The sequence below is a fragment of the Paroedura picta genome, chromosome 2, assembly GCF_049243985.1.
Source record: "Paroedura picta isolate Pp20150507F chromosome 2, Ppicta_v3.0, whole genome shotgun sequence".
Lineage (NCBI taxonomy): Eukaryota > Metazoa > Chordata > Lepidosauria > Squamata > Gekkonidae > Paroedura > Paroedura picta.
Window position 1 is genome coordinate 75,689,343 of NC_135370.1, and position 118,747 is coordinate 75,808,089.

The following is a 118,747-nucleotide window of genomic DNA, read 5'->3' on the forward strand; positions in this document are numbered from 1 at the left end:
AAGCTACTACAATCTTTCCATCTGGCTGGAGTGTCGCTACCATGGTCAACCACTCAGGATGGAGGTACTGCCTTGACCAAGCCCCAAAACCATAGCCAGTCTCCTTTTCTCCTTGCCCTTTTCCCCATGCCAGCTGACACTTGTACAGTGAAGGTCTCCTTCTCTTTACAGTCGAGATAATTTGTCTGCACCCCCTGTCCTGGCTCTGGACCCCAATATCTCAGGAGTCTTTAAAGGCCCTTATCCTTTTGGTATAGACCCGGTAAGTGTTGAGGAACTTGAACTGTCTTAATGACCCAAAAACATTGTGCTTGCTTTTGGGCATCTGTTAGAAATTACTTCCTTCCAGTCTGAAGCACCTGAGTAAATCAAGACTCCAGTGGGAACTAAAGCAGACTAAGAAAATGTATTCCAGCATATGCTTTCATGTGGCGTAGTACATGGCTACCAGTCATAATAGCAACATTAAAGTAACTGGGTTTTACCTTGCAGTCCTCTAGTTCTCTCCCACCATTGCTAAAAGAGCTCTACTCTCTGCATCAATTTTTTGTGTAATTCTTTCCTCCAACTCTTGTGATTCAGATTTGGAGCTTGGCCATCAACCATCTCACCTTCTTGAACTCCTTCAAGATGAAGATGTCAGTGATCCTGGGAATTGTGCACATGAGCGCTGGTGTGTTTCTTGGAATCTTCAACCACATGTAAGTGCCCAGCTCATTGCCCACCTGCTAGAGATTTCCTGACTCCACATCAGTCAGTTAAGCATTCATGTTTTGCCAGGGGAATCCCACCTTGCTTCCAGTTAGCAGAGAGGATTCCCCTGGCAGGGCAATGGAACTCCTACTGATGCTGATGTATATCTTTTCTGTCTGGCTCCCAGACACTTCAGGCACCTCTACAAGCTGCTGCTGGTTTTCCTCCCGGAGATCATCTTCCTACTGGTGCTCTTCGGATACCTTGTGGTCCTCATCGTTTACAAATGGCTGAATTTTGATGCCTCTGATTCCCAGGATGCACCCAGCATCCTCATCCACTTTATTAACATGTTCCTTTTTGCTGAGAATGCTGACAACAAGCCTCTTTTTCATCACCAGGTAACTGGAAACCTGTTCTCTATAGCTGATTGTGCTGTTTGGAAAGACCCGTCTCCCTTACCTCCCCAGAAACTATTCTCCCGCCAACAAGTCCAATTTGTTCAACCAGAAAACAATTATATCCTATCACTAGGAAGGAAAGCATCATGATATCCAGTTCCCTGAAGGGAGAGGCAACTCATATCCCTGGCAGAATATAGTTTATATTACGTGCTCCAAAAAAACATTGCAGTGTGAAATGCTAGGTAAGCTATTAGGAGTCTGCATTCTGGTTCACCTGAACCGAAATTATACCTGAAAAACACCTTATCAGTAGTTTTCAAGTATATTTTGGCATCCCAGATATATCCAGGATTTTTCAGGAGAACAAAAAATAATACTCAACCCTTGTTCTCTGGGAGGTAGACTCAGGCACAATTGAGAGAAATTCAAGGCCAGGAATGAGGACGGGGCTATCGCCTCCATATTCCATCTCATTAGCATAAGGGGCCTGGGGGGCAGGAAGCTGGCTTGCTTGGCAGGAAGTATGTGCAGTTGCAGAGTGTGTGGTCACATGTTTAACAACAGCTGCAGGCCATCTAGCATAAAAGAAGGCAATTCATTCTAGTCTAGACCCTTGTTATGTGCCCTTGGCTTTGATCCTGTCTTTGATGCCTCTGGATCAGGGTGGGCCTTGCTTGGCCAGACTTCAAAGCTGTGACTTGGACTCTGCAGTCTGGTCAGGTAACAGCTGAATCAGACAACCAAAACTTGGATAACTATTATAGGTTAGCTGTTTAGATTTGATTATTTTAACTTTGCATTGCGCTTACGTTTATATTTGTGGTTGTTGGTTTCCCTAGGAATGAGGATATACCTCCCCAGCATTTTTGTGTTTTGTTTTGCCTGACTTGAGAGCTTGGTGTAGTGGTTAAGAGTAACAGCCTCTAATCTGGCAAGCCAGGTTTGATCCCCCACTCCTCCATGTGTAGCCAGCTGGGTGACCTTGGTTAGTGACAGTCCTGTTAGAGCTGTTCTTACAGAGCAGTCCTGTCAGAGCTCTCTCGGCCTAACCTACATCTCAGAGTGTCTGTTGTGGGGAGAGGAGGGGAAAGTGATTGTAAGCCGCTTTGAGGCTCCTTCAGGTAGTAAAAAGTAGAGTAGAAAAACCAACTTTTCTTCTCGTCTTCTTGTCTCCTAAGCTTTGACAGAGATATTATTTATCTCCTCTTTTGTTTCCTGTTGACAAGCCCCAGTTTATGGCATTCCGAATGTTCCATTGTAAGTGTACTTGTCAACAGTATTAATAACAACCTGATTTTAGTAGAAGATCTGTTGTATACTGTCCCAAGACAGCTTTGCCAGGAGGGTCAGTGAATAAATCACATAAATACAATTTTAAAATAAAGAATGACCTTTGGCAGTGCCCGCATGCCCTGAATAGGGATTGAGGCAGCATGCAAAGAGGAAAGGGAGGGAATCAAGGGCACTGTGCTGCTATCTTGTGCCCCAGCATTATGAATGGGTCTGCAGTCCAGTCCTAATAGGATTTGTTTGTTTATCCAGGGAGACCAGGTAATGCTCATCCAGCCCAGCTTCATTGTACCTTTCCTCCAGCAGTAAAGTAATTGCATGTTTTTTCTTTGCCTACAGGCTGAAGTACAGAAAGCATTGGTGGTGATAGCCGTGATCTGTGTTCCAGTCCTGCTGCTGGGGACACCCTTATACCTCCGGAGCCAGCATCAGCGTGGGATCTCTCATTCCACAGTAAGGCCACGCCCTCTGCCTGGGCTTCTACTTGCTGCCTGAAACCTGCCTTTCTGTCCATGTTGCCAGGTCAGGTTCAGTGCAGCTGTGTTAATGTGTCTCCCATCCCCTGCCTCCTAAGAGAGACCCTAGACCCTTTAAGATAGGAGACTGAGAGACTGAATTTGGGCATCCTCTCTAATGGCTATTTTGGCATCAGCTGTTGGGGCCTAAGTGAAGGAGGTCAGCATAGCAGGCCTGTGATTTCTGTCCCTAACATGTGATTCTGAGGGGACAGCAGAGCCCATGAGTCCAGAAGGAGGGGGTGTGTTCTGTGCATGGCTATTCCTTTCCTGACAGCAGTTCTGTGGGACTCTTGCAGCATCATCCATCTAGCTCAGAGGAGCGTCAGCCACTGTTAAACTCAACAGAGCCAAGCAGCTCTGTGAATGTTGCTGAAGACGACATGAATCATGCAAGATCCAAAGGTGAATCGACGGTAAGCCTCCTGGTAGGGAGGTCACAATGGGCCTAGAGTTCTAGAATTTAAAATTCACCTCTTTGATGCTGTCACTGAAGTAAATTGTGTCAATCTACCCCTGTGGGGGGCTTCCCAGAGGTATGAGAGAAAGCTGGAGTGAGTTAGTGATGAGGAAATATGCATTTCCCTTACTCAGTAGTTCTCATTTATTTCACCAGAACTGAGCCTGGGAGCAAAAGGTCTATCTGGGATGTGTTCTGGCTCAAATTAAGGCCTGCTGTGTGGCCACAAGAAGAGAACAAAGCAAAACAGTCACAGTCCTTGTCTTCTTGAAAACCCATCTTTCTGATTCTCAAGCCATGTTCTGAAGGAACTTGATTTGTTCCGCACAAGAATGAGGACTTGAAACACAATTAAGGGCTGCAAATCCTGTGATTCTGCAGCAGTCCCCCTGGTTTGCATGAGAGGCCATAGAAGAGGCCTCTCCTGTTGAGGGAGCCTATTTTACGTGTCCACTGGATCAGCAGCTGCAGATAGTAGCTGAATAAACTCAGGACAAGGAGGTCCAATGATATGGATTGGGCTCTAAGTGGTGGTCCTTACGCTAGAAGTCATAAATGGCCTATGCCTGTCTTTTGTGCAGAGCTCCTAAGAGCCAAGTCTCTTTACAGAGGAGGCTCAAGGAGGCACAGGCTGAGGGGTGGGGCGGGGGAGCTTGCTTTGGCCTTCCTAAATTTTTTTCCTCTCCTCTCCTTTCCATAGGAATGCATTCAGGATGAAACATATTCCTAAGCATATTCCTTTTCCTTTATAGGTAGAGCCACCACATCTTATCTTTGCTAGATGGTTCAACGGTCTGGGATATAGCTTAGGGTCTATGAACTATGGAGGCAGCTTCAGGGGGCAGAAATACTCCCTGTTTTCTTATGGGGAAGCAGTGCAGGGTGTTAGAGGAGTCCTTGCCAACATGCTGACTCTCTTGCCGCCTCTCCCTTTCAGTTTGAGTTTTCCGATGTGTTCATGCATCAGGCGATTCACACCATCGAGTATTGCCTTGGCTGCATCTCTAACACTGCTTCCTACCTGCGACTCTGGGCCCTCAGCTTGGCCCATGCACGTGAGTAAACCGAGCTGGTTGGGGGTTCAGAGAATACAGAGGGAGCTCAGGCAGCAGCATAGGGTTGAGCAGGTGGTGGGCAAATTGGGTGTTCCTGAGAACTTGGTAGCAGGGAAGGCTAGAGTGGGCATGGGATAGCACAATCTTCTCCGATCTCAGAAACTAAGCAAGGATGGTACTGGGAAGGCAGAACACCAAGGGAGACACGGCAGAGGAAGGAAGTGGCAAACCATCTCTGCTTTTCACTTGCCTCGACGGCCCCTTGTCATGTCGTCATTAGTCAATTGTAACCTGGAGGCTCTGAGCAGGAATATCAGGACTCTCTCAGCCTCACCTACCTCACAGGGTGTCTGTTGTGGGGAGAGGAAAGGGAAGGTGACTATAAGCCACTTTGAGCCTCCTTCAGGTAGAGAAAAGCGGCATATAAGAGCCAACTCTTCTTCTTCTTCTTCATCATCTTCATAGGTAACAATGAAGGGGTGGGAGGGGCTTTGTGCTAGGCCTCTACGTACCATCCCTATCTCTGAAGTTTCTAGGGTGTGCTAGAGAATGGGGAAGGTTGCTTGGCCAGCTCCATTGATGCCTGACACCCACCTCTATCTGCAGAACTCTCGGAGGTCCTGTGGAACATGGTGATGACAAATGGCTTCCCAAGAATAGGCTACCTGGGTGCGTTAGTCATCGTGCCTGTCTTTGCATTCTTTGCTGTACTGACTGTGGCCATCCTGCTTGTGATGGAAGGGCTGTCGGCTTTCCTGCATGCCCTGCGTCTACACTGGTAAGACATGCACACACCCCTCCCAACAACACTGCAACTGTCAGTGAAGCATATGTATGGCTTGTGTGAGATCTGCTACCTCACTTGGGTTGGATCTCCCAGTGATTTTCATATCATGGAATGGGAGCATTAGAGAGATCCTCTCCATCAGTCTGGACATGCAATACAGATTCTGGGAGAGAGGGTGGGATTTAGAATGGTAATGAATATGCACCCCGTTGCAAAGGGACACACATATTTCAGGAGTCGTCTGATACTGGGGCAGAGGGGGTTGTAAACTGAAGGTTGGACTTGCGAGATCTGAACTGACTGTTCTTGGATTTTTCAGGGTGGAATTCCAGAACAAGTTCTATGCAGGGACTGGCTACTCATTCATCCCTTTCTCCTTCACTGTTGACACCTGGGATTGAGAGAGAGTTAACTGCTTCTTCCTGAAACCAGGGGCCCCCTTGGAAAATGGACTGGCTTATGCACAAGCAACTGTCTGCTTTCTCCCCCTTTCCACCGCTTGTGCCTCCTGTTCAACCAGAAGGCACAGCAATGCTTCTTTACCTCAGCATCTCCTTGGGGTGAGGGAATGCCTGCCTAGGCTTTCCTCTCCATTACTATGAAAGGAAGGTTTTACTCTTCCAACATTGGGATAGCAGCATTAGGATGCAGTTCTGGAATCAAGTTTTCCTGAGACCTAAATCCTACACCAAGCAGTGTTATTTCTAATACAACTGAACCAATCTGCCTTATCAAAGCCACTGAGAAAGAATGAAATGTGACCTGAAGGAGCAACAGAACATGGATTGCTATACCAGTCATTGTCCGTCTTTACTGATGGCACCACTCTGCCCAGGAGCAGCGTTGCTCAGCTACATCAAAGAACAAGATGCCCAGCTCAGACAGCAGCTCTGCCCACATCCGAAGACTTCCATCATTTAGAATTCTTCGCTAGAATTCTGTCAGTGTTAATTACCTGATTGACATCTCTCTCACAGAGGTGGTTAGGAAACTGGGCATCGCCCTCCAATGGTCAAGTGCACAATGTGGAGTTGTAGGTAAAATCCATTGCCCTCTGTATCAGCCTGCTGCAAAGGATCTGTCTGAATGACCAACTCATAAAAAGAAAGGGACTAAGGGGGCGGTGTCTGCCCATTCCTCTTCAGTGCCCTCTTTGCCAGCTGCTTAACATAACGCGGCACATGAAGTCAGACCTGAAGACCGGCAGAGGGACTCTTGCCTGGATTGCAGAAAAACTGTCCTTCACACTGAAGGCAAGAAGGTCACAGCATCATCCCCTGCCCCATCCTCTTCTGTGCTGCCTTTAGGAAAGGGGCCACACTATAAGGAAACTATCTAGAAATCCATGCTAGATATATCCTGTAAGCCCCATAACCACTCCCTTTAACAATTAAACAAAATTCTCTACCTACACTGTCATATTTGCCTCCCAGTCTTATTTTGGTTGCAGAGGTGGTTCACAATCTCTGCTGTGCAGCATACTGCATTTGGTTATTTTGTATGGCTTTAAGAAACGGGGAAATGTACCAAAAACACTAGGGACCAAAATGTAAATGTGATATAGGCATAGGAAGGACACTTTAAAAAAAAGCCAAAGCATGTAAGACATATATGCACAAACACACCATGTCCAATATTGAGAAATTTATCCTTACATAACTGTGTCACTTGCATTTTGCCCAAAGAATTAGGACAAAGAATTGTTCCCATTTGAATCCTGAGGTGCAATATTATGGGCGAACAATAAACAAATATTGGTCTAGGAACTTAGCAATACTATATATGGTTTATCGCTTTCATCTTTGAGGAAGTTCTTGAATGAAATGGTTTTTAGCTAGCTTTCTATCAATCTGTTGATTTATCAATGCCTGAAGATTCTTACTATATTATTTATTCTCAGTGGATTGTGCATTTACTTGCATGATTCATACGATGTGTGACATGCTGTTCCACCCATTGCATCCGGGAATACTAGCTCCCCCCTTCCCCGCCTTGGGCAGGCCAGCCAAGAACCCCCCCAGGCCCCCAGAGGCACCTGCAAGCCTTTTTGAGGTGGGGGGAGCCCTGGCGGGAACCTTGCTCCCTCCACACTCAAAAGGCCACCTAAGGCCTTGGTGGGACTTTTTAGGGTGGGGGGATGCGCTGACGGGGACTCCGCTCCCCCCTCCCGCATCCCAGACAGCCTTGTCAAGGCATGGCACGGCCACAGCCTGAGCTGTTCGGGGCAGTGGGAGCGCTGGTAGGGGCTCCCTCCACCCCGCTACAGCCCCAGCCGCAGTCCCTGACCCTCCGCCCTCCTTCCAAGCTCCAGCTGGCTGCCTTCCTTACTGGAGGCTAGCAGTTCTTCCATATGGAAGAAGTTGGAGGGGGATGCAGAAAGGGACAGGACATCCCTCTTGCTTGGCCACTCGTTGGATGGATGGCCAATTAGGGATGGGACAGCCGAGACAGCCTTCCTGATTGGTGGGTAGGCAATGAGTCTCTCAGGCAATGAGTCCTCTCAGCACCCTCTTACCCTTTTATTAAGAGGAACAGATGGGTAGCCATGTTTATCTGCAGCAGCAAAATGAAACAAAAGTCCAGTGTCAGCTTAAAGTGTATTTTGACATAAGCTTTCATGAAATGGATATTGAAGATTGAACATTTGTTTGTTGACAAGCTGATACATTTTGATGTCTTAACAAACCTCCTTATGACTACAGTATTTGCTGGCGTATAAGACTACTTTTCCCCCCTGAAAAACATGCCTCCAAGTGGGGGGGCTGTCCTATACGCCGGGTGCACTTCAGTTGGGATAGACATAGCTGCCCACAGTGGCCCATAGTAGTGTAATGTAATGTAACAAACTCTATATTTTGAGTGGAAATGTTGGGGGGTCATCATATATGCCCAGTTGTCTTATACACCAGCAAATACGGTATATCGCTTATGTTTTTGGCCTCTGACACTTGGTACTTTCTGATCCATTCAAGCATTCCACAGAGACCAAGAACAGCAGTGGGTGGGTGGGGGACTGGAGGCCTGTGCCTCAGTACCAGATGGCTTCTGCTCGTCACCAAGCCTTGGGTTGCATTTTCCCTCACCTCTGAAATGAGACACTCTGCAGGGGACTCTGTACCACCACATCTAATGTCCATTTATTGGGGAAACAATATGAGACATTATAAAACTGGTCACAGAGGGAGTTAGTTGAAGTGCTGGGTTGATGGCAGTGTCCACATGGTGCAGCCGCAAAGTGCTTTCAGCGAGGGGCTCAGCTGTGGAGTAGCCTGCCCTCCTTAGCAGACTGTGCAATGATAGACATTTAACATGGAAAGGAAAGGGGGCTGAGGAGACTCTGGGGCAGATTTGTTCAGGGATGTAGAAGCAGGGAGGTGATCAGTGTGTTGCGCAGTACTCTGTCCTTCATTGTTCATAGCCACCAGCAGTGTAGATGTTGAGAGCATGGAAGCTAGTGGCCCGACTGCTTGGGAGTGTATATGGTGCTGCCCGGGCCCGTGCTCCCACATAGATGCTGTGATAGGAGAGGTGCTTGTAGGGCAAAGCCCCTGATGATTCATTTAAGGGTCGGCGAGCAATGCACACATCGGGGAGGTTGGCAGGTGTCACTGGTGGTGGGTGATGGAGATGGGAAGCTTCTCTGAGGAGGGAAGAAGGGAGATGATGATTGTTGGTAAACCCTAGAAAGAAAAATGAGTCAGAGCTGTAGTTTTTGGTTGCTGTTCTCATCCCTACACAATGTGACCTGTACTTTCTTCTCCCTTCATGCCAACTCTTCTCTGATGGAGGTCTTGTGGTTCGAGTGGAGAACTATAGGACACATATCCTTGATGAAATCCCAGTCTTTCACCCTGGGAACTGCCTTCTTCTGACCTCATGTACTTCAGGAATTCAGAAGCCTATGGCCTGGTTTAGGTTGTGGCGGTGTAAGTGCCAGCTGCTCCCGCTCTACTCTTCTGGGGTCCCATGTTGTAGCAGTGATGTATGTGTGCGGTGATGTGACATCTCAGCCAGATGGTCCACTTCATTCCTGCTCTTCAGCGAAGGTGTGCTGGGTTAAGACCTAATCATGCAGCCGATGACAGCTGCTTCTGTTAGTTAACATGGCCAGAAGGCCTGGCTGGACTTATGCCCTGGATCTCAGACTTGTGACAATTTATGAATTGGGCTGAATAACTGAACTAACTATTCAGAAGTATCAGTGAATATTATCAGGGCATGCTTGCTTGTGTGGTTTCTGTCTTACCTTTCTCTGGAGTCTTCTGGATCTGGGCTGAGGGAGCTGCCCCGCTATTGCGAGATAAGCATCCTAGTAGTTGTCCTGGTGACCCTGGCCTATGTGGAAAACAAAATTAAGAGATAATAGTGGCCTTATTGCAATTTAGGGGCAGGGCACCAGAAATAGCTCTTGAGGCAAGACACAGAGTATTGCCCAGCAATGGCTCAAAGAGTTCCTATTTCCACTGCCCCCAACTCCTCTTTCCAATTAGCTAACAAAGTAGTACAAAGGATGTTGACACAGCATGTCATATGGCCCCTGTGTGCATCTACACATGCATGCTGAACAAGTAGTAGTCCTGATGCTACACATGAAAAAAAAACTACAGGATGAGGGGGGAAAGGGAACATTCCAGAGTTTGTTGAACAGAGGCCTGAAAGTCATTACTGTGGAAGGCTAGACTTCCAGGCTAGATTGGAAATCATTGGCTAAGTCAGAGGCCCTCAAAACAGGTGGTAGCTCGGCATATATGTTACCATCGAAAGGAGGGCTCCCATAAGAAATTGCAGGTCGTCTGGGCATTTGGGAGTTGTAGCAGAAGGCTGCATGTGAGGTGTTCCTACTTGTGAGGATAAAGCAACAGAATTCAGGCTTGTTTTGATGAGGCCTTGGCTCATCCTTTTGCCCACATTCTAAAGGGGAAGGACACCAGAGGAGACTTACCATTCGTCTGGCTCACATTCCCGGAACCCTTTTGCAAAGGGATTACTAGCAATTTTCAGCTGTGTGATCTGCCAAGAGAGTGATGGACATGTCAGGTGTACCATGTCTTCCCTGTCAGTCCCTGCCTGCCCATCCTGGAGATGCTGCTTACTGCTGCTATTACCTGAGAAGTCAACACCGTTCATAATGTAGCTATTGTAGAAGTTAGTCAGTTCAGGAACACGGCATCTGCCTCAGTATCATGAAGCATAAAACTGGCTCTGAGCTCTTTAGAACAAGGGCAGTATAGAAATTTGGCAAGAAATGTTTGCTGCATTTACCAACCTTCCTACATGGATATGGGATGGCATACATAGAATTATCCTGTGACATATGTTAGCTTGAGTCATAGGAAGCTTGGAATTGGTGAACAATTTCTATGTGCTCTTGATAGTCCCTGCTGCACTGTTCTTCCATTAAAACTTTCACTTGTACACGGGTCCATTGAAAACCATTGCTTTTGTACTCATGGAAGTTTTAGTGGGAAAGAGCACATACTCCACAGAAAGGACTATCTATTATACATAGGTGTTGGGCATGGAATCTAAACCTAAACTTCTTACATTGTTTTTATGATTTGTTACTTTTAATTATTTATGCTTTTTTATTGTTTTATCAGCTTTGGGCTTGAGCAGGTTCTCTGTAGGGGAAGCATGCACACTTTCTAAATAAACTTGCCCAATCTTGCCTAGTGAGTTTTATTGCTACTGTGAAGTTCCGAATTGAGGTCCTCAAAATCCGTAGCCATCACTTTATCCATTATACAATATTTTAAAAAGCTCCTACAGTATTGACGCCATGAGCATCATCTGCTCAGTTTATAGCAGGGATGGCTTTCCAGATGTCCATGGACTACAATTCTCACAAGTCCCTGCCAGCTTCACAGACGGACTAATGCAGTTGGAATGGTGCGATCTTACCCGATGATTCTGATAGGCTGTCACTGCTATGAACTGAGTCTCGGTGAAGATGAAGGATTTGAAGTTCTCCTGGGCGTAACGCTCACTATCTGGCCGTGGATCTACTACCACTACATGGAAACGCGGCTGGTATCTGTGCATAGAATTCAGGATGATCTGATGAAGAAGAGATATGCTTCAGATGTACACTGACATCTGTTTATTCATTATGCATTCACCCTGCAGCATCAAAGCAAAGCATCAAAGCATAACCCTCCATGTTAATCTATTTCCTGATCGAGATTTACAAAGTCTGAGGCCCTGACCCCTTCAGTGTAGTCTCTAATACAAATCATTTGCAACTTTAAATGCTGCATAATTATATAACAACTTTCTCCCCAATTCTACATTCAATTTATTACATTGCAAATATGGCTTGAATTTTTAGTAGTGTACAGCAGTGGTTCCCAACCTGCGGGCCGCGGCCCGGTTCCAATCCGCGAAGGCCATGGCGCCGGTCCGCGGCTCCCTCTCCCTGCCCCCCCCCCGCAGTAAAAAACTTCCCAGGCCGCAAACTTGCGGCCCGGAAAGCTTCTTACTGCAGGAGGGCGGGGAGAGGGAATCAGGGCCGGGCCGCGCCTGTGCGGGCCGGGCCTGCGCATGGCGCATGCGGATTGCGCATTCACGCATGCGCAATGCGCAGTCGCAGCCGATGCACGGGCGCAGCCCGCGGGCACGGCCCGATGCCCTGCCAGTCCCCGGCCTCAGAAAGGTAGGGGACCACTGGTGTACAGAACAACAGTAACCCAGATTTTCCATACACCATTATAACAGTATTCTGTGTTTGGCCCTTAGTCATTGCCCTGTTATCATAATTTATTCAACTCCTTTTAGCCAATCCAAGTATGGAGTGTTAACAGGAGTGGAATCACATAGTGAGACAAACTGACTGCTCCTCTTACAGTTCTCCTAGTATGGGTCACATATGGGCAGGAAAGTGGAGTTGAAGATAGCTATTTTGGTTGGGAAGCTCAAGCTGTAACTGAATCTTATTTCCCTAGCCCCTTGCATTCAGGAATACAATGGATGCTAGATTAGGGGGGTGGGGTGGAAGAACTCTGTGGGCGGCCTCCCCCTCACCCCAGGACCTGGAAAGGCTGCAGGCAGCTGTTAGGGAACCCACTGGCAGGGGCAGCTCTCATGTGGCAGGGATCTGCAACCTCCAAGCCTCAGAGGGAAGTAGAAGGAGGAGGGGGCAGTCAGGGGTGGGAGACGGAAGGCAATTGGCTGGCTGCTGGACAGACAGGCAAGCTGATTGGAGGAGGAGGCATTTGGGCAGGACAGCTGCCCTGAATGGGTGTTAAACACCCAGTGGCACTTAAGCCATGAGACATGCTCCTGCTCCAAGGCCTTACCAGAAATATTAAGTGGAACAGATAGCAATAACCTTTGTTGGTTGTAACTTACATGGCCATTGTCATCCATCAAATTGTTGGTGAGTTTGAGCTTGTCAAAGGACACAATCTGCCTCATCCACTGGCCTCCCTTGGCAGGAGAGTCAGGGTGGAAGTGAACCCGTCCAGGTGTAGCAGGATCAGCCTTGCCTGCTACCAGCCAGGCAGAGCTATGGAAGGCATACCTGTTGGGAAAGGTAATATGCTGAACCAAGCTCTTGCCATGGAACAGGACTAATCCGGGATTAAACCACTCCACTTGCTTTACTTCCTAGATTGTCATAGTATTAAAAGCTATCTTGATATATTATGTGCCCTTTATATAGAAGTATATAAAGAATCATAGAGTTGGAAGAGGCCATCCTGGGATTACAACTGATCTCCAGATATGGATGAAATGGTCACCTTGGGCTCTGTGGGTTCTGTGGCATCTACCATTGTGATCCCCCACACAGGCTTCCCCCCCAAAATATTCTGGTATTGCCCAACCCAGAGCTGACAGCCCTAATAGTGTGAGGGAGGCCATTCCATTATCCAGGACTGAGCGACAGAACCATAACCAGAGTCTGCCATGCAATCTTGAATCAAATCAAAGTGTGCTAAGAAGAACCCTCCAACTATTGTCCTGTTCATCTTCAGAGGAAGCTTTTCTCCTTAACAGTGAAAAAACCTGAAGAGGATTTTGAGAGGATGTTTTGTTTTTTGGTTGAGTGGAATGTAACTGGATACTACTAGCACAAATATTTAGGATCAAAGGGTATAGCATACAAAACACATGCCTAGAGATGCCTACAAGTGATGTAAGGCAGGAAGAAAAAGGTGATGAAAGTGAGATGTTGTGAGAAGTTTAAACTTGAAATTTGGTGTGAGGAAGACCTAGCTGCAAGGGGAGGAGCTGACCTTTGACCTATATGTGATTATCACAAGACTTTTATTTATTAGAAACATTTGTTAGCTGCTTGCCTACCTTGCAAAATCCAACGTGGCTTGGGTGCATGTGTAAAGTGCCTTCAAATCACAGCCGACATATGACAGCTCCAGGAAATGAGAAGCAGAGGTGGGTTACCTATTCCTTCCTCTGCTGTCTTCCTTGAGAGCTCGCAGCGAAGTACTAACCAAGACTGACCCTGCTTAGCTACTGAGACTGGGTTGTATCATACTGCCTTCCTTCCTCAAGGGGGCTTACAACATAAAGCAACAAGTATACTTACAAAACAAATTAAACATCACAACTTAAAATTAGAACTCCCGGTAAGTAAAAAAGAAAGACAAATGCAACCCTAAATAAATAGGGTTGCGAGGTCCTTCCATGCCACTGGTTCAGTGTGTGTGTGTGTGTGCGCGTGCGTGTGCGTGCCAGATCCAGGCTGGGAAACTCCTGGAGATTTGGGGATGGAGGCTGGGGAGGACAGGAGACTCGGAGGGGTGCAATATCCTAGAGTCCACCCTCCAAAGCATCCATTGTCTCCAGGGAAGATGATCTAGTCTGGAGATGAGCTGTAATTCATGGGGATCCCCAGATCCCACCTGGAGGCTGACATTCCTATGAATAAAACTGTGAAATATGTGAAAAAACAGGATATGATATCATATCCCTACTGGCCTCCCTTTTCTTCCCAAACTCTACCCTCTCCAGGCACTGTCCCCCAGCCTCCAAATATTTCACCAGTCAAAGTTGGCATCCTCAAGGCAAATGATGCAACAACCTTGATGGATTAAGTGGCCATAGGTTTGGTAAGTGCTTAGGTCAGCTGGGAACTGACTGCATGCTGCTACCTCAATAGAAGAAAAATAGGCTATACAAGAATATGCAATACCCATACCGGTATCTCTTGTCATCCAAAGGCACAAAGTCCATGAGTAGCACATAGTCAGCCAAGGGGTCCATACCTGATATCTTCACCTGGAAAGTGGGAAACATTCTCCTGCCACAAGGAATGGGAAAAGGAGTTTGTCAGGTGATTCTTTCTTTCTTTCTGTTTGTTTGTTACCCTTTACCCTTCATGTTTCTGGGAAGGTGTTTTTTGTTTTAATCCAGCAAAGTGTGGTGTGGGGAGGTTCTACATTTCTAGGAAGGGTGACTCCTATCTAATACCAGCACAGGGTAAGGTGTGGATGCAGCATTTTTGTCAGGCAGGCACACACACATATGCCACCCCCCCACCCCACTTTCCCCAGTTGCATAGGCATCTGCTGCTCCCTGCTGGTAATTGTCTGCCTTTAGAATGCCTCTGTTTACAGCCCTATGGGACAGCAGTTAACAACAGTGTTAAGGACGCTATAATTTGATGTTAAGCCCTAATGTTCACAAGGACTTGTTGGACTAGTAGAAGTCAGGGAACACTTCTTGTACTGCTTAGTCATGCTCTACATCAAAGCTGTGTTGTCTAATCCTCATTCTTTGTTGTTTCCTAATCCTTGTTTATGGGATTAAGATCTTTATACCTACCGCCCTGCCTTGGTGACAATCATCTCAGTGCCTAGGCTGTTGAATTCCTCCCAGAGATTCCTCATTTCCAGTTGCACAGTGACTCCAGACACACACTGGTTTTTCCTGGCCATCTGGGAGTTGCCGCCTTGCTTCAGAGGGTCTTCAGCTTCATACTGCTCATACTGCAGTGCTGGTCCAAGCAGACATGGGGCTGCCACGGGGCTGGGAGAGAAAGGGCAGCCATCTGAGGTCAGCACACTCAGGCTTGCTGCAATGAATGCTAAGACAGGAGAGAAGGAGAAGTGGCATTAGCCCATTCCTCCCAGTGCTTCGTTCTCCTAAGGGCAGCAAAAGAGATGCTTTGCCATATTGGAGCAATCCCCCAAAGATTACTGTAGTAGTGAAATAGTAAAATCTTTTGAACCAGCTACTTGGTCCAGTGGGAGGGGTATCACACCAGGAGGCAAGGCAGGAGGTCTAGCCAGATCTTGTCAGAGCTCAGAAGCTAAGCAGGGTCAGTATGTGGAAAGACGAGATCACCAAGGAAGACTCTGCAGGGGAAAGCAATGGCAGACCACCTCGGTTTCTCACTGGCCTTGAAAGACCCTTGCTGGGGTCACCATAAATTGACTGCAACTTCATCGCACTTTACGTACCCACATGTGACACAGTGTGTTCTGTTTTGCATATATAGCCTCAGAGAAATGGTAAGGAAGGATTTGGTCACCCAATTAACCCAGTACTGTAAATAATCTTTACAGATTTGAAAGAGAGGTTTCAGACTTCATGCTTCTAATCCACACAGGAGAGCTACATTGGTTGACATCACATCTTTTGACATACACAGAACTGAGGTAGATCCTCTCCTAAGGTACTTTTTCCCCTTGTGCTTCAATGTGAAGAAAGATTGAAATATATTTCCCAGAGTTATTGAATCATTTCTTCAAAGGTTTATAGCCCAGGCAAGCTCAATCCCATCAAATCTTGGAAGCTCGGCCTGTGAAAGAAGGCTGTTTTATTATACTATCAAGTAGCCTGTGATTAATGGATAGCTTGAATAGCCCAAATCAGCCAGAGCTTGAAAGCTAAGCAGAGTTGGCGATATCTAGGGCCATTCCGCACAAGGACCAATGTTGCCAATTGCTTTCACAAAGCAGAAATGCTATTTTAAATAGTGGAATCTCGGCATTCTGCATACCCTCATTTGTAGTGGAATCCAGTAGCATTTCTTTCGTTCCCCACAGGTTTCCGGTCTCGCAGGAATCGCTAGAAAGGAAGCTATTTTTTTCTGTGCTTGTTCCCGCCCCTGGCCGTCAATCAAACGGAACAGCCAATGGGCGGTTGTTATCATGCTCCCGAAAAGCCCCTTTCCCTTTAAGCACAGGTCTAAAAAACACACACGTTGCAACAAATATACATTGATTCGTTGCAACAGAGAGACCCATCTAGCTGCCATGTGAGCTGGCGATTTACCGTCACCACGCTCCCTGAGTGGAAAATAAAATCCCCTCCCCGCATGGGCGCGATTTTTGGCCGAAATTAAAGGGAACTGGCGAACAGGGGGCTATGTTGTGCTTGGGGACTCAGGGGAGCTGTAAATCACTTATGTGGAGGGACTGTAGCCGGAGAAGCCTTGCTGGGTGAATGAAGCCTTGCTGGTGCATTGCTTTCCCCGTTCTGAGGGGGGAAAAATGGTAATCGCTTTGCCAGAAGTTCGGAGGAGAGAGCCAGGGAGAGGGACTTTGTTGCAACCGCTACATTGAGAGCGCTCATGTCTTTTTCGCGAGTGTTGCAGGTTGTTGGCAAGAGTGTAGCGATTTTCTGAGGGTGAATCCACTTTTCCCAATTCCCCGGAAATCGGTACAACAAAGCGATTTTGGCGCTAGTGTTGCAGGAGTGTTGCAGATTGCTCATGACATCATGCGGAATGCAGTTTTAGTGGCGAAAACAAAATGTAAGACTAGTGCTATATTAAAGTCGTGCAGAATGGCCCCTAGTATTTGGAGGAAAGACCATCAAGGAAGGCCAGGATTGCTATGCAGAGGAAGGCAACAGCAAACCATTCCTGCTCATTTCTTCCCTTGAACCCCCCCCCCCCTGAATGGTTGACATAAATCAGTAGTGATAGCACTTACTGAAGCCCGGGTCTGGATAGATCAGACTACCTGGATCTCATCAGATCTTGGAACATAAGGAGGGTCAGCCCTGGTTAGTACTTGGATGCAAGACCTCCAAAGAAGTTTAGAATTGCTATGAAGAGACATGCTTAAAAAAAAACCCTGAGTGCTGCATCACTATTTGCTTTTTCTCACTGGTAGGCAGAACACATCCTCCCCAGTTCCATAGACAAAATCAGGGTTTTTTATAAAAGTGCTGAAGCAAGCACAAGATTTGAATTAAAGATAGACCACCTCGAATTCAGTGATAATAGAAAGTAAGCTGTGCATGCAGAAAGGCCTATGAAGCTAGTGCAAGAATATAAGTGTTTGGATTGGTGGTTATATAGACAGATTAAGGATAGATTTGAAAGGAATAGGAAGGTATGGGAATTTGAACTGGAAAGTCACAATTAGAGGTATATTTATATATTTATATAAAGATGAGAATCATTTCATCAAGATGATGTATGAATTATGTTTATAATTGTGTACTGAAGTTGAGGTGGTCAAAGATTTTATTATTGTTTAGATTGCTTTAGGATGCTTAGGGCTGATCCTGCGTTGAGCAGGGGGTTGGACTAGATGGCCTGTATGGCCCCTTCCAACTCTAGGATTCTGTGATTCTATGAGATAATATTTCATCGGAAACTTGGCAAAAATGTGGAGTAAGTACCAAAGATGCTCTTCATGTGAGGCTCCATTTGTTCCAGGACTAGCCCTGTATTGAATCTGTAGTTACTCACACATGTAAAGGAATAACCTACGCAACATCCACCTGCCCTTTGCTGCAAGTATTGTCGTAATTTCCAGGGCTGAGATCAGTTCATCTGAGCAATTAATAATGTGAATTTCATTGGCCCCTTCAGCTATTCCTATCAGAGAGAATAGATGATACAAGTGGCACCCAGGAACTAAAGATGAACAAAAAAGAGCCAAGGGCTAGCTAAACCTGGATTAATTTGTATCATAATTTAAAAGTTCAGGTTTGTTTCATGTTATCATAGCACTCAAAAGCAGCCATTTCTCTGTCCAAGGATGGGAAAGGAACAGTCATTAACCAATACAGTACTTATAATGTAGCGGTTAATGTAGTTGTATAGATTTATGTGCTGCCTTTCTGTTTAATCGACCTGCAAAGGCAGCTTACAGAAACAGAATTACAATTGAAATACAAATTTAAAAAGACATATATATTAAAAGAACAACACAGGAATATAAATAAAATAAATAACAGCACAATGTCATAAACAAGTAGAGAAGCAGATTGGGAAGGAGGAAAAACTAGTATTATGTACAGTCCAGAGAGAATGCTTTTATAAAATGGTATTTCAGACCACGTGGCTTAATGCTGCAGAAACCGCCAGAGTGGATCTGCTCCCCAACCTGTCTGGCTGAGTGCCCCATCATAGGAGCTGTATACAGAGGACTGTGCGAGACTCCTATACCCTGAGATCATTAGCCCATGACATTTAGGGAGACTTCTGAAGGCTTCTCAAGAACTAACAAGCATGAAAACCTCTCCTTCAAATCTGCTATAAACACTTTCAATAGACTGCCATCCAGACGCCCAACCCGTTTTAGAAACTACTCCCAGGTCTGAGACTGTAGCCCACAGGTCTCAACTGCTGTAAGCTTGGTGGCATTCACTGCCATCTTTCACCTCAGGTGGTTGCTCAGCCATCATCTCCAATGTCCAAATACTTTGCTGGTGAGCAGCACATGGAACATCGACCCAGGAAGGGTGCAGCACCCTGGAAGTCAGCTATGCTGCTGCTCTCAACAGTAATGCTAAAGGAGGCAGTTATGAATGCAGAATTCAAAGCCAGTAATTGATCAACCTATTTAGACGAAATAAAATACCCCAGGAGGAAATTGCCAAAGTCCAGAGCACTGATGGGTGCCTACCTGACCCGTTCTTTGGCTAATAGGTTTTACCTGACATGGTTACGCAGCCAAAAGGCACCAGGATGACTCCGAGTTATTCCGTTTGTGTTTCTTCTCAGTCTCCCCACACTCCCCTCGACAATGTTCTGAACTGTATCACTGGGGTGGTGTGAGAGATTTTATTTTCCGTTACAACTGGGCTGGAGGATACGAGGTGGACATGCGTCAAGAGAGACATCTACTCCCTCCAATGAGAAGCAAGATGAGGAAATAGGTAGATCAGGGAGAAGCTGGGTTGGGTGGTGGGGTGAGAGTAACAGCATGGGCACATACATACGTGCAGCACACAATTAATGAGGGGATGAGCAGGTGGTCAGGGGCAGCAGCCCTGGGACCAAGTGCTGGCCTCAGCCAATACTGCAAAAGCCAGAGGGCTAAAAGCTCCCATCAAGGCATAGCAAGCCCCTTTGTGGCTTTAATTTGTTGTGATTCCCCACAAAGGCAGAGGTGGAGTCCTTGTACAAGCTGTAGCATACAGGCAAGGAAGAAAGAAGCGCTGGTCAACTTTCAGTTACTGTGTACCTTTACTATTACACGGAAGAGGGAATTTTGGATAGTTTAGCTTTTCTAATTCTTACAGAATTAATGGCATAATGAATTTTATCCTCCGCCACATAAGTAGTAATAGAAAACACTGAAGCCCCATCCTTTTTATCTGGCCATTCCATCAGCAGGATATTTAATGACTCTTTCTGTCAAACATAGACTAAATGTGTGTGTGTGTGGGGGAGGGGGGGGACGACCCAGCATCAGAGATCCAGTATGGGTAGTATACATAATGAGCAGATGTGTGCTGTACCTACTTGATACTTTGATGCCATGATTCCTCTCCATAGTAAAGGACACATGCCAACCTCCTGCAGAGAGAAATATAAATCCTGTTGTTTCACATTATAGGAGCTAGAATTTAATTGCATAATTATAAGCACACAACTGAGCACGTCCCTTCTATGCAGGGTAATGGCCTTCCTGCTGAAGAATGCGTAGCCTCAGAGAATGTGGTTTCTCACCACCCCAAAGGTACATTTTAACATGCTGATGTTAGAAATGTGAATGCATTTGTTTTCAAGTACAAAACTTGAAATCCCATCACTGTGCTGCATTTGGCAATGCAGGAGAAAAAAGTGTCCTTAAATTGTCATCCTGCTGCTACCCAGATGAAATGGTTGCTCAGGTAAAAGAGAGCATTTCAGTAGCAGGTAGATCTTGTTGGATCATTAATGAATGAGAGGAAGAATGTTGTGTGGCAGTCACTCTGAGAATTTTAAGCTAAAAAAAGAGAACATAAAAACTAAAATAAAGTCCAATAATACCTTTAAGACCAACAAATATTTATTCAAGGTATGAATATTTTCACATTAATTATTCAAGGTATGAATAATTTACTCACTCCTTGAATAAATCTTTGTTGGTCTTAAAGATGCTATTGGACTCTATTTTTGTTGTGTTACTTCAGACCAACACAGCTACCCACCTGAATCTATAAAAACTAACGAAATACATTTACATTGTCAACATTTTGAAATTTCTATTCCACAGTATGTTAGACAATACTATGCTTAAAATAAAAATGTATATGGTAGTTCAGAACACACAAATACCCTGTCCAAAATGAACTGAGAAAAGACCTACTATACATCTCCCTGAACTTAATTAGTAGATGCAGCCAGGTCTGTGGCCTTAGAGGTTCTCAGACTTTGTGTGTCCATTGAACAATGCAAAACAAAACAAGTGGCAGCTTTCACATGTAAAACAGCCATGGCAGATCTGTCACTTTTCAGTGGAGGAAACTGAGCAATACACCTCTGAGTGAAGACAAATTAGCTGGTGTACAAGCAAGAAACTGTACAGTATTCTGTAGCCTAGCCGAGCATGCAGTGTGCCAGGTAACACAACTGCCGAAAAGTACTGGTACTGCCAGTTCTCATGATATTTAACCTTGGCCATTAGCAACCAAAACTAGGGCAAGGAAGGCCAACACATGAGTGCCACTGAGGGAGCCCCCGGCCCTTCTTTCCTCCCTACCCAATCCCCAGGCTCTGGTGCATGGCCTTTCCTTGTCTCTATCCATCTTCCTCCTGCCAAGACAGTGACAGTTGCTCCATGGGCCTTCTCACACCTCCTCATCTCCCCGCTCAATATCTGCTGAGGAGTTATTAGAACTGCCAGTGCTGGTGACAGAGGGAGATAAATGGGCAGCAGAGATAGATGCCCCCACAGCAATGAGACTGGGGGAGGCTAGATGCGGCATGTGAATGTGGGGCTGGAGCTGTTAGCAGGCACGGAAGGCATGATGAATGAAAAATAGATAAGGTGAGATATAAACATTACTGAGAGTTACTAATGGGAAAAGAAACCACGGGTGAAGTCTTTGGTGGAAAGAAGGAAAGAGAAAAAGAGCACTGTGTTGCCATCTGACATTTCCCACAGGGGGTTGAATTATTACACTCCCCGCCAAAAAGTATATCAGTGAAAGAAAGGTTATTCCTTCCTGATTCATGCTGAAAAACATGGCTGCCAGTTTTATCTCTACACTGCATGGTCTCCCAGTGTTAGAAACCAGTCTGTCCCACTGGTTTCATCTACCACCACCTGATGTTTTGCCTTTGCTCTGATCAATTGGTGGTCTCATACCAAGACCCTGATGCTGGAGCATCCCCAAGAGTGGCAGGATGCTGCTGCTGGTGGTCAGTATCCTATGCTTACTCTCTAGTGGGGAAATAACAAATCACAGAAAGTACCGTGACTGCACCAGAGTCTGCTTTTATTTAAACTATCACGTTTACAGTGGCAGAACTGCTAGTTTCAAGTGCACCATTATAGTTTCAGGTGCTGAAATTGTAATAGTATCAAGCACAGGAGAACAACTTATGGTCAGACTAAAAAACCCCACAATTGAAATCCCCCTTGTATCAGAATCTTGCTTGATGGCTCTGGCCATTCTCCGTCAGCCTAACACACCTCACAGGGTTATCATTAAGATGGAAGAGAACTGAGGACCTGAACTCCATGGAGGACATATGGGATAACAACCAATTAAGATTCATAACAAAATTAAAGATAACATTGTGAAAAAGAGATCAGTTTTGTTTTAAATTCAAAAGCAGAGCTATAGATGTTCCTGAAAAGAAACACATGTAATGTGATCAAAAATGTGCACACATGTTGAGGTGAATAGCTTTCTCTCATCCCTAAATGCCACTGTCTTCTCCTACCTCCCAGTAGTATCTGCAGTCATCTGGAATCAGTTAGGAAGATGCATCTCACCCTCACAAAAACCAGTGCAGTCCATGTCGTGGCTGCATCCTTTGCAACAGGTAGTCTTATTACAGAATTAGTGGATTTGCCGGAGTATAAGACGACTGGGCGTATAAGACGACCCCTCAACATTTCCACTCAAAATACAGTACTATGGGCCACTATGGGCAACTATGTCTATCCCAACTGAAGTGCACCCGGCGTATAAGACGACTCCCCCACTTGGAGGCAAGTTTTTCAGGGGGGGGAAGTAGTCTTATACACCAGCAAATACTGTACTTTCTTACTTTACCTTACGTACAGAAGCACTCATTGTTCCTCTTTGGTATATTTTAATGATATTGGTCTTTGTTTGTAAAACTCATAACAAAACACTACAAAGTATCCCCAGGACATATATTATTATTATCACTGTTAGTGCTAAACAAAAACTGAAAACATTTACTTTTTATAGTAAAGTAAATCCAAACTCATCTCCTCCTTCTTGGACTGATGATGTTATCTTGGTGCAAATACAATGTGATCCATAGGTCACTGTTTATCACAACTGGACAATCATTAACCTTCTTCCAAGTAAGAAGAGTTAAAGGTTACACCTTCACTTCCCAGTGTTTGTGGTTAGCAGTTCCAGACAGTTCAATAGGCTGGCAGGTAAAGTAAAGTGCAAGCCACTTGAGCTTGAGCTAGAACCCGGCTCCTGGCTCCTCTCTTGTGATTTGTCAGAATGCATCAAACAGCCAATCAGCAGAGTGGGTTAAGAGCCAATAATAAGAGTGCATTAACGGCCAATGTGTCTAGAGGCTGTGGCTTGAAGCAGTTGACAATGTATATAAAGCCAGTGTATTCTCCCTGTTGCTGTTCAGTGTTCCTACTTGTCAAGATAAGTTCTCTTCGTGTTGGAGCTAAAGTGTCTGCATCTGGACTGAACCCACAGATTCAATAGGTATCATCTTCAGCTAAGAACATTTCTAAAACTCCAAGAGGATACGAGGAGGTTCTGACTGGTAAGTGTTCCTATTTCAGTGCTTTACCACTGGAGATCACAGAAGCTTAAAATTTATTCTGGGCTACAGAATTTCTTTCATTTGTTTTTGCCTAAGCTGAGGTAAACCAAACCCCTTTGTGAAAGGATTGAATTCTCTTTCCTCTGCTTCTTTTGCTCGAATCTAGGCCAAGCACTTCGTACCATAGTTGCAAACTCAAGACCTCCCTCCCCTACCCACTTCCTTCTTGTAGTACCGCACAGCTAGGAAAGCCAGGTAATTGCTGGATACCCCTGATAGGCTATGAGGAACAAAGAAAGGCACATTTGTAACATTACTTACAATGGAAAACAGGAAGTCATGTTATAACTTCATGGGTAAAAGTCTAGGATTCACCAAAATTCGATGGTTAACCCAGAGATGCTTCAGCAGATCCTAGAACATCACCCCCAACATCATGATGACACTCATGCTTTTCACTGGAAGTTATGTCAAGTACTAGCATGATGCTGGCATGCTGACTCCCCCCCTACACATACACACACCTGCTGGCCTTTGAGGCACTGACAGGTAATGGGAGGGATTGTCAAATGATTTTCCACAATAGTAAGTATCTCTGCAATGCCCTTCCTGTTTGTAGGCCTATTGTGCAATTTTGTCCCAATCTGTCTCTTTGATACCACCATTTTTTTGCATCTCCCCCTACCTCTGTTTTTACAGGTTTCAGCTTTCAAAGCCACTGCCTTCTTTGTTCCACTTCCTTTAGACATCATATCTTTCTAGCACCTGTTCACCAGCCATAGCATAAAGCCAGGGATGGATTAGCCATGATGGCAACCAGGAAGGGTCTCCTGTCTCCTCGGACTGTTCTTTACAAAATGAGAGATGCTTTGTTTTGTGCAGGACTGCCCTAAGACAAGAGATTCCTTGCCTAGCCTCATGCAAGATAGTTTCACATGAGGAAAAATACTTGCCTTGCCCAAGACTGACATGTGCAAAACAAGATTCACACACAGCAGCCTTGGCTAGTGGTCCCTTCATGGGGGGCAAGGTGAGAGGGTTGTGACCTTACTTCCAGGCCACGTGCTTCCCATTTGTCCCCTGCATAAAGGCCTCTGGATTAAAGTGCAATGAATCATTAGCATCTCACTGCTCTGTTTCTTCTAGTTTTTCCTTAAATTTCATGCTCCATCTACCCTTTCTTCACATTTGTCCAGTAGCAACGTTGTACCTTTCTGTCAGACTCCTGACTTGTGGACTTCCTATCTGTTAGCTTCCCTGTCTCTAAAGACCACTTCTCAGGTTATCCTAAAGATTTAATAGCAGCCAAATAAGAGATTTACCCTTGCACCACATCAATGGGATTGCAAGCAACATTGCCTCTATTCTCCCCACCACCACCACTGAGCAGAACAATTCACATCCTGAGCAAAGTACAACTGCTGTGATCTTAAAATGGACAATGGGCAAAATCTTATGTGGCTCCAGATGGCTGGTGACTGGGGCTACCTGTGTTAATGAATGGCCACTCACACAAACAGCTTGAAAGGGACACTGATTGCAAAGTGTTTTGTTCTCCAAGCAAGTGAACAATTCGATTTGTTACATCAACTTAACCAACAAGCATCAGAAGCTTTACTACTAAAAATGAGATCTTATTGATATCTCATAATACAGTTGTAACACACAATCTATAGGGGATACAGATGTCTTCCCTGTATGTCACATTAATGTCAATGGGAAAGCACCACAATTGAAGACTACTGACTAAATTTCCCTCCAGCTAATTCCTGCTCGGATGGTTGAAGGCTTATAAGAGGAAGGAATCTCACAAGAGAAAGGCATGGGTGGCTTGCCCTTCCAACAGTGGCCTTTTGTCTTCGGGACATGGAATGGTATGGCATGGCACAATCCCATTAGATCTTGGAAGCTAGGAAGGTCAGTACTTGAAAGAGAGACTGCCAAGGAAGACTCTGCAGAGGAAGGCAATGGTAAACCATCTCTGCTTCTCATTTGCCTCAAAAGCCCCATGCTGGGATTGCCATAAGTCAGTTGTAATTTGATGGCACATAGCATAACATTTTTCTCAATGTATTGTGAGTTGGGTCTCCCCATATTAATGATCAGCAATCAAAAGTTACGATCTTTTCTACTAATCTTCCTCTGGCAAGAGTTGGCTATCATTTTGGTCCTCTGGCTACCCTGCTGATTACCATGGTTGTTTGGCAATCAAAATCATGACTGAACATCTGGCAGAGGAAGGAACTTTCAATATTTCAAAATGCCCTATAGGCATGTGTGGCTTGCCATGCTGGGAGAAGGAGATGCAAAGAGGATTAATAATTACTCCAGTCCCAGCACAGCAGTGGTAGATGGGTGACCTGCTATCTGTCTATCTGGCTGGCTGGTGAGGGAGCAGCACAGGAGGATGCTGTCCCTCAAATCCTTGGGTAAAAAACAGGTTTTCAGATTCCAGTTATGAGTGATCAAATAAAAATGTGACAAGCTGTCACTGGAAAAAATAAATAATAAAGCTTATAGCTAACTGGATTCACAGACTGTCTGAGTCATCAAAACATTTAAAGTCAATACAATTCTAAATGGAGTTACAAAGTGAAATTGAAAACTGAGCCTGTTAGACTTGCTTTTGTAAATTTTCTCTAAAGAATCAAGTATTTCACTCCGGAAATGTTGCTTCCTGACCAAATGGTATTCTGGAGCATTAGAAGTCAGATATACTGAATGCATCAGGAACAGAATGTGGAGCAATTCATTCATTTGATAATGATGTACTATTACTTTTTTGGCAGGTTGAGAGAATATTTTCATTTTCTGTTCCATGAATTCTATGTTGTATCACCTGTAATATCTCTGATGAGATAACAAATATCCAGGTGCTTCCATGTAACAAAATAAGTGGGTATAAGACCAATGCATTCTCACATCCAGTAATAAGATTCACAGTCCTATACTACACTTGAATGGGAGTTAGGAAATATATATTTTGGCAGTCTAGTTCCCTCAAAGTCTGTTCTCATAGCTGAAATCTGATAGACACAAGGCTGTATAATAGGAAATATAACAAACAGCTAGGCTTATTGTTTACAGCAAAACTCAGCAGTCCTTTCTAAAATGTTTTGTTATCAGCAGCAGAAAATCCACTGTCTATACAACAATGATGATAATGTACTATCTACAAGGCTAGCTATTATCTTCTTTAGCGTATTTCATTGTATGTTAATCAGATCAGGAGTGCATTTCATTCAAGGAAATATCTATCTGTCTTTCTATCTATCTATCGCTGGATAACTCAGACTGGCTTGATCTCTTCAGATCTCAGAAGCTAAACAGGGTCAGCCCTGGTTAGTATTCAAATGATGACCACCAAGGAAGTCCAAGGTTGCTACATAGAGACAGGCCATTGCAAACTATCTCTGAACATTTCTTGCCTTGAAAACTCTGTGGGATTGCCATAGGTTGGTTGCAATGATGGCACTTTCTACAACCACAAGTGTGTATGTATAGAAAACACACACATTTTATGAATGCCTTTAATATTCCATTTTACTTCCATCATGGAAATCAAGGAAGCAAACACAGGGCTCCCACATTTCCTACCCAGGCACTGACGAGGTAAATCAAGAGAAAGCATCAAAAAGGAATAAGTATCTTATTTGGTCCATTATGCACGGGGGGGATATTGCACATTCGGGGGGGAATGGCGGCGACTAAAATCACCGATAATGCACGCAGCCGGCTGCAACCGGCTGCAGATTCGGTGCATGCCGCCGAAAAAGCCGCATTAACAAAACATGGAAGAAAGCGCAGCTTCCGGGTGACCGGGGCGCAACCAGAAGCGGCACCGGGGTCGCCACGTGCATAATCGGTTACTCTGGGTTTTGTTGCCATTGCGTCCCGTCCCGTGCATAACCGGTTTGCTTCGTGTCTTCCCCCTCCGCATTTTCCATGTGACCCGAAATCGCTGTTTCGGCGGCCGTGCATAATGGGCCTAATAGACCCAAGCTAGCTTAGCTTCAGCAACATTATATTATCATGCATCTTCCAACAATTAACTGGATTTTCAGAGTTTTTGCTTTTCAGACAAGTAATTCACCCCCATAAAACAAAGCAGCCACAATAAAAATAATAGAAAAGAAAATGTGAAAAGGGGCAATACGGTGCATTTTAAATGCTTACAAAAATTGTTATTGTCATCAACAATCAACAGTCTAAAGTCCTATCCGTTAAGACCTTTCTCCTTCTCAGTAAAATGTGTTAAAGAGAAACTAGCTGGTGATGTTCTTGTTAATACATTACAAAGTAAGTACAATGTTGAAGTTCATATGCTACAAATTAAAGGTTTGTAAATTAAAAGGACTGAAACAAATATATGAGAAAACACAGCAGTCTGCAGCAGTCCACATGAACTGTTAGTACCATCAATAACAAGTAGGGCTTGCCCCCCGAAACGTTTTTTTATTATTACAAATGCACATATGCATATAAAATATTTATTTATTTAGATACAAAATAGGGAATAATACAATACAAAATACAAAATAGGGAAGAAGCTATATAAGAATCAATAGTCTAGTACCCTATCGAGTCTTGCTGGAGAGTCACTCTTGAGAGGGCCATGCTGTGCACTCCTGCTGTCCTTGGGACTGCTAACCTCAAAGTGATGCCTGGAGATCTCCTGGAATTACAATGGATCTCTAGGCAACATAGATCAGTTCCTCTGGGGGAAATGGCTGCCTTGTGGGATGGTGGGATGGGGAGTTGCCAGGTACAGGTTGGGAAACTCCTGGAAATCTGGGGATGGAGCCTGGGGAGGACTGGGGTACATAGAGTCTATCATCCAAAGCATCCCTTGTCTCTTGGGGGACTGATCTCTGTCATTGGAGATGAGCCGTAATTCCAGGAGATCCCTCGTCCCAACTGGAAGCTGGCATTCCTACTGCCTTGGAGAGTGATCTCTATGCCATTATACCCTGTTGAGGTCCCTCTCTTCTCCAGCCTCCCCCTCCAGGAATTTCCCAACCTGAACCTCGCAGTCCTACCTTATGGTGTGGTGCTCAGGTTGTCCTAGAATGACCGCAGGCCTTCTAGCAGCCCAGGGAAGAGCTGCTACTTCTGCCTCTCCTCACTCTTCAACTGGGAAGGGCATTTGCAGTGGAAGAGGGAATGGAAAACTATAGTCTCAGCTGCACTGGTCTGCAGCTGTTTGTACTCTTCTACTCTCTTTGGCAGCTTGCACTTCCATCATGACATAGCCTGCGATATGGTCTCTTCTCCCATTACTTTCCAATTATTGATTTGCTCCTAATTTTTATAATTTAATTTCAGTTTTTTTAACTTAAAATGCAAGTACATTAGTTCGAAAAGTTAACAAAGTAACATTTGGGGGCTTTTCGCACGCCTTCAAAATCGCACAATGGTTGCCAATTGAAAACGCTACTGATTTGCCATTATGCACAACGTCGTTGACAATCTGCCACACACCTGAAACTGATCCGCAAAAAGCGCTTCCTTGTAGCGCTTTCAGGGAAATCCCCAAAAGTGGATTCACCCTCCGGAAAGCGCTACACTCCTGCAACCAATCTGCAACACTAGCGGGAAAGTTCTGTGCGTTACCATTGTTGTGGTTTCTACAAAGTCCCTCCCCCTGGCTCTCTCCTCTGATCTTCCGGCAAAGCGATCGCCATTTTTTTCTCTCCGAGCGAGCGGGGCTCAACCCACCAGCGAGCCTCTGTTTAGAGGCTTCCCCGGCTTCAGTCCCTCCCCAGAGCTGTTTAGTCACTAAGCACAGAGAAGCCCGTTTGCTGATGTATTTTCCCTTTATTTTTTACACTGTTTTCGGCCGAAAATCGGGCCCGTGAGGTGGGGGGGGGATTTTTTTTTTCACTCGGGAGGAGCGTGGCAACGAGTAAATGACAGCTCAAACACACCTGCCAGCTGGATGGGTCTCTCCGTTGCAACGAATCAACACATATTCGTTGCAATGGGTGTGTTTTTTTTTAAAAAAAACCTTTCTTAAAGGGAAAGGGGCTGTTTGGGAGCATGCTAACGGCTGCCCATTGGCTGCTTGACGGCCAGGGGCGGGACGAGCTTGGCAATAGCGCTTCCTGTCTAGCGATTTTTGCTGAGACCGGAAGCTTGTGGGAAACGATAGAAACGCAACTGGATTCCACTACAAAGTCAGGTATGCATAATGACGAATTCCACTATTTTAAATGGCGATTTTTCGTTCAGCAAACAATTTGCTATAAGGATCCCGGTGCAGAAAGCCCCTTGAACTTATTTTGGCTTCGGACTTCTGTGGATAATATGTCACACTCACTTTTAAAATATTTTTGGCCTACTTTTCTCCCCAACATGAACACAAAGTTGCTCCCAGCCTCATTCTCCTCTCCTCAATTTTATCTGTACTACAAACCTGTGAGGTAGGTTAGATCAAGAGGAAGACTCTAGTCCTAAGTCACCCAGCAGCCTTCTGTGGCCAAGAGGGAATCTGAACCCTCGTTGCTAGAATAACAAGCTGAGTGTTATAAAGTTATTAGCTAGTTATTTTAGCAAGGTTCTTGAATCTGCTAAATATCTTCATTATACTGCATGTTTCCTGGATATATTCATGATTACTAGTCTTATATGTATAGTCTGGTGGTTTCCATTTTGTTGTCTGAAGAAGTGTGCATGCACACAAAAGATCAAACCTAGGTGTAAACTGCACGGAGCTTTTATTCCAATCCCAGGTCGATTCAGTCCCTGCCCTCTACACAGAATGCGATTTCCGTTTGGATTTTGGGCGATTTAAATTTTCCTTCAGCAGCAAGAAGGATTGATCCGGAGTGACCCTACCTTTATTGTGCGATATCTTATAGTGCTTTTAATGCTCAATATATTTTAAAATCACATTGTTTGGAATCTGGGCTCTCCTAGAGAACCCATGATTGGCTACAGGTGGTCATGTGACAAACTTGCCCTAAAGGAGAAGCCCCTAATTTCTCTCAACTTCTGTCGGTCCTGGATTTTTCCTCCCTCCTCTGCCTTTTTCGATCCTCTCCACCCCCCTCCAAGAAAAGAAAGAGGCTCCCTGCCTGGCTCCTCTCCCCCCACCCTTCAAGAAAAGAAAGAAAGAGGCTTGGCTCCCCCACCCCCCCTTCTGAACTACCCTAACCACGTGCAGAAGACTTTTCTCTTTAAATGGGGGGGGAGGGGAGAGGAAGACCCGAGTTCAAAGCGATCTGAATTCAACAGGATTGACAATGGAATAAAGAAAGTAAGTGCAGACTCTGCCCTGGAATAAAACTTTGTTGCTCTTAAAGGTGTCATTGGACTCAAACTTTGTTCTGCTACTTCAAACAAACACAGCTGCCCAACTGAATCTATCACAATATTTATATTGATCTCAAAACTACAGGAGCGCTTCCTAATCCAGTAATCACAGCAATAAAATTCCTCAAGGCACAATACATATGTAACAGCCAGAAGCTCCCAAATGTGGGCCAGATGAGAACTAAGAACAATATGAAGATCATGGCAAATGTAACTATTACATCAAAAGTAGGGATGGCTAGTTGAAGAAGAAGAGGAAGAAGAGGAGGAAGAAGAAGGAGGAGGAGGAGGAGGCTAGATGCAATAATGATTTCCCTGATCCCCATATAATTTGATGATGGTATACATTTTGGAATGAAAGTCAGTGAAGAATGAAATCTCCCCTTCCCAAGAAAGGTAAAGTCAGATCCCCTAATTCAATCAATATTTGCAGTCGTATTTTAAATTATCTACAGGGTTGGTTGGTTGAAATTCCCTCCCTGGTAGATAGCCAGTGCTATCCTAACCATTGATATCATTGGCGTTAAAAGATCGTAACAGAGTTTGTTGTCAGATTCCTGCAATCCAAACCTCATTGCTTTGTTTATTGGATGTCATATCCTATTGAGTGCACTTCACTGACATTGGATAATCCACCTTGAGCCTCAGTGAGAAAGACAGACTATAAATAATATCAATTAATAAAAACAGAGGCAATGAGGACAGTAAAGTTATATATGAAGACTAAGAAGACAGTTTCCAGCTGCAACTAAATGGCCACACTACATTCTCTAGTAAACACCAGCAAAATAACAGGCTGGATTTACACATTTACACATTTGGATGTGTGTGTGTGTGGGGGGGGGGAATACAAATCATTGCTGGATAAGGCTCATTGCACATGGTAGTAACTGGAGTCCAGAAAGGTAAGTGCTCTCATTTTAACTTAACTGCAGGGGTGGGGTGGAAAGATGGAGTGGCATAGGCCTGCTCCAGCTGTGTTTCTTGTGTTGTTGTGGGGAAAACAGAATGGCATCAGCCTGCTCTGGCCCTGTTTTTATTAGCATTGGAGTGGTGGAGGCAATGGAGTGGCACAGGTCTGCCCAGGCCTGTTTCTGGCATTGGAGTGAGAGTGACAGAGTGGCATAGATCTGCCACACCTGTTTCTGCAGTCTTCCACTGCAGGTTCCCTTTGGTGAAGAAGAGCAAACTGGTAGCCAGCCCAGAGTGCAGGTATGGTTCTGTTCACAAATCATCTGAAAATATTTCTGTGCTGTTGATGTCACATCTGGTGGGAGTGTCTGAGTGATGTCACTTCTGGTGACATTTGACTTCCGGGGGCATGGCAGGAAGGTATGATCTGCTGACATCACTTCTGGGGGGTTTTGAAGCCTGAAAAATGTTTCTGGGGGTTCTCAATAATAAAAAGGCTGAGAAAGGCTGCTGTATTTGAAGAAGTATTCATGTACACGAAAGCTTATACCTTGAATAAAACTTTATCTTAAAGGCACTACTGGACTCAAAATTTTCTGCTGCTTCAGACCAACATGGCTACCCACCTGAATCCCTCTTTTTGCAGTTCTTTCTTTAGAGGGAAAACTGAAAAACTTAACTATGAAAGCCCTGCGTTGCTGATCAGCCCTAAGCTGATCCTGCGTTGAGCAGGGGGTTGGACTAGATGGCCTGTATGGCCCCTTCCAATTGTTGCATTTCCCAGCGTCATGGGATTACTCTGCTCTGGTGAATGAAGTTTCCTCTGTGAAACCAGCCTTCCTGATGTGTGTAGCAGAGTTAGAGGCTTGGGGGTGGGGGGAAACCAGCCTAGTATACTGATCCTTGATTAGGAAGAGTCATTCTTCATCTGTTCCTAGCAAATTACTACTCTACTAAATGGGGATTGCAAAGTGTTGATAGAAACTCTGATAGCTGTGTTATTTCTGGGCACTGTTTTTAATAGAGGCACAGAGATCTCATGGTTTGGGCTTGCTGATGCATTCAGCTTCTTGGATAGCACTGAAAAAATGCCCACAGCACATTAAGGTGTACAGAAGAGTCTGAAAAAATAGACAGGATGTCAAATTGCTAATTTATGACGGATTGTTTACAATAACACTTTTTAAAATCTACTGGAATCAATGAGTTTAAGAGAGGTATAATTCTGATTCGGATTGCACTGGCAGAGAATCGGGTGATGCTGAGACATTTAAATCTCACTGCACTGCCATCTGAATCAGAAGTGTTCCGTTTGAATGACTCAGCTTTCTGTTATACATGTGACTATTTAATGAAATTAACAACGGGTGTTTCTCTTAATCCAAGCTCTCAAAATCCAAATTCATGTCTAGAAAGACTACCCAGTGGCAGAAACAGAATAGGTCCAGAGGACCAGAATGGGTGAGTGGACCCACTTCATCCACACACATCATAGTAAACCCATATTAATTAGATGAGAAGAGATTGTGGAGCCAATTGCCAGGAACTCCCAGTTACTAGTTTTTAATATTTCATGTGGGTAAAGGTAAAGGTATCCCCTGTGCAAGCACCGAGTCATGTCTGACCCTTGGGGTGACGCCCTCTAGCGTTTTCTTGGCAGACTCAATACAGGGTGGCCTTGCCAGTGCCTTCCCCAGTCATTACCATTTACCCCCCAGCAAGCTGGGTACTCAATTTACCGACCTCGGAAGGATGGAAGGCTGAGTCAACCTTGAGCCGGCTGCTGGGATTGAACTCCCGGCCTCATGGGCAAAGCTTCCAGACAGCTGCCTTACCACTCTGCGCCACAAGAGGCTCATCATGTGGGTGTACTGCTAGGTAAAAACATGCTCCTTTCACCTTGCCAGAAAGGGTTGCATTTTAGATGACACAGGATGGTATAGACTGATCTCGTCACATCTTGGAAGCTAAATAGCACCATTATAAGTCCACCAAGGAAGAGTTTGCAGAGGAAGACAATGCAAAACCAGCTTTTCACTTGCACTGAAAACCCCTTGCTGGGGTCACTATAAGTCAGTTGTGATTTGACAAGGCATGGACATAGACAACACTATTGATAATATTAATGACAGGATTACCAATAGCCAAATGCAGAGACACACCACAGGTCAGCAATATGCAAGAAAACGAGGAGCACCTGTGTGAGGAGGCTAGCAAATTACTTATAGAATAATTCACAACTACTTACTTATAGAAATTCACAACTACTTGCTCACCCACGGTGACCCCAATTCCATGCCCAGATGATGCCCCCCCCCAAACCCCCCTCCAGAATTCCTGGGCAGTCTGGTCTGGAGGAAATTCACCCCTGACCCCAAAATGGCAATCAACATTTCCCTGGGCATGCAAGAAAGGGCCACAAGAGCCAAGAATGGACCCAATCCCTTCTGCCCACCCATTTACAATCTGCCTAAATTTGCAGAATCAGCATTTCTATAAGGTGGCTATCTAGCCTCCGTTTAAAAGCTTCCAAGGAAGGAGAACCTGAGGAAGCCTGTTCCACTGAGGAACTGATCTGTCAGGAACTTCCGGATATTTAGCTGAAAATTCTTTTGAATTAATTTCATCCCATTGGTTTTGTTCCTATTCTCTGAGGCAACAGAAAATGACTCTGTCCATCCTTTCAAGTACTTGAAGATGGCTATTAACAGAAAACTCTCCAAATTTTTTCTCTTCTTTGGAGTCCAGCCAGAATGACCTCTGGATTTTATTTCATAAGGATTTTAAAACTGCAAGGGTGCTTCTGCTCGACAGATTAGGGGTTACAGTGTACATGTAAATACAAAAACCCAGTGTATTCCAGCTGGTTACAGTTACCAATGTGACAGGGTCCCCCTTAAGAGTTTTTTTTTACAGTCTTTACAGCCTGTTACATTGGTATCTATAACCGAGTAGAATACATTGGGGGGTTTCTATTTAAGTGTCCACTGTAACTCCTAAACTGAGAACCAGAAGCATTCTTGTAGACTTCACTTGTTGAGAAGAGGGAGAAGGATTTTTATGTACCCAATAGATGCGTGTAATATAATAGACTTTGTCTTGTGCGTTATATTTTGTAATTGTAGTTTGTAAAAGATTATGTTTATCTACATCAAGGATTCCCAACTCCAGGAATTTCCCAACCCATGGATTCTCAGTGGGGGGTCTGTGGGAGCTCTGGAGTGGTGTGGTATGGAGGATCTCTGGGCTGTCTTCTCAGTTCCTACTCTTCTTTCCAGCCTACATGAGGTAGAGGTGCTATAATAGCTGTAAAGGCGGCGGCGGGGGGGGGGAGCAAAGGGTGCAGGTAGTGATATCACTTCTGGGGGCATGGTGTGTGTGGAGGGTGTGATGTGGGAGGTATGACCATCTGACATCACTTCTGGGGCTCCTCAAAGTCTGAAAAAATAATTCAACGGCTCCTCCATGGTCAAAAGGTTGAAAAAGGTTTGCCAGATCTAGGTTGGGAAATACATGGAGATTTCGGGTGTGGAGCCTTGGGAGGGTAGTGCTTGGGAAGGGGAGAGCCCAGCTTCCAAAACAGCCATTTCCTAAGCATCTTAATAAGGTGTCTGGCCACAGTCAGCTAGCCATTAATGAAAGCTGAACTCATGACTATATTAAAAAGGTAAAGGTATCCCCTGTGCAAGCACTGAGTCAGGTCTGACCCTTGGGGTGACGCCCTCCAGCATTTTCATGGCAGACTCAATACAGGATGGCCTTGCCAGTGCCTTCCCCAGTCAATGACTATATTACAAAAAAATGTAACAACGTATGTGGGGTTATAGCAATAGGTCAAACACAATAATTTTTAAAGAGAAATATGTGCCTTTGGCTTACATACAGAGAGCATTAGGTTATTTACTTACTGATACCAATAATTAGTCGGGGTCAAACACATGTAATGCAGGAGATCTCTGACTAAGTTTCCCAGTTTTTTCCCTAATGAATTAGTATCTCCATATGAGACTGCTTTGAAGTGGCCCACGGAAAGGAAGCTTTAATGCTTTCCTCTCACATTATTTCCTCAATATAAATATCCTTCCCAGTTGCCATGGGGCAAAAAGACAGGTAGAACACCTGTACCTGCATTTTGTCCCTTGGGAAGATAATTGCAGCATTGTGAGAGGATATGTAAGACTTATTTAGGAAACAGTAGGAAAAGAGTTAACAATCCTTTTCCTCTGAGTAGTCTTCAGAGCAGCTAAGTGGAATTGCATGGGGGAGGGGGGTAATACTTAACTAGTGGGAGACTGTAATCATGGATTTCTTCTTCAGTTGAGCCCTGAGGTCAATGTGAGACTTTAGCAAGACATATTAGATGGCCCATGAGGTCCCTTCCAACTCTATGATTCTATGATTCTATATCAGATTCCCCTCCCCATGTATACATTAATTACACAAAGCAGCTCTTTTAAGTCCAATATTGGGTGAAAGGATTAAATCAAAGAACATAAAAAAGAGCCCTGCTGGATCATACCAGTTACCCATCTAAATCTGGCACCCTGTCTCACAAAGTGACCAACCAGGTCCTCTGGAGGGCCAACAACAGAACATAGAGTCTAAGGCCTTCCACTGATGTTGCTTCATGGCACTGGGATTCATAGATTCACTGTGTCTGAACATGGATGTTTCCTTTAGACACCATGGCTGGTAGCCACTGCTACACCTATCCAAGAATCTGTCTAATCTAATTTGAAGCTGTCTATGCTTGCAGTCATCACTACATCCTCTGGCAGTGAATTCCACATTTTAATCACTCTTTGTGTAAAGAAGTATTTCCTTTTGTCCATCTTGAATCTACTGTTCATCAACTTCATTGGATGCCCTCAGGTTCCAGTTTGTAAGGAGGGAGAAAGGGAGAAAAAAATGTCTTTATCAGTTCTCTCCACCCTGTGCATGATATTATAAACTGTTGTCTTATCTCCCCTTAATCATTCTCATAGGGGAGGTGTTCGAATCCTCTAATCAATTTGGTTGACGTCTTCTGTACTTTTGCCAGCTCTGAAATGTCCTTTTAGTGACATGGTGAACTGTACACAGTATTTCAAATGAGGCCTCATCATAGATCTACACAGGGATTACAATATTCGCTGTTTTGTTTTCAGTCCCTTTCCTAATAATCACTGACAGACATTTATTTATTACAGTCCCTCAGTTGTCAAGTTGTCAAAAGTCTAAGTTGTCAAAAGTCTTTTGAAAGTCCAAATATATAATGTCTACTGGGTCAGGTCTACAGGTTTGTTTACTTTCTTTAAAAACTCTAAAGGTTGGTGAGGCAGGATTTCCCTTTACAGAAGCCATGCCGATTTTCCCTCTGCAGGCCTTGTTCCTCTATACCTAATAATTCTATATTTGATTACAGTTTCTATTGATTTGTCAGGGACATATGTTAGGCTGACTGAATTGTAATTAGGGTTGTGTGCACCGGCGGCCAAATCGGCTGTTCCAGGCCACACCTGCATGAGTACACCAAGTTATGCACTGGCGCCCGCGCCTCTCCCCCCCACAGCACAGTGCTGGCTGCGTCAGCCTGGAATGGCCGATTCGGACGCCGCCGTGCACAACCCTAATTCAAAAAACCTTTAATGGCATATAAAACATCATGAGAACAAGGGTAATTCATAATTATAATTAATTGATAAAAATTACATAGTCTAGATAAACAAATAAAATAAAATAAGCAGTAACCAACAGTAGATTCCTCCAGAATGCCCAGCAATCAGTACACAACCCTAATTGTAATTTCCTGGTTCTCCTCTGGACACTTTTTAAATATTGGTGTAATATTTGCTATTCTCCAGCCTTCTGAATTTAGGGATAGTATACATGCTAAAAGATCAAAATATGTGGGTTACTAGGATGATTCATTCTAGTACCCGTGAATCCCTTGGCCGTTTTTAACCATAATAAGGGAAAAGACATGTATCCAAATTTTGCCTGGCTTTTCCCCCTACTGGAACTTAAAGCAGCCCATATGGTGAATTTTCAAATAAGCAAGTGGTGCAGCAGGGAAAAGACTTGAATCTTGTGCACATTGAAAAAAATAGCATTACGCCAGCAAAATGGTGTAACACTAAAAAATAACGCGCCTCCGGCCATTCTTCACCTTCTGGCTCTCTCACTTTCCTCTGCCACCTTCTTGCGGTTCTTAGCACTCCACATGCCTACTTGAAATGGCAGAAGAGAACAACATGTTTTACATGCAACTCTCCTCCGCCTGTCAATCAGGCCAGGCAGCCAATCACCTTCCTCCATGTTTTAAAGTGCCGCAATGCCAGCTAATTTGTTTTAAATAAAACTTCTCCATTGAGACGCCTGTCCATCTAATCATAGGTGCATAGTGCTTTTTTTAATGCCACCCCATTTGGAATTATGAGCCTTGAATCTTTCAAAAATTGCGAGCCCAATTTTCTTTTGGTGGGGGGACTTTAGAGAGACATGCTTTGAGTTTTAATAGGGGGTGTGTGTTTTTTGCTTTGCCTGAACAATTTAATGCCTATTCGTTGCTCCAGGATGTTTGCTTTTAAAAAAAAAACGTCCCCAGGAGAAGGGAGAGGGAGGTGGGTGCAAGGGCAGGACCTGGAGGTGGAGATAGTGCTTCTTGGGCTCCACACATTTCCTTCCTGTGTGGCTTGTTGGTTGCTTTCCTCTAGCTTGCACTACATAGTTTGGGGAATTCACTTTATGCAATTCCCCAGCTAGCACTTTAAAATGGAGGATGTAGCTACTAGTTTGTTCCTTGGATGCTGGATGTTGGCAACATCGTGCAAAATGCCAAAAATATGGCGTCTGCAGAAGGTAAGCATTTCATTATATTTATCGGGTGTGGAATGGCCCACTATCTGCTTCCTCAGTGTCATGAGCCCAATCTACATGGGTAGCCACATGGCTGCTTTTTACACCAGAATTACACAGCAAGAAATCTTCTACTGGATCCCTAGTATTATTTGTATTTCTGGACTCAAACTTGCCTGTTGCCTGAAAAAATGGTAGAGAGGATAACACTGTCTCCTACTGGATCTAACTGGCACTCCATGTACAAGATATACATGGAGGGCAAGAGTAACGAGAGATGTTTGGGAAAGGTGGAAAGGGGGAGTCAAGCAATAGTAAACAGTTGTTATTATTATTCATTAAATTTATTACTCACCTTGAAGGCTCGAGGTGAATTACAGTGTTAAAAACCCCCAATAAAAATCCCCATTCACAATATAATATGAATATGTGTGATCATGCTAGCTCAAGAAAAGTATTGTAGAATGGTGTCCCAAAGGGGGAACTGAAGGAACTGAGGAAGGTGGTTTGATTGGGTAGACAAATATGCAGATGTTCTTTTCTTTCTTATTCTGAAGAGGGTGGCTTCTTTCATGTCCTTCTTTCTCCAGACAGGAGCTGAACTCACCACAGTTATGACTTCCCCTTATAGCCTCCCATGCTTAAAACGAGTAGCAATCTGTGGAGGAACTCATGGAAATGAGATGTCAGGAATTTTCCTGGTCAGGCACTGGATACGGAACCCCTCTGAGTTGCAACGTGACACATTCTGTGCCACTCCCTTCCTGGGCAACCCTCATGCCATTGAGAAGAGCGTGCGTTACATTGACAGGGACCTAAATCGCACTTTCTCTGCTGAATTCCTCAAGTGAGTATCCCATCATAAAACATTTTGCCAGTACCCCATGAGCAGTGAGAGCTTTTCCTGTGGCAGTTGTCAGGGAGGGGTTAGTGGCTTCGGCTTGCATTAGTCTGTACTGGGCTTAAGAATGCTGAGGTGCACTAAATCCTCTTCTATTGTTTTCCATGAAAGCTTCTAGACTCTCCATACCCTCTGAGTAGTCTCCATGGGAAAATGGGATCCCATCCATCAAAAAGTTAATTATTTTGGGAGCAATCTGTCTACTGTGGGAATCTCCATACTACCATTGGTCTGTCTGTTTCTCAGTTCAAAGGACTCAGAATCTTATGAGGTGCGACGTGCTTGGGAGGTAAACCAGATATTCGGCCCCAAAAGCTCATCTCAGGCCTATGACTTCATGTTTGACTTTCACAACACCACATCAAACATGGGCACCTGCCTTATTGTGGATTCTGAAGAAAGCCTGTTGTCCATGCACATGTGTAACTATATTCAGGTAAACCCACGCTGCAAGGATTTTCTCAACATCTAATACTTCCCTTTCTATGGGAAGTAAAGATGGAATTCCCTTAGAGGCATTTTTCTTTGTTCTTCTCTCTACAGAAACATTACACGAGGAGCTCCTGCCCCATCTACCTCTATCAGCTAGCAGAGGAAGAGACTAATAGCATCAATTCAGTGGCCAAGGCTGGGCTAGGTAGGGAGTTTACACCTTGTACTAAACTTTCCTGATTACAATCTCCCCTCAGCCCCTGGCTGAAGGGCCCAGCCCAACTGCCCAAGCAACTATTTTTGATGTATGGTGTATGAGTGTATGGTAAAACTTTTGGAACTTGACAGGAAGAGGTGCACCACAGAACTCCTTATACAACTGTGGATGATGGAGGTCATGGGTATCCCTAGAAAGGGCCTAAGAGTTTGCCTCAGTTGCAATTCTGCAAAAGATATGGGCCTCTCATAATGTGCAGTGCAGTTATTTAAGACAAAAAAATGTATCTTGGGGTAGGCCTACCCAGTCTGCAAAAATAAATATGTTTCTTCTGAGTTCTCTGGCCATTTCCGCACAGAGGGTCAAATCACATGATGTCTCCTACCCGCAATAGTGGGATAGTAAATTGTGTCATTTCTCCCCTCCATACTCCAAGGCAGCAGCTTGGGCAGCATGGAGGCAGCTTGGGCAGTGCGGAGGTGGCTCGGAGGCAGCAGCTCAGGTAGTGTGGCGCCAGCCCCCCTGCTTAAGAAGTGCTTGGGAAGGGAGAGGGAGGGCAGGAGTCCTAGGTGATTGGGGAAGGGAATGGCTGAGCAGCATGTGGGCAGACCAGTGGGGTGGGGGTGGAGAGAAGCAGAAGGGATGGGGATCTGACAAATGACAGGAGGGAAGAGAAGGCACTTACTAAAAAAGAGCAAACCTTAATGGAGGTTGAACTGACACAGGGGTTGGAATCTGCCTTTCTTGCTGAGCAGGAAATGGAGGGGGGAGAGCAGGAGGTATTCTGCATGGAGCCAAATAAAACAGTTTTAAAACCAACCAGTTTATACCGCTTTATTATATTACAGTCTTTGTTCTGCATTGGATATAGTCCGTTGAAAAACTACATTGCAATGCTCTTTGCATGAAACAATTCATAGCCTTGCCCCCTGTAGTTTTGCCAGCTCTACTTTGTTCTCTAAAGCAGTCACTAATCTGCATAACTAAAGAACTTCTCTGCATGGCTAATAGACCATCTCAGGCAGGCAGGAGAGAAATGAATTGGTGAAAAGCATCTTTCAGAAAACGCTTAAAAGACGCTTAAAGCACCGAAGAGGCAGTTCACCATGCAGAGCAAAATCAGTTTTGCAGAGTAAATTAATTCTTCTGTGCAGAGATCAGAAAACAACGATGTATTTAGTGAGTTTTCATCAGCTTATCCATCATGCAGAAGAGGCCCAGGAGCAAGTGTTTCCCCCTCTATACGTTCTTTGCCCTGGTGGCTCACTGGTGGCTTGTGCATTTCAGGGCGTTAAATCCACTTTCCTGCATTTACCGGATCACGATATAAAAATGCTGAAATAGCAAGCCACCTACTGGACAGCCTCAGGATGTTGGCAACATCATGTTGAGGGGGCGGAATGCCGCCAACATTTGGAGGCTGTCCAGCTACAGTTTGTACGTGCAGAAATTCCCTCCTGATTCCCTTTCTCATCCAGATGTGTGTGTGTAAAAATAGGCCTCACAAGCACCTATTTCTTCTATGAGGACACTGGAATTATCTCAGCTGGTCCCAGGCTCAAACTACTGGATCTCAATGAAGAGTTCACCTATCCAGAATTATTCCATTTCCCAACCTCTTCAGCTTTACTAGAATTCTTTCTTCCTTCCAGCAGGAGGCTAAAGAGTAGTGAGATGTATTTTTCTGGTGATCTGCAAGCCGACTGTTTTTTGATGTCTCTTGAAGTACTTTTTTCCAAATTAAGAATCACTGTTTAACTCCAACCAGCCATGGAAATGGGGTCAGCCTTGGCAATCTCACTGGTTAGGGTTGTTCCAACCCAGGCAAAAGTATCTCTGTCCTCTCCTGATATCTTCATGAGCATGGACCAAGCTAAGGTACAGACTGACCCAGTAATACCAGTTTCAAAGAAAGAAAGCTATATCTGTAGTTGTATAAGCAGTCACTGGCTACAAAAAGAAAAAGCATATAATTGATCAACAATTGCCTCACAACAACAAGAAAGTAAATTAATCAATAAATGCTATATTTTCCTCCTTTGATAGTAAAAAGGGGGCAAATTGAATATTCTTACAGTTTCCAGCATTATTGTTTAAACTCTGTTCATATACTTAGCCCCTGCTATTGTGTTGGTTTCCTCCCCTTGAGAATCTGTGCACTTCTGTCCCAGGTGTAAACTGCACGGAGCTTTTATTCCAACCCCAGATCGATTCAGTCCCTGCCCTCTACACAGAATGCGATTTCCGTTTGGATTTGGGGCGATTTTAATTTTCCTTCTGCAGCAAGAAGGATTAATCCGGTGTGACCCTACGTTTATTGTGCGATATCTCAGGCTGCTTTTAATCCTGAATATCCATTTGGGAAAGAAAGCTCCGTGGTAGAGAACCTCTGATAGGCTACACCTGGTCATGTGACACGCTTGTCTTAAAGGAGAAGCCCCTAATTTCTCTCAATTTCTGTCGGTCCTGGATTTTTCCTCCCTCCTCTGCCTTTTTCGATCCTCTCCCCCTCCCCTCCAAGAAAAGAAAGAGGCTCCCTGCCTGGCTCCTCCCCCCCCCCTTCAAGAAAAGAAAGAAAGAGGCTTGGCTTCCTCCCCCCTTCTGAACTACCCTAACTACGTGCAGAAGACTTTCCTGTTTCAATGGGGGGGGTGAGGAAGAATCGAGTTCAAAGCGATCTGAATTCAACAGGATTGACAATGGAATAAAGAAAGTAAGTGCAGACTCTGCCCCATACCGGAGATCTCAGTTGTGTCCTCTGACAATGTATTTCTTTGTGTCTACAATAGCTAAAAGTTATAGGAGTGCAATGGAGAATATGAATGGTACTTACTGGTGCAGTCATGCAAAATTTGGGAAGGAAAACGCAATACAGACAGGGACTCTGTGATAATTCCAACACTTTGACCAATATGACAATCTCATTGTAACACCCCTACAGCATTTGAGCTGGGACCACAGCCTCACGGGGTATTACGAGCTGACCATCTCGCACAGATGAGATCTCTTACGGCCTGCGCCTTGGACTTCATTGATCTTTTTAACAAAGGTGATCTAACTCATCCTGCCTTGTTCCATATTGATGCTTGGGGCTGAGAGTTGACAAATTAATATGCCAAAGAACGAGTGGCACAAGATTTTTTTTAAACAATGGAGCTTATAGCCACCGCTTGTGTAGTTTTACTGGTGAATGTCACTAATCTCCAGTTTCTAACACTCACAGCAAAAGAAAAAGCCCATCATGTATCACCCTGAAATGGTTTGGGGATATAATTGTGGCCCGTGATGTAGGACTCCGACCTTTACTGGCTCATGGGGGCTGTATTTTCTATTTCATCATACCACAGCTCTCGTTTCGGAATGAAGCCACTTTCTGAAGCATTAACCATGCTCAGATGCTCTAAATCAGAGGTAGTCAACCTGTGGCCCTTCAGATGTTTATGGACTACAATTCCTATGAGCCCCTGCCAGCAAATGCTGGAGGACTACAGGTTGACTAGCCCTGCTCTAGATGACTAGGGTCCTATATTTTATGTGGATCAGTGAGGGACTTTCTCTGCCTTCTGAGCTAAAGAATTCCTAGGGCAAGCGTGGCCAAACTGCGATACGTTTTACAACTGTTTCTCTAGCTGGGCTTTTCATACCATATCCTCCTATTAATAGGCATGCTGTTCCCAGCCTTTGAGATTGATGCACACAAGGCTGTTCAGTACGTAGACTTCCCCCGCTATCCCAATGGTGAGATTTCTGCTGTGGTACATCCAAAGCTGCAAGTGAGTATGAAGAAAGATGAGAAGGGAAGGGAAACCCTTTTGTCTTTGAGAGAGAGACAAAGTGCATTTGGGTAGTTGACTGCACTAGGCAGGCAAGAGAGGACAGAGCTCCTAGCACACTGTTAATAAGTGTACATTCTGGTAGCTACACTTTGTCATGCCATAGTACTAAAGTGCCCAGAAACAGTGCAGCTGCCCTAATCCCCTCTGCTATATGCTGTTAAAGGTATGTGTTCCACTACCTTCTGTTCCATCCAATCCTCCAGTATTGTGCTGACTGTAGAGCAAACGGGGTTGATGATGATCTCAGTATTTCATTTCCAAATTCCTATTAAGGCTGCTTTTGACACTTCAGTCTCTAAGGGTGTGTAACAAAGGTACACAAACATGGGTTTCTGACTATACTCTTGACCTATAACCAATCCTTCCTTAGGACAAAGATTTCCTGCCCCTGAAGCCTGGGGACCCCATTTTCCAGACAGCTGATGGGGAGGATATTTTGTACGAGGGTCATGACATCACCTACCCAGCCTTCATTAATGAGGCAGCCTACTATGAGAAGAAAGTGGCCTTTGTCAAGACAGAAAAACACACATTCTCCTTGCCTGCATTGCAAAAGAAGTTTTAAACAAGTTGAGTTTAATTATAGTAACCAGACAATAATACACTGCAAGCAATAACAATCTGGTTAATATGTTCTGAGCGTTTGCTTTGTGAGTCATCCAAACAAAGAAATAAAAAGAATATCAATCTATTCATAGCTTATTACTGGAGACAGCTTTTTTCCTATGTTTGCGTGATAAGAGTAATCCATAGAGTTTTCAGCCAAAGAAATTAAATTCCCCTTGTCCTCAATATGTTTCTTCAGGTTGTCTTTTGATTCCTGAGGGACAGAACTGTCCTAGTTTTTGTGAGCCAGTGTAGCCCTGTAGCATGAATATTGGATGTAAACCTACCTTCAAATTCTGCAGTCCAGCTGTGGGCTGCCTGGAAAGCCTCTGTTCAGCCTCAACTCCCCTACTTACTGTAAGGATCCCTGTTACAGTATCAGAACTATTGTGTGTGCACATAGGTCAGGGGTAGTCAAACTGCGGCCCTCCAGATGTCCATGGACTACAATTCCCAGGAGCCCCTGCCAGCATTTGCTGGCAGGGGCTCCTGGGAATTGTAGTCCATGGACATCTGGAGGGCCACAGCTTGACTACCCTGACATAGGTGCACATGTGAAGAATGGGGATTCTTTGTTGCACAAACCTGTCTGTGGATGATCTTCCCAGAATTCCGCAACTTATGAATCTGGGTGCCTCATTACTGAATGCACTGACTTAATTCTCTCGCTGTGCAGACAAAAATTGGATTCACTGGCTGAAGGAAACCCTTGAGTATTTGGAACCTTTTGCAGAGCAAACCATCTCTGCCCATGTGATTGTTTCTTTTGTGTTTTTATTTGCTCTTCTTAAAGTTCCTGTCTGCCCATGTAGTGATCAGGAAGGATATATACAGGAGGTATATGGAGGTACCTGTGGAACTTTGAGCTTCTAGGCCACCCATGGTTGAAGAATCCCAAAGAAAAACTTCACATAGGTGATGTTTTGTTCTGTGAAACCTTCAAAAATTGCTAGCATTTTCTCAGTGGTTAAAAGAAAGGGAAACAAGTGAAATGTGTCTGCCCATGATAGCCAGCTTGGTAAAGTGGTTAAGAGCAGCAGCCTCTAATCTGAAGAGCAGAATTTGATGCCCCACTCTTCCACATTCAGCCTGCTGGGTGACCCTGGGCCAGTCACAGTTCTCTCAGAGCTCTCTCAGCCCCATCTACCTCTGTCTGTTGTGGGGAGACGAGGGGTAGGCAATTGTAAGCCACTCTGAGACTCCTTTAGATCTCCTTTCAAAAGCAGAGTACAAAAAACAGCTTCTTTTTCCAAGACCCTACACTCCCTCATACTTTGGGCCCACCGGATCAGTCCAGATCCATTGTTCTCTACTCTGACTAGCAGTTTGAGACTGAGTTTTTTTCCAAACTCTGCTACTTGTGAGGCAGTAACTGCAGATGCCAAAGAATAAAACTGGAACCTTCTGCTTGCTAATCAGGTTCTGTGGCAGAATGCTATTGTATAGAGTCCTGCTGACCCTCAGCACAGCAGGTGGAAAGTTTTGAACCATTATTCAAACTGGTGCAGGTTGGTGCAGGACAAACATGTCCAGGTTGGGGCTTCAACAGTGTAGTTCCCAGACTGTAGCAACGGTGGAGATTCTTAGTAAATCGTTGTTCAGAGAAAATCTCCTGTCTATTTCCTGGATACTGTGGTTTTGTCAATTAATCAACACCTAGTCTGATGCTTATGTAACAGAATTAACCAAATAGAACACACATCCTTACATTCACCATTATTAGTTGCCTAGTGGGCTGGAACACAGAGTCCTTCCTTTGATTCCATCTACCTACCTCTGCACAGAGGCCTTTCTTTGGTTTTGCAGTTCTGCCCCAGTGAAATATGCATTCACCATTTAGTTCAGCCAGACAAGGGCATCCCTGGTAGAAATGAATGGCCAACATTCTCAGTGACTATTGGTGGCAATCTCTAGCAGTTCTGAGGTCAAGAATGAAGTTTAGATTGTGCACAAAGTCGAATACAGGAGAATCACCTCTAGATCTCATTCATCATTGGGTATTATTTTCAGCACCTGGGAAGACATTTCCATACCCAGCTGAACTGGGGTGGGCTACTGAATGCTTACTGTTGATAGAGGGAACTCTAGGGTGAGTTCTCCAGCCTCAGGCAGGAGAGTTCAGTTTGGACATATACAGCAGTTCCCCCTGAGACACTGAGCTCAGTAAGGCTGAGTTCAATACATAGATTGGTGGGCAGGATTTTCATGAAGCCTGTGAAAGACCCAGAGCAGAGAGAAAGACTTCAGCTTTCTGTGAGTGATGCCAGGAGATGAAGGTCCAGCAAAGGGCAACTGATTCCTTTCAGCTGCTGAAGCAAAGACAGTAGTGATGGGAGGCAAGAGACAGTCCCTTTCCACCAAATCTTGTTACCGAGATGACAACATCATCACGAACTCTGGAGAAGGTGGGGAAAAGAAAATCAGTACTCATCATACAAAAACTGATGCTTCATATCACCTCCACAACCTTATTCTTCACGTACCAACGAACTGGGCAGCAGCAGTTTGCATAGTCCTAGAACCACATTCTGCAGGCCATGATACTCCACCCCTTCAATGGATGGATTTGCCAAGCAGATTTTTCTCGCCAGTTTAGCGCTTCGTTCACACCTGCTCTAGCCTTGATTCTGTAGTCAGATTTGTGTGCAGTAGATACAGGACACAGGTGGCAATGTAGCTCTTCAAAAGGTCTGGAGGACTCCAGAAAAAGGGGCAGTGCTCTGAACCACCAACAGACAGGGACAGTGGTAGAGACAGCAATGACATCATTTAGCGAAAGAATGCATCACAGAGGCAAGCTGCATGATGATGCAGTCCCCAAACCTTGCAGACCAGAGGCAGAACATAGTATGGTTAGGGGCAGGATGTAGGGAAGATGGTCACTGGAGTATCTGCAAGGATCTCTTACCATCAAAGTCCACTCTTCCATCCCCATTAAGGTCAACATCATGCAGGATCTCATCTACTTCCTGGGCTGGGAGTTGTTCCCCTAATAGGGCAGCCATAGCTTTATGTAGTTCTGCCCCACTGATCATTCCATCTCCATCTGTATCAAACTTCAGAAAGAAGAAAGTGAGTGAGTGAGTGAGTGAGTGAGTGAGTGAGTGAGTGAGTGAGTGAGTGAGTGAGTGAGTGAGTGAGTGAGGGTCTGGCTCTGTGATACTATTTATCTATGACCAGAGACAGACATCCCACCATCTAGGTTACGAAGGCATGTTCGGTGTACTACTTAGAATCAACTACCATACATTCTATACAAGTTAGAACCAGCCTCATAATACCCATTAGGTAACCTGATTCTATTTTGGTACAGAAGTAGAAAGCTCAGCCATGAACGTCTTAGCCCTACCACATGCCTGCTGTACTCATTGGATAGGTGCCACCCGCATTTCTAGCCCAAGTCTCTCTATTTCAGAGTGCTTCACACTTGGAGGAAGATTATATCTGTAGGCATAATCAGATCATTAGAGGAAAGGCAGCACAGTACAGATTAATCTTGCCAGATCTTGAAAGCTAAGCAGAATGGATGTGAGACCATCAAGGAAGACTCTGCAGAGTAAGGCAATGGCAAACCACATTTGCATCTCATTTGCCTTGAAAGCCCCCTGCTGGGGTCACCGTAAGTTGGAGACTTTACAGCACATATAGTTGCAGAAAATCAGATAATTGCAGAAACTATCACAATGCTCACAGACAGAGGTGTGGGGAACCTGTTACCAGCGTTGGCTGGTTTGTGAAGTGAGGAGATAAGACCACAGTGATCCATACCAGGATCTCATTCAGGTTAGATTACTGTAATGTCCCCTATGTGGAGCCATTGAGGACCCTTCAGAAAGCCTTGAGGGCCCTTCGTTCTGATATGCAACAGAAATATACATTTCAGGCAAAATATTTCTTCAATGCATTAAAAACTTGACTGACAGCCCACCTCCAAGCTTAACTTTAGATGCTGGTGAACACCTGAAATATTTCAGGGATAATCTGCTCGTGAATGAACCTGTCGACGCATTTTGTCCCTGCCTTTAGAAGCAAGCATGTTAGCCATGAAGGATAGGGCCTTGGGAAAAGCGCTTCTTATTCCCTTTACCTGGACCTGAGCTGGGCTGCGTTCCAGCCTCATACTAAGACTCTTTTGTTTGGCCCAGCATTTTAATTGAACTTTTAATACCTTTTATCTATGGTATTATCTTGAGATGTTTTGTATAACACAATAATGGTTTAGGTGTGATGCTGCTGACATTGTTTAATTAACATGTTTTAATTGCTGTTTGGCATTCTAGATTGTGTTTGTTCTTTTGTTTCAGTTCTTTTCTTGCAGTCACATTGTTTTGGACATTTTATTTCGCCTTTTTGCATTTTATGTCTTCTAAGCCACCTCAGCTGACTTTAACCTGAGGGTACAGGATATAAATATTTGAAATGTTAAGAATCACAAATCCCTGGATCCCTCCCGTCCATTTTCACTGCACAATACCTCACGAAAGGCGATTTTCAGCTCTCTCACGCCCACCATGTGAGCTGTCTCCTCACGCATCTTTGGGCCCATCATCTCCACAAAGTCCTCAAAATCTACACGACCTCCCACTAAGAGGAAAGAAAATGGGATAGGGTTAGTTTCCCAAAGGATGGGAAAAGAGGCTAACTGGAATTAGGAATACTTCAGGGAGGGGAGGGAATTGTGTTAGTTCTAGGCAATGTGAGAGGATGGGATATTGTGAACAGCAGAGGAAGGGGAAGGTGATTCTGTCTGTCTCCCCCTCCTCCCTGGGCTCCTCAATGAGGCACAGCTTTTCTGTCCATGGTAGTCCCACAACCTCTAGCATTAGCATTTGGGAAATCTCAGGGGCTGTTGCTGGGCAAAGGGGGATTGTACATATACTCCACAGTATCTATACCAATGCTTCTATAATGTTGTCATTCCCATACTTAATAATGAATCTGCCTAGCTACAGTGTGTGAAATGGCAAGCTGTACACTACACAGTACTTCCGTGTCCGTTTATACACATTTACACATGTATGCCCAAGACTCAAATCCCATCCCTCCTTTACTAGGAGATTTAACGTCTAGTGGCATGGAGTACATAGCCTGGATCTGGCGTGCCTGACCTGTGTCCTGTGTAACAGTCACGTCTGAATTCCTGCATGTGTGCTGCTCTGTTTGGATCACACTTGTGGTGCACACATAGGATTCGGCATTCCTTCCCCCGTGCTGTTGTCCACACCTCTAGTGGTCCGGGGGGGGGGGGGGTAGTCTGGGTTCAGTTATGAAACTCACTAAACGACCTTGGTAAGGCTGCTGTCCCTTAGCTTAACCTACTCTCAGAGGCATTATGAGGATTGACCGGGGGTGAGTTCCATAATCGGGTGTGCTGCCCTGAGCTCCTTGGAGGAGAACAGGCTAATAGAAAAATAATGGAAGAACGATAACAATATTGTGAAAAGTTACCCTTAATGAGAAAGTATGTACCTCAAAATAAGGAACAGCTCTGATAAATAGCCAGTGTGGCACAGTGATTAGAGTGCTGGACTCGGATCTGTGAGTCCCAAGTTTGAATCCTCACTCTGTCAAGTAAGCTTTCTGGGTATCTTGGGCCAGACACGCACTCTCAAGCAGAACCCACCTCACAGGGTTGTTGCTGCAAGGATAAAACGAAGGTGAGGAGAGTGATGCTGCTTTGGAGGGAGAAAAATGGGGTTTACATGAAGTAAAGAAAAGAAAAAAGAAATAGGACTTCGGAAGTCTACACAGATCTGAAAAGGGATCCAAATTGAGCTGGAAGTCTATGGGCTGTGTGGCTGGCTCTTTCTGAGATTGGTTTTGAAGATGAGTTTTGGACTAGAAGAGAAGATAAGGTACATCATACTCACTGCGCATTTTGATGTGCTGGGAGATCTCGATAAGCTCCATCTCAGTGGGCATGTACCCCATGTTCCGCATGCACTCCCCCAGGTCCTTGTAACTGATGTAGCCATCCTCATCAGTGTCAAACTCCTTGAAGGCCTCTAGAAGTTCTGCCAAGAGAGGCCCAAAGTAATTTTACAGACGTGAGGAACAGATTGCCTTAAACATCTTTCTTGCATTGAGTACTTCAGATGGGGCCATAACAGCAATAAACAATAATATCGCCAGGGGGATCTACTTTTAAAAGATTGCTGGACATCCAAGACTGATCTCCACACTAACAAGGGAAGTTGGTTGAGGCCGGGTCTTTTAAGATCACTGGGCCGCCCTCAGGCTACGTTATCTCATCAGACGACCCTTTTTGACGACTGTGGGGAGGGCTGGGTTTTTTTCTGCCATCTGAGGTTCTTGGTTTTTAAGATTGGGGTTTTATAGGGTTTTATTCTGTAATCCGCCTTGAGTCTAAGGAGGAAGGCGGACTAGAACGTAATAAATAAGCAACCTTTTTTTGGTGTGCGGGAAGATTTAGTACATAGTTACTGAAATCATTTTTAAAATTCTAAAAATTCAGTTGCAGTGTAGGATAATTTGGGATAATAATAGTTGGCCAGTGTGTGAAACAGGATGCTGGACTCGGTGGACCATTGTTCTGATGCAGCAGGCTGATCTTATGTTTTGCTGGTTATTTAAAACATGAGTGGCCTGTTTACCAACCCTTAATTATTTTAATAATTAACTATAAACAGTGTGAGAAGATTCCATGTGGTTTCAATATGTTGCTTGATGACACTATTCATTTTGCCCCACTGATGCAATGTTTGTGTAGACAGCTGGTGTCTGAAAAAATAAAACCAGCAACCCTGAATGAAAATGTCAACGTCAACACTGTCCCCTGCTGTCCAAAAACTGTCACATATATTGCCTTGGTGGCAATCGCTAAAGAATAATAAACTCAGATTAGGATGGTAAACAGCTTTCGAAATAACTAAGTAATAAAAAAGACTCATTTAGGAAATGGAAGGAAGACTTTATAACAAAGGAGGAATATAAACAAATAACCAGGGATTGTAGGGAGAGTGTTAGAAAAGCTAAAGCTCTGTATGAGCTTAGGCTAGCAAGAAATGCTAAAAACAACAAAAAAGGGTTCTTTAGTTATATTCAAAGTAAGAAAAAGAACAGGGACATGGTAGGACCATTTCAAGGACTCGAAAGTGACATTTTAACAGGTGGTGAGAGGGCCGAACTGTTCAATTCTTACTTCTCAGTCTTCTCTGGCAAGAGGAATCATGATCAACATGGCAAAATCATTTCACATGATGAGGGAGGGAAGTTGTGGCCCAGGATCACTGTAAACACCTATTTTCTTTAAGAAGAAGAGTTGGTTCTTATATGCCACTTTTCTTTACCTGAAGGAGTCTCAAAGCGGCTTATAGACACCTTCCCTTTCCTCTCCCCACAACAGACACCCTGTGAGGTAGGTGAGGCTGAGAGAGCCTTGATATTACTGCTGGGTCAGAACAGCTATATCAGTGCTGTAACAAGGCCAAGGTCACCCAGCTGGTTTTATGTGGGGGAGCACGGAATCAAACCCGGCTCACCAGATTTGAAGTCCTCACTCCTAACCACTATACCAAGTTGGCTCTCAAATGAAACCAAATCCTCTGGGCCAGAGGAATTGTATCCAAGAGTACTAAAAGAACTTGCAGATGTAATTTCTGAGCCTCTGTCCATTTTGACAATTCTTGGAGAACAGGTGAAATGCCATAATATTGGAGGTGGGCAAATGTTGTCCCCATCTTCAAGAAGGGGAAAAAAGAGGATCCACCGACCTATCAGCCTGATACCTATAGCTGGCAACATTTTAGAACAAACCATCAAACAGTCAGTCCTTGAGCAGCTACAGCGGATGGCTGTAATTACTAAGAGTCAGCATGGCTTTCCCAAGAATGTCAGGTCATCAAGCTGCTTAACCATTTGTGAAGAGGAGCACTGGTCCACCAGAATGTCTCAGCATCTACTGAGCATAAGCAGCTTGATGATCACATGCCATAAAAAGCAAAGAGTGGGAGAGAGGGAGTCATCCGGCCACTTTTGAGGCCTCTGAATTGAGGGCACTCTGATGATGCTGGAAACTGGAAGAGCTGATGTACAACATGGAGCTTTTAAAAGCCAGCAGAACCCCAATCTTGGTAGTAAATCAGAGATAAAAATAGTGTATGTAAACAAACCAACTTTTACAGTGGCTTACAAAAGTATTCACCCTCCCTCAGTGTTTATCCCGTTGTCACATTATAATTCAGAACTATGTTGAATTGGCGGGAGGGTAGCACCATTTGATTCTCACAACATGCTTACCACTTTGAAGGTGCCAAGTATTTTTATTGTGACACAAACAGTACTCAAGACAAGAAAAACAGTAATCATAACTATGTAAATATTTGTTCCAACTCCTTCAAGTTAGATGGGTAGCATTGATGTACAGCAATCTTCAAGTCATGCCACAGATTCTCAATTGAATTGAGATCTGGGCTTTGCCTAGGCTATTTCAGGATGTTAAAACTCTTCCCTTTAAACCATTCCAGTGTAGTTTTAGCTGTATGTTTAAGGTCATTGTCCTTCTCAAATCTGAACCTTCATCCCAGTCTCAAATCTCCGGTAGAGTGAAATAGGTTTTCCTCAAAAATTTGTCCTAGATTTAGTGCCATCTATCTGTCCTTCAGTCCTGACCAGTTGTCCTGTCCCTGCCAACAATTTGTGGCAGATCATGTGCCACTTGGATTGCACACTGGTGGACCCTAATTAGCTAATTATGTGACTTCTGAAGTTGTGATTGGACCAGATCTTATTTAAGGGTGTCATAGTAAGGGGGATGAATACTTATGCACAGTCATGATTTCTGAGTTTGTTTTTTGAATACTGGTTGTGTCATAATAAAAAAATATTTTGCACCTTCAAAGTGGTAGGCATCAAATGATGCTAACTCCCAACTTAGTTCCAAGTTGTCATGTGAGAAAACAGAACAAACATAGGGTGGGGGGATACTTTTGCAAGCCACTGTATATTTACAGTCTGAATGTAAATTCTTCTCCATATGAACTAGAGACAGTAACCTCCAGGTGGTGGCTACAGATCTCCTGGGATTCAACTGATCTCCAAGTGACAGAGATCAGTTCACCTGGAAAGTGAACTGATTTAGAAAGGGGACTCTATGGCCTTATATCCCATTGGATTCCCCCCTTAACCCCCCCTCTTCAGGCTCCCCCCCCATTTCCACGCATTTCCCAACCCAGAGTTAGCAACACTAAGATGAACAAAAATTTGACTTTGATTCATACCTTTTGCAGGTTCCTTCAATTCTAGAATAAACCCTTCTGTCTCTTCCAAAAAGGATAGTAAAAACCCACCTAGTGAAAACAGTTACGGGGCTGGTAAAAGGCCCCTTTTCTGCTTTACAGTGAGTGATTTACTTCTCCCTCCCACATTCCCCTCTATCATTTATTTAGATTTTTATACCGCCCTTCCTACGGCTCTGGGCGGTTTACATAAAACATTTTGGAACATTTACATAGAACACTATCAAAATCAATATAACAGTATAACAATAACAACAACACACCAACTAGAACAACTAGAACAGCATTTCAACAATAACTTTGACACTCCCTCAGCAGGTTCGATCTCTCAGCCTTGGGGGGGGGGACTTGTAGATGTTATGGGTCAGTCGGCCCCACCAAATGCCTGGTGGAAGAGCTCCTTTTTGCAGGCCCTGCGGAATTGTGGATGTTCCGGCAGGGCCCTGATCTCTTCAGGGAGCTCATTCCACCAGGTGGGGGCCAGGACTGAAAAGGCCCCAAAAGAATTCTTGCCACAAGAATGCCAACTCACCATCCAGCTCCTCTGCAGAAAGATCCCTTTCCTGGAGACAAAAAAGGAGAACAGGGGATTAGACCCAGGGCATCCGGAGCTACTATAGTGGCAGAGTTAAAAGAATAAAGCCTTTGTGATGTGTCCAGTCTGATGTGACATTAATTTATTTGTTTCTCTTTCTAAGTTTCCTTATCCATATAGAACAAGGGATGAATTAGGAGATACGATCTTCACACATATCTTCACAGATAAAAGTTTGTGTCCACATATTTATTTATTATATTTATATACTGCTCTCCCTTGAGGCTCAGGCCTGTTTACATAAAACAGGGAAACAATACAGATAACTTGGTAATTATAAACAGTAATAACAATAGAACAATATAATAGAACATAAGATCACTGGAGAGAACATCGATCCAACTTTAATATACTGATGGCCCCGTGGGCTGCCCGAATTGGTAGTGGTTTTCATGAAAGGGAGGCTCAGGGTCCAATGGAAGCTGATTGGTTCAGGTTGACCTCAGCCAAATGCCTGGCAGAGGAGCTCCCTTTTACAGGCCCCATGGAACTGTTCAAGTTCAGTTAGGGCTCTGATCTCCATTGGGAGCTTGTTCCACCAGGTGGGGGCCAGGATGGAGTAAGCTCTGGCCCTGGTTGAGGTCAAGCAAGCTTCCTTGGAATTAGCGGAGCACAAGGCTCTTTGAGGAGTGGAGACAGAAAGGTGGTCCCTCAGGTACACTGGACCCAGACCATGGATGGCCTTAAAGGTGATTACCAGAACCTTAAGCCTGATCCAGAATTTGACTGGAAGCCAGCACAGCTGTTGGAAGATGACCAAATGTGGGACTTCCGTGATGTTGCTGTGAGGACCCTGGCCGCTGCATTCTTGACCAGCTGGGGTTTCCGGGTAAAAGGTAGGCCTGCATACAGCGAGTTGCAAAAGTCCAGTCTAGAGTTAACCGTTGTATGGATCACTGTGGCTAGGTGTTCTGGGGCCAAGTAGGGCACTCGTAGTTTGGCATGGTGAAGGTGATAGAATGCTAAACCAAAAAAGGTTACTTTTGCGACCTGAGCCTCCATAGAGAGGGAGGCATCAAGAATCACACTTGGGCAGAAGTTGAGAGAAATTAGGGGCTTCTCCTTTAGGGCAAGTTTGTCACATGCCCACCTGTAGCCAATCATGGGTTCTCTACCACGGAGGAGAGCCCAGATTCAAAACAATGCGATTTTAAAATATATTGAGCATTAAAAGCACTCTAAGATATTGCACAATAAAGGTAGGGTCACTCCGGATCAATCCTTCTTGCTGCAGAAGGAAAATTTAAATCGCCCAAAATCCAAACGGAAATCGCATTCTGTGCAGAGGGCAGGGACTGAATCGACCTGGGGTTGGAATAAAAGCTCCGTGCAGTTTACATCCAGGGTTCCTGGCAGAGTGGTCCACTGATAGCTGCACTCCATCCAGATTGGGTAGGCACGCTTCCTCACTTGGTCCCTTCCTGCCCAGCCACAGGACCTCTGTCTTTGAAGGGTTGAGCTTCAGACAACTCTGCTTGAGCCACCTCATCACTGCTTCCAGGCAGCCAGCTAATGCTTCTGGGGGAGAATCAGGGTGGCTGTCCATCAGGAGGAAGAGCTGGGTGTCATCAGGTACCCCAGAGCAGACACTGGTATCTACAGGTTTTTTTCTGTGTCATATGGCTCCTACAGAAGTGCAGAGAGTGAGGAGGGAGGCTCCCTAACACAGAGTTACTAGATAATTTTTGTTTTAAATATTTTTTTAAAGTCTGATTTATGTCAAAATGTATACAATGGTGAACTGTACATTCTCTCTTTTGAGCACTGCAGAAGATACAGGATATCCAAATATCCTCAAAAGTGAATTGTCTGTCGAAGGTCAAATGTGTTTATTGTTTTATTGTCTTGTATATAATACACCTGCTAAATCATATGTATAATGTGTATAATATCGAGGGCAAAAGAAGAAAGGGACGACAGAGAATGAGGTGGCTGGATGGAGTCACTGAAGCAGTCGGTGCAAACTTAAATGGACTCCGGGGAATGGTAGAGGACAGGAAGGCCTGGAGGATCATTGTCCATGGGGTCGCGATGGGTCGGACACGACTTCGCACATAACAACAACAATGTGTATAATGTTGCATTATGTAGCATTATTTCATGAGCTAGCTTATCTATAAATTGGTTTTCCAGTTTTCAGTTAATAAGTACGATTCCAAATCTTTTGGCTACCGTTCCGGCAATCAATCTTATGCTTGTCTTCATATGAAGCTGCCTTTATTAGAACATCAGTCTATCAAGGTCAATACTTACTACTCAGATGGGCAGCACTTCTATTGGATCTCTACTGGTCATTCACATCACCTAACTAGAGATGCCAGGGATTGAAACTGGGACTTTCTGTGTACCAAGCAGATGCTCTACCAATGAGCCACAGCCCGTCCCAATGTCTACACTGGAGTAAGCCTCACAAAGTTCAGTAGGACCTATGCCTAAATAAGGGTACATGGGGTTGAAAAACTGACACACAAAAATATAAACTCAAAAATTCCTTATGTAAACTTCCAACCCATACCCTTTTAATTTAATTTTACAACCTTACTAGATATGTAGAGGCTTTCTAGATATGTAGGCTTTTTTTTTCCGAACAAAGATCTTTAAAATCACAGCTTGGGAAAATTGCCTTTGGAATGTCATTATGTTTTTTTTCATCCCCAGAAGTTGGAAAAACATCAGCAGATGTAATTACCACAAATCAGAAGATAAAGCCTCATCTTTCCCAGAGCCAGAAAATTCTCCAGCCAGAGGCCAGTCACCAGAAAGCCTAGCTAAAAACTGGTGTGTATATAATGCACAAGAATAATGGAGAAAAAATCTGTCCCAACTAAATAGGCTTTGAGCTATTTAAGAATATAATAAATGTAATGCGCTGAGTTCTCTCCACTCTCGAGTCTATCTTTCCCTATGAACCATAGAGTTGGAAGGGATCTCCAGGGTCATCAAGTCCAGCCCCCTGCACAATGCAGGAAGCCACAACTACCTGCCCACCCACTCACAATCTGCCTAAGTTCATAAAATCAGCATTTCTGTCAGATGACTATCTCGTCTCTGCTAAAAACTTCCAAAGAAGGAAAACTCACCACGTCCCGAGGAAGCCTGTTCACAGTTGCTGCAACTGTGAAGAACTTTTTCCAGATGTTTAGCTGAAATTCTTTTGAATTAATTTTGAAGAAGAGTTGGTTCTTATATGCCACTTTTCTCTACCCGAAGGAGTCTCAAAGTGGCTTACAATCACCTTCCTTTTCCTCTCCCCACAACAGACACCCTGTAAATTAGGTGAGACTGAGAGAGCCCTGATATTACTGCTCAGTCAGAATAGCTTTATCAGTGCTGTGGCAATCCCAGAGACACCCAGCTGGTTGCATGTGGGGGAACGCAGAATCAAACCTGGCTTGCCAGGTTAGAAGTCCGTAACCACTATACCAAGCTGGCTCTCTTTTAACCTGTTGATTCTGGTCTGACCCTTTGGGGCAACAGAAAACAACTGTGCTCCATCTTCTATATGACAGGTCTTCAAATATTTGAAGATGGTTATCATATCAGTGTCTCAGACCACATGCCTTAAAGAACCTGATTTAATACAGGTACGCTTTCATCATTTTATATGTGTTCTAATTGCAAACAATTCCAGAATTAACTTGATCTTTTGATTTAAAGGATTGTACGTCACACTGGCTCTGCAGGCCCTTTCTCTGCCATTCAGGCATAAACAGAAGCAGGACACTGACTGATTTTAACTAAAACCTGAAGGATTTGTGGGCCACTTGACTATAATGCCCTTCATTGGAAGCTCCACCACTCACTCTCAAGGAGTGCAAGCCTTAAGTAACCCTTGAAGTTTTGGCCCCCACACCTGACACTACTCCCACTAATGGGATTTCCTGACCTCCCAGCAGGAGAGCTATTTATATGAGTTAATCATACAGGTGCCAGGATGTTGAAGGAGACCGATGGTTCCTGTACCATCTCTCTGCTGCTTAGAGTTCAAGTGAATCCAAATGCACCTCCCACTCTACCAATGCACTACAGATTGCATAAGTGGGGGGAAAACTGGATCAGTTCTACCTATAATGCTGGGAAACAAGCTTAGGGGAGTTCTAGACCTAAATGCAGTTCAGAACGATTATTGATTGTTGCAAGGAAAATAGAGGACAGGAAGTGATAGATTATGAATAAGAAATTTAGAAATTAGCACATATTCACTCCTGTTCCCCAGGTGTGCTGATTGTGTTTATGCTGGGGCCATTTTAGGGCCCATGCATAATCATGGATTATGGCTAGGTCGACTAAGGCTGTTTCTGCACAGAAATTTTGCTTCTCTCCTTCCTTCTAACAGCACTGTTTTCTGGAGCATCTATACATCATCTTCTATTCATCCCGTTTCTGTGTTTCCTACTGCTTTGTTGTGATCTTTCCTAATCCTGGTTTGACAAGATCTTTTCAGAAAGATTGTGATAGTTCCACACTTTGAAAGTTCTTCCATTCATACTTCATTGGTCCTCCAAAACTTTGAAGAGCCATAACATTGGCTGTTGTGGGTATTCTGGGCAGTGTGGCCATGGGCTGGTGATTTTAGTCCCTGGCGTTTTGCTGGTAACTGGCTGGAGGCATCTTCAAAGGTAGAACATGGAGCCACGGAGATTCCCATCTTGCCATATCCTACCTCTGAAGAAGCTAGCCACAGTTATTGGCAAAACTACCAGACCACAGCCACACAGCCCAGTATACCCACAACAGTCTGTTGAGCTGATTCGCTGGTGAAAACAATGTTACAAACCCACCTCTCCCTTTCCCCTCCAGTGCATTTTTGTAATTGTAAATATAAGGTCCCTTTGACATTTTAATAAGTAAAAAAGGAACTTAAATTAAAGGGGATGGCTAGATTGATAACTGAAGTGAGACCTAGCTTGCAGTTTTTCTCCAGTGGGGGTAAAAGCACAACAGGAAGACATAATTTAATAGCCCCTATAGTGATACATTACATTAATCCCCCCACTTTACATTACAGCTCATTTCTGTAAAAAACAAAGCACTTCAGGAAATTGCAGAGCTCACCATGCATCATGCGTTTCCACACCAACTCAGTATTTGAATCAGGTGTGTTTGTGTGTGTGTGTGTCATTAACATTGCAAAGATGAGAGAAAACAGAGTTCAACGCCAGAAAGCCTGCTGCAAGCCTTACATAATTATTATTAGTACTATTATGTTTGTTTACCACCTCTCTCCACAAACAGCCTTTAATGTTACAATTGGACACAGTCTGAGGGGACAGACAACACTGCATGTCCACTCTCTGTCGTCACTTCAAACTTTACATACTATTTTGATGGTACTCTGTGCTAGTTCCATCTGGCCAATATTCACCATTATTGTTTCTTCGCATGCTGGGTTGTTGCCTTCTTCTTCTTCCCCTTCCTGCACTATGTATTTTGCCACTCAGCCCCCCTGCTCCCCCCTTCCTTTCCTAGACTCACCTTGCCAAAAACAGTGTTGAGGAATGGTGAGTAGGTCTTGATAGCAGCTGCATGGGGGTCAGCTTGGCCTTTCTTACTGTGCCTACGCGCAGATAGGGAGTTTTGCCGTGATTCAGAGGCAAGGGCTTTGCTGCCCTTAGGATCACCTTCTTCCTTGGTGGGCTGCTCCCCTTCCTCTGATTTGCCCTTGGCTGGGCCTTCCGCCTTCCCAAGCTGCTTGCGTGGCATGGGATAGATGAGCGTCTCTGAGATGGGCACTGTTTGAAGACTCAAGTGTGTGGGGACTTAAGAACAAATCAACAAATCCTCTTACACTCCACCCTCAGGGACGGAGAGGGGGAGCCAATTACTAGGGATTATTGTGGAGATACTGGTACTGAATCCAGCACCTTAGAACTGCTTTCAAATCTCTTCCTCCTATAGTCCCCACACAGAGAGGATGTAATCCATGTATTTTACAAGCACATTGTCTTACGCGTGAGCTTCTACAGCTGTCAAGGAGCAGACCTAAGAAAGAAGTCTTTGTCCAGGACTAGGAAGAACTGGGTATAAGTCATAAAGCCTAACGCTGTTAGGATAATTACGCTATTGAACTGCCACTAAAACATGTTCTTTTTTTCTTTTCAGCATAATTTCCTTTTTCCATGCCCTACTTCTTTTAAATCTCCAGTCATCAAACTGTTAGCAGTCAGACTTCTCCTCTCATAGAGGGGCTCAGAGGGACAGAAACACCCTTTAAAAAAATATCATCTCAAAAAATATCAGTGCCTGGCATAAAATGGAAAGAGATGCCAGCCAGGTAAGAGCTTGGGGGGAAAGTATTTTGGAAGGTGTGGCTGACTGGCTAATGTAAAAAATAAAACAAAACCCAAAACTACACGTTGGGATTTTTTTAAAGTCTCGGTCTTAAACATCTTCTTAATGAACAGTTGCCTCTGTCACTTCCTGTCACTTCCCATGCCTCACAAAAATGTCTGAAAAGTTATTTTGCCTGACTCCAGTCTTTCCCTACATTTCTGTGCCTCTAGCTCCACACAGTGGCTGATTTTCCAGAATGGGGCACAAGGCTTCATGCAACCTGTGATCCTGCACCAAGTTCAACACAAGTTATTCTCTCGTCTAGTATGCTTAGAACAGCAGCTAGGATTTGGGAACTAGCCACTTCCCTGAAGAAATGAAGGCCAGAAGATTTTTGATAGCCACAGAAATGAAACTGATCCTATTAAAAATAAGTAATGTTTTGCTATATACTCAGATTCTCCTGGGGTTCTAGTTGTTTTGCAGTGTATGCTTTCCCATCAGTAATGCTTTATCTTCTAGATAGAAATTTATCATATAATACTTATTTAATTGGATCAATTCCATTGAAATCTGTTTCATGTGTCACCATAAAAAAGCTTTTTGTTTACATCCAATTTACTCTCAATTTTTTGATGCTGTTGACAGCCATTCAGTTTCAAATAAGTTTTAATAAAGTAACAAATCTAAGCAAAACTCACAAGGACAAAAGTTAAAACATAAATTAAAATGCTAAAGTACACGTGTTGTTACAGTTCTTCAGTTTCTGAGCACCCACTGCACATTTTGCAACCCCTGATTAAAAAGCACACTATTTTGAATAGGACATCAGCATTTTACATCTCGAATAGCAAACTCTTAAATGTCTTTCTATATGGTGCAGTATAACACAGAATTATGTGTAGTTAAACACTGCTCTGTTTTGGAGTCCACACAAAGATTTGCTTTAATGTGGATTTAGTTTGCGTGGCTGAATTTCTTCCTGAAACTGGCTGTTTCTGGTAAATTATATTTTATTCATATTGTTTATTATTATTATCCATTATCTATTTGTTGTTGTTATTTTTCTTATTATTATTACTACTACTACTACAAATTTATTGCCTCCCACACCCTGGCTAACTGGCTACAAAGTAAACTGCATTGCTGATGATATTTAGAGGTAAGGTAAGATAAAAATATTTCAATATAAATTAACATGCAAACAATATTCAACCAAGCTGTTAACTGTCTGAACACCCACTTCCATGACTCTAAATAAAGTAATAAATCCTATGCTTAAATTGAAAGCTTAGCCATCAATTTATTCTTATCTGTATCAAATGAATAGATTAAATGGAAAGATCAGTAGAACAGCACAACTTTCCATGCAGAAACAACCAGGTTCAATCCCTGGTCTCTCTATTTCAGGCTTTTTCAACCAGAGTCTTGGAAATATTGGGGGTTTCTGATGGCCCTGGAAGTTTTTCCTAAATGAGTGGGAGTCAAAAAAAAATTATATAGTTTTTAAATTTGTTAAACATTTATTGTGTGAAATGACCATATATGGTCATGTCAACCTGCCCCTCCCCTCCCAAAATGGCCAATAATGGGCCTGGAGAGGGGCAGGTGGCATGTACCCAAGGATATTCTGCATGATTGCGCCACTTCTCAGGTTTCTCAAAACCTGAAGACTATTTCAGGGGTTCCTCAATGGTAAAAAAGTTGAGAAAGGCTATTGTTAAAGGATTTCTTGAATCTGAAACAAAATCTTGGAGACCTGCTGCCATTGCCAACCAGAAGAGATAACACTAGAAGAAGAAGAAGAAGAGTTGGTTCTTATATGCCGCTTTTCCCTACCCGAAGGAGGCTCAAAGCGGCCTACAGTCGCCTTCCCATTCCTAAGCTAATTGGTAGCTTCCTGTTAGAGTATTATAACGTGATAAACTAATAACCTCTGTCTGCCACAAGGTGACTGAAATTTTACCCAGTTTGTTAGACAAGAGCGTATAGTAACATTCCCCATACCACTCAGTGGGAATACTACCAATATCTATCTTCCCCTGTAGTTACATACATACTTGCTGTTTCCATTCAGTGTGGTTAATGAGTGGAAAGAATGTCTTCCCTCAGCCTTTCACAGCATGCTTATAACAATGTGTGAAGCTAATCCTTGTTCGTTACTGTACTGAAACACAGTGGTAGTGATAGTGATAGTTATTTTGAATTAAATTATCATGGAGAAAGGTGAACTTGCCACAAAATACTACTGAGGTGACACACTCTCTTGGGGAGTGTGCCTCTAGACTCAGGGGTAGTCAAACTGCGGCCCTCCAGATGTCCATGGACATTTGCTGGAAGGGGTTCATGGAAATTGTAGTCCATGGACATCTGGAGGGCCACAGTTTGACCACCCCTGCTTGATGCAGACACTGTCAGAAACCCATCCCTTTGCAGCTGCTTTTCCCTTCACCCTGCAGACATTCACAGGACAATCGCTATGCAGTCACTCAAGTCCAAACTCCAGGAGGCGTCAACTGGGGTAACACTACATAATGTTGCACTATTGCAAGTATAAACTCCCTCAGTCAGAAACCATAGGTTCATGGGCTTAAAGGTAAAGATCCCCTGTGCAAGCACCAAGTCTGACTCTTGGGGTGACGCCCTCTAGCTTTTTCATGGCAGACTCAATACGGGGTGGTTTGCCAGTGCCTTCCCCAGTCATTACTGTTTACCCCCCAGCAAGCTGGGTACTCATTTTACCGACCTCGGAAGGATGGAAGGCTGAGTCAACCTTGAGCTGGCTGCTGGGATTGAACTCCCAGCCTCATGGCCAGAGCTTTCAGACTGCATGTCTGCTGCCTTACCACTCTGCGCCACAAGAGGCTCTAACACAGAGGTACTGGAATGAAATTTAGTAGGCACATACATTCAGAGCCACGAGAGGCTCCTTCATGGGCTTAAGAACACCATAAAGAACATGAAATTTCAACCAAGAGCATTTTGGCCGCAGCTGCAGAAAAGATGGTTCCAGTACAGTCTCTCCATCTGTCCACACCAATGCACTTAGGGAAAGCAGCCTTCCTGTCCCAACCAAAGGTGACTTCTGTCACAAAGGCAGGCATGCAAGTTAAGAATGAGCAGCAAAAGCAGGAGGTAAGGTGGTGGCAGACTGGGCAGTACCACAGTACTCATCTACAGGGAAACGATGACATTTCTCAAGGCTCCCCTTGATGATTCCGTCTAAGTGGCAAACTCACATTGACTGCAAAGAACTGCACGTTTCCCTGGGATACACTAAGGGCCATTCCGCACAACGACCAATGTTGCTAAATGTTTCCAGTATCTGCCACAAGGTGACTGAAATTTTTACTTGCAGGGAATGTTTACAGGGTTTTTTGTTTAATGTGAAATTTTAACTTGCAGAATGTTTACAGGGTTTTTTTAATGCGACTCTCCAGGCCAATGTACATAGCTACCACGTCATGATTCTACCAACGCATTTTGCCACATGTTTAGGCTGCCTTTCAGAAAGGCACGAGCGCCATTTCCCCCGCCCCCGCCCCCAAGTCCTCCTCTGTATCATTATAAGGGACAAGCATGCTTCCCACCCGCAGCTCCCGTTCTAAGAGCCCTGGTCGCAGTCGCAAAATCCACAGACGCCCTCTCGCCTCCGTTCCTTATGCTGCGGCGTGGGCTGACTATCACGCTGGGGAAGGAAACACACAAGGCGCATGCTCAGAGGCACTCTCTCCTTCCCATGGCCCAGGCGGAATCCTCCTCGGGGCCTCTTGCCCCGATGCCGCGCCTTTCGGCTCACAGGCCAGCACAAGCCGCTGACCCCTCCCCAGGCCGGCGGTAGGTGCAGCGCTCTCGTCCTTTCGCCTGGCCCTGCCCTCGCTGGCGTGCGCTCGCCCGGACAAGCAGCTCTCGCCGTGGCCGGCTCCTGACCCTAAGGGCGGTTCTTCGCACGGCAGGTAAGGGCGGCGCGGGAAAGGGAGGAAGAGCAGCCAGCCAGCCAGCCAGCCAGCCTCCCCAGTCGGCCTCGCTGCCTCTGTCACTTCCTGTAGCCGCCGGAGCCCAGCCCCGCTCGGGTCCTCCTACATCCTTCCCTCCCTCCCGCCCTCCCTCCAGCCGCTTGCGCCACCCTGGGCAGCGCGCAAGGGAGAGGCTGCTGCCGAATTGCCCTTCTTCCTCCCGAGCGGGTGAGTGGCGGGGAGAAGCGGAGCCCGAGGCGCGATGAGGATGGGAGAAGCCGAGGCCGGGGCAGCGCCGCGGGCGGGAGAAGTGGGAGAGGCTGGCGGCAGGAATTCTTTCCCAGGAGCCGGTTTCGGTCCCCCCGCGCTCCGAGTCCCGCCCTTCTGCCGCGCCTTTTCCTCCAGCGCTGGGAGAGTGGAGGAAATCGCAAGCTTGTTTTGCAGTCTTTGGGACTCTCCGAATTGAGACGTGCTGGGCTTCCGCCCTTATTCCTCGTGCCAGATGTTTAGGGCGGCTGGCTGAGGTGACTCGGAGGGTGGAGGGATGGGGCTCTGCACGTGCTCAGAGGCTCCCCTTTTGCTTTGACGGGGCTGAGCCCCGGGATCGGTTCTCCAAATCGTGATTGGGGAGGGGGTGAAATGAGCTCCTGCGTCTGTCTTCTGATTTGCTGAGATTGTTCCAGCGGATTATCAGCCAAACAGGAACTGCTGGACTTGAGTTGCAAAATTTTCCATTTACATCCTGCAACTTTAATGCCGTAATGAAATCGTTTGATTTCTTCCCCTTCCTGCAAAGATGTTCTTTGAAGGACCACTTCTAAGAATCAGTTTGTGGTTATTTTTAGATTTTTCCTGAGTATTATTTCAGCCTTCCCCATCACCCAAGAAAGAATATATAGCAGCCTCAAACCAGTTCTTCCATATGGCCTCTTCCTGTCATCCCACCCCCGTTTTTCCTGTGCATAGAACTAAATAGAACTAAAATATATGTTGTCTTCAGTAAGCAGCAGTTCTAATAAGAATCGGATAAAGAAAGGGTTTTTCTATGGCTCCATGTACACCTGGTGACAGTTGAAAGTCAGATGGAGCCCACCACTGAAACAGACCAAAAGAATGAAAAAGTTGAGCAGCAACAATAGCTCTTATCAGCTTCCCAAGAGCAGTTCAGTAGTATAGGGGGTCCAAATTTGTACCTTTTCTATGTTGCTTGTTACCAAAGCACTGTGGGAGAGGAATGGCATTCAGGTCCATGCCTGTAGCTGGACAGTTTCTAGCAGGAGGACCCTGATGCTGGGTGCTTTTCCCTTACTGAAGCAATTTTGGGTGGGTGCTTCCTTCCAAAAGCAAACAAGGAACTGGAGTAGTTCCTTGAGGCTGACCACTGAAGCCCTCTCCCGATCTGGTGAAGTGTGCATGCGTGTGGAGGCTTATGGACTTTTAATAAAACGGAGCTGGTCTTAAACTTGCCACTGGACTCAAACTTTCTTCTGCCGCTGCAGGCCCACACAGTGACCCACCTGAAGCCGTCTGCCAGTTGTCTTGATGAGCCCTGTGCCTTTGTGGTAGTTTCCCCATACTCTGCCATGACAGTTTTCAATTATGGCATTTTATTCACATTCATATTCCAGTAAATGAGATCACTGAGGCTAGAATGTTTTAGAACACACTTTTCACTTGGGAGTATATGTAGTTCTTGGCTCCAGGAATGGACTGGGCAAGGCTTGGGTTAAGGCTGAGTTGGTGGGATAAGCACTGCATGAGAGCAGCATACTAATTCCTTTTGAAAGTAGAGATCCCCAAGAAGGTTGTCAGACATCGATAAGATGAAAGCGGCTGAGTGTAAAGACAGGACAGCTCTTGAAGTCTCAAAGAATCCAACCACGTACAACTTCCAAATAGGAACACAATGGTGTTGCATGCATACAGAAGCAACTGCATGTGCAGACATGGGGGGAAATGCTACTGTTTTCAGTGAAATGGAGATGCAATCTGGAGGCATGCAGAACGAAGTATTGAGGCTGAAAAAAACTGCTTTTGTTGAGTTGTTTGGAATTACCTGTGCTACAGCAATGTGTTTAGTTTCATTAAGTGGAAACAGGCACAGTGAATAGTCCAAGTTTGATCAAGAGCTACTGGGAATTGAAGGCAAGATAATTTGGAAAGTGGGATTGGCATCATCTTTGGTCAGGGAAATAGCCATGGTAACAGTCCTGTGAATTTAGAAGCCTTTGATCTCCAGATTTCTGAATTATTTTATCCTATTAGAAATAACCAAATGCCAGAGAGTATAGTAGCCATGTTGGTCTGCTGCAGCCAAAGCAAGCAAATGCACCCCAGATCTGTGTGAGCAGAGTTCCGAACTGGCTTGCAAATTAAAGGTGTGTTGCTTTGGTTTTCATCTCTCTCTCTCTAGTCATGTCATTCCGGAAGGTTGTGCGCCAGAGCAAGTTCCGCCATGTCTTTGGGCAGCCTGTCAAGAACGACCAGTGCTACGATGACATCCGGGTATCACGGGTCACCTGGGATAGCACCTTCTGTGCTGTCAACCCCAAGTTTGTGGCTGTGATTGTGGAGGCCAGTGGGGGAGGCGCATTCATGGTGCTCCCCCTACACAAGGTGAGAAATGGGCTGGAATTGTAGTTTGTGATAATGGAATAGAAAAGATTTGTATGGAGTTGATAGATCACTTACCCCCTTTGCAGCCCCGAGAATTCCTGAACTCCCATTAAACTGTATTTTTTCCTTAACCTTCTCTGTTATGCATCCATCTGCTATGCCAGGTATAGGACAGGGGGGTTATATAAACTTGGAATGCTAACAAAGTTGCAATGGAGTGGGAAAGGCTGGGGCATAAGTGAAGGTAGGCAACAGAAGAGTGGCTTAGAAGACACTTCTATGGGCCTTAACTACCTGTAGATTAATGTCTCTTGTTTTTTCCAGACAGGACGCATTGATAAGTCTTACCCTACAGTGTGTGGCCACACAGGGCCTGTTTTGGACATTGATTGGTGCCCGCACAATGATCACATAATTGCCAGTGGTTCTGAGGATTGCACTATAATGGTGAGCAGGAATTGGGAGAAAGTGTATGTTAATATGTGTGTAAGTTGGGCTTGTTTGCAGTCCCATAGAAGAGTGCATGAGATTTGCAGTCTATGAATTTAATGATCCAGCAATATAAATTTGTATCATGTGTAGGATTCTGCATCCTGGGATTGTAATTGGTTTATTATTAAAGCAGGGTATTTAAGCACAAGCCTTAAAGAGCTGAAAGTATTGAATAGATAAAACAAATCTTTTAAAATACCCTTTGGATATGTGTGCAACTGAGCATGACTTTTAGGGGTGGAATTTCAGAGTTGTGAATACCTGGACAAATTCTTGGATGCACAGCAACCTAAAGCCAGGATTCATTCTTCCAGCTAAGAGTGAGCTGTCTGGGGCAGGATGATGAGAGAATGAAAGTTTAAGCAAAGGTGGCTAGAGGATGGAGTCGAGGAGACTCACAGATTGTTCTATCACATTTTATTCCATTTCCCACCCACTCCCCACAGGTATGGCAGATCCCAGAGAATGGGCTGGCAGTGCCTCTAACAGACCCCGTAGTGGTTCTAGAAGGACACTCAAAGCGTGTGGGCATCATCACTTGGCATCCAACAGCCCGCAATGTCCTTCTCAGTGCAGGTACCGTCTATGGTGGGGGAAGCAAGATTGAGAAGTTTCAGCCGTGTTTCTGTGTGTGGGAAGGGGGTTAGCTATGCAGAGGCTTTGAGAGCTGTGACAGACCAAGGACTGTGTTCTAATGAACACTTTTCCCCCAGGCTGTGATAATGTGGTTATCGTATGGAACGTGGGCACAACTGAAGAACTTTACCGCCTCGATGACCTGCATCCAGACCTCATCTATAATGTCAGCTGGAATCGCGACGGCAGCCTTTTCTGCTCAGCTTGCAAGGACAAGAGTGTGCGCATCATTGACCCACGGCGTGGGCAAGTTGTTGCGGTATGTTTAGCCTTCCTTGAGTCCCTCGGGGCATGTCTGCCCTCTTCCTAGCAAGTTGTCATTATTGACCTAGTAGCACTGGCAGGAGCTCATGGTAATGGTAGTCCATGGACATCTGGAGAACCACAGTTTGGCCACCCCCGATCTAGTATGTGTTCAAGTACCCTTTTTGGTCCCAGTTTCTCCTCTGTGCTTTGGATGTATATTTGAACTAAGTCTTCTCCGATGTGTGAGCCACTTCTTTCTGCATTTTTTCCTATCCTGTTCTCATCTCTACGTTGGTCATTGGGGCACTGGTCATGCCTGTTACCTGCATCACTTTCATGTTGCTTGGTGGTTATCTAGCTACTTCCTTGGCAATTGTTAGATAATTGGCCTGTAAAAATGTATACATATGATAGTGCCTACGTTTATTTAGTTTATTTATGCCTTGCCTTCTTCCATGATGGGGACCCAAGGTGTGACATAGCTGAGGTTGAGATTGTGTGGCTGGCCTAAGGTCACCCAGCTAGCTTCCATGACCCCAGTTTGACTCTCAAACCACTACATCACACTGGCTTTGTTGTTACAAGTTGTCTTGTAGGATTGGACTTTTATTTATTTTATTTATTTATTTGGATTTTTATACCGCCCATTCTTTACAGCTCTGGGCGGTTTACCCTACTCTAACTTTACTCTTGAAGGTTAGAGTAAATTAAGAGCATAAGAATTGCCTTGCTGGATTGGATCAGGGTTCTGTTATAAGCCAACAGTGATCAGCCAAATACCTCTGGAAGGCTTCAAGCAAGATCTGAAGGCAGTAGCCATTCCCTTGTTTTCCCCCTTGGTCCAGGTAACTGGGAGTGATTTTCATAAGGATGCTGAGCTCTAGATCTTCAAGTAAAATTTTAGACAGCTGTGTTGGAAATGCAGAGAGGATGCAAATTCCTTTTGGCCTTCCAGTCTTTCAAAAATACGTGTAGGCAATGGGTCTGTTTGTGGAGCCACTTTTTTCTGCAATTACAGTATTTGCTGGCGTATAAGACTACTTTCCCCCCCTGAAAAACATGCTTCCAAGTGGGGAGGTCGTCCTATACGCCAGGTGCACTTCAGTTGGGATAGACATAGCTGCCCATAGTGGCCCATAGTAATATAATGTAACAAACTCTATATTTTGTGTTGAAATGTTGGTGGTCGTCTTATACGCCGGCAAATACGGTAGTGCAGTAGCACTTGGAGCCAGTGTGAATGCTGTAGGTGCACCTTCTTGGCCTCATGAGAATGTTTTGCTGAGGAGGTTTGCAGGCTTTCTTCTAATCATACCCTGAGAAGTTGGAGAATGAATGTGGAATGTGCAATGTGGCAGCTCAAAACTTGTAACTAACAAGGTCAGATTTTTGTCATTTCATTATGTGGAGAAGAAATTACGCGACTGTTCAGTTACATTAAATTGCATAGCTATCAAATATAAACAGCAGTAATAACAGTTTGTGTTAGTAGCCCTTTTCATTCATTATTACTATTATTCATTTCACTTATTTATATGCAACCCTTCCCTTCGGCTCAAATAAATGGCGCACATTCCATCTGAAACATCTATTTTGAGGGGATTGGGAACAGCAATGTAAGTGTATATCTGTGGGTTCAGGCAGGGAGGCCAACGGATTACACTCCTGGAACTGTGACTGCACATCTGAGATGAATATTATTTATTTATTTATTTAGATTTCTATACTGCCCATTTCTTTGCAGCTCTCGGCGGTTTACACAGAACATTCTAACTTACATGAAACATTATGCAGACTAAAACATCAAAACAACTCACAATCCTCCCAATATGTGTAATCCCTGAAGCTGGAAAATCCATGTTGCCCCTTCTGGGGAGAAATGGCCATTATACGTACTGGGAAGATAGTATGTAGCACATTCATCCTGTATGCACAACCACAGAGAAGGAATATAACAACTGAAAAGGGCTGGGGTGATCTTTACTTTGTTGGGCACTTTGTACTAATGGCAAAATACGTGGGAATGAAGGAAGTGTGAGATAACTGTGTTTGCTAATGGTGGGTAAGGGAATAGAAATAGGAGCAGTTGCTAGTGTTTGATCTGTGCCAGGGTAGTTGTCTGGCCACCAGAATTCACAAATCTGGCCAGCCACGCATAGCATATGATGCAAGCCAATATAACTCAAGCTGTCTCAGTCTCTTGGCTCTTTCCTTCCCCCTCCACACTGTCAAACTAGTAGGTAGAGAATTTAATGTAAGACAGAAAAGGCTGACGTTTGTCAACTTGAATTTGGGGTGACTAAGAAGGTTACAGTAATGATGGGACAAGCACTGGCTTGCAATTTATGACACCTCTGAAAGACTCATGGTCTTTCATAATCTCATGTGTCAGAAGGCAGTTTAGTAGACATAAGATCAGGCTTTCTCAACCAGGGTTTTGTGAATGGATGGGAGTGAATTAATTCTTACGTATTTTTAATGTTAAACATACACTGGGTGATATGACCATATATGTCATGTCAACCCACCCTCCACCCTCCCAAAATGGCTGACAATGGGCCTGGAGGGGATGGGAAGGAGAGGGCTCCAGGTGGGCATGTACTCAGCTATGCTTCCCAACCTTATTCTGCATGATCGTGCCACTTCTGGAGTTTCTTGAAGACTAAGGAATGTTTCAGGGGTTTCTCAATGGTAAAAAAGTTGAGAAAGGCTGCATAAGATTCTTTGGAAGCAGAGGCACTATAGCGTGATACTTGACAGACTTCTCACTGGGGATTTATTAGTTACTAAGATAAGATGCCTTTAGAGGTGGAAGCCTAGCTCTAGGTGTAGTTATGGTCGTAGTCTCAAAACTAGAACTTGCCTGTTTTTCTTTCCTGCTTACTGGTGATCATCATGGCTCAGCTGCAACTTCTGTATTCTTTGCAGTATTGGAAACACAGTGATCTTAAGTGGGACACCAGGAGCAACAAAGAAACTGTAGATCCCAATGGGAAACAGCTTAATAGGTCTACGTGTTGACTATTGTGGACCATCTGATACTGTTGATTTAAATATTGTCCAGTTTCCTCTTTCTTCTCCAGCTAGTTGTTGTTCAGGGGTGGGAAGATTTATTGTAAGGCCTGTCTAACACTATAATGTCTACTGTGACTGGTGGCAACTAAACAATGAGTCTTGTTTGGGAGTGAAATGAAGCACTGAGAGCCAGAGAGTGTGACATATGTCTCAGTCTGGTTACACCATGGATATGAAAATTAGGTAGTGACTTTCCTGCTCAGAGGAATGGGAAAGTGACTATAAGCCGCTTTGAGCCTCCTTCGGGTAGGGAAAAGCGGCATATAAGAACCAACTCTTGTTCTTTTTCTTCTTCTTCTTAAGTAATATAAGCTGTTTTGGATCCAGCATAACAGATATCAAACTTGTTCTAATTAAATAGCATCATGAAGCCTCTGTTCTGTAATCTGCTCTCTCTCTCTCTCTCTCTCTCTCTCTCTCTCTGTCTCCTTTTCTTCACTTAATAGGAGAAGGAGAAGGCCCATGAGGGAGCACGTCCTATGCGGGCCATCTTCTTGGCTGATGGGAAGATCTTCACAACTGGCTTCAGCCGTATGAGTGAACGGCAGCTGGCGCTCTGGGACCCCGTGAGTAGGAAGAGGGATGTGTGGGAAAAATGAGTTTAATTCAAGGATTTGTGTTATTCTGCTGGGGGCAAACAAAGGAAGGTAGAGCTCTGTGTAGGAAAGGAGCCCTCTCTGCATCTGGCATCTTTTGTGCTGAGCAGAGAAGTCCTCCTTCTGTCTTGCCTTGAAAAAGAGGTGTCATTTTTAAAAATCTGAACGCAAGTTCTTTTCATTTTCATAGATGTACAAAGTGGGTGTGTTTAAAGATTAGCTAATCATTCGGTGATATATATGCTGTATTGTTTATGTGTTCCAGGAGAATCTGGAGGAGCCCATGGCATTGCAAGAGCTGGACTCAAGCAATGGGGCCCTTCTTCCCTTCTATGATGCTGATACCAATGTGGTCTATGTTTGTGGCAAGGTATGCTACTGAAAAGTTGGGAGGGGGGTGAAGTAGTAGTCCCAGCATCTTTCTTAGCTTGGGAAGATTCAGGTTCAAATCCCTGCTCTGCCTTAAAACTTACTGTTTCTCAACCTAACCTACTTCTTGGGGTTGTTCTAAGGATAATAGGGGGCAAGAAATTGATTTTCTTTGAAGAAACACCACAAACAGAACTGTCATATTACCTTTAACAACTGTGTTTCATGATGTCTCATTCAGCTCTTAAATCGAGAAATCAAATGATACATGTGTCTGAAAATCAGCCCTATGACAGTCCATGGGCAAGATTTCGTGCCAGATCTCTTCTTTGTGCTTTTGCTTCTTCCATTTCCACCCTCTGAACTTAGAACTAATACTATACAATGCAGGTATTCGCTTAGTGGCTCCTTCTGTTTCCTAATTAGTCAGCTCTGTTTCTTGAGAAGGAAGTGCAGAGTCCTAAGGGATTTGTGGAGATGGTGCAGTCACAATGGGTTGGAGCCTGCCTCGGCATTCAGCTGATTGCAGAGGGCAGAGAGATTCCCTGCACTGAAGGAAGGTTTCACTCTTAGGACAGAATGAATGGATCTGACGCTGTGCCTCTGATCAGGAGTGTGCACTCTGTGTCCTTTGTCCTATTCACTTCCAGGGCGACTCAAGCATCCGGTATTTTGAGATCACAGCAGAAGCACCCTACATCCACTTCCTGAATATGTTCACGAGTAAAGAACCACAGCGTGGCATGGGCTGGATGCCCAAGCGAGGTCTGGACGTCAACAAGTGTGAGATAGCCAGGTACTCAGAATAACCTTTGGGGAGGAGGTTGAGCAGGCATTCTCATGAATACAGGAGCCAAGAAACTTTAAAAAGCATTTATTGATAATATATATGCTTTTTATGTAGAACACCTCTATTGCTGTGCTCTCAGTAATGGAAATGATAACAGACATCAGTTGTCCCCCCTTAGGAAACACACAAGTAGATGGCGGCAGCAGTGCCAGAGCAGCGAGGTCCTGCACTTTGCCCTGCTTGGGCTCTGGTGCTGTTGCCTTTGTCGCTCATCTTCCAAGGCCGGTCCTGCCCTCTGCTCAGCAGGACCTGCCTTGGAAGGTGAGCAGTGACGGTGGTGGTGCCAGACCAGTGAGCAGGGTTCAGTGCTGGGCCCTGTTTGGTGCTCTGCCACGGGGCCACCGGAGCCTCAGAGCAGGTGTGTGTTCATCATACCCTGTCATAGTCATACACTTGCTAGAATTTATTATTGCTTTTGCAGGTTTTACAAACTCCATGAGCGTAAATGTGAACCTATTATCATGACAGTGCCAAGGAAGGTGAGTACTCGATCTGAAAAGAGCATAGCCTAATCTCGATTTCAAAGAATTCCTGTTTAGCTCTATTTTTTTCACCTTGCTATTGTTTGAAGACCTGGAGAGAGTCATGCATGGAGGTGTGGCTGCAGCGATACTCAAGAGGCATAGTTGTGTATATGCTTTTGTCTGTCAGGAGTTGAGCCACTTCCAAGATGCAAGACTTCCCCCATTAAGTATTGTCCTTCCTTAAAGCAGTGGTCCCCAACCTGCGGGCCGTGGCGCCGGGCCGCGGCTCCCTCTCCCCGCCCGCCCCCCCCCCCGCAGTAAAAAACTTCCCAGGCCGCAAGCTTGCGGCCCGGGAAGCTTCTTACTGCAGCAGGGAGGGGAGAGGGAATCAGGGCCGTGCCGCGCCCATGTGGGCATGGCCCGATGTGTGGGCGTGGCCCGCGGGCATGGCCGATGTGTGGGCGTGGCCCGCGTGGGCGCGGGCCGCGGGCCATGGCCCGATGCCCTGCCGGTCCCCAACCTCAGAAAGGTTGGGGACCACTGCCTTAAAGGACAGCAGGATCTTTTCAAAAGATCTCAAACATGTGTTTTGTCTTAAGACAAATCAAGACTTGGATGCTTCAAAGGTCATATGTGGATTTTAATAACAACAACATGTATATAATGCTGTTAAGTGCTTCACCCTCAGACATCATATCTGTAAGAGAGGCTAGTATCACTGCATCTGAGAAAATTCTTGAATTCATTGTGGTGGTAAACTTTGAGTTGGAGGTCATAGCCCATGTTTTCTGTCATTACTACATACAAGTCATGTACAATTATTGTGAGAGGCTGGATATCTAATTTTGCTGTTTTTCCTGTTCCCTTTTGAGGACAGAAAGTTCGGTTAGATTTGAACTTGATACATTGAGTCATTGGTATTTGCAGTCAGATTTTCTCACTTGGACATTTTGTTCTTCAAAGGAGATAACTGATATTCATTGTGTTTTATTTATCTAATTTATTTTGCTGGCCTCTTTGGAAATGGTTCTCTTGCCCCTTTCACCCGCCTCCCTTTTGAAAAATGGGTAGTGGGGTCAGTGATATGCAGACTTGAAGCAGCATTATGCCCTGAATGTATGTGCCTATTAAATTTCATTCCAGTATCCCTGTGTTAGAGCCTCTTGTGGCACAGAGTGGTAAGGCAGCAGACATGCAGTCTGAAAGCTCTGCCCATGAGGCTGGGAGTTCAATCCCAGCAGCCGGCTCAAGGTTGACTCAGCCTTCCATCCTTCCGAGGTCGGTAAAATGAGTACCTAGCTTTCTGGGGGGTAAACGGTAATGACTGGGGAAGGCACTGGCAAGCCACCCTGTATTGAGTTTGTCATGAAAATGCTAGAGGGCATCACCCCAAGGGTCAGACATAACCTGGTGCTTGCACAGGGGATACCTTTACCTTTACCTCAGTGTTTGGTGGTGTTCTAAACATGCTTAACAATTGAACAGTGCATGGACAAGCTAAAGGTGCAGGCCTTGCCTGGCTGGGCACACCAGTATGTCTTCAGAGTGAAGACTTCCCTGGCTAGCCCTTTGCAACTTCCTACAAGCAACTTTATACTGCTTTGTAACTTAAAGCTTTCAAAGCAGTTCACAGTATAAGATAAAGTTACAGGCCAGATAAAATAGTGTAGTCACAGAAATCAATTGACAGGAGGAAAAATCTTTCAGCCCCCAAAATACTCTGAACTTCATCCTCAAACATCCAGAGGGGGACAGTCTTCGTCTACAACTGAACCTTCCAAGGAGCTAGAGTAACATAATGGTGGAGCAGCCTGGGAAAAGGCCCAGCTGTTGCTGGCTGCCAATCTTGCATTGGGCGGAGGTGGTGTTCTGAATGAGGTCTTGTTTGCAGATTTCCAGGAAAGAGTCATATGGGAACAGATATTCACACAGATATTTTGTTCTAGAGCTGTTAAGGAGCAGTTGAATTGTGCTCAGAAACAGATAATCCACCTGTAGGACTGGTGGCCTCCTCAAACCCAATGAGAAGTTTGGGGCCATTTGTAGTTTTCTCATAGCCCATGTAGGGCAACCTCACAGTAATGTCACCTTGAAATGTCTAAGGCATGAGTGGTATTGGCAGGGCCTTTCTTTTCCAATAGTAGGCACAATTGTCAAATCAGTGATCTCTGACGCTCTGGAAGCAAAGCTGAGTTTAGAAGGATCTCTAGGTTGGAAAAACATGTCGGAGAACACAGTTCCGTGTGTTACAGGCACTTCCTGTGCCAGTTGGACCGTTACATCTTTTACAGACATCACATCTGTCTTGCCTGGATTGATCTTGGGTTTATTCATCCTCATACATTTCATGACCACTCCAGGCAACTATTCAGAATGGCAGTGGTCTTGTCCAGATCAAATGGATTGTAGAAATACAACAGGATGTTTCTCAGTAGTACTGATAGCACCACACTGCCATATCTCCAGATATTTCCAGCCATTTCATGTTCATGTTACAAACCACAAGAAACAGAATGTAATCCTGAGGAAATTCATAGAAGAACAAGAGTCGGTTCTTATATGCCACTTTTCTCTACAGGAAAGAGTCTCAAAGTGGCTTACAATCACCTTCCCTTTCCTCTCCCCACAACAGATACCCTGTGAGGTGGGTGAGGCTGAGAGAGCCCTGATATCACTGCTCCACCAGAACAGCTTTATCAGTGCTGTGGAGAGCCCAAGGTCACCCAGCTGGCTGCATGTGGGGGAGAAGCGGGGAATCAAACCCAGCTCACCAGATTAGAAGTCCGCACTCCTAACCACTACATCAAGCTGGCTCTCCTCATGAAGCTGGCTGTCTCCATGGGATAGGCAAAAGTCTCCTAGCACCACCTGTTTGGAACTTAGAGCTTGGTCCACTGCAAATCAGCACCTGCCAGTCCCATTAATGTTCTGTGGTATTCAAAACATCTGAAAGATCTAGGAAAATTAACAGGGTCCCTTGCTGAAGGCCATCCAACACTGCAATCCAAAGCTATCTCTGTTCCAGACCTGTAACCTAACTGAAATGAGCCAGGATACTGAGTATCTTACTCCATATTTGTCTGAAAATTATTCCTTGACTTGTCCCTGTTCTATTAACCTTGGGCGGAGGGGGAGGAGCAGGGGGGAAACAACACTTCCTAGCGTTGTTGCTCAAAATATTGGAGCTGACTTAAGTCACCAGGTTTGCAACTGGCAGGTGTCCTTTTCTATTTAGCAACAGCCTGCCTCTCATTTCAGCCCTGAAGAAAGATTTGTTCTGTTAAGCAGAACTAAATGTTCTAGACAAAAGAACAAGTGATCACTTGTAAGCATGTAGATAGTTTTCTTGCATCTTACCTTATTTATTTTTATTTATTTATTATTGAATTTACACCTCACCCCTCCCAACGTGTCAGCTCAGGACGGATTACAGAAATAAAAAGGCAAAGGACCAAATTAAAACAGTAAAACCAACAACTCCCCCCAATTAAACCAAAACTGCATACAAACCAAAGACAACAAAATGGTGGATACAAATCAGAAAATACCTCCCCAACTCCCTCTCCTGTCGCCCATATCCTGCCAATAATGGCGTATGATGTAACTGCCCAGCCGTCAGATGTACTAACCATCATCTTAGCTTGGCAAATGGATGTAGGGTGGGACCCATAGATCAATCAACCCTGGCATCTCCCCACAGGCTCAACCAAAAGCCTGGCAGAAGAGCTCCATCTTGCAGGCCCTGTGGAACGTTGATAGCTCTATCAGGCCCTCAGCTTGAGGCCAAGCAGACAGCCCAGGGGCCCGGGACAACCAACAGATTCGTACCTGCAGAGCGGAGAGCCCTGTGGGGGGCATAAGCAGACAAGTAGTCCTTCAGATAGGTAGGACCCACGCCGCATGTAGCCTTGAAGGTTAAAACCAAAACCTTGAACTTGATCTGGAAACACTGGAAACTAACCAGTGCTGTTGACGTAGCACAGGCTGGAAAAGTTCTAGTGAGGACTTGAATTGTGCTGCCGATGGGAAGAGCAGATCCTGGCAGGAGGGGTGACATGGGCCAGTCTTAACACTCCCATCTCTTTGCAGTCAGATCTGTTCCAAGATGACTTGTACCCAGACACAGCTGGGCCAGAAGCTGCCATGGAAGCAGAAGAATGGGTGGCGGGGAAGACAGCAGCACCTATCCTGATCTCGCTGCGTGAAGCCTACGTGCCCACCAAGCAGCGGGACTTCAAAGTCAACCGAAGGAGCTTGTTGCACGAGAGCCGTCCTGTCTCTGCCAGCACCGGGCCGAGTGCCACACACCCCAGTGCCACGTCCCAGTCTGCTGCCACACCTGCTGTTAGCATCGGCATTGCCAGTGGGGTATGTTCCGTTTTACTGCCTGCAGTAGAATGAGGGAGTGTGGGCCGAGTGGGGTGGTGAGTGCTTCTCTGTGTGCCTTAATATGGTTGCAGAGAAGCTGAGCTGAAAGAAAAGGGTGGAAGTGGGTTAGAATCAGTGTTCCCTCTGCTGAGCAGAGCAGTTCACATCCTGAACCGAATATAATTGCTGTAATCTTAAAATGGGCAGTGGGCAGGGCAACGTATTGTGCGGCTCCGGATTGCTACTAAGCGGGGGGTTTCCTGTGTTAATGAGTTGTCCGTCACTCACGTGCACAGTGTCAAGGGAACACAGCTTGCAAGATGCGGATGTAGGATGGGATTCTGACACTTTCAAGTGGGGCTTGGAGGAGGCAGTGGACTCAGGGTGGTGCACATTCAGCATCTTTTTTGCTGCCTGTTGAGACTCTCCAGCCCTCGCTACTTTGAGAAAGGGAAGTTTCTATCCCTTCATGAATCTTGAAAAAAAAACGTGCAATATCTGATGAATTTCAGGTGTCTGAGAAGAACTTAGTAGGACCTGGTGTGGATTTTAGGGTCTTATACAGTTAACCTTGCTACATAAAATCAAGCAGTGCTGAGTGTCTTACTCTCTTAATTTTGGGTACACATTCCTAAATGTCTGGTAAACTAGGCTGCAAAATAGATCATGTAAAGTATGCTAGGAATTTTTCCCTTCCTTCCTCTGGGTTCTGTAAGGTTGTGATTGGATACAACACGCAAGGCTAGGTTGCATCGGTCATGATTGGAAGCATTTGCCCATGCTGCTCTTTCTTCCTCCTACCTGCATGTCTGATAGGAGCCTGTCATTGGATGGAATTGACTGGAGCAGCTGGGATTATGGGGATGTGATAGAAAGCACTGAGCCTCTTTTCCCGTTGCAGGAAGGTGGGCAGATAGCTGAGGAGGTGCTGCGTGAGGTAGCATCGCTGCGAGCACTTGTGGCTGCTCAGGGAGAGCGCATCACACGGTTGGAGGAGCAGCTGAGTCGCATTGAGAACGGCGACATCTAGGGGTCTTGGCCCACTGAAGAGACCTCACCAACATGGATCTTTTTCACTGCTTCATCCTTCTTGAGCTGCCAGGAATCCCTCACACTGCCTCATCCTGCCCTGTGGTGCGAGAAAGGAACCTGCCCTCTCTTGCTGCTATTGGAAAAATGTATTGGGTTTTGTTTCTGAACAAGCCTCCTTTTCTTGTTGCTCTCCCATTCCATTTTTTTTAACCAAGGGGCAGTTGCTGGGCTCTCCACGTCTGTCCCTTTGCCTTATTTTGTTCAGGTTCCTTCTGTTCTGTCCCATCCCTGTGGCTGGGGTTAGCCTTCCCTTCCCTGTAGGGACCAGAACTAGCTAAGCGCTCTGCCTGATACATTCCTGCCCCCCACTATTTCTACTGAAGTCCTCCTGGGACTTCCTGAAATTTTACGGCATACAGGCTTGGTTAAAAGCTTGGGCCTCGTGTTATTGCATGGGGTACGATATACTGTTGAAGTGGCCATGCCCCTTTCCCCCATTTTCCCATTAAGACCACTGAGATCCTGTTGAGGAGGATTCTTCTGTTTTCCTGAATTTATATTTGCAAAGACACCATGGAGGTGACCAGTGAGTGTGACTGAAAGAAACCAGCCATCCAGTCACTGTCCTGAGAGCACCGTGTCTGGGACCACACCCCTCCCCTGCCCTCAGAGAAGCAGGTTCTGACTAAATACAAACAGAAGGTTGGGTGAGGGGGGAAACTATTCAGGGTCAAGATCTATATTTTCATTCCAAATAAAAGTCTTTATAAAGCCACAGCTCTCTGTAAATGTCTGTTGTTGTCCCCTCCACAGCTGTAGTTCTAGAGATGAGTTGGGGTGACGCGTCCTCAGCTGCATTAGCTTCCAATAAGCTGTTTTAGGGTGGTTCTGGTTATATCAATGATAGGGCAAACACAGAGCCCTGTACTGGAACACAGGAGTCATAAAACATGAGAATCCCATTGGATCAGATCACCTAGTCCACGGTCTGTGCCTCACAGTGGCCAGCCAGTTACCTTTGAGGGCCAACAACAGAGCATGGAGATTGAGATCTTTTCCCGAGATTGATTCCTGGCACTAGTCTCAGGTTTGCTGTAGCGGTTCCTTTTAGTCACCAGGGCTAGTAGCCACTGAAGGACTTACCCTCCACAAATCTTTCCCTTTTAAAATCATCTATGCTAGTGACCATCCCTACATCCTCTGGCAGCAGATTTCACATTTGAATTGTTTGCTGAGTATTTTCTGTTGTTTGACCCCAATCTACTGCCATTCAACTTCATTGGATGCTCTTGAATTCTAGTATTTGGGGGGAAAGACAACATTCTGTGCACTCTCTCTACCCTAGGTATAATTTAACAACTTTCTGGCATGTCCCCTTACCATCACAATGGATGTCCCTTTTTTTGGGGGGGGGGGATTTAAACTCAAAAGCCCCAGACTCTGTAACAACCAAATCACCTTGGTTGTTCTCTTCTGTACTTTTTCCATTACTGCAATGACCTTTTGAGATTCCAGAACTGCTGAGTATTCTATATGAGGCTGCATAATAGATCTATACATGGCTGCTTTATTTTCAGTTCCTTTCCTAATAATCCTGTGTTGATGTTTTGCCCTTTTTTTTTTTACTGCTGCAGTACACTGGCTTGACATTTTCATTGCACTCTCTATGATGACCTCAAGTTCCTTCCATCCCAGTCAGCTACTCCAGACATCATTAGCATATACATAAACGTGTGTCTGTGTGTGTATTGGGGGGCGGGGGGTTGTTCCAGTGTGCCTCACTGTACACTTTCCAACAGTAAACTTTGTCACTGTGCCCACTCATCTAGATCCTCCTGGAGCACTTCCCAGTCATTGGGTTTTGCCATCCTGAATAATTTTGTGTCACCTGCTAACTAGGCCACTACACTACTCATCTCTAGTTCAAGATCATTAATGAACAAGTTAAACATCGCTGGCCCTAATACCAATCCTCGTGGAACCCCACTGCTTACTTCCCTTCGACAAGTCCTTCATCTCTCATCCCTTCAGTATGACTCAGCTCTTCAGCCTCTCCTCCTGAAAACAGGGCATGGCCTGGTACACTCTCCTCACTGTCTAGTGAACATAAGTACAAAAAGCACATTTAACTTCTCTGCCATCTCCCCTTAGCATTCCTTTTATTCTTTGTTTTAAAAGTTCCATCTTTTGTGTCCCACAATGGCCTCCACCCAGGCAAGGCAAACCTGAACATGAAGGTAATGGCTTCCCATAGAAGCTGGCATGATCTCTATACATTCTCCAGCTCCTGCATACAGCTAGGCTGAAGTTGACTACAAAAACCAAATCCCATGCATATTCTTGATGGACTCCTGTAGGACGTTTCATGCAGGAAGACTAATGGTTTTGTGTTCATGAACACACGAACAAAGGCACAAGGAAAGGTTCTCAATGTAACTAAACAGTGGTGTGTATGGATGCTTATCTAACAGGTGCTTATCTTTCACAGGAAGGAAGGTCTTCCAGTTCTGCATTGAATTTGACTTCATGGTGTTTTGGGGGGGAAGAGGCAATGTATAAATCCCTAGACTTTCACCATGGTAATTCTGTTTTGAATTATAACTTTAGTAGCAGTTGCTTAAGTTCAGAATATATAAGCTAAATAACATACAAATGTTGTTCAATATAACAGAATTAATTCTATAACTTATTTCACAGCCAAAAATACCAAACTCTTCTTCGATCCTTTTTATTAAGGACCCACCGCCTTTTAAGAAAGGCAGAAGTAGTATACGCACAGGTCAGTGTGTATATGAAGTTAATGCATTTGTGAGGCTTGCTTAATAATTGAGTGTTGATCTCAAAATAAGAGTTTCTCGTTTGCCTGCACTCCCTCCTACCCTGATTGTGGACCATTATATGGGTTTAATTTGGCAGTATTTCCAGATTTGATGCTTCTGTCTCAAATTGTTTGGAATTACAAAATTAGATCCCAAAGTGAGGGTTCTACTTTATAGTTCTTAATGGACATTCATCTTCTGTAGGGGCCAGGAGACTTCTACCGAACTCTTAACATTTAACAGGGTTCCTTACAACTCCAGGGATTCATTAAGATCTGCATTTGCTTCAGGAGATCCTCATTAAAAAATGTTGGTGCCAGCAGATTATTCCTTTCAGTTGCTCTACACCTACTCCAACCAAACTTGCATGCAAGTGAAATGTAGCATGTTCTGTACGTGTGTGTATGTTCACCTCTGACTTCTTAATTTGGAAATGTGTAACTGCCATCCTTCCATGCAAGGTGTTCTGCAGCAGAGTGAGCAGGGTCAAGATGCTGATTTGGGGGTAGGGAGCCACCCAGAGCAGCTGCCTTCTTCGTAACAGACCCAATCCATGTGATGTAATGTGCACACACTGTAGGTAGTAGCCGACTGTTCCTTTTCCCCAGCAGAGCAGCAGGGAGATTCTTTGTGTGGGACGATAGATGCTTTGCTCTTTGTGTTCTCAGCAGAGGCAGTTCTAGGGCTGGCAGGAAGCTTGTGGCTGGTACTGAGTTGAGTCTGCTCTGCTGCCTGAGCCAAATGGAAACAGAGCATCGTAGCACCGATCAACAAAGTCTGAGTCCAGCAACACCTTTAAGATTTTATTCAAGATACAAGATTTTGTGCACAAGCAATCTTCTCCAGATATATGCATTATATTATACTCGTCTTATACGTGAAGAAGTGTAGTTGCACACAAAACCTTGTATCTTGAATAAAACTTGTGCTTGTCTTAAAGGTGCTCCTGGACTCAAACTTTGTTCTGCTGCTTCAGACCAACACAGCTGTCCATCTGAATGTATCACGGGTCTGTACGGCTTTAGGAACTCTCATCGCTCTGTGGATGTGGATTCCTGACAAGGTAAAGAAAAAGTCTAAAACTATCTTTTCTTTAAGGTGTCTGCATTTTGGAATAAATGCAGTGGAGAAATGCACTCCACTTTAAGTTACATCCCCTAATTGGGAGCTTTCAGGCTACCCTCCCCCTCTACACACATTCATTCTGTGTAGCTTCTTTGTCAGTGCAAGCTCAGAAAACAGGAGAGCAATTAATGGCACCCAAATCCCAGTGAGTGCTCTCCCAAGCACCCGGTACTGAAGTCAAGCCTGCAGGGAGCTATCAAAGAGACATCTTGTGCCCTAACAGGAATGTGACACCTAAGCAGTGACAAATGATAGACTCTCTCTCACACACACACGCAGAAGGATGGGGAAGGACTGACTCACTTGGTGGGGCACAGAAAAACAATAAATGCCCTGGGCACAGGGGGGGGGACTGGAACTATTTTGAGTGACTGCATTTGGAGTTGGAGGGAGATGCTCTCATACCTTGGGATCCATCTTGATGGCCACCCTAACACGCCATGGAGCTAACAAAGGATAGCCCAGACCAATTCTCAGGATAACGGATGACTGATGCCACATGGAGTAAGAGTAAAGTCCCCTCTAGAATAACGACAGTGAGTGTATGTTTAAAGGACAGAGTAATGCATGTATGCATCTTTACTTTGTAACCTTGCTTGATCTGTTGTCCAAAAGATGTGTGTGCATGCATTGGCTTCTGAATAAATTTTGTATTATTTTGAGTGCTGGAAGTCCATTCTCTGTAACCACAATAAGACTGATTCAAACACATTACTAAAAAGTGTGAGAGAGGAAGGCAGCCTGCTTGTCGATAAGCCACTAAATCCCCAGGAGGGTGCAGCTGTGGTAAGCTGCCCCTGCAAACCTAGTAAGAGCAAAAACAGGAGATGTGGGCATTAAGTGGAGCCTGTCAATGCGGCCCAGGTGGAGTGCTAGCCCTCTTAGGGGGAAATACTGTGATCAATCAACTAGGGGTGGTAGAGACACCCAGCAAGAAGGGCCACCTTTGGGAGTCTGGTGGGCTTGAGAGAGGTAGGAAACCAGTACAGCCACTGAGTGCCTTGCCCTCTTGGAGGGCCCAAAGCTGAATGGGAGGACTCTATTTACACTCTGCTCTTGGTCACCGCTGTGCTCCCTGCTTGCTCCTACAGCTGTTATCACTGTGGCAATCCAAAGTACCACCACAACTTGATTTACTAAAAATATGCCCTCGGTTGCAATGGCTGTCCTTTCAATGCTAGGACCGTATTCTGTAAATTCAGATGAAGGATTTTACAAAAAAGGTCCTATATGAATCTACTACTGAATGTAACATAAGCTTAAACAGACAACAATGGCAAGCACTGATTGATGGGGCACATTTTAATTCAGTCCTCTAGTGAGGAATCTCAGCCACATGGGAGATTTTTGCTTTGATAATTTAATAGCTGCTACCTCTCCAGAATCCTTCCCTATAAAGATATTTGACCCAGGGACTAGCTCAATTTTATGTGCTACACTTGTAAATCTACTGACTCTAAGAAAGGTCCCCTATGTCCTACAATAGTTTCTACATTACCTGGGAGATGGTTAATACTGCTACCAACTTTGCATAAGGCGGCAAACGAAACCTTCTTCACCTTCTCTACCAATGAGTGTGGTTGCTCACATGTGCGCACACAGGAAGTTCTCCTCCACCTCACTTTCCACAAGGCTGCTGCTTGCAAAAACTCATTTGTCTCAAGGCGTCCTCTGCAGAGCCACCAAGTGAAGACATCCGTGTGATCCAGAATGGTAAGTCATTTGGCAAGGTCCAGTAAGGGCTGAGAGGGAGATGGATTTGAAGGGGAGGGAAAGAGTCAAATCCAGTAAAAAAAAAAAAAGGGGGGGTGGTGGTAGTAAAGGCAGCAGGGACTTTTGTGCTGTAGGGTAAGTGGCTCACATTCTGCCTCTGTAACACTGTAATGGATGAGAGGCAAAGGGGTAAATATTTGAGATTTACTGACCCAAAAGGAATCCCTGGGGCTGGGGAAAGTCCCATTTGGCTGGATAGGCTTGCTTTCACAACTGGGAAAGAAAACACAGTATTACATTGGTATGTTGGGCAAGCTGGGCCTTCAGAACCCCAAACTGCAGACACCTAACTTGACATGCGTGGGGGGGGGGGGTGTTCCTGAAAAAGAGCTGAGCTGTCCCTTTGTGTGCGATTGCAGGAGACTAGCATACTTGCTGTACATATATCCATCAGATGTGGGGGATCAGATATGCAGCCAATGCCTCCCCTGGCTTTGTAATCTATTCTCAGATTGCAAGCTAGAACTGTGTTCTATTTACTCTTACACTGTGTATTGTGTATTGTAGTAATAAGGTTTATTCAGTTCAGACACAATGCCTTGATTCCTAATCCTACATCCAGATTACTTACCACATGATACTGTACAGCACAAGGGTAGTCGAACCTTGAGCTGGCCCCAGGAAGGGTGGGGAATCAAGGGAAAGTAAACTTAAGATAATGGCAGCTACCAAAAGAGAATTCCAAACAGGAGGTTAAGAAAGGTGACTCATGCAGGGTCTTGTGTCAGGGGACACCCTTGCAGCATTGCTTTCAGCTACAACCTAACTCCTCTGCTTGTTAAACTTTCATTTTCAGCAAGCTCTCAGCTTTCTTTTTTTCCTAACCAAAGTAGAGAAGGTTCAAGGCATGGCTGCAGCAGGAGACAAAAGGTCAAGGAAGTGGTCACCTGCAGCATGATGCACACATGCCCAACCTTGATTGGTCAAGGACCTCCATACCACACAATATCCTCCCTTGGGGGGGGGGGGAGAATGTAGACATCCTTACAGCAGAATCCTATTGCTCTAATTTTTCAGAAAAAAATTTGGAGGGAACAGTGCCATACTTTCTAAAATAAGGAGGGAGAGTATGGAAAATATTTAAATAAAAATGTTCTAGAAGCACCTTGAGTAATCATTATGTTCAGTCCAGTAGGGAAGACTTCTAGTAACAGCAAACAGTTGGGTGCTGTAAAACTAGATACTATTAGGAGAATGATTTCAGCATCCTGAAAGTGTCTGGGCAGTTGTGAGAACAGCCGTTTGTCAGGTTTCCATGGTTTAAAGTTTAAAGGGACTGCAGAAGATTGCCTGAGGATCAGCTATGCCAATGAGGAACAAACTGCTCCTTTTTCTTCTCAAGTCTATTGGACACCCCCAAAATTGGGATTTCCTAAAAATCCCTGATCTGAATATTCTATTTTCAGAAATATTGGCCCAATGGACCCAAGCCAAAAAATACCAATTAAAATATTGTACAACCTTAGACATTATCTCTTTTTAACTACTTATCAGCATTTGTTCAAATTTATTCCTTATTCACTGAGGGAGGTGAATAATTCTGGCTGTGCTGATTCTCTACTGCTGCTCAACGCTAATTGAACCTAGTGTGCTTTGTAAAGTAAACAGGTGTTGGGAGTCCTGCCTAGCTACCATGACACAAAGAGAAAAGCTTGATGACTGCCTAGCTACCATATCACAGCAGGGAGAAAAGCTCGATTTCCTATTTTCCTGGGACGACTTTGGGACATTTCTGCTCTATTTTTTCCCCTCCTTTTAAAAAGACCTTTCTATTGATAGGATACACATGCCATTCTTCACAAATACCGCAGCAGTGGACCAAGCAAGGCCTTAAGCTGACATTATAGTTAACTAAAGGAGAAGGAAAGGCTATAGGAAGTAGCTACAAAAATGACTGCCTTTGCTGGTGCTCAGCAGCACACAGGAACCCACCCACCTGTTGCTCTACAGGAAACGGCAATTAGAGCATGCTGCAGAAAGCAGCACACAGCTAACACACAAAAACGGGTTGCAGTTAAAAATATTACAGCTATGGAAATATTTTCTGCTGTCTTTACTCACACAGAAAGCAGAACTGCACTGCCAGTGTAGAATAGGAGCTATAATTCTAGCCCACTGTAGTGCTGGTGTAAGTAATCTAAAAACCCAGCAGAACTAAGGTGTCTTTCCGTACAAGTCTTCTTTGCCTGCTTTCTGCCAATTGTCATTATAACAGCATAACTACTTTTAGCTCAATACTCTAATCCAGGGGTTCCCAATGTGAGGCCCATGGGCACCCACAAAGTATCTTTAGAAAGTGTGTGGGATGTTCTCCCAGCAGAGCACAGCTGTGCAGCAGCTATGACAGCACAAGGATCTCTACTGCATCAATGTGTGTTATGCAAGAAAATATTCAAGCTTTTTCAACCAGAGTTTCCTGAAATCCTGGGGTTTCTTGATGGCCCTGGAAGAGTTTCCCGAATGGGTGGGAGTTAATACATTTGTATTGTTAAAATGTGTTCAACATATATCAGGTGATATGACCATATATGGTCATGTTGCCCCTCCCTTCACAATGGCCAGTGCTGGGACTAGAGGGGGCGGGGAGGGGCCCTGGGTGGGCATCTGTATATTGACCCCTGAGGAAGATTGGCGTGACGGAAACGCAATAGGGCTGAAGTTGTTGGCATTACTGAGATGCTTTCTATGTGCCCAATGGATAATATATTCTTTTCTGGTTTTTAAACATTTTGAGCTATAATCATAAATTGCTTAAATTTTTCTATCTATGGTTTTATCCCTAGCCTTTGTAGTTCTCCCTTGTTTTCTAGGTTGGGTTTTTAGTTTCCTTTTATGTTACTTATTTCCCATCAGGCAACAGTTGATATGAAAGAGCTCTTCCTGAGATCCTGGAAAACTGCTACCAGAGCAGACAATATGGATCTTGAAAGACCAGTGGTCTGACTCAGTACAAAGGCAGGTTAATGTGACACCTTCCCCATCGGGCCAGCAGGCCAAGAGAATGTAGGGCTCCTTCAGGTTTTGTGTCTAGCCAAAGCAGCAGGAGAAGGCCATGAGGAATAGCACCCAATGCTTCAAGGGAAAACCTATCTCTTTGCTGGTCGACTGTCGTTCCTGTAGTAGACTGGCATATACTAGTACAGATAGAAGCATTTCCCAATGACAATCCCTCCCTCCAACAACTATTAAGGTGTAGCAAAGACAGGAAGTTTTAATTCCATAAAGAGTACAGAAGCCCCACAGAGTGGCATAGTGGGCTCAGAATTGGGAATCTCAATCGTTTATTTTTGAAAGAGCATGTTTCTAGCATATCTTCACAGCCATTAAGTCTAAAAAGCAAGTAGACAAAGCCTACTGAATTCTCAAAAGCCAAAAGACTGGCCCAACAAGAGTTCCAGAAGTCCAGGACCTGGCACAACTCCTCACATCTTCCCCAGACTAACAAAGCCCCAATAAATTATGCCAAACCTACATGCAATTTTTTCATAATTTGCATAATGTATACAGCTCACACTATTAAGCTTTCCTTGGCACACAGTTTTCTTTTTGAAAGCACACTGCCCTGAGTGTTACGGGAATACAGCATTATTGTAGGTATAACCACAGAGATGGAGCTGTACTAAAAACCCACCACCTTGCTCTCTCCTTTAAATAATTGCAAATAAAAAAGAGCAGGTAGTCTAGGAATCCACAGTGAGGCTGTCAAGCTTCTGTTGGCACATCGACTACAGCACCCAACAGAAGCCTGAAAAATGCTAACAGTCAGGAATGCAATCCATTCTCTTTTGATGATGCCAGCCTTCCTAGCTACACTAAATAATGGTAAGATGCACATTTCTGGTCAACATTCAAAAACAAAGGTGCTTTCACAGCAGTCACAAAGCCTTGCAACTTCATGCTCTTCATCTATAAACCCTTTCACCTATCAACAGTCTCTAGAAGGATCCAATTAGAATTGCATAATTAGGAGCTAAGCACATAATTCAAAGATCCACACAGTTACAGCATCTCCAGAGGTGGAAGTGGCAGGAGAATAACAAGAAGTGCGAGCCAGCACTGGCCTCCCAGGGACAGTGAATCATCTTGGCTTCCTTCTTCCTGTAGGGTCTCCAGCTCCCCTATGCTCTCTCTGCACTGTTCCTGCTGTTTCCAGTTTTTCCGGAGAACACAAAGGCTTCAGAGGAAGGAGCCAGCAGCCGTTCTGCATCTACCACCGTGAGCCTTCTCTTCTGTCTGTTGCTGTTCCTCCTTCTGTTACTGTTCTTAGCTTGGCGCAGGCTGAACCGTGACTCACAAGGGAGGTACCATCCCCGACATCTGGTAGAAGTCTTGGTTCACAAATGGCAGGCATTCAGGGGGGAGATGTCTCCAGAGGGACTGCCCCAGGACGAGGAGCAGAGAGTAGAAGAGCTGGAAGAGCCAGAGCAGCAGGAGGACAGCACAGCAGAGGAGCAACAGCAGGAAGATGAGCAGGAAGAGGAGGAGAAGCCGGAGAAGGAGCAGGAGCAAAGGCAGGAAGATCTCAGCAAGAGCGTCAACTCTGAGCCACCTGAAGAGGTTGAGCTACAGCAGCCTTCCAAAGAAGATGGCTCAAAGGCAATAGAGGGCAGTGCTGAGGCCTTGCTTAGTGATCTACATTCCTTCTCTGGGACAGCAGCCTGGGAGGACAATGGCAAGCATTTCCAAGTCACCACCCTCTAGTCCAGAAGTATCAAGACAAACACAGCCAGACCCTCCACAAGGCCAACTAGGCACTGAAGTAGCATTGCGCAGCAGCATCACCCCTGGTGACTTCCACAGGTGGGCTCATGTCTCAGCCTTTACACAAGGCCAAGGCTCCTAGCTCTACCAGCTTCCCTCTTTGTAATTGTACCACTTCACTTGCTTGCTCCCATCAAAGGTGCAGCTCATTTTCAAAATGTACATGCCTGGTGATAATAAAACAGAAGGAATATGTCTGCGCATCTCTTGCACAGGTAAGGGGGGGGTCACTGGATCACTTGCTCTAACAACTGCCCTTAGCATGGACAGAGGTCTTTTTAAGGGTTCAAAGGATCAGAGCACTAGTGCCAATACTGTCTATTAGGCCTCTGAACCTGCACCTTTCTCCAAGCGTGCATCTCACCCAAATGGTTGGCAATACCTCGGATTCATTCATAGCCGAGAATATAAAGAGATGAGGCCTTGGAAGAGGACCTTCCCTGTCCTGCCCATCAGGCAAATGTAAAGTGGGAAGGACAACACTTCTCTTTGGTACCTGGCGTCTTCTGGGAAAAAGAGAGGGAGAGGATCTAACTCCACCTAGAAGATCCTTTTCAGTCACCAATGGCAAATGGGCTCTTCCCTTGCCTAGTAAATTATAAATCTTTATTTGACACAGATACAGCAGCAGTGAGGGAACCCAGTCCCTACACCCACACTATGACCCCCTGGCAAAGCCCTTCCGGTCTTAATGCACACTCAAGCGCACACTCGCTAGAGGGGGGTGGACATATCCAGCTGTAGGCAGGTGCCTTGTGACTGGTCCTTTCTCCACCCCAAGCTTCACCACTCCCATCATAATTCATTATCTATACTGAATTAAAAGCACCTCATGTAAAGATAGTTCCCCACCACAGGGAAACACCAGCACCACAGGCATCTGCAGCTGGGAGGGAAGGCAGGCCCTTGTAACAAGAAGGCCACATGCTCCTCAACTGGGCTCCAAAGGGCTCTGTGGTCCAACTCTATTCCCTGCCAAGCCCTGCCCTGCAAACAGAATACAATGCCCCATGGGGAAGCAGACAGTCCAACCATTTCCTTCTTGGCTGAGCTACCGTGCCCTTCCTCGGCCTCCCTTTTGCTTCTGCTTCTTGGTGCCCGATGGTGTTTTGATGGGCAGTGGGGCAGTAACTTCTGGCACAGGCATGAGGGGAGGAGATGACAGCTCCATCATTTCCACAGTTGTGCTTGGCTTGAAGGCCTCAAAGGGTGAAAACTTCACTGGGCTGCAAAACAGGAGTTGGAGTGCAGCTGATTACCTACTTGGCCTCATCCACACCATCCTGCCCTGTCCTGCTTCCCAAAGCCTCCCAACGATACACCTGGCTCTTAGGTCCAAGTAGAACAGTCATGAGCACAGGAAATCCCTGGGAAGGGGATACTGGAAACAACATTTCTTCTAATGCACAAGGATCCATCCTTTCCTCCAACATGGGTAATCCAGTCCCAGAAGGAAGATGGCTCTAGGTAACCACTTGGCTCATCCTCACTCCAGCATTACCTGACAGGTGTACGGGGGCTACTGTTGAGACGACGTGGTGATCGCAGCTTGGGCTGGAAGGAAAAGCCTTCCTTGATGCTCTCCAACACTGATGGGGCTACATAAGTGAATCCCTAGAGAAAAAGCACATGGTCACCAATGTCACGATGCTGGCTTGGGATCTGGATTTAGGCTTTAGAAGAAGAAGAAGAGTTGGTTCTTATATGCCGCTTTTCTCTACCCCAAGGAGGCTCAGAGCAGCTTAAAGTCGCCTTCCCTTTCTTCTCCCCACAACAGACACTCTGTGAGGTGGGTGAGGCTGAGGGAGCCCTGATATCACTGCTCGGTCAGAACAGCTTTATCAGTGCCGTGGCGAGCCCAAGGTCACCCAGCTGGCTGCATGTGGGGGACTGCAGAATCAAACCCAGCATGCCAGATTAGAAGTCCAAACTCCTAACCACTACACCAAACTGGCTCTTTACTATGTCTTGTGAGATAGCGATCCCCAACCTGTGGGCGGCGGACCACATGTGGTCCTTCGACTAATTGGAGGTGGGCCCCGAAGGACGCCTTCTCCCCCCCCCCGGCCCTTTACTTCATGCCCCCCAGCCCTTTACAACACACTTCATTGTTGTGGCGTGTCTGTATCTTATTTTGAAGGGATGTTTAAACATTACCATAGTGATCAGAGAGCGTTAGGGCAGTGGTTGAGAGTAGAGGAGTAAACTACCCCCCCCCGGGCCTCAGTAAAAGGCGTTGAGTGGTCCCCGGTGATAAAAAGGTTGGGGACCACTGTTGTGAGAGACAGCACCAATGCAGCAACTTTTCAGAGTAGCAAAAGGAGGGCTCTGCCACCCCCACCTCCTTGTGCTGCAACTTCTTTACATATCCCTTACCAAGAAGGCCTGGTTGGCACTCTCGCTGAGGGACCCATCATCAGGACTGTCCACAGGAGTTTGGCGAGTGAAGCGGGAGTCAAACTGGCTGACATCATCTTCCGATTGCTGTAGGTGGTAACAGGAAGGGGAGATCACTGTGCTGTGATGAAAAAGGACCAGCAGTAGTTTCACGGCATGGGACATCATATAGCTCTATACTATTAATTAGACATGCTTTAAGGGAAAGCACATGAGAGACAAACCATATCTTCACCAAACACCAAGGACTGCACTGGAGATCTGTGACTCAATTGCCAAAGCTTTAATTTTTCTTCAAAAGCATCTGTGTGAGATTTCTTCCCCCTCCCCATCATGCTGTTTCCTGAATACATCTCAGCATTCCTGAGGTACGATTAGTCCTAGAAAGGAAAGTGACGAATTTCCGGTCTGTTTTTCTCTGCAGCAGCTACAGTAATGTGCATGCAATTTCTATTAAGGAAATGGCACAAGAGGGAAAGGGTTAACCCTACTTCTGCCAGCACAGTCATGCCAACTAAAATTAGACCACCCTGTAATTGATTTTAGATAAAATTAAAGGTATCTGAACACAGGTCTTTAGCAGCCCAATTTAGAAGGCTCTCCTGAGTAACATATACAAGATCAACTGACATGGATTAGTTACCCCATAGAATCCTTTTTGTCACCCTGTTTTATCACAATGTGGTAACTATCCCCCAACATTCCAGCATACACTCGTGAGTTGCCTGGGGATTCTAATTAACTTTCACAACTATACAAACAGACCTGTCCCCCTGGTCACCGCTCATCATCTGTACATCAAGGTTAGAAAAGGAGGGGTGAAATTGCCAGGGAATTAAAGCCAAAATGAAATGATCTGCTAGCCCAATTAAAAACACATCAGTAGTAAGTGGAATGCAGGAAAGCAACACAACACAACACCTGAGCTTGCACTAGGCTTGCACAGTAGGACAGAGTCTTGGGCAAAGTCAGTCTAGAGAATGTGGGCTCAGTCCCACTTTCACTCGGAGCCCCTTCAAAAACCCATGTCTCAAGCAAGATAAAAGGCTGAGAAAGTGAAACAGCAAGAAGATGGAGTGGGATAAGGTGGTGACCCTACCAAGGAGGGTCGGAAGGGTGGGTCAACTCTCCTGGCCAGCAAGTCATCCCAGTTAATGTGCCGAAAGAACGGGTGCCTCTGAGAGAAGAAGATAAACATGTCAGTGCTACCCAGAACTCTGTGGAGTTCTTAACACATACTCACAAACATACTTCAGAACTCTATTTGCACATTTGTTCCTGTAGAAATGTGGATATATCTTAGCCTGGACAGGAAAATCACAGTGCAGAAGATTTTTTTAAATACACGAGAAACTCTTCCTTGACTTGCCCTGTCCTACTGTACTTCTTGGCAAGCACGGCAGCCTAAGAAGGTGGAAAGTCTGCTGCACTAGCCAGCACCATCATCACTGCCCTTCTAACTGGAGTGTCAAGCAGAAAGGCTGGTTCCTCTAAAAGCAGCTCTTTCACCTTGGTGACAAATCCTAGTCAAAGTCAGCTCACTTTACGTACAGAAACAGGGTCAGGCTATACACTGCAAAAAAAAAAAAAAAAATGGGGTATAGCCCTCTGTGGACAGTATAGCTTTAGATACAGGAAGAGGAAATCACACATCTCAGACTCTCCCATGTTAAAAAAAAAATCTCTTTTCCTATAGAAAACAAACATACCCAGATAGAATCCTTCTGCTTGACGGTGATTCCGCCTCCTGCCTTTTAATATAGGGATACAACACACTATTGCAGCCCTCCACCAGTATCTGAAAGCCTTCTGGAGGACCTCACCAAGTGTTTCTCTTGGATGTGCAGCTCCGCTTCCAGTGACCTCAGAACTGAACTCAACAATTTAAAACTCAGACCTGCAGCCATACTTTCTGCCCATACCCAACTCTACAGCCTAATGAGCAGCTAGCATTTGTCAGCTGCTTGGAACCAGTGACAGTATGGATCAAACAGAGTCATCTGAAACTTAACCCCTCAAAGACGGAGGTCTTTTGGCTGGATAGGAAAGGGCCAGGAGAGGAAGCATGTCTGCCCATCCTAGATGGAGTGCAACTGATGGTTGCACAGCTAGGGTGTGATCTTTGATTCCTCCCTATCTATGAAGGCTCAGGTCACCAGAGTAGCACAGCTGCGTTTTACCGCCTTCAGCAAATAAAAAGAGCACATGGAAAGTAAAGAAATGAATCCATGCAGGCTTAATAAACAGTTTAACGAGGGAGCCTCCTAACAGGAGAGTGCCAATTTCCAACACAATTTCCAACAAACAAGTCCTGGTGAATTGAGATACAATGGCAAATGCTCAGTATTCCTCTCTATCTCCAGGACAGAACATTTGCCACCGTATCTCATCCATTGACTGCTATATTATACACTGATGATGATGAAGTATATCAAAACAAGGGTAATTAACCGGGACTTGTTCTAAAGGATGGCTGCCCAGATATGCCCTGAGACATTTGTCAGTTGCCTGGAAGCAGTGATGGTATGGGCTAGGACATAGAAGTGGAATCCTCTGCCTCAACATGCATCCCTGAACATGATACCCCTTTGGTAATAAGATGCCTGCCTGGAGTAAACTTAACCATCGCTCTTTCCCCCCTGCTACCACCTTTACCTGAACATCTGCAGCATCACCAGGGCCACCCCCAATCCTCTGACAGGGATTTCGTTTGAGAAACTGGGGAGGAAAGACAACACAGGCCTTAATTATTGCCTTGAGCAGTTTCAGACTGTTCAGTCGTGGCTCACAGTGGCCAGCCTTCAGAGGTTCATGATGCCCTCCACTCATTCACTGCTATCAATGCAGAGCTCATTTGCACCCCATGATTATTGTAAACCTTTTCACATGCATAAAAACAGTGAACATAGTAATCCAGGATGTCTATTAATAGCACTGCATCAAGCAGTTAATAGACTAAGATTAGTATCTGGGAGACATGGATTCAAATCCCTGCCAGTCACACTTTCTCAGCTTAAGGTACCTCACAGGGTTGTGCTGAAAGTAGCATGGAGGAGAGAAGAACGTTGTAAGTCACATTCAGTCCCCACTGGGGGGGAAGGGGAGGCAGGATACAAATGAATTAAATAAAATACCCACAAACACTGGCTGCACATGACTTCATGGCTATGGTAAAATATTTGGGGGAGAAGCGGGAGGAAGAGAAGGCAGAAATGACACAAACGTGGCAGCTACAATTCAAGCTGCACAGTTCCACTCTACCAGCTGTCAGACTTGTACCTTCTTAATCAGCTCACGGGCATCTGGTGTCAAATAGGGTGGAAGCACCAACTTTCCCTTGAGGATTTTGTCAATGGTCTTCTTGCGATTCTCGGCTGTGAAGGGAGGCTGCAAGACACAGAGGCAGGGCTCAGCATAAACCTGAACTGAGGCTGCTTTGAAGCTTAAGGAACTGCAAGCGGATAGAAACGGAAAGAAATTGGAGGGAAGCAAACCATGAAGATGGAGGGAGGGGTCCACAAGCACATGTTCTTGACAGCAAAGAGTGTAGCCAATGGGTTGCACTGATCTCAGGGACAAAGAAACAATCAAGGAAAAAGCAGCACAAGGGCAGGGAAAAAAAACCTTATGGGGTTTCCCAAACTGCATTCTAGAGAACAATGACATTTTGTCTTTCCTTAGCATACCGAGATTCTGGATTCCGATATTCTCCAGTTTACAAAAGCCTTGTGCTGAGCTGCCTCAGTAGAAACGGCAATCTGAAGTATGGCCCATCAACCATTGAGAATCCCTGGCCTATGATCCTTCCTGCCCACTCCTATCACATTGTTATTTCTGCTACCGCTTCTCATTTCCACCCCTGTCCTCACAAACCACGCAGGTGAGACTTGCCGATCCAGTGAGCATGTCATACATCAGGGCACCAAGGCTCCACCAGTCCACTGCCCGGTTGTGGCCGCTGCGCATCAGTATCTCTGGGGCCCTGATATATGGGGGAGATGGTGAGAAAGAGGATGTAATGTTTGTTTCACAGATACCACAAAACAGCATCCTCTAGGACAGAGGCCTAGGCCAGATGTGTGGATTTCCCAGTTGCAGAGGAGCTCATGTCACTTACATGTACTCTATTGTGCCGCAAAAGGTATGAGTGACAGCACCGTCGTGGATAGACTCCTTGCAAAGCCCAAAGTCTGTCAGTTTAATATGTCCTGTAGAAGAGCAGAGCAGAGACCCCGTTACATCTCTGGATAGTAAGGAGCATACTCACTCCAAAGAAGCTCCCTTCCACTTTGCAGATGGGAATACTATTTCATACCCTGGTTGTTTAACATTATGTTCTCAGGCTTGAGATCTCGGTAGATGATGCCACTGGAGTGCAAATGGCCCAAGGCTAGGGTGATTTCACTCAGATAGAAACTGGAAAACAATACAGAAAGGAAGGGGGGGGAACAGATTCAATCAGCATCACACAAACCATTCCACATAGTTCAGAAAGTTCTTGACACCTCCCTGTATCAAAAGCAGCTCAATCCCAGAAGCCTGAGAGTTAGCCAACAGAAGCAAGCCTGGTGCTTTTGAAAGAGGAGGAGGATTTTGAAACAGGGGAGGGTGATTGGCAAGAATAATCCATCTGTGGAAATAAAGGACTTTGCTAACAAAAAGACAGGGAGAGATGGGATTTCCTGAGAATTATACCGCTGTGCAAGCAAATCTGGTTTGCTCTCTCCTTGGGGAAGAACAAAGGGCAGGAGGATTCCTGGAATTTTAGCCAGCATGGACAAAGCTAAGGAGAAAATCCCCACACATTCTTAACCAGAGGCTTGCAGTTCTTAAGTGTATCTCCTGAACCAAATTCAGCTGTCTGCTCTAAAATGCTTCAGCCGCAGTATTTTAGCAACCCAATTGTTTAAGTTTTTGAGCACTATACAACCTCATGTCCTTCCACTTTCAGCCCCCTCTGTTGGAACACTGTACAGAAGGAATGAGGATATGAAAAGCCACATGCATTTATGAGATTTGGCAGCCCACCCTGCCAGGGCAAGGGGAGGCATAGCAACATGCTCCTGTACACAAACACAATGAGCCTCTTTCACTGGTCAACAATGAGGAGTTACTAGCTTATTTGGAACATTCACTATCCCCCACCCCCGCCCAGGCTTGGTAGTAGCTTTAGAAATTCTGCAGCCTCTAAAATCTATGCACACACTTTATGGATATTAAAATAGTAGCTTGTTACCATTACAATGTATCTAGTCTGTGCAAATTCCACCCGTAATATTTTAAAAGGAAAAATTCATGTATCAAAATACATGTTAAGCATTTCCTGGATGCTGTGCAGGCTGCTTTTCTATGGGTTGATCCCACTGTGCTCCTGCAACTTTGCCGACTGCACTGCCCATGGTAAGATGGCAAGTCCTTGTCAATGCCTTACATGACTACAACCCAGTCAATATTACAGATACTTGTGGGATCAACTACTTCACAAGTGGCTTTAAAGGCCAGCACAAGGAACAAGGGACAGGAACATGTGGATAAAAATCTACAATCACAACAAAGGCAAGTCAGGATGCAACCTTTAAGATCTGCCTTAGGTATATAAACTGCAGAATGATAAGGACAGGTAAAACTAGATGGACCACCAACACAATGTTCAGCCTACTGCTCTGAAGCAAGATCCTCCAGTTACTAGTTCTTCTCTGCCACAAAATGCCATTGCAAACTAATCCACACCAGACAGATTAAGAATTCACAAGAGGTCTTGTACAGGAGAGCATAAGAAAAAGAATTGGTTTTTGTACCCACTTTTTACTACCTGAAGGAATCTTAAAGTGGCTGCCAATTGCCTTCTCTTCCTCTCCCCACAACAGTCTCCATGAGGTAGGTGAGGCTGAGAGCTCTGACAGAACTGCTGTAAGAACAGCTCTAACAGAACTGTGACTGGCCCAAGGTCACCCAGCTGGCTGCATGTGAAGAAGGGGGGAATCAAACCTGGCTCTCCAGGTTAGAGGCCGCCGATCTTAATCACTACATCTAAGCAGGCTGAACAGTTCAAGGACACATTTAGCAAAGGTCTTCAGAAAGTTCAAAGAGTTGTGTCACACTAGGAGAAAAGGTTAAGAGACAAAACAAACAAAGAAGCTCTCTAGGATCACTGTCTTATTTGATCGGGGGGGGGGGTTGATACCACAGGCATGAAGTCCCAGCTCTATCCTGCTTGCCATGGAGATTCTCCCCTTTGTTCAGAGCCATTTAAGCACTTTCAATTTAGTGGTCCGGCCAGTTTATCACTGCTGCAGTCTTACAATGGATTTGTTTTGGATTTTCAGACAATCAAGCCCCTCTCCCTTTTAGAAGCAAAACTAGTTGATTCAAGCTCCATTTAGAAAGCAGCTGCAAAAGATATGGGGGAGCTGGTTCCAAAGAAATATCCTGGACTCTTATGGCTTGCAGCACTTCCCCCTCTTCCCATTCCCCATAACTTGCAGCTATCCCAGCCCCCTTATGCCATGTAGTCTGCACTGACCAGGCTGTGTCCTCCAAGAAGATGCCTTCTCGTTCTAGCTGCATGAAAAGCTCCCCACCTAGAAAGCATAAGAGAATGAGAAATAGTAAGCTGGGTCCAGCGCAGCCTGCCCCAAACCCAAAAACCATGGAGGGGATAGAAGGGTTATGGCAGATCTGAGGACATGAAGGAATCACAAGAATAGCCCCCTTTTTACTAATCCATTTTGATCTCAGTTCCCATACCACTGAGGCATTCCAAGATGAGGTAGAGTTTGCCACCAGTCTGGAAGGCATAGATGAGGTCCACAATGAAGGGGTGCTTGATGGCCTCTAGGATATTTCTCTCAGCTTTTGTGTGGGCTGTATCCTTGGCATTACAGGCAATCTTGGCCTGCAGGAAAGACCCAGAGAGGATCATGGTCCCAGAAGGACATGTATTTGGGCAGAGTTCAAAGATAAATGTACCTTACCTTCTTTAAGACTTTCATAGCAAAAATCTTCCCAGCATTGGTTCCCTGCACTTTCCGTACCTGGAACACCTAGAACGGAAATGGAAGATGTAAGCAAGATCAGTACCCCATGGATGACAGCGGGAGGCACATAATGCTTCACTCACTGAGACCCATTTCCTAGTTAACCAAGAATCAAAAGGCAGCCACATCCTCTTCAGATATGCAAGTTATCATCCTCAACAATCATAAAAATGTCAAAAACTGTGGGGTGGGGAGAGGGGGATGAAAAAATTCAAACAGCAAACCCCCAAGTTCCTGCCAACAACAATCTCCCCCCCACCTCCCAAATCCAAAGGAATAAATTAGGAAACTTTGGAGAGTACTGAAAAAACTCATCTATGAAATGATTTTTGGGAATCAGTGCAATGAATTTTAAGATTTTACTCACTCAATTACTCACGATTGTATGACTTACCTAAAAACCTTCCATCAATAGCAGGGGTATGCAACCTCCAGCAAGCATGCCAACAGTGGCACATTAGACCATTTTGCTTGGCACTCTGGGCCAGATTTCTGACCAAGCGCTTCAAATACTGCTGGGCCAGTGGTATGGGGAAAAAGTAAAATGTATGACCTATATCTGTCATGGAAATCAGGCCTGTTTCTAGCATAATATTGAAGTTGGTATGTAGGATGGCAAGGTCAAAATGGCTTTCAGAAATTTGGTTTGTATGGCTTCAAAGGATATTAAGTTTTAGTATAAACAAATTTGTGATCCATACAGCATTTGGTTCACAACCTTTGTGTCAAAACCTTTGATGATAGGTGATATGGGTTGTCCTCCCTTTGTGTAAAAAAAACCTCAACAGCACTGTTACAGATCTTTGAGCATTTGCTTTGATGGATTTTAGTTGAGCAGACCAAGAGACAGAAGTATGAAATACCACCCCTATATATTTGTAGCATTTGATTTGTTCTATGCTACTCCCTTTAATCATCCATTTCTGCTTGAATTTCCACCTTGAACTTATAAAATAATTAGATTTATTAAAGATAGATAGTTCTTGTTTGTCACAAAAAGGGGTCTTAGTAATCACTTTAAACCTGTAGAAATGAAGGATACTATACCACCCGCATAAAGGAGAGTCGTTAGCAGACAATGCCAGTTCAGGATGATAGAAATCGCCTTCAACAGACTTCACTATCAAGTTAATATAAAGATTAAGCAGAGTAGGAGCAGGAAAACATTGCTGTTTAACACATCTGAAGATGCCTATAGTATTGGGTCACATAGCTACCACTGTTACAAACAACTTTGAACCTAGAGTCTGTAAAGTTGCATCAATAGAAATAACAATTTGTCAATGGATGTATTTTTACATGTTTTCCACAATTTCTCAATATAGTCAAAAGCTGACAAAATCAATAAAGGCTGTATATAAAGCTCCATTTTTTGAAAGGCTCCATATCGCCGTAATGGGGATGCGGGGCACAGCTCTTAGATGGATACACTCCTTTCTCCATAACCGGACCCAGAGGGTTGCTGTGGGGGATGAGTTGTCACGCCCTTATTGATTCCCTTGTGGGGTCCCTCAGGGTGCAATTCTCTCCCCCACGCTCTTTAACATCTTTATGCACCCTCTGGCACAGCTGGTATGGAGCTTTGGGCTGGTTAGTAATCTCCTCATGGACAGCCATCCAGACTCCCCCCCCCCCAACCATTTGCTAGATGTCTGGAAGTCGTGGCTGGTTGGTTGGAGCAGAGTCATCTGAAACTCAACCCATCCCAGACTGAGGTCCTGTGGCTGAGAGGTAGGGAGATGGGTCAGGAAATGCACTTGCCCACCCTGGCAGGGACGCAACTTATGACCGCACATAGGCCAGGAACTCGGGAGTGACTACTGATGCCTAATTAACTTTAGAGGCACAGGTCCCAAAAGTAGCTTGCCAGGCATTTTTCCACCTTTGCCAAGCACGGCTACTAGCGCCCTACTTATCGTCTGAACATTTGGCCATGGTGATCCATGCAACAGCCACCTCCAGAATAAATTTCTGTAACTCGCTCTACGCAGACCTACCCTTGGCTTTGATCCAGAAATTGCAGCTGGTCCAAAATGCGGCTGCTACAGTCCTCACAAGGACATCTTGGAGGGCCCATATCCAGCCTGTGCAGAGGCAGCTGCATTGGTTGCCAGTTGCTGCCCAGATCTGGTTCAAGGTTCTGGTTTTGACCTTTAATGATCTTCGCGGTCTGGGACTCACATATCTGAGGGACTGCCTTTTTCCCTATGCTCCCTGCAGAGCTTTACGCTCTGTGGATGCCAACTTGCTGGTCATCCCCAGCCCCATGGAAGCATGCCTTGCCTCAACCAGGGCCAGGGCCTTTTTGGTCCTGGCTCCTACTTGGTGGAAAGAGCTCCTGGAGGAGCTGCGGGCCCTGCAGGAGCTTTCGGCATTCCACAGGGCCTGCAAAATGGAGCTTTTCCTCCAGGATTATGGTTGAAGCCAGCATGGCAAAAAAATCTGTTGGGGCCACTGGTGTTTACAGGTGTAAATAAATAAAATAAATAAATGAACAAACAAACAATCCAATAAATGAACAATCCACACATCTTCAGTAGGGTGCAGATACCTCCTCACATCAGCCATTGCTCACCTTGCCATAGCCACCCTTGCCCAAAACACGAAGGAGCTCAAAGCAGTGGGGTCCAATGTGCTCTGCACCATTGTTGACACTGCTCTCAGAAATTTCAATTTCTTCATAATATCCTGGTATCAGGCTGAGGAAGAAAAAAGAGGGCAGGGCAGCTGAAGATGATACAGGAATTTCCAACAATTTGGGGTTGTCAGTATTTAAAAAGGAAAAAAAAACTCATGAAAGCTGAAGAGCTGTAATGTATATTCACTAAAAACAAGATAAATGAAGCCTAGCATCTCTATGAAATGTTGACCATCAACACAGCTTTTTGCAACCTTCTTACCATTGAGAAACTCTTGAAATATTCTTCAGGCTTTGAGAACCCCTGGAAGTGATGTCAGCAGACCATACCTCACTGTTATGTCCCCAGAAGCCACGCATCACAAGTAGTGACTTCACCCAGATACTTCCACCAGATGTGACATCTTGACCCATCGCCCCTGCCCCCCCCATGCCAGAAATGACTCAGGGGCCTACTCTGCTGGGCCAGGAACAGGGCTGAGAGAGGCATCCACTGCTCCCATCACCCCCCGCTGCCACCACCTCATGCAGTTGTTAAAATGAGGGTATTTACCTCTCTGGCCTCCAGTTGCTACCACATGCAAGGAGCCTTGGGCAGCAAGGATTTTTTATGGCCAGGCCCCTCCCCTTTCCAGCATCTCCTGGCCCGTCATTGGCCATGGTGGGGGGGGGGGGCAGGTCAGCTATGGTCATATATGATTTTTTTTAAAGCAACTTATATATAGAAAATTAATTCTCACCTAGTCAGAGAAACCCTTCAGGGGATGATGAGAAACCCCTAGGTTTCACAAAAACCCCATTGAGAACACCTGGTCTACTGGGAAAAGGAACATTCAAACATAGTTGCTCCCATGTCTGTATTGAATATGACCTTCCAGAAGGAATGATTACAATGGAAATCACAATATAGTCTCCTTAGACAAATATGCAAACAGAAGTCAGGCATGTTCAAACTGACAGCGTATGTGCTCATGTGAACATTGCTAAAGATCAAAAGTTACAGCAACATGGTAGTTATTAGTGTTAATACCAATAGATAGACCACTCTTCAGTCAATGTTAAGGAGACCAGATTATCCCACTTTTGGAGGTACCTGGCAAATTGTACTTATGTTGAAATTAAAAAATATATATTACAATACTCTGGTTTCTCTTCAGATCGCATATTACAATACTATTTTTGCGTTCTATGAAACTTTTTGTTGCTCCATAAAGACCAAAATTTTAATCAAGAACCCCCCTGGTCGTGTCCCCCTTTACCAATGTTAAAATCTGGTCACCTTAGTCAATGTGTTTAATCCCCATTTGAAAGCCATCAAAACTACTAGACTCACTCTCTCTCTACATCTCTAAATGATGAAGCCATACCCTTAATGCCCTGCTTGCAACCACCCAGTGGCACATAGCTGGTTGCCACTGGAAGCAACAAGCTGCACTACGCTAACCTTGGTCTGACAGCAAAACAATTATTGTGCTCTTAATCACTCTGCTGTACTCCTCAGGAGAGTGTTAAATGAATGAGGAAGTTCAACCACTGTCAGTACAAAACTGGGGTGGTGACGTGGGATGAACAGAGAATGCAAAAATCTTGTGATGGAACATTTTTGTTTATTTCTAAGGCACCACTAGATATTTTTTGCAGCCACAGACCAAAAGGGTTTGAAAAATACTACCTCTTGTTATCCTTCCTCTTTTTTTCTATCAAAATGTGAATCATATGCTCCCCAGTGCAGGACACCTGTTTTCATTCTCATACAACTCTCTGACATCTACAGTGCTGCCAACGTACAACCACCACCTGGCGGAAGGGAGTGTGCCTCCAAACACCAGGTGTTAGGAACAAACGACCAGAGGAACATCTTCTATCTATTATATCTTGCTATGCCATTACAAATATTTTACTGTTGTTATTTTGTGAATGTTGTATTGTCTCAGGAACCAAGATGGGGAGACCCATAACTATCCCCATCCCCAATAAATAATAAGCACTTTCCCCAGATGCACCTGCTTAGCTGTGGCTGAAAACAGAAACTCTGAATGGATGGACTACTCTAAGCCAAGTTCTGATTTACAAGGAGTTCTGCTCACAATTTGGCTGCAACACAGCCAACTTCGAGCATCTGACCAAGCAAGGTCATGAGGAATTCTCGTGTGGCGGATCTCTCTCCCCCCCCCCCGGTCTTTCAGGACGCCACTGGACCCCCGTTTCATCTGGGCTAGCCAGGCACTGCACCAGAAGAGGGGGCGCGCATTGCGCCTGTTCCTCGGGGCGGCGAGCGCCCCCTTCGCGGGGCTCCCGAGGAAGAGAGCCCAGGAAGATCCGCTCGGGAGAGAGGGGTGGGCGGCACGAGACGCTCGTACTCACTCCGGGCCGCTGAGGCGCAGATCCAGGTCGGGCTCCTGCGGTCGGGGGGGGGGAGGGAGAAGGAGAGAGGGGTCAGCGCCAGGGAAACCGGGGCCGGCCGGCCGGCCGGCCGCCTGCAGGGGAAGGCAGGCACACCCCGCCTGGTGCGCGGGAGCAGCGCTGGGCGATCGGCGGCTTGAGCCCACCCCCTTCCCCTCCACCATTCGCCTCACCGCGGCCCCCAGTTCAGGCTCCTCCCCGTCGCTCCCCTCCTCTGTTTCTAGGTCGATGTCGAAGACGCCGGCCATGGCAGGGTTTTCCTGATTACCCACAGCCGTCCGAAATCCCGCCTCTCGGCCTGACGCTATCCCGCCGCGACGATGCCGTCACTGTTGGCGGCTTCTCTGGACCCGGCATCCCTGGAGGTGGAACAAGAAAGCGAGGCCTCCCTCGAGGGGCGGCTCTGCACTTCCGGTCTGCGGCACGAGAGCCTCGACGCAGAATTACACTTCGGGGGTCTGAAAGGTGTCTCTGGTCTCAAACTGTGCTCTGAAATTGAGTGCGGGTTTTCTTGGCAACGCGCCTAACTAGATCAGATCAACAGTCCCTCTCGTCCACCAGTCTAGTTCACAAAGCCAGGTGCCCTAAACCTTAAGGGCCGGCGTAATTAACCCGCTGCTTATAATATCTGAAGGGGTGACCCGTGAAAGCGCAAATTGAAATAAATACGTGTAGCCTGTAAGGTGCCACTAGATTTTTGCTTTATTTTCCCCTGGTGGTATGTCTTAACCTTGACATTCAGAGGAGATCAACAAAAATAGAGTCCAATAGCACCTTTAAGACCAACAAATATTTATTCGTGTGAGCTTTCGAGTGCATGTTCAATCTTTGTTGTGCTACTTCAGACCAACACAGCTACCCACTAATCTATTCAAAGGAGATGTTCATTTATTTACTTCATTTACACCCAGCTTATCTCCCCAACGTGGTTTAAATCACTCTTTCCCTCTATTTTATCCTCACAACAGCCCTGCAAGGTAGGTTAGGCTGAGAGTGTGTGACTCAGCCAATGTCATCCAGAAAGCTTCCATGGCACAGCAGGAATTCAAACCTGGGCCTCCCAGGTCTCTGTTTGACAATATAACCACTACATACTTAGTCACTATGGCTAGTAGCCACTGATAGATCTGTGAATCTGGCTAATCCCCTTTGGTGAGAGCCAGTTTGGTGTAGTGGTTAGGAGTGCGGACTTCTAATCTGGCATGCCGGGTTCGATTCTGCGCTCCCCCACATGCAACCAGCTGGGTGACCTTAGGCTCGCCACAGCACTGATAAAACTGTTCTGACCGAGCAGTGATATCAGAGCTCTCTCAGCCTCACCCACCCCATAGGGTGTCTGTTGTGGGGAGAGGAATGGGAAGGCGACTGTAAGCCGCTTTGAGCCTCCTTCGGGTAGGGAAAAGCGGCATATAAGAACCAACTCTTCTTCTTCTAAAGCCATCTTTGTGTGGGACCATTGCTAAATCTCACTTGCACTGAGTTCCATCTTTAAACAGCCCGTGGCGCCACGGGCGCCACGGACTAAATAATTCGTTAAGCCCCCTTGAGGTGGGCTTTGTCCGTGATGAGGAAGGGTCCGGGTTGGACCCTTCCTCACAACAGACAATCGGAGGGACCAATCGGCAGGCGCAAAGCGCCTGCCAATTGGTCCCTCCGATTCCCAGCCTGAGCAACTGCGAGCCTGAGCAACTGCGAGTTGCCCAGCCTGAGCAACTGCGAGTTGCTCCCGGCCTGACGTGGCGAGAGGCGCAAAGCGCCTCTCACCGCGTCAGGCCGCCGCCCCAGGGAACCCCCGGCAGTCGCGCGAAGCGCGGCTGCCGGGGGTTCCCTCCCTGGCGGTCTGACGCCCGAGGGAGCCTGCCGCAGCAGCGGCGTCCCCCAAGGAAAACCAGCAGAGAGGCGTCGGGGAAGGGGCTGCCCGGCCGCCGCCTCTCCGGGCCTGCGTCTCCTCGCCCATGGTCCTTCGCCTCCACCCACGGCGCGACGAGCGGACCTCAGCGACGGGGTCTGAGCTGCCTTCCCGCAGCCGGACCCACCAGCCCCAGCAGCAGCAGCAGCTACGTTCCCCGAGCCAGCCAACAGCCGCTGAGAAGCCTCGGGGAGGGGGCTGGCCAGCACGCGCCTCTCTAGCCCATGTCTCCAACATGCTGCCCGGCCTCCTCGGCCACGCCCGCGCCTTTAATGGCCAGGAACAACGCGAAGCCGGTGAGTGTACCTCGTGTTCTCACTCGCCTTCGGAGGGAGGACTGCGGCGCCGCTTTTCGGGGGGAGGCTCTAGGAGAGGGGGTGGGTGGGACCGTGTCCCTTACCCTTCCCCCTTCTCCCCTTTCAAAGCCCCTTTTTATAAAGGGGCTTTGAAACTAGTAATTTAATAAATCATTGGGTGAAGCACTTCCTTTTGTCCATTCTATTGCCCATCTACCAATTTAAGTGTCCTGAGTTGTAGGGTTAGAGTTAGCAGTTCCAGGGATGGATGGGTGATAGTCTATGTCATCTAGTCAAAAGTAAAAGATCCACAATAAAATCAGAGTCCAGTAGCACCTTTAAGACAAAGATTATTCAAAGCATGAGATTTTGAGTACAAGGACTCTTCCTCAGACTATGAACTCCCTTCGTGACAGTGGGAATATATATCAAAAATTAATTCTGTTAAATTAGTAAACTGTGTCACACATCCAAATACAGTCATAGGATAATTCTTTGCCAAAACTGCCAATCAGTCCTAGTTGTACTGATTGTGAGGGGCTTTACGCACCGGGATCTTTGTTGCAAATTGGTCACTGAATGAAAAATCGCCATTTAAAGTAGTGGAATTCGTCGTTATGCATACCTGCCTTTGTAGTGGAATCCAGTTGCGTTTTGTAGCGTTTCCCACAAGCTTCCGGTCTCGGCAGAAATCGCTAGAAAGGAAGCGCTATTGCCAAGCTCGTCCCGCCCCTGGCCGTCAAGCAGCCAATGGGCAGCCGTTAGCATGCTCCCAAACAGCCCCTTTCCCTTTAAGAAAGGTTTTTTTAAATAAAAAACACACCCATAGCAACGAATCTGGGTAGATTCGTTGCAACGGAGAGACCCATCCAGCTGCCTGGTGTGTTTGAGCTGTCGTTTGATCGTTGCCACGCTTCTTCGAGTGAACCCCCCCCCCTCTCACGGGCCCGATTTTCGGCTGAATTAATGTGTAAAAAATAACGGGACTTTATTTCAGCAAACGGGCTTTTCTGTGGTTTGTGCTTAGTGACTAAAGGGGAAGGACTGAAGCCAGGGAAGCCTCTAAACAGAAGAGGCTCGCTGGTGCGTTTATCCCTGCTCGCTCAGAGAAAAAAAAATGGCGATCGCTTCGCCGGAAGATCAGAGAAGACAGCCAGGGGGAGGGACTTTGTAGAAACCGCAACAATGTTAACGCACAGGTCTTTTTCGCTACTGTTGCAGATTGGTTGCAGGAGTGTATCGCTTTCCGGAGGGTGAATCCACTTTTGGGGATTTCCCTGAAAGCGCTACAAGGAAGCGCTTTTTGCAGATTGGTTCCAGGTGTGTGGCAGATTGTCGGCGACGTCGTGCGTTATGGCAAATCAATAGCGTTTTCAATTAGTAACCATTGTGCGATTTTGAAGGCGTGCAAAAAGCCCCTGAGTTTCAGAGGGTAGTCATGTTGGTTAGCAGTAAAAACAAAGTGACCGTTTATACTCAAAAGCTCACACTCTGAAAATCCTGTTGGTCTCTTAAGGTGCTACTGGACTAAAATCTAGTTTTCTATAGTAAGCCATGAATATAGCAATTTATATGCAGATTTGGATACTATCAATTTGGATTCAGTAAGGAATATACCAATGATCTAACTATCTTTAATTGCTATTGAAAAGTCTGATAATATCTAGATCAGAGGTGGCCGAACTATGGCTCTCCAGATGTCCATGGACTACAATTACTAGCTGCTAACTAGCAGGGGCTCATGGTAATTATAGTTTGTGGACATCTGGAGAGCCATAGCAAACCATCTTTCTCCTCTGCAGAACAGGTGGTTCAGCAGAGACCTCTTGCAATTGTTGTGGGTGTTGTAACGTTCCCCTCCCTGCTTCAGAAATTGAGCTGACTAGCTAGACCAGAACCATTTGCTTGTTCTGGATGATTTATGCAAACCCTGAGGCGCAAATAATAAGGAAATGAAGAGGGGGTTAATGCATCCGCATGCACCTGTCTATTTGCATAAGTGCTTGGCAAGGCATGAGATTGTATATTACAATGCCAGAGAGAATGCAGAAAACGTAGGCTCTTTTGACTTTATTTTCCAGTGTTTGGAAGTTGTTGCTGCACCTCTTGCCTGCCGGCTATTATAATATGGCTAAATTGTGGAAGTGGGAGACTCAGTGTTTTACTAGAACCCTGAAATTTTGAATTCTTTAATAGATGGCAATTATTTGTGATATCCACATTGTGCAAGATGGTAACATAAGGCTTCACTTATCTGGATCATTAAATGCGTTTAATTGAATTGACTGACAGGTGCATTTTTAAGATGTGTATAGGGACATGCATCTGAATCTGGGCCCTGGACTACCACAGAGCCAGTATGGTATAGTAATTAAGAGTCAGACTAGGGCAACTGGGCCAGCTACACTCTCTCAGACTAATCTACCTCACAAGGTTCTTGTGAGGATCAAATTGGAAGACAGGAGAATGATATAAGCCACTTTGTATCCCCACTGGGAAGAAAGTAGGGTAAAAATGAATTATTCACCTACGACCCACAAATGGTATGCTTGGGTCTTTTGTTTGTGTTTTGTTTGTGTTACAAAATGTTATAAAATGTCCACAAATAAGGGCCAGTCAATATAATCAGAATAAGGAAAGCACTGCTGGGTTGGATTGAAAGTTCATCTTGTCTTGCCTCCTGTTTTTCCCTAAAGATCATAGAATCTTAGAGTTGGAAGGGGCCATACAGGTCATCTAATCCAACCTCCTGCTCAATGCTAGATTAGCCTAAAGTATCCAATCAGTTAATACTTCCACTAGGAGAGCTTGTAGATAACAACCCTGTCCTCCTTTCCCCACCCTCAGCATCTGGCCTTACAGTGCACACCTAAACAGAAGAGCGTAGCTCTTTTTAGGGTAGCACTGTTAGAGGCATACTGCCCCTGAACAGAGAATCCATTTAGCCATTACAGGTCTTCTTGGACAGTTGCATATTATGTGTTAGTATTTTCCCCTATGAAAAAGTCTTGCTGTATAGCTCTCATTTTAAGACCACATCAGCCCTGAAAAGGTGATCCCAGGGTAATCATCAAGGGTTATCATGAGGTGAAAGACCAGGACCTAGGAGGGCTTACTGCTGATCCTGTGATCCACTGTCCTGCAGCAGAAGGCGACAACCATTGCTGCCTGCCCTTGCTCTCTCTAGACAACAGCAAATTTGGGACTTAGAGCTGGGTCCTCTTTATGCTCCCTCTTCAGGGAGTGAGAGTACATACATGCACACAAGCAAAAAAAGGGGGTACTGTGCTTATGCAAAGCAACATTGGAGATCTTACCCAGGTTCCCCAAAACCTGAAACCAATGCTAGCGGACTCTTTTAATTGGGGGATGGGGGTGGCTATATCTGTGAGCATGTATGGAGAAATGGCTAGTTTAGAGTTTCAGAGAGAGAGAGAGAGAGCTGTGAGTTGGCGAGAAAGTGTGATGAGGTGCAATAGAACTCTCTGTCTTGGATCCTAATGTGCACTTGCAGATCTACTGCCTTGTACAGGTATTTCTTCATCTCCTTCAGTGCTCTACTTTTATATTTGCAATTAAAGGAGAAATAATAGCACCATAAACTTCAATGTTCATCTAAAGTATAGAGTGCATTAATGTATGTACATTATTTTAACAAAGGTACATTCTAACTGGCTTTGAAGATTTTCCAGAAGTTTTCCAGATGAAATAACAGAACAAAAAGGAAAAGAATGTCAGGTGATAGCTGACAGCTGATTGATTTATTATTATACAAAGTTCATAGTGCAGACTTCATCAGGGGGAATCTTTAAAAAAATTACATTTAAAATAAGCAATACAAATAATGGAAAATCCCTTAATAAAATTATTATGAAAGTATTAAAATATTAGACATTTTAATTACCGTAGTTTCAAAAAAATATACATATTATTCTATATTATTCTATACTGTATAAACTATACACTGGAGATGAAACATATGTAATAGATAAAGCAAATATAGAATATATATATGAAGCAAATACTAACCAGAGCATTCACCTAGTACTGGAACTGCTCACAGCAATTAAGTACTTTTATTCCTGGAGAATGATGCCTTTTTTTTAATGCATAGATTAGCTGGTGCACATTTACAATGAAAAAGCCCTATAAATAGATGGAGTGGATTTTAAGGTTGCAGAGTTGGCCCCTCATGGGTTATATTCTGATTTGGGACTTCTGACCTCACTCAGCTGCAGACTAATATGTATAAATTTATGTATATACACAAATATATATAGATTAATATGTATATATTTTGGGGGGACTAATTTTAATCCTAATTTTATTAAGGGGTCCTTCTATTATTTGTAATACTTTTTTGTAATTATGTTTTTATAGATTCCCCCTGATGAAGCCTGCATGGCAAGATGCATGGGGACTTTGTACAATAATACATCAATCAAGTATCACCAGGCATATTCCCCTTTTTGTTCTGTTGGCACACTGCTGGATGCAGCCCACTTTTTCTTTATCCTTGGGTTTTACAGATGAGAACCTGTCATGTATATGGCCAACTTTGGTGTAGTGATTAAGAGCAGCAGCCTCTAATCTGGAGAACCGGGTTTGATTTCCCAGTCCTCTGCTTGTAGCCAGCTGGATAACGGACCTATCACAGTTCTCTCAGAGCTCTCTCAGCCTCACCTACCTCACAGTGTGTGAAGAGGCAGGGTAGACAGTTGTAAACTACTTTGAGACTGCTTCAGGTAGTACAAAGTGGGCTACAAAAAAACAGCTCTTTTATAAAAAAATCAATGAAATATTGTTTCCAAGTAAAAATAAAAACAAGGATGGGGGGGGGGCAAGGAAATCACCACTGTGGACAATATGGCTGCTGTGTGTTTGGGACTGGAAAAACCCAAACTTTCCCACCCATAAAGCAGCCACCCAGGGTTTGCTGAAATATTTCCCAAAACTTCACAGCAAAGCAGATTTGTTAACAATCTGGAAAATGTACAAATGTACCATGATGCTGTTGGGAAGTGAGGGAGGGAAAACTGCTTTTCAACAGCACCAAACCTAGGACAAATAACCTGTGTGGAAATGACCATGCTTATTTTGATAGGTGGCACCATAATTAGAGCCATTTGTTGGCATAATGGCAAATGTGCACTGGTAGGAGTATATAGTAAAAAAAAAATTAGGGATATACAAATCAGATCAGAAATGTTGCTGAGACTCAGGGATACTTGTGAGGCACATTGAATCTGGCAGTCTGAAGATGACATCATGCTTCATGCCACAAGAGAGCATTATAACCTCAGCATTTAATGAGCCATCTAATTAGTAACAGAAATGAGGCATGAAATCAGAAAGCTGAGGCATTGCTTTAAAAAAAACTGGCATTAGAACAGTCAGAGGAACTGTAGCATGCAATTCTGAATCAAAATCAAGACTTTATTTTAATTAAGATTAGCTATAGTTGCCAACATTGATAGAAGCTAACAAAATCTGTCTGAGGTTGGAGGAAATATATAGGAGACCTCAGGAGGGTTCAAATTAATAAACTAGATATGAAATAAAGGATTTTGGAGTGAAGACAGAGATTTAATGGTCACAATGGGTTCTTCACTGATGGCATAAAATGAGTTCACAACTTCCTTCACACACCCACACATATAGGTAGGGCAAATGTGGGCTGAGCCCTGACTCTTGCCTCACCATGCATGTTTCAGGCATTCTGCCGTCTATCCCATTACACTGTAAAGCTGCAAATATGCATTGCACAATTTATGTTAATCTTCATTTTATAAAAATAATTCACATTTTAAGGTGCAAGACTGCTCTGGGGATTGGGGATGAGTAGCTGCATTAGTAATATTACAGGTGTAAGCCAATAAATACCACAACCAGTTTTTCTTCAATGCGCTGTGAGCAAAGCTATCCCTTAGCAGTAAAGTCAACCCCAGCCACAACTAGCATGTGAGCCTTGGAAATATAATGTGATTATGGCAATGCTAGCACAGCGGAAGGACAGGGACACAATTCCACCCACCCCCTCCATATCTATGTGTCTCTATTTGTAGCCCCTTACACGCACACCCCAGCTAGGTAAATAAGTACCCTTCTGTGGGGCCAGTTCAAGTTGGGGGCAGTGCAGCAGCAGGAGGAGGAGGAGGCTGAAGCCTCCTGCTTCTACACCACTGTGCTTGGAAAACGAGTTTCCCTACTCCTGATGCCTGACTGTTATGAATCTCTCCCTTTCCTCACACACATTCCTCTCCCCCTGCTTCAGGTCTTCAGACAAGGGCCCTTAACTGACTGTCACCACTCTGGTTCTAGAGCTTTATTAGAAAGGGCCCAGAGTTGCACCCAGGCACCCCCCCCTTCAACATATGTTCTGATGTATGGCCACATTTGAGGCTTTAGGAACCCAGGCAGAGTGATCAGGAACTGCTAAAACAAGTAAGTAAATAGCAGAAAAGTTATAAAAATATGGCAGAATTGATACAGGGCAAAACTAGAAAACAGGCTTTCTCAATCAGGGTTTGATGAAACCCTGGGGTTTCTTGATGGCCCTGGAAGGGTTTTCCAAATGGGTGGTCCCCAGATGGGACCAATCCTGATACTCAAAAGGTGACTGGGAAGCACGGCACATTACAAAATTTAACCAAAGTCTTTGTGGAAGAAATGCTTCCCTGATGCCTATAGGCCACTTCTTTCCTCAGCCTTAGGCCCAGGATCATGACAATATCCATGAATGTAAGATAGCCATGGTAGATTTCACCAACAAGCTGCCCCATCCAGCATTCAATTGCTAACAAAGTCTGGTACAATACCAGAGGGAAGCTTACAAGGCGGGCATAGTGCCCCTCAGCTTGTTTCCTAGCATGACATTTTGACACCCATTTGGCCCTCATGGCTAATAACCAATGACAGACCTATGCATCATTAATCTTCCCAGTCCCCTTTTATATCCATGTAAGCCAGTGGCCACCACCTCATGTCATGCCATTAAACTCCACAAGTCAACTACCCCATACTTGAAGTGGAGCTTCCTTTCACCTGCCTTGGATCTACTGCCAATCAGTTTCATTAGCTGGCTGAATTCTAGTAATATGGGAGGAGACAAGTTTCTCTACCCACTTTCTTATATCACCCATCAGTCACCTTCCCCACCACCGCCCTTAAAAAAGACCTGAGATGCTTTAGTCTTGAATCCTAGGGCAGGTGCTCCAATTATGTTACCATTTTTGTTTTCCTTTTCTGTACTTTCTTCAGCTCTTCAATAGCCTTTTGAGATGCAGTGACCAGCATTGTATATCTAAAATGCCACAACTGCTGTTTTCAGGATTTCAGTTGTAAGTGTTCCCTATGTATTTTTTAAAAACTATCACTAAAACGGGGAAGCAAAATCAACTGTAGATGACCTCTTTAAGTATTTGAAAGGTTGTCACTTGGAGGAGGGCAGGATGCCGTTTCTGCTGGCTGCAGAGGAGAGGACACGCAGTAATGGGTTTAAACTTCAAGTACAACGATATAGGCTAGATATCAGGAAAAAGTTTTTCACAGTCAGAGTAGTTCAGCAGTGGAATAGGCTGCCTAAGGAGGTGGTGAACTCCCCCTCACTGGAAGTCTTCAAGCAAAGGTTGGATACACACTTTTCTTGGATGCTTTAGGATGCTTAGGGCTAATCCTGCGTTGAGCAGGGGGTTGGACTAGATGGCCTGTATAGCCCCTTCCAACTCTATGATTCTATGACCTCCTCCTTAGCCCCTGACAGAGGCATAATTGCCTTGGGACAAAAAGGCCCACTTTACAGCAACTTCTCAATAATTCAATATAAGTGAGTACAGAGAAACAAATTATAGCTCTAGTGAGTTAAAATAATTTTTAAGTGGGATTTAATTTCAACATAAAATTTTCTGAGTGTGACTGAGCATCTAGGAATTATTCCTTGTGCAGGATGGTGCTAGACATTTTTACTTGGGCTTCTGAGGAAAGGTGCTTCAGATTGCACTCCATGGCAAGATTTCATGGAAACGAGTAAAATAGTGCACACTTCTTTAGATTATATTATCCTAATGGAAGAGGCATAATGGTTTAGTAAGGTCAAGTTTGCTTTTGAATTGGCAACTACCAGTTCCAGAATGCATTGCTTCTTTGTGGAGATCGGCTCTGCAACACACTTGGGAGGGGGGAGGGGTTTCCACACTTCCATTCCTTATTTTGACTTATTTCATGTTTGTGATCTCTAAAAGCCAATAGTGTGCATTAAGCCCTACAATAAGTGGTTTCTTACCATAAGTGGTAAACTGTGCTTCAAACTCCTCTTGGCTATTGAAAGCATTTTGAAGAAACATAGGAAACACTGGATTTTTGCACAGTAATGATAGCAGCCACTGAGAGAAGTTAGGCATGAATGTTCAGAGATGCACAGATAAAATAAGCTCAGAGAATTCAAAATATTTGAGTTGTGCTGCTGTGAAGAACCTGCTGGACTGGAGGAGTAGAACTGAGAATTGGTTGGAAGACCATAGTTACAACCCAGCATTTTCATTAGTGACTGACTAGCATCACCAGAATCCTTTAATTATGTATGATGCTGTAATGTCACACAATGAGATATTGTTGTGGTCTAGTTTTATTGAATTTTGGCAGAATTCCACCTGGGAGCTTGTAATGGTGTAATTGCACAATCTCTTGGATCTTTGATACTGATCTGCTCTGCCAAGATGGTTGGACCATTCACATGTCATGGAGATCTTGTCATAATGATGACTCCCCATGTGGTTGCAAGTGAAAGACTAACAGGAATTCCATCAGCTGTACTGACTGCCATTTGAAGAAGATAACTATCCGGGGGGGGGGGGGGTCCTGTTTTTGAACTTTTGTACATGTGTGGCTTGAACAAATGGTTAGGGCGTCTAGAGTGGCTGTCTTATGATTTCATACTTTGTTTGCCTATACTCAAAGCTGGTCATTGGTGATGCCATCTTGGCCCCATAGAAATTGGTGTCTGAAGTTCCATAATCAGTGATTTTACCTACAGCTTTCACCTTCTCCATGAAGCCACTGAGAGAGACCATCAGGAAGTTGGGGTCTTCGTATCATCAATATGCTGAAAGCACCCAGTCTTCTGTTTTATGCTAAACATCCAGGATTTGCCATCTTAGTTTTAAACCTGTGTTTGCAGGTTGAGAGGATGAGGGTGAATACACTGAAGCTGAATCCTGGCAGGATAAAGATATTTCTAGGAGGGATGCCCTAGGCCTTCCAGGGGGATACAGGGTGTGTATGGGAGCAAGATATCACAATCTGAAATGAATTCACAATCTGGATTCAGCCCTGCTTCTGGATAAGCACCTAGTAGGTAGTATCAAAAGCTCAAAGTGCATTTTACCTGTTGTCTATTATAGTCTTTGGCTTCTACATTTTCCTTTTGTAACCTCCAGAATCAACTTTTCTGCTGTTTAGGTGGGGTTAGTCCTGAAGGGAATTTAGAAGTGGCAGCTGGTATAAGAGCCTCTTGTGGCGCAGAGTGGTAAGGCAGCAGAAATGCTGTCTGAAGCTGTCTGCCCATGAGGCTGGGAGTTCAATCCCAGCAGCCGGCTCAAGGTTGACTCAGCCTTCCATCCTTCCAAGGTCGGTAAAATGAGTACCCAGCTTGCTGGGGGGGGGGGGGTAAACGGTAATGACTGGGGAAGGCACTGGCAAACCACCCCGTATTGAGTCTGCCATGAAAACGCTGGAGGGCGTCATCCCAAGGGTCAGACAGGACTTGGTGCTTGCACAGGGGGATACCTTTACTCCTGAAGGGAATTTAGAAGTGGCAGCTGGTACAAAAGGCCTCTCCTTGCTTTCTGATAAATCTTGGAAAATGTGAGCATATTTTAGTAACTGCACTACTTGTCTGTTTGCTCCCAAGCCTAGCTTAAGCTTATTTTTAAGGCTCATCACATCCTAGAAGCAGGCAGCCTGTGGGGCCTGCCTCTCCATGTATCAGCCTTCTTGACTGTCACCCATGTCGGAATAGCAGCAAAGAATAAAACTACCCACAGGCATGGTCTTCCTGTCATGGGAAGGTTTTTCAAAGGCTATATGATTAGCATTCGGCAATTAACAGAACAGTGGGCTATGTTGCTTTTGACTGGCAGTTGTTGGTTTATGGTTATTTTGGAAGGGGTGTTTACACATTTAGCTATTTTATTTTGACTTTAAAATGACATTTGTATGCTTCAAGCACAGGAACAGTGGCATATAAGTGCTTTTAGTTAGTAAACAAATATCCATTGCCTCATGCCTTCCTTCAGATCCTTTAAGGTTTGTTCCTGTCGGTTTATTGACATAACTATAACACTGACATGCCACCCTTCCTTTGAGATGTATGGGTTAGCCGATAATGTGTGATTGTTCACAGATTACCAGTGTGCTTTGCAGCAAACAGGTATTCCAATTCACAACTTTCCTGACCAAGTGCCAACGATGCCCCACAACTACAATAAATTTATATTCTCCCCATTTACAGGAATAGTTGCCACTCACTTCCAAGGATGTGACAGCCTAGCAGAATCTACTCCTTATCACTGGAAACCCAGACTTCCTCCGAGACACCAACACTGCATATGCAGCAGATCTGCACTTAATCTATATACTTCACTGGTTCTCAAGCACTTTCATGGAAACAGCACTGCACATTCTTCATGTGACACCAACAATGTAAGAAGTAGGGACTGCTGACAAATCAGGACAACTTGGGCTCAGGAGAAATCTTTCTTCTGGGCCCTGCTCCTGCTCCCATGATTAGAGCAGCAAATTTGCTGTCTCACTTTGCTGCTCAAATAATCCTTTGTGAGACTTGAGTTTGTGGCAAGAATGAAGCCTTAACCTACAGCCCAATCACCAACTCAAGGAAGGGCTTGAATTCAAGAAGAGAAAGTGAGATTGCCCCCTTATACATATCACGAGGACTGAAAGCAGCTGATACCCTTCTCTGGGAGAACTTGCTTTTGAGCTACCCAGGTTCTCAGCTCTGGTTAGCTGTAAACCAGTCCCAGCGCAGTAACTTTTGCTGCAAGGGATATTACATAGCAACCTGAGGAGAGTTTGCATGCACCAAGCCGCATTCCTTTGGTGGCGGTACTTTGAGTGGGCTATACTAGTGGTCCTGAGACTGCTTCAGTTCTAAACATTCAGAATAATCTTTAAGTGCTTCTTACTATGTTGTTTTCTCTGTTTGCCAGAGCTTTTCTAAATCCTACTGGCTTTCAACTAACACACAATTTCTTGTACGCCTTAGCAACATGGGAGAAATCCAGCCCCTCCAAAGAGATCACCTTTCTTCTTTACTTGCCAACCTAAAAGAATCTGTGTGTTGGGCAACAAGCCATGTTGACAACACCCTTTAAGGGTGGGGCACTGTCCCATTTTTGTTACCTTTTCCAGCTGTCCTCAAAAAACATTCCTGCTCATCTATTACTTTGATCGTAACAAGAAAGATGATCTGAGGAAACTTCACAGTCTTTGTACTCCTGGACAAAGGACATTCTTATTTGTCTCATTAGAGTAATCCTTCCCAGGTTGTATATTAAAATTCTGCCTAGTTTCACTTATAGGTGGAATGGGGACAAATATCACAGAACAGAGAACCATGAAGTCTGTGGGGAAGCCACAGTACAGGCCCAGCCCCTAATTTCTGTGCAAAGTAGGCTTGCAAGCAATCCAAGGAATTTAACTAGATGAATTCCGATTTCATCATAGCTCCATGTCTATATATTCTGCAACTGAAGATTTGTATATAGTGGTATGGGGCTACATGTGAACTGCCCCTCCCCAAACTTGTAAACACTGTGTCAGCAAAGGACCATCAGCACCGGCACTCAGGTTGAAGAGAAGCCTAGCACTCACTGGAACTGAAAATCTAGAACCCCATGAATTTGGAGATAGCACAGGAAACCAGAAGGGTTAAGGGTATGAAATATTAAGGGCATAGGTTCATGCAGTCTCCTTGAACAAACAGTAGTTTGGCATTTACTTGTCCTTTTCCAGCAGTTCATTGTTAGTCAACAGACCTTCCTTTTAGTGCTTCCATCCTCCCAGATTCTCTGCTCAAGTGCTTCTCACACGTGACTTAGCAACACCTGTCTTTGCCAAAGTTTTGCCACTATGGATCGGCCTCATGAACAAAAGTTATGCAAATGAAAAAAGTCTGCCTAATTTTCCTCAACATGCCTCATTCTGGTCGCATAATTTGAGTCCTACATTCTGCATTTGGTATGTTTGGAATTTATGGGAGTTTTGTACAAAGCTTGTCATTCGAAGTATGGTAAAAAAGCAGGTAACATGATGTAGATTCCGTGAACTACACTCTAATTCTGATGGTAAGTTCTCCAAGCT

The 118,747-nt window shown here is 44.9% G+C and overlaps 7 protein-coding genes across 13 annotated transcripts in view; 4 read left to right on the top strand and 3 right to left on the bottom strand.

The window, feature by feature from the left end:
* The window catches only part of TCIRG1 (T cell immune regulator 1, ATPase H+ transporting V0 subunit a3), a 21,269-nt gene extending 14,295 nt beyond the window's left edge, over positions 1-6,974 (top strand). For all 5 annotated transcript variants that reach the window (XM_077320890.1, XM_077320889.1, XM_077320887.1 and 2 more), the window contains 9 exons: positions 1-64; positions 172-262; positions 583-701; positions 881-1,094; positions 2,727-2,840; positions 3,202-3,318; positions 4,300-4,417; positions 5,024-5,195; positions 5,524-6,974. The exon at positions 1-64 is cut by the window's left edge and continues 94 nt beyond it. In XM_077320890.1, the coding sequence (XP_077177005.1) occupies positions 1-64; positions 172-262; positions 583-701; positions 881-1,094; positions 2,727-2,840; positions 3,202-3,318; positions 4,300-4,417; positions 5,024-5,195; positions 5,524-5,605 (1,091 nt within the window). In that variant the 3' untranslated portion in view covers positions 5,606-6,974. The remainder of the gene's footprint in view (positions 65-171; positions 263-582; positions 702-880; positions 1,095-2,726; positions 2,841-3,201; positions 3,319-4,299; positions 4,418-5,023; positions 5,196-5,523) is intronic.
* Positions 6,975-8,680: 1,706 nt separating this feature from the next.
* On the bottom strand, positions 8,681-19,925 carry TBX10 (T-box transcription factor 10). Its single transcript, XM_077320892.1, has 8 exons — positions 19,876-19,925; positions 14,988-15,191; positions 14,362-14,463; positions 12,552-12,723; positions 11,106-11,261; positions 10,147-10,214; positions 9,451-9,539; positions 8,681-8,844 (listed from the first exon to the last, which is right to left on the bottom strand). The coding sequence occupies exons 2-8, from the start codon at positions 15,098-15,100 to the stop codon at positions 8,810-8,812; spliced, it is 735 nt and encodes a 244-aa protein (XP_077177007.1). The 5' UTR covers positions 15,101-15,191; positions 19,876-19,925; the 3' UTR covers positions 8,681-8,809.
* A 3,229-nt stretch (positions 19,926-23,154) lies between these two features.
* On the top strand, positions 23,155-44,474 carry ACY3 (aminoacylase 3). The gene is made up of 7 exons (XM_077320896.1): positions 23,155-23,334; positions 38,988-39,244; positions 39,545-39,734; positions 39,842-39,935; positions 42,889-42,996; positions 43,611-43,720; positions 44,154-44,474. The coding sequence occupies exons 2-7, from the start codon at positions 39,012-39,014 to the stop codon at positions 44,346-44,348; spliced, it is 930 nt and encodes a 309-aa protein (XP_077177011.1). The 5' UTR covers positions 23,155-23,334; positions 38,988-39,011; the 3' UTR covers positions 44,349-44,474.
* A 149-nt stretch (positions 44,475-44,623) lies between these two features.
* On the bottom strand, positions 44,624-60,347 carry CABP4 (calcium binding protein 4). The gene is made up of 6 exons (XM_077320897.1): positions 59,717-60,347; positions 54,179-54,209; positions 50,260-50,403; positions 48,864-48,973; positions 47,298-47,445; positions 44,624-46,785 (listed from the first exon to the last, which is right to left on the bottom strand). The coding sequence occupies exons 1-6, from the start codon at positions 59,942-59,944 to the stop codon at positions 46,757-46,759; spliced, it is 690 nt and encodes a 229-aa protein (XP_077177012.1). The 5' UTR covers positions 59,945-60,347; the 3' UTR covers positions 44,624-46,756.
* A 3,897-nt stretch (positions 60,348-64,244) lies between these two features.
* CORO1B (coronin 1B) lies at positions 64,245-79,991 on the top strand. Of its 2 annotated transcripts, none has more exons than XM_077320894.1 (11): positions 64,245-64,470; positions 66,884-67,086; positions 67,411-67,533; positions 68,025-68,154; positions 68,292-68,473; positions 71,982-72,101; positions 72,397-72,501; positions 73,151-73,296; positions 73,772-73,829; positions 77,904-78,182; positions 79,084-79,991. In XM_077320894.1, exons 2-11 carry the CDS (start codon positions 66,886-66,888, stop codon positions 79,210-79,212), a joined length of 1,473 nt encoding a protein of 490 aa, XP_077177009.1. In that variant the 5' UTR covers positions 64,245-64,470; positions 66,884-66,885; the 3' UTR covers positions 79,213-79,991. The 2 variants fall into 2 exon arrangements, with proteins under 2 accessions (XP_077177009.1, XP_077177008.1); XM_077320893.1 differs by lacking the exon at positions 64,245-64,470 and adding an exon at positions 64,548-64,698.
* A 4,698-nt stretch (positions 79,992-84,689) lies between these two features.
* Positions 84,690-89,632, top strand: PTPRCAP (protein tyrosine phosphatase receptor type C associated protein). Its single transcript, XM_077320898.1, has 2 exons — positions 84,690-84,871; positions 89,036-89,632. Exons 1-2 carry the CDS (start codon positions 84,869-84,871, stop codon positions 89,630-89,632), a joined length of 600 nt encoding a protein of 199 aa, XP_077177013.1. The 5' UTR covers positions 84,690-84,868.
* RPS6KB2 (ribosomal protein S6 kinase B2) lies at positions 88,196-104,547 on the bottom strand. 2 transcript variants are annotated; one of them, XM_077320895.1, is made up of 15 exons: positions 104,341-104,535; positions 104,129-104,163; positions 101,702-101,825; positions 99,064-99,132; positions 98,837-98,984; positions 98,613-98,670; positions 96,405-96,505; positions 96,207-96,297; positions 95,981-96,071; positions 95,369-95,476; positions 94,745-94,807; positions 93,189-93,266; positions 92,069-92,176; positions 91,194-91,306; positions 88,196-90,918 (listed from the first exon to the last, which is right to left on the bottom strand). In XM_077320895.1, the coding sequence occupies exons 1-15, from the start codon at positions 104,413-104,415 to the stop codon at positions 90,744-90,746; spliced, it is 1,437 nt and encodes a 478-aa protein (XP_077177010.1). In that variant the 5' UTR covers positions 104,416-104,535; the 3' UTR covers positions 88,196-90,743. The 2 variants fall into 2 exon arrangements, 1 of the variants encoding a protein (XP_077177010.1); XR_013228209.1 differs by lacking the exon at positions 88,196-90,918 and adding an exon at positions 92,314-92,469 and having other exon boundaries at positions 91,290-91,306; positions 104,341-104,547.
* Positions 104,548-118,747: the final 14,200 nt, after the last annotated feature.

Bases quoted from the DNA above. Each gene is read 5' to 3' on its own strand.
- TBX10 (XM_077320892.1), bottom strand. From the start codon at position 15,100: ATGGCCAGGAAAAACCAGTGTGTGTCTGGAGTCACTGTGCAACTGGAA. The intron at 11,262-12,551 runs GTAAGTTACAAC...CTTCTTCATCAG, and splicing joins TGATGGATGACAATGGCCAT to ATCATCCTGAATTCTATGCA. The intron at 9,540-10,146 runs GTAAGTCTCCTC...TTTTCCACATAG, and splicing joins GAATGTGAGCCAGACGAATG to GCCAGGGTCACCAGGACAAC.
- ACY3 (XM_077320896.1), top strand. From the start codon at position 39,012: ATGACTTCCCCTTATAGCCTCCCATGCTTAAAACGAGTAGCAATCTGT. The intron at 39,936-42,888 runs GTAGGGAGTTTA...ACACCCCTACAG, and splicing joins AGTGGCCAAGGCTGGGCTAG to CATTTGAGCTGGGACCACAG. The intron at 42,997-43,610 runs GTGATCTAACTC...TCCTATTAATAG, and splicing joins CATTGATCTTTTTAACAAAG to GCATGCTGTTCCCAGCCTTT.
- CABP4 (XM_077320897.1), bottom strand. From the start codon at position 59,944: ATGCCACGCAAGCAGCTTGGGAAGGCGGAAGGCCCAGCCAAGGGCAAA. The intron at 50,404-54,178 runs GTGAGTTGGCAT...CTCTCTTGGCAG, and splicing joins TTCTGCAGAGGAGCTGGATG to AACTTCTAGAGGCCTTCAAG. The intron at 47,446-48,863 runs GTATTGTGCAGT...TTCTTTCTGAAG, and splicing joins TGAAAATCGCCTTTCGTGAG to TTTGATACAGATGGAGATGG.
- CORO1B (XM_077320894.1), top strand. From the start codon at position 66,886: ATGTCATTCCGGAAGGTTGTGCGCCAGAGCAAGTTCCGCCATGTCTTT. The intron at 67,534-68,024 runs GTGAGCAGGAAT...CACTCCCCACAG, and splicing joins CTGAGGATTGCACTATAATG to GTATGGCAGATCCCAGAGAA. The intron at 68,155-68,291 runs GTACCGTCTATG...CTTTTCCCCCAG, and splicing joins CAATGTCCTTCTCAGTGCAG to GCTGTGATAATGTGGTTATC.
- RPS6KB2 (XM_077320895.1), bottom strand. From the start codon at position 104,415: ATGGCCGGCGTCTTCGACATCGACCTAGAAACAGAGGAGGGGAGCGAC. The intron at 98,671-98,836 runs GTATGGGAACTG...TATGCTTTCTAG, and splicing joins CATCTTGGAATGCCTCAGTG to GTGGGGAGCTTTTCATGCAG. The intron at 96,072-96,206 runs GTAAGTGACATG...CCCATATATCAG, and splicing joins TGCGGCACAATAGAGTACAT to GGCCCCAGAGATACTGATGC.